This window comes from Trifolium pratense, linkage group LG7 (genome assembly GCF_020283565.1).
Source record: "Trifolium pratense cultivar HEN17-A07 linkage group LG7, ARS_RC_1.1, whole genome shotgun sequence".
Lineage (NCBI taxonomy): Eukaryota > Viridiplantae > Streptophyta > Magnoliopsida > Fabales > Fabaceae > Trifolium > Trifolium pratense.
Window position 1 is genome coordinate 5,612,110 of NC_060065.1, and position 140,259 is coordinate 5,752,368.

The window sequence follows — 140,259 nt, forward strand, 5'->3', positions numbered from 1 at the left end:
TAAAATAACATTTTAAGAATAACTATTCAAACCAAATTTTCATTTGAAACTTTTATAAAAAGTTTATTTATAAAATTTTTTTACACAAAATTATATTAGAATATATTTTATAAAAAGCTGAAACAAACAAAGTGATATTATTAGACCAAACAACTTTACCCGAATTTAAATACAGGTGTGTGAGTTTTTTTTAATGATAATTGTTAGAGAAAAAAAATCGTAAGTCATTTAAAATCTTTGTAGATGTGATGTTATTTTTATTTTAAAATATTGAAATTAAAACTTGTTGCTATGATGAATGATTTCTCATTTGCTGAATGTGTGTGACTTGGGTGATGGAGTTAACGATATTTAATGATCTGAGTTAAAATAATTGACTTATAGTTCAACTCATATCAACAAATCCAGTGACAAAATGACCTCATCAGAGAGAGCCACCACCAAAGTGTCCCTAGGCGCATCATGTCCTCCATTTAGAGCCACCAATATGACCAAACATTTTTTTTATAATAGATAATTAAAGTTGTACATTGACATGTGTATAGGTAAAAAGCGATGAAGTAGCCGCTTAAAAAATAATACTACTAAGTAATTAAAATGGTAACTTGGGTCGTGGACAAGTCAGGTACCTTGTGAAAACGGGCTTCTAGTCCATTTCAAATAAGCAACTTCTCCATGCAAGTCAAGAAGGTAATGGATTTTGGTTTTAGTCCTCTAAAGAGACTTCTCTTTCTTCAAACAAAATATTCCTTAGATTCTTTCTTCATGTCTCTTCCTTCACATATAAATATGTAAATAACAACTCAAATATAACTTTTTATTTCCATACATACATTTACTAGTTCCCAGATTTTTTCAGCCATTATTATTTCTTCACTAGCCTCCTAGATTTTGTAAAAAGAAATTGAATTTTAATTCATCATTTTAATTAATATCCTCTGTGGTTAGAATAGAAAGTGTGACACAAAATGCCTCAGCTGCTACATGGGACACTTAAGGTAACCATAAGTGAAGTTGATAGGTTGCAAACTGGATGTAATTTGGATTTCTGTCGAAAGGTATATTCATAGAAAATTTCTCTTGTTTTTTGATAATTAAAGAGAGAAAAAAGTTAGAGTTTAACTTTATAAAAGGCTCCTTCAAAAAAAAAAAAAAATTAGGAAAAGGCAAAACATATCACATGGTTCTTAAATTATAGTATAACCGTACAAGATTAGTCTTTTTTTTTTTTTTAGTTTCACACATATATGTTTATAAGTAGGGATAATGTTTATGTTATAAGCCGGTTTTTTTTCACATAGATGATATTACAGTGGGTTGGACCATCTACTATTTATATTCACGCACCAAGTCAATAGTGTTTGACGTGAAATGTTGTGTTAAGGGTCCTACATTGATGGAAGATGGTCTGAAGATATGTTTATAGATGAGGATAATCTCCGGCTTATCTCAATGTTACAAAACTGTCTTGCATAATTTCTCAATTGTACCGGATTTTATTATAATTTTTTTGAATCCGTACTTGAGACTTGAATTCTACCAGTTTGTCCCTAGAATCTATTTCCCCGTCTCATTTTGATGTATAGGAAACTCTTGGCTGAAAATAAGTTCTTCAAAATGATGCAGAGTTAGATAGTTTTTACTTTTTAAAGCATGACAGAATAAAATCCTCCATTCTTAGCAGCAATGTAAAAAAATAGTTGTTGAAACAAATAATCTTTGTCATGAAAGTTCAGTAGAAGAGAACTATTGGTTGTTCTAACATACCTGTCTTGTCTAAAAGCCACTTTTGCCATCCAATTCCAATGAGTCTGCACAATAGTAGTTTCTTGTTAGACATGATTATCACAACATCTAATACGTTTTCTATTGCATAACTTTCTTTTCAAGACAAATTAACATTCTTATTGAAGCTTATTTATTTCAATTTGTGTTACTATTTCATTTTCTTGTCAAATATTGTGGAACAAAGGGAACTACAAACAAGGGGAAGAGATTTCTAGCCCAAGTCAAAGGTTGTCTGTTGTGCAGGCCTGAGGTACATATCTTAACCATATTTTTAAGCAACATGATTCTTCATTTTAATGTAATAATCTTCATTATCTTAACATGCAAACCACTTGTTTTGAAGATTGTTGGGACAAGACTCTATGCAACAGTTGATTTAGATAAAGCAAGAGTTGGACGAACCAGAATGATAGGGAACCAACCCTCAAACCCGAAATGGAATGAGACCTTTGAAATCTATTGTGCTCATTACATATCACACATTGTATTCACTGTCAAAGATGATAATCCAATTGGAGCAACTCTAATTGGAAGAGCTTATATCCCTGCCGAGAAAGTTCTCAAGGGACCTATAATTAACAGATGGGTTGAGATATTAGACGAAGAAGATCATCGTCCTGTACCAGGTGGTTCTAAAATTCGTGTTAGCATGCAATTCTCTAGTGTCCTCGAGGACAGAAAATGTTTATGGTCTCAGGGAATACATATGCCATATTTAGGAGTTTCGCGTACATTTTTTGACCAGAGACAAGGTTGTAGTGTTACTTTTTACCAAGATGCTCATGTCCCTGATAGTGTTCATCCGTGGATTCCGATATCTGGAACAAAATATTATGTTCCTGGAAGATGTTGGGAAGATATTTACAATGCAATTATGGATGCTAAACTCTTTATTTACATAACTGGTTGGTCTGTTCATACTGAAATAACCTTGATTAGGGATTCAAACAAGCCAACAGAAACTAGCACCACCCTTGGAGAAATGCTCAAGAGAAAAGCCAATGAAGGTGTTAAAGTTCTTATGCTTGTTTGGGATGACAGAACTTCTGTTCCGGCTTTTAAGAAAGACGGTTTGATGGGAACACATGATCAAGAAACTGCTGAGTATTTTAAAAACACAAAAGTACATTGCGTTTTATGTCCGCGTAACCCTGATGGCGGAAAAAGCATAGTTCAAGGTTTTGAAATTTCAACTATGTTCACTCATCACCAAAAGACTATAGTTGTTGATGGCCATCATGTTGAAGGATCACAGAAGCGAACCGTTATCAGTTTCATAGGTGGTATTGATCTGTGTGATGGGAGATATGATACCATGGAACACCCTTTGTTTTCAACATTGAATACAATCCATCATGATGATTTTCATCAACCAAATTTCCCAGGTGCTTCTATTAAGAAAGGCGGTCCTAGAGAACCGTGGCATGATATTCACTGCAAGCTAGAAGGACCTATTGCATGGGATGTGTTGTACAATTTTGAGCAAAGGTGGGAAAAGCAAGTTGGGAAGGAATTCTTATTCCCAATTGAATTTCTTGACAGAATTCTAATCCACCCTTCTGATGCAATGATATCAGAAGAAGATGGAGATACTTGGAGTGTTCAGTTGTTTAGGTCGATTGATGGTGGCGCTGTTTCAAACTTCCCTCAAGCACCGGATGAAGTTATTGAATTAGGCCTTGTTAGTGGGAAAGATAACATCATTGATAGAAGTATTCAAGATGGTTATATAAATGCTATTCGACAAGCAAAAAACTTCATCTACATTGAAAATCAGTATTTCCTAGGGAGTTCATATGGTTGGCATGCAAGTGATATTAAAGTCGAGGACATTGGTGCTTTGCATCTCATACCAAAGGAGTTGTCATTGAAGATTGTTAGCAAAATTGAAGCTGGAGAAAGGTTTGTTGTGTATGTGGTGATTCCAATGTGGCCAGAAGGTATACCTGAAAGTGCCTCAGTTCAGTCAATATTAGATTGGCAAAGAAGGACCATGGAGATGATGTATTCCGACATTGCTGATGCCATAAAAAAGAAGAACATTGAAGCACACCCTCGCGATTATTTGACATTTTATTGCCTTGGCAAAAGGGAAAGTAAGAAAGATGGAGAGTATACTCCTCCAGAGGAACCGGCGCCTGACAGTGACTATCATAGAGCGCAAAAGTCTAGGAGGTTCATGATCTATGTTCATTCCAAGATGATGATAGGTAACTGATATGTTCATTCCCTATAAAAAAAAATATATGGCATAATTATTAATTAACATTTTCGAGCTGCTATAGTATAGTGTCAAATTGTGGATAAAGAGTAATACACTAATTAACATTTAACAATTAATTGTTTGTTGATTTAGTGGATGATGAATACATAATGATTGGTTCAGCAAACATAAACCAAAGATCAATGGATGGTGGAAGAGACACAGAGATTGCAATGGGTGCATTCCAACCTCATCATCTAACATCCACATCCACATCCAATATTGGCTCACAAAGACCACAAGGTCAGATTTATGGGTTCAGAAGAGCATTATGGTATGAACATATTGGAGATAACAGTGATGATTTCGACGAGCCTGAAAGTGTGGAATGTGTGAAACTTGTGAATCGTGTTGCCGAGAGGAATTGGAAATTATATTGTGATGATACATTGGATGAAAGTGTAAATACTCACCTTTTGAGGTATCCTGTTGAAGTTGGTGAAGATGGAAGTGTAACATCACTTCCTGGGATGAAATATTTTCCTGATACAATGGCTTTGATTCTTGGTTCAAAATCTGATTACCTTCCTCCCATACTTACCACCTAGCTAGCACAGTGAGTGCTTCACAGACAGAGTTATTATTATCATAAACATGTTATGCGCGCGCATATTCATTCATTCATCACATAACAAACATGAAAACCTTCCACTTTCATGATGTGGCACAGTGAATACAAGTTTGTACATTTTACCAAATGTAGGATGAAATATCCAAATTCTAATTATATTTCAAAGCATCTAATAATTGGGTTTTTTGCATTGTAAACTATATCAAAGTTCAAATTTCTTTAACTTGTACTTTTCCTTGACATTTAGCTTGCAGTCATCATTGACTGCTGGCTGCTGCAACACTACTGCCTTGTGCCTCCCACTCAACAACTGCATCCCTTTGGCCCATCAGAAACAGCTCATTCAGTTTTAGTGAATATATGAACCTGTACACTTTATTATCCAATTTAAGTGCACCAAACCAAACATCATCACCAGATAGTTTGTAAGTTGACCATAATTCAAGTCATTCTCACCATTTAGCTCATGATAAATGAAGTGTTCCACAATATCTTTATTCTTTTCGGCATTCCAATCGAGGGGAGATAGAGAACAGCCGTGCTCCATGTGCAGTAAGAAAATGAGCAGCCTCTTGTTTCATCCAACTGAGTTTAGGGAAGAGTAAAAACCAAGTATCATTGACCTTTCGAACACCCAAATAGTTCACCGCAAACTTTTTTTGAACAAGTCAAAATGAGATATCACCGCAAACTTTGATTATTTCTAAGCCTCCATTGTGCTGACTGACATCATTTAGAGAATTTTTTGTGAAAGTATCGTCGAAAAAGAATTATTGGAGTAAGTCCTAATCGCAAACCAAGATCTATTTATCAGAATTGTTTTGTTAAGAGGATTAAAATTTTGAAAAACCCTCTTAAAATTTCAACATTAATATGACTTGAAAAGAAGAAAAAATGTAATTAAAAAACAACATTGTATATACTGTATTTGATAACTAAAAATACAAATAGTGAATTAATCATCGATAATAGCGGTGAAAACTTCATACCTATATCATGATAATCCAATGTCAAAATAACATTTCTCAAAATAACATTTGTTTTATTTTAAATTATACAATAAATAATAAACTGTAAAGGTGGAGTTTAGATAAAACAATAAAGGTAAAAATAGAAGAAAAGACGATAAACTATAAATTATAAGCTCAAAAGCTAATTAAAATAGCATCTGAAATAAATTATAAGCTATTTTTAATTTATAACTATAAAACATAAACAATATAATTTTTTTTTTTTATCTTGCCAATAGGGTACACAGTTTTTGGCTAATACAGTGTACTTATCTATTTTGTCAACAATTGAGCCAACCCCATCGAAAAGAAAAACATAATTCAGTGCTATACCAATCTTACGTAGGCGTGGTTAACATTGCAACTTGGTTAGCAAGTACACAACTTTAAATCTGATTCGTCAAAATAATATATTAATAAATCAATGGCCACCTCAATCTTGGTCAAAGTTGGACCAATGTTTTTGCAGGTCCAAATTATACAGACCCTGTAGCTGAAATTAGAGAACCAAGGTATGTTTATGAAGAAGAAATAATTATGTTATGTAGTGTACTAGTTTGATGATTGTGCTGAAATTGCACTATATATAATAAAGAAGCACTTGTTTGGTTATAGGAATGACAATCGGTAGGGTATGGATAGAGTACTATAGTACTCATTCCCATACCCGCGGATTGAAAAAAATACCTGTACCCATCTCATAATCGTGTGGGTAACAACTTTTGTCTCCGTCCCCATATCCTATGGGTACCTAGGTACTCATACCCATATCCATATTTGTTACCCGCATTTTTACTAAAAATAAATCGATCAATTATAAAATATCATATAATTTTAATATAATTAAAAAAAATTATAAAAATTTTAATATTGACTAATGAAAATTATAAACAAAATTATTACTAACCTTATCTTAAAGTTCATATTTATGTTAAATATTTATATTATTTTTATATTATGTTATAAATAAACATTTTTATTAAAAATATGTAATAGTTTATAATATACTAATATAAATAAAATAAATAATTATATATTATGCGGGTATGGGGCGGGGTGGGTACTAAGGTACCCGTACCCGCACCCATACCCGTTCATTTTTGCGGGTAATTACTCATACCCGTGTTCGTACCCAAAATGCGGGTTTTTACCCTACCCTCTGGGTAATTTTTGCGGGTATCCTCTTAATATAACTTAAAGAAGATGCAAAATTTTAACTTCATCCGTCATCAAATCAGTAGAAAAACTTGTTATCTATAGTGTCTACCTAAATGTGTGGTGTGAATAGTATTATGTCTAAAAATACATTTATATTAAATTTAGTAAAACATTTTTTTCTTTTTGGTGAATAATTAAAAAAAAATTCAAACCTACGGTTTATGTCACATAATTTTGAAAATACCTACATCAAAAAATATATCTCTAAATTTTATTAAAAATAATAAAATTATTTTTCGTCAAAAAATAAATAAAATTATTTAAATATTAGTAATTTTTATTGTTGAATTTGAATTAGTTTTTGAATCTTAAGTTTATCTTATTCGCCCTCACTGATTTTTTTTTGGTACATTGCCTGACTGAATTTTAATTATAGAGAATTACTAATATAGATACAAAACCAAATAAATTCATCTTAGGTACACTCACAATAAAAAAATTAAAATAAAAGAATTAAAACAACGGTGTGAATATACATTTTTTAATCAAATGCATTTTCTTTCAATTTAAATATTTGGATTAGTGCAACAGTAAGTGTTATAGAATGAGTTTTTTTCTTAATCCAACAAAAAAAAAAGAATGGGCTTTTTTATGGTATTACGTAAACCACTAATTGAACTTTGTAGCATGAAAAAGTTAAGAATATTGGTTATGGAAATTTACAAGGTATTGATATAAAAAAAAAAAAAAGAAATTTACAAGGTATTATTTTGAGATTTTTTCTCTTTAGACCCTAACGTAGATTCTCTCAAGTGTGATTTATACTTGAGAGAATAAAGTGTAATCTAACACTATCTAAATTCATTTTATCTAAATTTTTATATGTTTCTCTCTCTCTTGATCAATGGTAATAAACCCCACTTTATTCTCTCAAGTATAAATTACACTTGAGAGAATCCATTCCCATCTTTTTCTCTCCTGGATTTTACTTTTTTATTTTTCAATAAAAATTTCGGTTCCTGTTAACCATATTTTTCCTGAATTTGAACTAGAAAAAATTTCAGTTTCTACGAACCGGAGTTTTTATCAAAGGCAAAATTGAACTTTTAGAGGTATAAAATATATGTTGGAGGCCTAAAGAGAAAACATCTTATTTTGATTCGTTTTTTAATATATACAGTAAAAAATATCCCAACGAAACAAAAAAAATTCATCGGTCCGTGCATCGCACGGTTAAAAACTAGTAAATTTAAAAGGTAATAAATTAACTATAATTAAATTCTCATAAAATAAAATAAAAATTTAAATCATCTGCATCTTCTGCAACAAAAGAAAAACATTATTTGGATTGAAAACATTCTTGATTGGAGTTGGAGCACAAGGTTGAGAGAACTAGTGCTGCCTCTTTTTCTCCACACCTTTAAATTGTGATTTTCCATCTTGTCTTACCATCAAGGATTTGCTTTGATTTCATCTTGACCGATTTAACAAGAAAGGAGAACTCATCTTTATCTTTGTTATCCTTATGCATCATGTTGCCATTGTCAGAATCTTCAAAAGACATTTTCATTTCTTTGGGAACTGAAAATTCCATTTGACTCTTCTTGTGCTTGTGTGCTAGCTGCTGCCTGGTATATGCAGCACTCCTGATAACATCCACAGTTAAAAGTGAGTTTTCTATATGAAATGAAATACTTCTTATACAAGCATCTTGAACTGCAGAAAATACATTGCATTTCAATGTCACCTTTTATGTTAAACAAAAGAATACTACCAGGACAACCGGTATTGAATGGATTTGAGTCCTCTAAAGTGAATATTAAACACACACGTGATTTTTTATACATGTTTGTGCATAAAAAAGATAAACCATCGATATTTGCATCAATGGTGAGTGAATAATAAGTGAGTTATTCTTTGCTTGCTTTGTCAACTACAACCATATCCATATGTTGGAGCTTATTATGATCTTTGTTATTTTTGCTACTTTGTTCCTTCTTCCTCTTCTTAACACAAGGTTCCACAATGAAGAACTCATCTGCTCCTTCAATTGCTTGTTGATCACTATCATCATCTGATGAACACTTCAATTTATTTTTGTTGGCCTTCTTTTTCTCACGCCTTTTCCTCAGAGATGCTTCCAAAACTGTTTCTGATATTTTATTCTTCTTTTCCATTAATTTTTTATTTAGACATTCCAATCCTGAATGGAAGGTCACCTCCATCTCTTGGCCAATGTCATGTTCAGAATCTTCATCTGAACCATTGCCTGAATAGACCAAACTACGATACATGTCTTGTTTTCTAGCTTTTTCATCAAGCTGATCATCAATCTCACTGTTATCATCACTATTCTAAGAAGTTGCACTAAGCAGCACTTTCCATAGTCCAACTTCCTATACATTCCACTATTCTATAGTGTGGAATATCCTAACTAACTGACATGCTGGCAATCAGCCCTCGCACTCTTCACTTTCTCTTTCGTCTTCTTATGTTCATACACCCTCCCCACTAAAATATCCTCCTCCGCCCCTTTTATCTCTTGGGCCCTATCCAGAATCCTATCAGTTAGTTGTAGCTAAATTAGGGAGTTAGTTAAATAAATAGATGAGGCATGTTGTCTATAAATAGAGATTAGTGACTAGACGGAAAGCTATTTTATCATTTGTATAGAGTATAGACTAGGGGCCTTTTTTGGTATTAGGAGAGTCCAAAGCCTCTCGAATACCCTGGGAATTTCCAATATAGTTGGGCCTTTCGGAAGAGACTATCAATCACTGCTACCTCTTCCTGATCCTATTCAACAACAACAACAACAATAATGAATTAATGATAAAATAAGGTTTAAAGATATGTCTTTGGTCCTGCAACTGCAAATATTCCACTATTTTAATTTTAGTCTTCCACTAATAGTAGTGACATAAGGACTAAAATCAAATATTGTACATAGGCTCTGTTTGGTAAAAAACAAATAGCGGATAGCTGATAAGCTAGCTTATATCGAATAGCTTATAAGGTAGCTTTTAGCTTATAGCGAATAAGCTAGCTGATTGAATTTGTAGAGTTTGATAAAATTAGCGGTTGAACTAGCTTATAAGTATGAAATGACGTAAAAAAAGATATGTTTAATTAATATTTAATTTTTTCAAGTAAGATGATAGAAGTAAAATTGAAAGAAAAAATAATAAGCTATAAGCTCATAAGCTAAATAAAATAGCATTTGAAAAAATAAATTATTTAAAAATAGGGCATTTATGTAGCTCATAAGCTACATAAATTTTTGGCACGATCCAGACCCGCACCACTTAATCCGCTTAAAAATAGGGCAATGGCTGGGTGGGTTTTGCCCGCAGACTTTTTATTTATTTATTTATTTTTACTTAAAATGAAAGGAAAAAACTTAGGTGCATTGAGTTTCGAGTGTCAAATCCACTATTTTTTTTTCTCTCTCTATTGCTAAAGAATTTATTACTTATGAACAGTGGCGATTTCACCACCAGGCATGCCAGGCACGTGCCTAGGCTGCCAATTTTTAATTTTTATAATAAAACAAAAGAAATAAATACTACAAAAAAAAACAAAAGAAATAAAAATCTCAGGTTGCATTTTATTAAAACAGAAGAAAGAAAAATCATTAGTGCACGTGAAAAGACATGTTTCATTTTCTATTTGTGAAGATGGTTCAAACTGATAAACATTTTGTATTTCCATTGGTCTACAGACTTATTGAGTTGGCTTTGATATTATCGGTGTCAGCATCCGTTGAAAGGCCTTTTTCCGCAATGAAGATTATTAAAACTAAATTGCGCAACAAGATCAACGATGAGTGGTTCAATGACTTGATGATATATTACACCGAGCGGGAGATATTCAAGTCACTTGATGATGTTGATATTATCAGAACCTTCACCGCAAAGAAGTCTCGGAAAGGAAATTTGCCTCCTAGTTTTATGTAGTACACTATTGGTATGTTATATTTCATCCCCTTATTTGACTTATATTTTATTGGTTTAAATATTACTGTATCCAGAAATTTGGTTGATAAAATTCCCTCTAAAATTTTGCCTAGGCTCTCTAACCTTCCTGGAATCGCCACTGCTTATGAATAACATAGCTTGAGAGAAAAACATTAAAAAGTTGAAACATGTAATTACATATTGAAAATTGAGTAAATAGATACCCACCCTCACTTTTACTCTCAACAGCCCACTCACAATTTCCCTCTCTTCCACTCACGCGAGAAGATCTGAAAAACTCAGAACTGAAACCAAAGAAAAAAATCTGGGAATTTGTTATACCTTCATATAAATATACTGATGATGATGTTGTTGTAATGAAGACGATGAAAAACAAAACAAATGAACAAATAATAGAGTAGCTTTTTGTTTTAAATTAGGCTATGTTTGGTAAAAATAAAAAGTCTGAAGCTCGTTACCAAACATTTCACATTTTTATCAAACAAACTTATAAACTAGTTTAATAAGCTATAAGCTAGCTTTTTGGACTTACCAAACAGTGTCTTAATTCTCATATTTTCACTATTTTGTATAATTGGTTCCATTATTTTAAAATTTGACAGTTTAATCCATCCCTCAAATATTTTGTTCAAAATTGATAATGTGATATGTTTTAAACGACGTGGTATATAATTTGATGATGAAAAAAATACTAACTAATAAAATTGTAAGAAAATTCATTTATAAAATTAATTTAAAACATGTGGTATCACTGTATTTTAAACAAAATATTTGATTGATCGACTAAAACTATCAAATTTTAAAATAGGGAAACCAATTCCTCAAAATAGTAAAAATATGGGACCAAAACTATGCTTAATAAAGTTTAATGGACATGTGACGCATTGTATAATGGTTTTACATAAACATTCAATAAAAATAAGTTATTCCTCCACATCACATCATTAAAGTGGGGGATACTCGGGTGATTTGACGGAATACATGATTGATATTGGATAACCGATAACATATAAAATTATTTTACGCTATCAATGAATGTCTCATTTTTTCTAAAGAATAATAATAATAATAATAATAATAATAATAATAATAATAAAATTATTTTATAAAACATAGCCAATATTTTAGTTATTTTTGTTTCTTTTTTATTATTAGGTATAAATCCTTGAAAAATGAAGAAAATAGTGGAATTGATGCAAATAATGGTGTCTTTAAGTCCAAGACTTAGATTATGATAGTGGAATGCTTCCCTTAATGATGAAATAGTGGAAATTAATGGAAATCAAGTTTGGGTGTTACAAAATTGTCAAGAAACCGTCGCAAAAAGCCAAAGCACATAAAAAAACATTCTCATTAATCATGGGCCTGCTATGGCTCGTAGCTGCCTACGGTCGTAGCAGGCATGTCAAAAACTAACTAGTTTGTGCCAAGAGCCTACTACGGCCCGTAGTGTTGTGTTACGGCTGTAGCAAGTCAGTAACCAGAATTTCGTCAGTTTTATACTTTAATGTACGTAATATGTAATAATGTCATCGTGACTACTAAAAGACACAAAATTAAAGGTCCTCTATACCGTAAATAGGACCTTATGCCAAAGGAAACATCATTAGGATGAATTTTTGTTTATAATGTGATTTTCCATAAAATTTAAAAAAATGGATTAAAGAATATATATTTTGTGATGAAATTTATGATTTTAGGATTTGTTTTATTTAATTTTTTTAAGCAAAAGGAGCAGATGAAACCATCTAACTATATTAGATAGATTAAAATAAAATAAAAAAGTTACAAAAGACACTATGGGGGACATATAGCCTGATCACCAGTAAAGTAAACCAAAATAAACGCAAAGTGTTTTACAATCCAACCCAAAAGGTATCAAAACAATAAGTGAACATTCACACATCACCAGATACAATTGGGCGGTCCCGTGCATGAACCTGAAACCAAATTGCAAAAAAATAGTGATGCGCGGACACACACAAGTAATAATTAGAGAGCCGAGTCCAAACGAACTCAAACAATTTAGAATGGCATTGAGGTCGACCGCCAACGTGATATAGAACCAAAAGTCAACAACTCGATGTGACAATCACAACATGCGAAAATACCATTTATGGCCCATCTAAGTCACTGTCGCAGTGGAGGCAACGACAACCACCACCCAAAAGCACACCAACGACAACCACGTACATATAGCATGAGCAACATTACTCTTATATAATCAACCATGTTTGACTTATTTAGCTTGAACTCGAAGAGGTTGGACCCTCTTTAAGGTTAATCCAAATTGTTCATCCATATTCATGTCTTTTGACATTAGCCCATCGGCCAGTGTCCATTCAAAATTGTGTAAAAGGGATGCCACAATTAAATGCACAACCCTATAAGCAAACGGCAATCCTGGACAAATTCTTTTGCCTGCCCCAAAGGGGATAAGCTCAAAATTTTTACCCATATAATTAATATCACACTCTAAAAATCTTTCTGGTATGAACATATTTGGATTTTTCCAAATGGTTGGATCTCTTCCCATGGCCCACACATTGACTAACACTTGGGCATTTTTTGGCACATAGAAGCCTAATATGTATACATTTTCATCACATTTGTGGGGTATCAATAATGGAGCTGGAGGGTGTAATCGAAATGTCTCCTTCACAATTGCTTGTAAGAAAGGTAAGTTGGTGTTGTGCACAAATAGTAACAGAAGGTAATAATAACAAAATTGCAAACAATAAGAACACAAGAAGTTTGATAACGGAGTTCCCCTTAGGTACGTCTCCGGCTGCAGAATTCGCTACAGCTCGTTTCTATTAGATGAAAGAATGAATTAGGGTTTCAGTGTTACAAGCGGTATATATAATAACAAGAGAATGTCGAAAATACCCTTGTACCATACCGCGGGGGGCTATCGCCCCCCGCACCCCCCTATCGCCCCCAAAACATCAGCTCCGGGCCGCCCCCAGCCTCTTCCTGATGCATATATGAACCATACTCAACAATCTCCACCTTGGTGAATATCAAACCCATATGAAGAACCTCTGTATGACATCCGCATCCTTAGCGCTAGGGGGGGTCGTTTCCTTCTTAACACTGAGAAACATGTAACAAGTCCAAGCAATGCTTGAACTTGTCACTGGTGACTGGCTTGGTCAACATGTCAGCTGCATTCTCTGAAGTATGAACCTTCTCAAGTAATATCTGTCCAGTTGTAAGTAGCTCTCTGATCTTGTGAAACCTCACATCAATATGCTTAGTTCTGGCATGATACACTTGATTCTTGGCCAAGTAAATGGCACTCTGACTATCACAATGCAGTTGAACTCCACCTTGCTCAACACCCAATTCCTTCACTAATCCTGTAAGCCATAAGGCCTCTTTGGCAGCTTCAGCTACTGCCATGTACTCTGCTTCAGTTGTTGACATAGCCACTATAGATTGAACTGACGATTTCCAACAAATAGGTCCTCCTGCAAGAGTAAACACATAACCTGTAGTAGACCTCCTGTCATCCATATCACTGGCGTAGTCTGAATCAACATATCCTACAACTGAAGGATTACCCTTTTCACTGCTAAACATGATACCATGACCTGTTGTACCTTTCAAGTACCTGAAAATCCATTTGACTGCTTCCCAATGATGCTTTCCTGGCTTAGACATAAACTTGCAAACTTGACTTACAGCTTGTGCCAAATCTGGCCTTGTACAGACCATAGCATACATTAAACAACCAACAGCACTGCCATAAGGAACCTTTGACATATACTCAATTTCTGAATCTGACTTCGGACACTGATCCAATGTAAGTTTAAAGTGATTCGCCAATGGAGTGCTCACAGCTTTCGAATTACTCATGTCAAACCTGTTTAGTACCTTTTCAACATAGCTTTTCTGAGAGAGCCACAATTTTCTAGCTCCCTTGTCCCTGTGAATTTCCATCCCAAGAATCCTCTTAGCAGCACCTAAGTCTTTCATGTCAAATTCTTTACCCAACAAAATTTTCAGTTCATTTACATCATGTAAATGGTTAGCAGCAATTAACATATCATCAACATAAAGTAACAGAAAAATAAAAGAGCCATCATCAAGGCTCCTGACATAGACACAACAGTCATACTCACACCGCTTGTAGCCAATCTGAAGCATGTAGGAATCAAACCGCTTGTACCACTGCCTGGGAGATTGCTTTAGACCATATAGAGACCTCTTCAATTTACAAACTAGTCGGCCTTTTCCAGTGTCACTGAAACCCTCTGGCTGCTCCATGTAAATTTGCTCATCTAGATTACCATGAAGGAATGCTGTCTTCACATCCATCTGTTCTAAATGCATGTCTCGGCTGGCTACCAAGGCTAACACTGCCCTGATAGAAGTATGTCTAACGACCGGAGAGAAAATCTCATCATAATCAATCCCTTTCTGCTGTGAGTACCCCTTTGCTACAAGACGAGCCTTGAACTTTTCCCCTTCTTTTTCTGTTACTGCTGGTTTTCTCTTGTACACCCACTTGCAACCGATAGCCCTCTTGCCCTTAGGAAGCTGAACAAGCTCCCATGTCTGATTTTTCTGTAACGACTCCATTTCTTCCATCATAGCACCCATCCACCTTTCTTTCTCCTGACTGGCCATAGCCTCTCGAAATGTGGAAGGATCTCCAGAACTAGTAAGAAGTGCATATGCTGCCAAGTCTTCGTACCCATATCTTTCTTGTGGCTTAACGGAGCGTCGTTCTCTATCACGGACAAGCTGATAATCATTTTCTCCAGCTAAATCTTCAGTTGCTCCACCTAAAACTTCAGTGTCATTATTAGTTGTTGTAGTTTCAGGTGGTTGTTGATGTACCTGTGATATGTTATTGGTTGGTGTCGGCTCAATTTCTACCTGAATGGCTTCTTTGTTAGGACTTCCTCCTGCTGATTCTGTCACTTCGGGTTGTTTCAACATAAATTGCTCATCAAAAACAACATCTCGACTCAGAACCATCTTCTTTGAAACCGGATCCCATAACTTAAACCCCTTCACACCTTTAGAGTAACCGACGAAGACACACTTCTTCGACTTTGGATCAAGTTTGGATCGATCTTCACTGGATATATGCACAAAAGCTGGACACCCAAAAATCCTTAAATTGTTAAGATCAATGGGTTTACCTGTCCATACCTCCTCTGCGACTTTCCCCTCCAAAGAAGCCCGTGGTGACCTGTTAATAAGATAGCACGCCATGTTAATTGCCTCTGCCCAGAAACCTTTTGAGAGTCCTGCATTCAACCGTAGACATCTTGCCCTTTCAGTTAAAGACCTGTTCATCCTTTCTGCAACACCATTCTGTTGCGGTGTCTTGCGAATTGAAAAATGCCTCTGAATACCATGTTGCTCACAAAATTTCTAAAACTGTGAATCGGTGTACTCTGTCCCATTATCTGACCGTAGATACTTGATTTTTCTGCCTGTCTGATTCTCTACCTCTGCCTTCCACAATTTGAACTTTGAAAAGACTTCAGATTTGTGCTTCATGAAATAAACCCAAAGCTTGCGAGAAAAATCATCAGTAAAAGTGACAAAGTACCTTGACCCTCCCATGGATGCTTCTCTAGTTGGTCCCCACACGTCAGAATGTACATAATCAAGAATCCCTTCTGTTTTGTGTTTCCCAGGTTTGAACCGAACACGACACTGTTTCCCAAGAACACAATATTTGCATAAATCCATTTTGCAGCTACGAACACCCTTCAACAGACTCCTCTTATGAAGTTCTATCATCCCACGTTCACTGAGATGACCCAAACGCAGATGCCAGAGTTTTGTTGCATCATTATTAGACTCAACCGACGCAACATCACCTACAACAGTATGCCCCAACAGCTTGTAGATGTTACCTGCAGTCCTCTTTGCTCTCATCACTGTCAATGCACCCTTGCTAACCTTCAAGATATCCCTATCTCCATCAGACCTGTATGAGTAACCATGTGCCTGTAGAGTACCTAAGGAGATCAAGTTCTTTCTCAATTCTGGAATATATCGAACATCATTCAGTGTCCGCACACCACCATCATCCATAGCAATTTTAATCTGCCCTATTCCAGTGATAGCACAAGCTTTATCATCACCCAAATAAACAAAACCAAAACTGCCTGACCTGAATGTAGTGAACCACTCCCGATTCGGCGTCATATGATAGGAGCAACCAGAATCAAGAATCCACGCATCTGTGCACTTGCTAGATGAAACACAAAGTAAGTCTCCCTCACTGCCAGAGTCATCAGTTTGAACTATATTGGCTGAAGTTGATGCCCCTTGCTTTCTGTTTGGACAATCCCTCTTCCAATGGCCAATCTGTTTGCAACCGTAGCACTCTGCTGTTTTCCTGTTCTTAGATTTATTCCTCTTCTTTGCAGGACCTGTGTTACCCTTGTTCCGTCCACGATCTGAACCGCCCTTCACATACAAACCGTCGCCTTGACTACCGCCCTCTGTGTTATGCCTCCTTTGATTATGAGACAACAGTGCAGAACTAATCGAAGCGAGAGTAATAGACTCTTTACCGTAAGTAAGGGTAGTCACCAAGTGGTCGTATGACTCTGGTAACGAGCACAACAGTATGATTGCCTTGTCTTCATCGTCCATCTGAACCCCAAGCCTCGTCAGATCGGTGAGAATGTTTTGGAAGACGTTGACGTGTTGTTGCAAATTTGATCCTTCCTCCATCTTGAGACTGTACAACCGTTTTTTCGCGTACAACTTGTTCATAAGCGATTTCTCCATGTACTGACTCTCCAATTTATCCCAAACTTCCTTCGGAGTTGTTAGATCAAGGATATGATGCATGACCTCGTCTGAAACGCACAAGCGTATCAAACCCGCAGCCTTCTCCTTCATCTCTGTCCAGTCGGTGTCGTCCATGTCTGCCAGCTTCGTCTCGCGCAACGCCTTCTGTAGACTCTGTTGCGCCAACAGATCCTTAACCCTTCTCTGCCATAATCCGAAATTGCCCGTCCCGTCGAACCTTGCCACTTCGAATTTCGCAGGATTAAGCGTCATCACTGATACCAATTGTTGTGCACAAATAGTAACAGAAGGTAATAATAACGAAATTGCAAACAATAAGAACACAAGAAGTTTGATAACGGAGTTCCCCTTAGGTACGTCTCCGGCTGCAGAATTCGCTACAGCTCGTTTCTATTAGATGAAAGAATGAATTAGGGTTTCAGTGTTACAAGCGGTATATATAATAACAAGAGAATGTCGAAAATACCCTGATGCATATATGAACCATACTCAACAGTTGGAAATATGTGATTCTTCAATTGTTTCATCTTTGCCAATTGCTTCACATAATTCTTTTTTTGCTTTTGTTAATTTTTCGGGGTGATGTAATAACTCAGCCATAATCCATTCAATTGTATTTGAAGATGTGTCAATCCCACCAACAAATAAATCCTATTATATAGAACATCAAATATTTAACACATTATATTAGCGAAACCATGCAATGAAGTAAAATACTAAAAATTATTCATAGAAACAAAATTTCTCAATTTTACAACTAAGTTGCCTTTTTTCTAGGGTACACTTAAAATAATTATGAGTAATTTATCCAACAACCAATAACAATTAGCCCCGTAAATAAATTTGTAACTAGAGTAAAAGTTAGTTTGAAGATATCACTTATGGATTTGTTTTGTGGTTAATTCTCGTTGATTGTTGATTGTTTTCTTTTATAGTTTGAAGAAAATTTGTAACAATTAGAATTGATTTTGTTTTCTTAACTTAAAAACCTATAAACAAACTCTTAAGTTGCATTCATTTGTTTATTTTAATTTTTAAATTGAACCTTAAACAAACCTTTTACTCTATTTTTAGATTATGATTTATAAAAATTTAATTATCGAAAAAATAATACTAACCATTAACAAATGCACCATTTCATTGCGGCTCAATTCAGAATTAGTGTCTCCAATATTGTTTAGAAGTGAATCTAACACATCATTGCAAACCTCATAATCAACTTTGGAAGCTCTTGAACAAATTCTATCTTCAATAATTCCATCAAAAATCTCGCACAACTTTTTCATATGATTGGTCATCCTTCCATACAAACCTTGTGGATCTAATGGACGAAGAATTGGAAAGAAATCTGAAATATTAGGCCTACCAACTTCTTCCATGATACCCCAAACAATATTTTTAAACTCTTGAGACTTTTCATCATGTGTGATATGAGACAAATCCTTAGAGAACAAAGTGTTTGAAATTGAATTAAGCATAGTTATAAAAACAGCTTTACCAATGTCAAAAACCTCACCTTTGTTGCATTTTCCATTCACATAATCCAATAATTCTTTCAACTTTTGTTGTCTAATGACTTTTGTGGAATCAAGATGTTTTGGAGAGAATACTTTTGTAGCACAAACTCTCCTAAGTTTCTTCCATGATGTTGTTAGGGGGTGTAGCCATGACATTGAGAATTTGTTATGTTCAGTTGCATAGACAGCGTGAGGGATTGTCCTATTAGAAAATATTTGGGAATTTTCATGTAAGACTTGTTTGGCTAGTTGTGGTGATGAGATTACTATGGTTGTTATGGTTCCTAGTTTTAGTGTCATGATTGGTCCATAAATTTGAGAGAGTTTTGTGTGGGTTTTTGCCAAGTTCTAAGATGTTTCCTAGAATGGGAAGTGGGTGTGGCCCTGGTGGAAGTTTTGTAGAATTATTTTGGGTTTGGTATAACTTTCTAAAAATGAAGATGAGAATGGTTGCACTTACAAAGATAGTTCCTAGTACAAGTGTTTGGTACTCCATGGCTCACTGATTTGCCTTTCCTTTTTTGTGATATACTACATATTTATAAGAGAAGAAAATAACCTATATTGTTTGGTAAGCATGTGGTGGTTACTGGTTAGGTAATCATTCATATGATATTTTTTTGTTCACCAAACTTTCTCATATATAAACCAATTCATACTTTCATTAGACAAAGTCTTAGTTGTAACCATGAATTGAATCACATGAGACCTTATAAAAAAAATGAGATTGCAATGATAAAGTTGGGGAGGGGAGCCATATCATATGATGATGACAATGAATGTTGAATTGTCCCCCCTCAATCTCATTTAATGCATTGCACAAATGAGTTTTGCCTTCTTTCTCGTTTTTCATTGTGATAGAAAATCTCATTTACGGTTTGGTTTAGATCAGTTTTGAAGATAAAAAATATCTGATCTAAAAATAAACTAGTTCTATTAAGAGAGGGAAAATGAAAGTATTTGAACTGAAATGAAAATAAACGTGAACACCAATCAAAAATATAACTAACCATTTCCCATTTCCGTTGCAGCTATTTTTTCATTTGAGGCTTTTCTTATCAACATTTTTAGGGATAAATATATTTTTAGTGTCAACAAAATTTTTCTTCAAGAAATTTAAGTCTCTACTAAAACCAAATTAGTTATACTTCGGCCTCGTTTGAATTAGCTTATTTTTGAGCTTATGCAAACAAATTATGTAATTTTTATGTATTATTATAAGTTTGTTAAAGTAATTTATGATAAAATAACTTATAAAAATATATTTTTCACTAGTGTGAACTTATAAAATAACATAAAACATAATTTATATTACATAACATGTTTGCGTAAGCTAAAAAATAAGCTAATCCAAACGAGCCCTTATTGGTCATACATTAGCGGCCAAAATTTGAATTATCAAGGTCACATTTTTTCTGAGAATCAGAGGATTAATACTAAAAACAAATTAGTTTAATTAATCTTGAACTTTTAAATTTTTGAATAATTTTTTTAGACATATTTAAAATATTATAAAAAGTTCATTTACTAAAATTTAGATTTTTTTAATGTGAGATAATTAAGGAAAACAAGACATTGAAATAAAATTTTGAACTCATTTGTGGATGATCATTTTATAATTTTCTAAATATGCATGCAAAAAATACATTCAAAAATACATAATGACTTAATAACATATATAGACTAAAATTGAGTCCATAAAAATATTGTAAGACAAAAAAATAAATAAAAATAAAATAAGAACTAAACTTGAAGTTTACTAGGTTAGAGACAAAAAATATATATATCCCACTAATATTATTTAAATTAACATTTCTTTATTCAAAAAGTAAAAAATTGATTTAATACATGTTGGATGAATATTATTCAAAATTATCTACTTCTTGAAGAACTTTAGTGTGAACTAATTCGACTAGTTAGATAGATAAGGAGGGATCCGTTCACTCCAGGAGTAAGTCTTCATTACCCCGCTAAATAACTCGATATCAACATTATATTTCTTCAATCCAACCGTTGAATTCAAAGACCTTATTGAGTAAATCAACGCCACAAATTTTTATAAAAATTCAAAACCGTTTGATACTTTTTCTGATAACTTCAATTGAACGTACGTCAAACTTAAAAAAAAACCGTTGAATTTCAATAGTCTGAATACATAACTACATTTTTTGAATTTTTAAAATGAAAACCAATTTATTTTGCATAGACTAAAAAACAAAAGAACAAAACTAAAAAACAAAAGAACAAAACAAAGGGTCATACTAAAGTGTCTGTATCTTCTTCTTCTTCATCCGTAGTAGTAGAATTTGATTCATTAGTCTCTTTTTCTTCTTCTTCTTCTGATTCTGAGTATGTTCCTTTATCATTCTCCTCTTCATCATCTTCTACTACGTAGTAACGGCGAAGAAAATCAGATTTGTTGTTGTTTTGCACGGGCCTGCCTCTCTTGTCGATTGGTGCAGAGTAATTGAAAAAAGTAATGCGATTGAAGGCCCGATAAATAAATTTTTATTTTTATTTTTTGTTTTCACCTTTGGTATATGGCCGATTGGATCGCCTAATCTAGTTCGGGAGTCAGTTCCACATCAAGTAGTTTCACCCTCATTTCGATTGCAGTTGCTGGAGATCGAACTGTCCCGATAAATAGGGATGGCAACGGGCGCTACTTATTTTTTTACTTCGCTACTTCTTTTAAGGAGAAGTGGAGTCAAACATAATTTCGATAAAGTTCTTAAAATAAAAAGCATTTTTTTTGTAATAAAGGAAACACAATATAAGTAACTTAAAATAAATTTATGATATTAATTTAAAAGTGATAATTAAGTTGAAAAAAAATAATAAATACCAAATAACTTTAACTTTAAATTTTTTTATTTTTAACTTTATTCTTAAAGCAGCTTTTAAGTCTTAAAAAAGTAGGGTCAAATACAACCTAATTACTCTTTGTGGGTTAGTTACTTGAATTTAGATTTTCACTCGTTACAATAAATGTCCGTTGATTTGCAAAAATAAGCATGGATAAAATAAAACAGAATAAATTTTTGTTTTCATAAGGCTCGATGGACCATATTATTTTTATATTTTAGACAATTGTTGTTGAACTTTCACACACGCAACACAGTTCACGCAGTAATGAATCTCAATTTCAACTGGACGCAATTACGAAGGAAAATCCAATTCCTTATTATAATGGTGATTTTGGTGCTTGAAAATTGATGGGGGACCCGGCAAAAAAATGTACAGATAATTGAATAATGTTGGCCTTAGCATGGCCCTTAGAACTTAGGTGAATACATATATCTTTCTTGAAACTCAAGTTGAGAACTAATTCCAATATGCTTGAGAAAGTATGAATTAAAGGAATCTCCCTTTCAACTTATAAATCTTATGTAAACATCTCTTGCTTGAATTAAGAGTTTAAGACAATACATGGATCAGATTCTCCCCTCTCCTTGTCCATCTTCATTCTCCAAAGGCCTATAAATGTACCAATGCAATTCAAACCAATGCCTTCATCATAAGGACAACATCACCATCACCATCACCATCATCATCAACATTTTCTCTCCTCAACCTCCATTCCCATGTAAGCTACATCTACATAAAAATTTCACTTTTGCTTTAACTGTCATGTCATTTTATATTCTAGTCATTCCATAAAATATGCTACATAGTACATACATAACACATTGCATATCTATGACACTTATTTTTATTGCGCGCAGCAAGAACATAAGCGAACGTGATGGTGCAGTTGCTACACGGGAGGCTCGATGTGACTATATATGAGGTTGATACGCTACAAACTCAAACTCTTCCCGGATGCAATTTCAATCTCTGCAACAAGGTGCCCTTAATCACAACACTGTCTCTATGCTAATTTTTTCCAATTTCATATTAAGTAGATTGATTAAAGCTTCTCAATTTCAAAGTGTTCCTATATTTTGTACATGTGAAATCTAAAATTGCATTATAGTATAGTCTAATCTCTAGAGAAAGAGAAAAATAAAATCTTATTCTATATATGTTCAAATTTTGTAAACAAGGGAACATGTACAAGTACGGGGAAGAAAATTCTGTCACAACTCAAGAATTGTTTTATGTGTCAATGCCAGCCGGCCGAGGTATCTTATATTTTCACATACTATTTTATTTCCTTATTTACTATTTACTATATAATATGTAATGTAATTTTAGGTAAGAAACATACTTCATTATTTTTCTAAGCCAATAATAAAATGTAAAAACGTTTCGCAGATTATTGGGATGGGTCTGTATGCAACAGTTGATTTAGACAAGGCGCGAGTTGGAAGAACTAGAATGATAGATAACCCGAAATGGAATGAAAACTTTCACATTTATTCTGCTCATTCAATCTCCAATATCATATTCACGGTTAAACAAGATAACCCCATTGGAGCAACACTAATTGGTAGAGCTTATGTTCCAGTTGAACAAGTCATAAAGGGCAACATAGTAAACACATGGATTCAAATATTGGATGTGGAACATCGTCCAATACAAGGTGGTTCCAAAATCCATGTTCAAATTCAATTCTCACATGTTAAAAATGATCCAAACTGGTCACAAGGACTAAAGAGTCCACAATTTCAAGGAGTTCCTCACACTTTCTTTAAACAAAATAATGGTTGCCAAATCACTCTTTACCAAGATGCACATGTTATAGATGGTTCTATTCCGCATATTCCATTGGACGGAGTAGAAAGTTACGTGCCAGGAAAATGTTGGGAAGATATTTACAGTGCAATTAATGATGCTAAGCATTTTATTTGCATAACTGGTTGGTCTGTTTACACTGAAATAACCTTGATTAGGGACTTAAACAAGTCAACAAGAACAAGCATCACACTTGGAGAGCTTCTTAAGAAGAAAGCCAATGAAGGTGTTAATGTTCTTATGCTTGTTTGGGATGATAGGACTTCTGTTCCTGATTTTAAGAAAGATGGTTTGATGGAAACTCATGATCAAGAAACTGGACAATATTTTAGAAACACAAATGTTCATTGTGTTTTGTGTCCGCGTAATCCTGGTCATGGAAGAAGTATAGTTCAAGGTTTTGAAATTTCAACCATGTTCACTCATCATCAAAAGACTATAATTGTTGACAGTAGAATTGTTGGTTCTGGACAACGGAATAAGAGAACAATCACAAGTTTTGTTGGTGGGATTGATTTGTGTGATGGAAGATATGATACTATGGAACATCCTTTGTTTTCAACTTTGAATACAGTCCATCATGATGATTTTCATCAACCAAACTTCCCAGGTTTGAATTAATTTTATAATTTATAACATAAATTGCAAGACATGCTAGATACATAGGTTGATTAGTTGATATATTATAATCATATGTTAGTGCGTAAGCCAAATAAATATATGAGCATGCATACAGATAACTTCAGGATTTACGTAAGTTGGTTAGTCGAAGATAATCGAAAAACATGAATCATTTGCCAATAGTCTTTCGGCGTTAATCCTGAAACACAAAGAGAGATGCGGTGATGAACAATCATTGGCCTGTGGTTCTTTCTGAACCGAAATTACTTATGTCTTAGAAGTTCTTTAGATTGAAAGAAGATGCAATGTGTGTTATGTCTGATCATAGTCTAGATTTAGTGTGATGGCGAATTAGAGTTTTCATTATTCCATATCAATTAATTATCGAATTAAAAAATTAAAGCTCCTAATTGATGAAGATACATGTCCACATAATTGAATAAAAAATTAAAGCTACTAATTGAAAAAGGTCTATGTCCAACAGGTGCTTCTATTAAGAAAGGTGGTCCTAGAGAGCCATGGCATGACATTCATTGTAAGCTAGAAGGACCTGTTGCATGGGATGTGTTATGCAATTTTGAGCAAAGGTGGGAAAAGCAAGTTGGGAATAAGAATGTCCCAGTCCCTTCAAGCATGCTTAGTGAATATGGTATTGCTCGTGTACCGAATGTTGCAACGACCAATGAAAACAACAAATGGAATGTTCAGTTGTTTAGATCGATCGATGGTGGTGCTGCTTCAGGCTTCCCTCAAGATCCAAGAGAAGCTTGTGAAAAAGGTCTTGTTAGTGGAAAAGATAACATCATTGATAGAAGCATTCAAGATGCCTACATAAACGCCATTCGACGAGCGAAAAACTTCATCTACATAGAAAATCAGTATTTTCTCGGGAGTTCATATAGTTGGAAATCATCTGATATTAAAGTTGAGGATATTGGTGCTTTGCATCTTATACCAAAGGAACTTTCATTGAAGATTGTTAGCAAGATTGAAGCTGGAGAGAGATTTTCTGTGTACATTGTCATTCCAATGTGGCCAGAAGGTATACCTGAAAGTGCTTCAGTTCAGGCTATATTAGATTGGCAGAGAAGGACTATGGAAATGATGTATTCTGATATTGCGGAAGCTCTTCAAAGAAAAGGAATCAGAGGCAACAACCTAAGAGAGTACTTGACATTCTTTTGCCTTGGAAACAGAGAAAGTAAGAAAAATAATGAATATACTCCTACAGAAAAACCTGAACCTGACAGTGATTATAGTAGAGCACAAAATTCTAGAAGATTCATGATATATGTTCATGCCAAAATGATGATAGGTAAGGGATCGAACATACTATACATCACTTGGTTTAACATTTATTATCATTAACTGAATTGACACTAATAGTCATTTTACAACCTCGAGGAGATTTGAACTATGCCTCTTGAGGTTACAAGCCAAGTCTTTACCACTGAACCGACAACTCAGGACAACGTTGTTTTTTGTGTGTCAACGTGCGTAGAGGACAAAACTCACACACACTAAGTGGCGAGAATAGGGTATTGCGGGTTTGATCCCGCACCCCAACATATCAAATGTCCTCACAGTCTAACATCTGTGTTGCACTTACGGGACCAGTACGACTGTTTTTAGGTTACCTTGTGCAACAAGTTTCTGTCTTTACGTTTGATTATGCTGCTTCATTATTTCCTACCCTATTTGGTCAAGAATTAACAAACTCTTGTGACTTTTCTTTGCTGCTTGATTCAGTTGATGATGAATACATAATCATTGGTTCTGCAAACATAAACCAAAGATCAATGGATGGAGCTAGAGACAGTGAGATTGCAATAGGTGCATTCCAACCAAACCATATAGCATCCAATAATAGGCCACCAAAAGGACAAATATATGCATTCAGAAGATCACTATGGTATGAGCACCTTGGAGATATTGGTGATACAAGCCACTTTGATAATCCAGAAAGTTTGAACTGCATCAATCTTGTGAATCGTTTTGCTGGGACCAATTGGGACATATACTCAAAGGATACATTTGAGGAATACAAGTATTCATTTCATCACCTCATGAGATATCCAATAGAAGTAACTAATAATGGAGCCATAACAACTCTTCCAGGATTTGAATGTTTTCCTGATACTAAGGCTAGGATTTTGGGTTCAAAATCTGATTACCTTCCTCCAATTCTCACCACCTAAACAGGAACTTATATGTGTAACATAGCTTGAGATAAAACATTGAAAAGTTGAAACATGTAATTACATATTGAAAATTGAGTGTGCATTCACATAAATAATTACCATTTAATTTATTACTATTTAATATTTAAGTAACACATAACACATTGTCTTTAAGTAATGTTTGATGTATTTATCACATGGAGGTTCAATATTTTCCTAAAGCTATATATCACAAACCCCTAGTACGATAAAAGCTGAATATAAAATCAGAGTTAGAAAATATTAAGTGACAGTTTAATGTTTAAAAGTTAAAACTAGTTTTTCTTTAGAGAAACGCAATTACCTTAAAAAAACTAAAGTAACTCCTATTTATTTATTTTTTGAAACAGAAATCACTCCTAATTTAAACTAAAATTGTGAAAATATACTGCATCACGTTCCTAGCAGTTCTCTTATTTTTCCAATTTTTTTTAGAAATCATGTTATTGGGCTCTTGTAGGTCAAAAATTAGTGAATAGCTCTATAAATTTATAGCAAATAACTTATATGTAAAAAAACCTTATAGCATATGACTTTATAACGATAATTGATAAGTTAAATGGTTGAATTTGTACTGCTTAATAAAATTAGTAGTTGAATTAATTTATAAATATTGGGAAAAAAATATACATTATAAGCTACTTGAAGTCAAATACAAGTCATTAGGTTTGATTTAGTAGTAAGAAGTTTGGGTAGTGTGCATGAAGTGATGAGTTCGATTCTTAACTCATTGTAAACAAGAAAAAAAGTCAAATGCATACATGCAGTGGCAGAGCCAAAAAATTTATAAAGCCCGAGTAAAATCTCAATTTTTGCATTGAAAAATCTCAGTTTTGAAAAAAAAATCAATTTTACCCTAAACTAACCTCTAAAAATCTCAATTTTACCGGGCTGGCTGAGCTGTAGATCCGCCCATGCATACATGTCCTATATATAAAAAAAGTTTAATTTTAAAATTCATCATAGAATTAATGGATCTAAACTATAATTTAGTCTAAATACATCCATTGAATCTAGATTATATTGGTCCAAATGATAAAAATCTTAATCCTTTTAAGCATGTGGTCAGATATTCGATTTCTCATGCGTATAGAAAAAACTCAATTTGAAATGAAAACATTCTTAGGTGCCCCATAGGTTCCATATAAAAATTAGTCATAGGAGGTGAAAACTTGGTAAAAAGAAACTCCAAATATCCTAATGATTTTTTAATTTTTATACTGTAGTACTTTTTTTTGTAAGGAATATTAGGAAGAGTTGTCATACGTTGATTGGATATGAAATAAATAATGTTATAATCCTATGGGCCAATTGAGGAGCCAAGAGGAAAGAGTGCGGTGTCTCTCTCTCTCTGGAATGAATGAATGATGAATGTGACAAGGAACTGAAACAAACGCAATTGCTTTGGCCACCAATCTCATCTCTGAAGGAAAACACAAAAGTCCATCCATCTTATCCAATCCAATTATCAATCAATCACAAGATATTTATACTTTTCAACATTTCGCCCCAACCACACTGCAACCATGTCATCTTCCAGGTTTCATTTTTTTTTTTTTTTTACTCATTCAATTCTTTATAGTACTACTACTACTAATTATTCTCTTTATTAGTACTAAATTCTTGTATATAATTATGTTGTTCTTTGATATAATAATTTCAGGTGACAACAGATCTGGGTGGTGGTGGTGGTGGTTCTGTAATCATAAATATGTTCCTTCCACCTTGGCTCTATCAGATTCTCGCCTGCATGGGGTCAGTCACTCACTTCTCTACTATTTCCTTCCTTGCTTTGCTTGCTAAAATCATACTAGTAATCACAAAAAAGATTCTTTTTTTTCTTTTATATCAAGATTACCCAATTTTTCATAATTACCCTAGAAATTGGGTTTATGCAAGCAAGATCAAAGGAACATATAGAACTGGTTACTTTGTTTTAGGTGATTTTGTACTTTTGGAAATTTTAGGAAATTATCAATTTCATATCTTTATAATATTTGCATTCAAGTGACCTAATTGGGTCAAATTTATTTGCAATCCCACTCTCAAATTTAGTGAATCTCTCTCACAATTTCACTCAACAAAGAGTGAGTAAGAGACTGTCTTGGTGGCATTATATGATACACAGAATTGTGCTGCCCCTATAAGACTTCATAAGAGCAAATACAGATTTTATGTTTCTATGTGAAAATATCATGAATTTAATGCAGATAGGTGTTATTTCTTTATCATATTTGGGAACTTCAAGTTTTTGTAATCAATGTCATATTTTAGTTTAACCCACTTGAGTTGGTCGGGTGATATTAGCTTGGGATCTGGGAGCGTGCTCCTCCTTAAGGTCTCAGGTTCGATTCTCTCTGGTGCCAATTTGGGGGGCTAATTTAGCTTCTTCAAAAAATGTCATATTTTAGTTCAAGTTAGTGGATTAATGATAGTTAATAACTGTGTTAATCATGTTTGTGGTTAAACCTACTTTGTAACAGAGCAGAGGTTGTCTTGGATGTTTCTCAAAACCTCTAGTAATTATTTCAATGGGTGAAGCCGATGCATCTAAGGGACAAAAAACTCAAGCACAAACAATGAACACAGACAACAGATCAGAAGATTTTTGGAGCAGCAGTGCTATTGAATTGGATCACGGGGCACCTCAGTCCCAGAGAAGTATCTCGTCGATTGCCGTGTCAAACCATCCTTCTGATCCTCAAAGTAGTGATGGCATTCAGACTGATCCTCCAGAATTTGTCAATCATGGCAAGTTTGCTGTTATATTCTAATTTATCTATTATTACCCTTCTTTTTAAATTTTGTTTCTTTTATCTTGATGGAATCACTTTAAATATATGTGATTGCTGTGTATGAAACTTAAAGTTAAAACTAGTTACTAGGATACTCTGTGATCTTTGTATTTTCTTCTTTCAATTTTATAGGATGTATTCCTTGTTGTAATTTTTACATTTTCGTGAATCTTTATCAACTGCTTGTAATAACAACACAAAAGTTTGATGTATGCAGGTCTTCTTCTTTGGAACCAAATGAGGCAACATTGGGTTGGAAATAAAAGGTCCGAGCGTCAGACACAAGTTGGAGAACCCAAAATAAGGTAAATAAAATATAAATATAAGCTTTCTGCATGAAGCATCAAGTATTGAATTCTAAAATGAACATATTACTAAGGAAAGTATATAGTATTGCATATGTTTCCATTTGATCATTTCTGTCTTTGCCTGTAAGTGTAATTTTTTTTTTTTTGCTTGCTGCCTGTGCTTGTTCACTTTCGATGGGTTTCTACAATTTTTCTTTTTTTTTTGCTTGCTGCCTGTGCTTGTTCACTTTCGATGGGTTTCTACAATCTACATTGTACAAGTATCAAACAAAACTTCCCTCTATTTTTCCATTGGTTTTTGATTAAAAGGTGCGTATTTCATTGTTTAGACCATAGAAAACTTCTGCTGCAAGTAAAAAAATGAACATGTGATCTGGTGCAACAGCATTCTTAAAACAAGTAGGGAAATTGATCAAGAAGTGGTGGGAATTAAACTAGGTTTCTAGCTTAGCAATAGCATTTGATTCGAAGTTACTCCCTCCGGTCCTAACTAATGTCTAGCAATTTCCCTTGAGCTTATTTTTGGAAAATCATTCAAAAAGTTACAGTAATAAATAAGTTCGTTGGTTTTAATGTTTTTTTTTTGTGTCTTATGATTGGGACCAAATCGAATACTTTTTAAGATGTTTATCAAGTTCTAATTTTAAAATTTATGTTCCTCAGTTGGAACGCCACCTATGAGACTCTACTTGGGACCAACAAGCCTTTCCCTCGGCGCATTCCTCTTGGAGTAAGTTCTTTCATTCTAACTTGTTTGTCTATATACTCATATTCTGATACACATGCTCCCTAACTGTAACTGATGGTAATATTGTTCTTGACAGGAAATGGTTGAGTTTCTTGTTGATATATGGGAACTAGAGGGCATGTATGATTGAGGAGGCTAAACAGGTTTTTATTCCCCTTTAGATTTTGAAGGGAAGGTGTGGTATTCATCCTCCTAATGTTTACTGGATAATTGTAAATGGGGTAACTGTGGTAGTTTTTTTTTCTTCTTTTTCTTTCTGGGGTGTTCTACATGTAGTAGTAAGATTACATTAGTTGTCTGATGCTTTCTGATTTTCTATTAAGTTGGTTTATGGACAAATCATCCACACTGCACCAAAGGGAATACAAAGTTAATTTCATGTTTCAGCTGATGCAAGCTTCACTCCCAAGTGCTGCTATTTAAAAAATGATGTTATCAATAACTGACCTAAGAGATGTTATGTTATCACTAGAAGGAAACATTTTTTTTCTTCTTTTTTACCATCACTCAAATGACACTGTGGACCAGTATTTGTTGCTTCCAAGATTAACATGTGATTTATTATCCTGTGCTGCTGTAAGAATACTCTAAAGATTAACAAAGTTATGTTTTCAGATGCTAATTTTATGTGACCATATTTGTTCTTCACATTTGACGCAGTTGCAGATCGTAGGTCGTCCAATCAAAATTGAACGACTCACATTTTAACCCTGGTTTGAGTCTAAATATCCTATTGAAATTAGGCATTTGATTTGCGACCGAAGGGATCACAATCCTCCTAGTGATCAAACTCTTCATGATTTGCGACCGGAGGGATCACAATCCTCCTTTTTCTGGTTTAAGGATGGTGGCAATATAGTTTAATAAGGCACCCTACGGAAGAGGTGCAAAGAATTTCTAAACGTAGGATGATTGTTCTAAAAAAGTAAGGGCATATAATATGAAACCATTTTTATTGAAAAATGCTAACATATATAATTAGAGGATTGTTTAAAGAATTAAAATATATGACTGTGTAGAAAATGATGTTTTATTTGACTGTGTAGAAAAACATGTAACCGATAGTATTTGATTTGTATTTTCAAGATAAAATTTTATTTAAATAATTTTGGGACAATTGTTGGTAAGATGATTTTTTAGTGAGACCTCCTATATCTCTTCATAATTTAGAATATTTACCTATTAACTAATTATTTTTTGAAGGAACCTATTAACTTATTATATCTCTTCATAATTTAGAATATTTATCTATTAACTAATGAGAACAAATTACATAAGTATATTTGCATGTAAAACTTACAACTAACTTGTAATCAACTTTTATTTCACATGCATGTGACTTGTAATACCCCGAATTATAAAGGTAGTTTAAAAATAAATAAAAAAAAAACTATTTTATTTATTTATTTTTCATAGACGGTAGTTTGAGATAAGTTCCAGCTCCTTTGGACATTACCTAATAATCATTTCTTCTCTTTTCAAAATAATCAAAAGCAGGATAAATGTAGATGTGTGCCATAATTCAGATCATTTTATCAAATTAACATTGATCGTGTCACCTTTTTAATCATGTGAATCAAAGGTTTGTTTGATCTGCACTAAATGAATGGTGATGGATCTTGGACACAAAGAAACTTACACATGAGGAAGATGTTGAGATCTATCAAGTGCAGATTAAGTTTCATATTGATTGGAAAAGTTGAAGTTGACCGTTTATTCCAATGCGACATATTAATGATCATGCAGGTGCGCTGTTATGCAGCAAACTGAGATAGCAGAGGCCAATTATAGCAATTATGCAGTCGACAGAGCTGGAAGGCGAGAACAGCAGCGCGACCCTGCTGGTGCAGTTGTTATAAGAGATGGACGACATCAAATTGGAATGAATAATCCTATTTGGACAACTCCGGAGCAAGGAACATTTAAGTGCAATGTTGACACTGCTATTGTCAAAGGATAGAAATTGTTATGGAGCAGGTATGTGCATTCGAGACGATCATGGAAATTTCATTAGAGCACAAACCATGTGGAGGAAAGGTAGCTCTCCACCTCATGAAGCCGAAGGTTGAAGCTTGAAGGAAGCACTACATTGGATTAAGAATTTGGGTTATACTAACGTATCATTAGAACTAAATTGTAAACTAGTTGTAGATGGTGTCGCCGGTAAAATCCCAATTCTAAAACTGAATTTGGTGCTATTTTATTTGTTTGTAAGGCTATATATGAAATTGTTATTACAAAACTTGAAGATAAATTTTATTAGGAGACAAGCCAACAGTGTTGCTCATTTGTTAGCTAGAACATCATTGTTATTTGCTAGTCACCAAGAGTTTATGAGTTTTTATTAACGGTTATGAGTTTTTATTAAATATCATTAATTTTGATAGGTCTCAATAACATATCAAATGATGTTTAAAAATTTTCAAAATTTTTATGAATGATCTATATGATATAAACTTTCAATCCAACGATGAATTTTGTAAAATTCGTATTCATTATAATATAAATGGCCACTTGTCCACCATGCACAACATAAGAAACTTGTGCATGTTAAACAAAGCTTTGATTACGTACCATCTTGTATTATGAATGTTTTGTTGAATGAAATTCCCCTCTCCGCTGACCAACATCCAAGTCTAGTTTTCCTCAAACTAAGTCAATATTGTAACTTGCCATAGTTTTGGTATGCATTCTTGTAGCACAAATATTTTTAACTAAAAGTGGAATTGTCAATAGCCAGGTGTGAACGAAGAATTTGTGCTGAAGTGGTGATAGTGACTTAATGTTTCATGACGTTGCATGAGAGAATGTGTGTATGTGTCAAATTAAGGATGCTTAATTTGGTGATGATGTTGGTTAAGAGGCAGGCAACAAGGGGAGAAGCACCTTGGATGAGTCAAACAGATAACATAACAACAGGTGTGAAAGTGAGGACTGAAGAATAATTTTAAGCCTGTAGCCTCCAAATTGGACCAAAACGCTTATTAACCGACTCATTATTATTCATAACATAAATATAGATTAGTTAATCGTTGTTTGTATTTTTCTTGTGTAAAAGAAGACAAAGATAATCTGTACCTCGATTTACACGGGTCCTGTAAGGATATAATAAGGTTGTTAAGAGGACAATATAACTCATTATCGTACTATTTATGTCCAGCTACTTTGTTCTACGATTACATCATTAGTCTCTAAACTATCTTTACAATTTAATCCTCAAATTATACTCTTCTAGTCTTAATTTATAAAATAAAAATAAAAAAGTTTCACACTTGTTAAAAAAATCAAAACATATTCACGCGAGTATAACTTGATAGGGATATTACATTTAATATGTAGGGATCGAAGTTCGAATCCTAATACTCTCATACTCTCATCGGCTGAATTAATTATTCAACAAACAAAAAGAATAGATAAATGTCAATAAGTTACAGCTCAATTGATAAAAAATGCTGAAATTATTAAGCTAGATGTAACGACTAAAGTTCGAATTCTAACTCTCTCAATTGTGTGTGTGGGTTTATGATAACTTTGTCATTTTATCTAAGTAAAATTGAAAGAAAAAAAAAAGTTTGGATGGATAAGATATGGCGGGTATTCTTTGAGACTAGTCTATGGTCCTCGTTAATCTATTTATCTAATATTCTTCAATCCATGGATGTGGCATTGTGAATTTTTCTATGAATAAAGAAGAAAGGTCAATTTTTTTTTTTTTTTTATAAAAGCTAATATATATTGATAAAGAGAAAAGTTAGATATAAAAGAGGAGATCTAGCCAAACCTTCGAAATAAACTAGCAAAATCTATAATTAGATAGATCAAGTCTATTTCTAGTGAGCTTCTCTCTAATACCAATAGGAGGTGAAGTCCACCAAGTATATTCATTTACAGACAAACCTAAAAAATTAAGCTTATCTGCACAGTGATTATTTATTTTTTTTAACCATGAAAATGGGCAGCAAAAGACTAACACCTCAAAATTCATATATTAGTAGGAAAAGAGGACATACAAAACTAAGGAGGGCGACTAGGCCAAGACCTCCTTAAACATTAGTACACCTAAAGCTAGGTCTACCTAATCTATTAAAATTAAAAGTTTCTCTAATGACTATACCAAATAGTCAATCTATCTATAGTGAGACCGAGATTTGCAAACCCATCAGCAAAATTCCCCTCTCTATAAAAATGATACAACATAATTCATATTTATAATAAGCCTAGAGTAATTGAACCACTTGTTAATTAATGATCAAGGCACCAAGTCGGAAGATTTAAAAAGCAAGTAATACTAAAACCGAATCTAATTCCAACTATAAATTATGCCAGTTATGATTTGAAGCAATTTCAATTGCCTCATTGTTTCACATAACTCTACAACAAAAGCTGAATCTTTGTACTAGTGTTTTCTGACTAACTGAGCTCTACCAACAATGGAGAGAAGAGAGGCGAGTTTTGCCTTAAATTTATCAGCAATGGCATAAGAATATCTAAATATCTAACTTTTGGTCTTCCTTTGAATATCGAAACTCCTAGGTAAACGAAAGGTAAAGTACCAACAATTATCATATCTAGTAAAAAGATTTTTTAAAGCATTAATATCAGACATCTTGCCTCTACAAAAGACTATTATATCATCCGCATATTGATTACATTCCCTATAGATATGAGATATAAAAAAATTCATCTGACATTAGCTAAACAGTTCTACCATCTATTTTTTAACTGTCAAGACGCAACACTATATGACTTAAGAGCCAAAAAAACTAACATAGAATCACTCTGAATCCATAATTGATTCCACTGCTTATCAAATACACATTCAATAGCAAGAATGACTCTTATTAGCTCAACATGAAGAGCATTTTTAATGCCTAAATTCAAAGCAAAGCAGGCAACAGATTCTCCTCTAGAGTTTCTAAAAGAAGAAAGGTCAATTGACATAAACAAAATTGCTTATTTGAAAAAAAAATATTAATATTAAATTTTAAAAATTAAATAATACTAGTATCTAATAAAATATCATCCATTCATTCTACTAACAAAAAAAAAATTCATTCATTCAACTAACATAGTACAACACAAATTGTAGATTTGGTCTTGGGTTCGATCACCGACCGGTTTGCGTATGAAAAAATATTTGTTGGGAGAGATCAACCCCTTAAATGGATCTCAGTTATCTCGAGAAAATTAGTCTACGCAATTGCGCACAAATACCTTTGATTTTAAAAAAAATCAGCCATTCATGCATCTTATTAATATTGATTAACTTTTATAATTATTGTTACTATTTATTTTCAAATAATTTTTTAGAATATTTTCCACATTCATAGTTTCTTTAAAATAATATTGCCTAATTTTTCTATTCTTGACTAGCCACTCTTTACTACTTACTCACCGTATTCCATCGGTTGCAAAAATAAAAACCCATCGATTTTCATCATGCATGTTACATAGTTTTTTTTTTACTGTTAATGCATTAAAAATTCAGATTGCAAAAATTTCCATCGAATTCACTTCATGCATGTTGCATAGTTTAATACATTAAAAATCCATTGTATTTTAGTGTGCTATAAAAATCCATTGTATTTTATTTAAATTGATCGATTTTATTTTTAAATTATTTCTATTCCTATGCACTGTCTATATAAAAAGTATCGATTCATCATTTTTTGGATGAAATATTGTGATTTTAGCAGGGTGGTATATTATCAGTTTTAGTTTTGGTGTGGCAAAATCAATTACATTTTTATTTGATTGTTATGCCGTTGATTTTTTTTCATATAAAAAATTATACGTTCACTGTTACTTTGTTATGGATGAACTCATTCAGAAATATTCTTTAACATTCTATCTTCGTTTTCATTTCGTGACATTTAAAATCTCCAACCTAACTTTCTTACTGCAAAAGTGGAATTGTGATTTTCACAATTTTTCACAAAACTTCAAGCTCCACAAATCCATTCCTCGAGACACTTACAGAGGTAAGTATATACTTTATCAATTATAGATATATTTACTTTACCTTTTCATTATTATAATAAACATTTTTAGTTTTCTCAGGGTCATTCACGAATCAAAATGATATTTGAAAGTACCTTTTTTCTTTTTTCATATTCCTTAATTATGTTTGGTCTAATGATTAGAGATTTAGATAGTATGTCATAAGTTCTGGGTTCGATTCTCAGCTTATTATAAATAAAATAAAATAAAAATTCACCCTTAAATGGATAAGTGGAGTGTCCAGGATTCAAACTTCAACCCTTGAATATATAATGTGATGTTCTAACCAATTGAGCTAAGCACGTAGGGATATCAAATACATATTTTATTAAGTGATATTTGGTTTTTTAAATTTATGTAGATTTGCTAAAGATGTGCTAATGATCGAGGTTCGAACTCCTACTTTTTGACTTATATGTGTGAGTTTATAATGATCTTTGTCATTTTTTTTTTTTCTACCAAAAGAAAAAGTGCTAAATATTTATGGCATATTTTTATAAGGCAAATGGAGAAAGCTTAGGGGAAAAAGTAGACATTTTAACTAGAGCTGTCAAAATGGGCGAGCCCGAATGGGCCGGCCCGCCAAGCCCGATTTTTTCCCGGGCTCGGCCTTTGAAAATTCTAGCCCGAATTATTTCCGGGCTTTTTAGCCCGGCCCGACAAAGCCCGATTAAAATATGGGCTAGCCCGAATGGGCCGTGGGCGGCCCGCAAGCCCGAAAAAATTAAAATTAAAAAAATAAAATATAAATATAAATAGTTTGTTTTGGATGATTTGAAATTAGTTTGTAATATAAATTATAAAACACCGTCCGCTACTTAAGTAGCAGATGAGTAAAAATTGGGCACCCAAAAAACTCGTAGGTAGCAAATGAGTAAAAATAGGACGCGCGAGAAACTCATACGTAGTGGATGAATAAAAATAGGGCGCGCGAGAAACTCGTACGTAACGGATGAGTAAAAATAGGGCGTGCGAGAAAGTTGTAGGTAGCGGAGGAGTAAAAATATGACGCACGAGAAAATCGTAAGTAGCGGATGCGTAAAAATAGGGCGCGAGAAACTCGAAGGTAGTGGATGAGTAAAAATAGGGCGCGCGAGAAACTCGTACGTAGTGGATGAATAAAAATAGGGCGCGCGAGAAACTCGTACGTAGCGGATGAGTAAAAATAGGGCGTGCGAGAAACTCGTAGGTAGCGGATGTGTAAAAATATGACGCGCGAAAAACTCGTAGGTAGTGGATGAGTAAAAGTAGGGCGCGCGAGAAACTCGTAGATATGGGATGAGTAAAAATACGGCGCGCGAGAATTATAATATATATATATAGCGGATGAGTAAAAAATAGGACGCGCGAGAATTATTAATGATATTTACTTGGTTGAGTTTGAGCACTAGAAGTAAAAAAAATAAATAAATAAATAAAACCGGGCCGGCCCGAAAGCCCGACTACCCGTACTGGGCCGGGCTCGGGCACTAATTTTGATAGCTCGTTTTTCATCTGGGCTTTTTAGCCCGGCCCGACGAAGCCCGAAGCCCGACCGGGCCGGCCCGAAATTGTCCGGGCCGCCCGTTTTGACAGCTCTAATTTTAACGGCGCCCCTTTTCTCATCCCATAAACAAGCTAACTCTCAAATAAATTTAAAAGAGAAAATATTTTAGATTAGATGAATTTTTTTAATATATATACTTTTACTATTATAATTTTTTGACGTTATATTATAATACAACACCATAAAACTCGTGCATTACACGGATAAACGTCTAGTTAATACGTCAATTAACATAGACGCAAGATGTCATTTCTGTCCTTAGGAAAATATTTTGCAGGCAAAATTCATCAAAATAAGAATTCCAACTTATCCATCCCAATGATCAAACATGCAATCATTTTTTTATAATTCATCCGCGTTAATTTTAAAAGAATGAAAATTCATTTTAATCCCTTAAAAAAATTGACGGGTCAATTTAGTTCATAATAAAATTTAAAATAATTCTCAACATTTTCATTTTGCGGATAAAATAGTCCCCGTTTTTTATAACAGAGACTAATTCATTTCTTGTATGAAAATGTCGGGGATTAATTTAGATTTTATTTGTGTTAGGAACTGAACTGTTCCGTTCTAAATTTATGAAGGACCAAAGTGGGTCTTCACTAATCTTAAAACTTATCCTATTTTTGCTCTATTTTTTTTTCTTAAAGATGAACCGAGTTAGAAATCGGCGGAATATGATAAGAAATAAATTACCGATTACTCCCATAAAATCTAATTTAAAATAAAAAATTAAAATATAATAAAATATAGATATAAATAAAAATTGAATTTGATATTAAATTAAAAATATAAAAAATAATTCAACATATAAAAAATTGACTCAGCTATGCTTAATATTAAAAAAATAATTTTTTTTTTGGTCAAGTAAAAAATTTAATATTATTCCTGAAGGAAAAAATATTAAAAGTACCGCATTTTATTAAATTTGACATGTTATTTAAATATATTTTGACCCTAATTAATACTCCCTCCGTCTCAAATCTTTAGTCTTTTACCATTTTAGTTTTGTCCCAAAACTTTAGTCTTTTTAAGAAACCAGTGCACATTTAGTGATACTTTACCATTTGTACTCTTAATAAAGTTAAAACATTAATTAAATATATTTTCTCTTTCTTAATAAAGTAAGGGTAAAAATGACTTTACTTATCATTTGTTAATCTCCGTGCAAAACTTCAAAATAATTCAAGTTTTGGGACGGGGGAGTAATACCTTTGCCAAGGTTTTTTTATTTTTTTACTCACCCTTACCACCAAGTTGTTCTCAAATGTTGAAAATGGTTTTCAAATAATCCACTATTTTTTAATTTTAGGCTTAAATATGTAAAAGGTCCCTGCACTTACGTGTCATTTGAGTTTTAGTCCCTGCATTTTAAAATCTTTTCATTTTGTCACTACACTTTCATTTTACTTTAAAAATAGTCCCTGAACCCATTTTTTGTTGAAGTGGCACATTTTTTTATGATGTGTCAATTTTATTTTACTTTTAAAAAATTACTTATTTAAGGATATTTTGATCGATTCACTGCAAAAATAAATTAGTCATCAACTCTAAAGTCCAGTCAACAGTGACAGATCAACAAAAATGTGTCATTTAAACAACAACAAAAAAAGTCTGGGGACCATTTTTAAAGTAAAATGAAAGTACAGTGGCAAAATGAAATGTTTTTAAAATGCAGGGACTAAAACTCAAATGACTCGTAAATGCAGGGACCTTATGCATATTTAACCCTTAATTTTATTATCAATGATTAATGATAATAATATTATATTTTTGATTCGTTATAAAAAAATATTCAAAAAATATAATATTAAATTTTAAAAATTCAAATTAAATTAAATAATACCTAATAAACTATCACCCATTCATGCATCTTACTAATATTTTTTATTCATGCATCTTACTAATATTTTTTATAATTAAACCCACTTGGGGTTGGTCGAGTGGTGTTGGCTTGAGCCCTTGGAGTATGCTCCTCTCAAGGTCTTAGGTTCGATTCCCACTGGTGCCAATTTCGGTGGGCTAAGTTCATACAGAGCAAAAATACTCTGGCTTTAAATGGGGCCCTCGCAAGTGGACGGTGGGATTGGTCCCCTTGAATTAGTCGGTCCTAAGGCCGGATACCAAGTTTTCAAAAAAAATAAATATTTTTTATAATTATTATTACTGTTTATTTTCAAATTTATCTTTTTTTGAATATTGTCCACATTCATAGTTTCTTTAAAAAAATATTTTTCTTCAAAATCACGGTCCATGTACGGTTTTTTAATGTGATATTTCCAAATACAAAAATAATTTATTTTATAAAAAACTAAAATAAACTATTACTAGTTTTTTTCTTTTGACTAAAATAAAATATTATACTACTTTTACATATTTAATGCATTAATTTTATTTTTTTATTTTAATATTATAAATCATAACCCAGATCCGGTAAAAGTACAAATTAGTACTAATATTTCCTCAAAATTTCTGATAAGATTCATGCATCTATAAAAAAACCCTGATTGACCAAGTTGTCAAAAAAACAATAAAATGAAGTAAGAAAAAAAAAGGAAAAATGTTACAAAAAGTAGAAATGTTACCAAAAATAATTTAAAAAAAGAAAACCAGGGTCTGGTTTCTGGTATTGGTTTGTTGGAAGAATAACACAAATACATTGCATTTGAACCAATTCATCGTACTGTCACAGTCATGTACCCAATTCTCTTCTTTTTTTCACTCCCAATATAAACCACACCTTTGACAATCTCAAATCCTTCATTTTTTGTTTCTCTCTCTCTCACTCTCTTTTTTTGCCCTATGCAATAGGGTTCTTCTTCTTCTCATACTTTTTTTGCTCCTAAGAGTTCTTATTCTTCTTTTTCCTTCTATCTTGAGGGTTCTTTTCTGGTGAAAACTTCAGATTTTACCTTCTGTTGTTCTTGGAGCTTTACCCATGTCTAAAGTTTTCAGCTTTACTGGTAAGCTTTTCATCTGATTCATGGGATTTTGCTGTTTTGTGTCTTTGATTATGTTTGATGCTTGATGGTTGATTTTTTGTTATCATAGATATGAATTTGATGTCTTGATATTAGTTTCATTTGTTCTATATTGGTTTTGTTAGGATTTTTATTTTGCTTTTGAAAATTAAATTTTTGTTCTTGGTGGATCTCTTGAACCATATGAATAGATTCAGGGTCTAATTATTATTATTTCTTTTCATGCATGAGATAGTGATATATAGTTTAGCATGGAATTGTTTAAAGAATTTGTTTGTAGTGCTAAAAGATAATTTTGTTGGTAGTAGTTATTGGTCTTTTGTGGGAAATGGATCATGTTTACATATAAGATAGATAATTTTTGTATACATATGAGATCAGTAATTTTGGTAAACGGAAGGTGTCATCTGCGTAACTGCGGAGACTAATCCCCTCGAGGTATATGAGATCCATTTAAGGGGGTTGACCTCTCCTAACAAATCAGTAATTTTGTTCAACGTTGATTTGTTGTGTTTAGAGTATGAGTTGGATTTCATTAATATATGACATATCAGTAATTGTTGTTGTGTTCAAATCTTTTACTCATAGAATATATGTATGGTATTCATGTGGTTTACTGGTGGAATTTTTATGTTTTTGTAATTTTTTTTGTACGTGTGATTTTAGATCTTGACCTTGTGTGTGTTTGGTTTTTCAGGAAGTGATGATTTTTTTACTGGGAGGTCATTATACCCTAATCCGAAGGAGGCGGGTCTCTTCTTGTCTCTTGGCCGTCAAGAGTATGGTTACAAACCTCTTCCGAAGAGATCTCGTGTTAGCGTTCCATTTGATTTCAGTGGAGAAAAATGGTTTGATCAGAAGCCAGAGACAACTATCGAAACATTGCCCGATGAATGTCTCTTCGAGATCCTTAGAAGGTTGCCTGAAGGACAGGACAGGAGTTTATGCGCTTCTGTATCAAAACGCTGGCTTATGCTTCTGAGCAGTATTTGCAAGAATGAAATCTGCAGCAATGCAAGTACCAAAAATGGAAACGAGGATAGTGATGAAGGGTATCTTTCTCGAAGCTTGGACGGAAAGAAAGCAACAGATGTTAGACTAGCTGCCATTGCTGTTGGCACAGCATCTCGTGGAGGACTAGGGAAGCTTTCGATTCATAGATCCAATTCAGATCGTCCATTGACTGATGTAGGTCTCAAGGCAGTTGCTCATGGCTGCCCGTCTCTAAAGTTTCTCAATCTTTGGGATGTTGCTACCATTACTGACGAAGGCCTCGTTGAGATTGCTAATGGTTGTCACCAGTTAGAGAAGCTCGACCTTTGCAAGTTGCCCACAATTTCTGACAAGGCTTTAATTGCAGTTGCAAAGAACTGCCCGAAGCTGAACGAGTTATCGATAGAGTCATGTCCTAATATCGGTAATGAAGGTCTTAAAGCTATTGGGAAGTTGTGTCCCAATCTAAGGTCTGTATCAATTAAAAACTGTCCTGGAGTTGGTGATCAGGGAATTGCTGGCATGGTATCTGCAGCATCCTTTGTTCTAACAAATGTGACACTTGAATCGCTTGCTGTTTCTGATTACTCACTAGCAGTTATTGGACAATATGGATTTGTGGTTACCGATCTTGTCCTAAATTCCCTTGCAAATGTCACCGAGAAGGGATTCTGGGTGATGGGTAATGGCCGTGCACTGCAGAAACTGACGTCGCTCACAATTGGGTCGTGCCCAGGAGTAACAGATGTTGGGCTTGAAGCTATCGGAAAGGGTTGTCCAAATGTGAAAAACTTTGAGCTTCATAGGTGTGCATTTCTGTCGGATAATGGATTGCTATCATTCACCAAGGTAGCTCCATCAATTAAGAGCCTACAATTGGAAGAGTGCCACAGGATTACCCAACTAGGACTTGTCGGTGTCCTTTTTTATTGCAGTGCAAAATTGAAGGCTCTTACTCTGGTACGCTGCTATGGGATCAAAGATATGAATCTTGTATTGCCAGCAGTATCTCCTTGTGAATCAGTTTCATCCTTATCAATCCTTAACTGCCCTGGAGTTGGTAATTCTACTCTTGCTGTCATTGGGAAGCTTTGTCCTTTGCTTCATAAACTTGAATTGGTTGGACTTGAGGGAGTAACAGACACAGGGTTTATTTCTCTGCTTGAGAGTTCTAAGGCCAGTTTGTTTAATGTTAATCTAAGTGGTTGCATTAATCTGACAGATGCAGGAGTTTTGTGCATGGTCAAGTTGCATTGTTTGACTCTTGATGTGCTAAACCTCAGCTGTTGTAAAAAAGTCGGCGATGCTAGCTTGACAGCAATTGCAAGAGAGTGCCCATTGCTGAGTGATCTTGATGTTTCCAGTTGCGCAATCACTGATGCAGGGATTAGGGCCATTGCTCATGGAGACCAGGTGGATCTGGAGGTGCTTTGTTTGGCAGGTTGCAATTCCGTTACAAACAAGAGCCTGCAAGCTTTGAAAAAAATGGATTCTCTCCAGGGATTAAATATAAAAAATTGCAAGTCACTCAGCAGCCGCACAGTTGACAAGCTTATTGATCATCTTTGGATGTGTGACATCCTCTTCTGAGCAGGTAGCCTTGATATCTATACCACAAATCTGGGTAGCAAGAGCTCCAGATTTTTTAATCATTGTTGGTGCGGTAGTGTTTTTGGGTCCACTAATTATCGGTGGGTCTTGGTCATTGCAGTACTCGGTTCTCTTTTTCCGGAGCATACAGTTGTTCAATCTTTATTTTTGCAGGTTTCCTTTTAATCGGAACCTGTTGAAAGTTTTTTGGCATCCTATCGATAGGATGCCGTTTTTAGAATGACTGTTTATCTCTGAGAACATAGTTACTGAGTTCTGGATTTAGGTTTCTTTCTTTCTGGTGTTGGCACCTGATGCTTTTAGCTCCGCTTTGTATTGGTTTTGCCACCATGTTTCGTTGTTCTTGTTTCTTCGCAGCAGTCTGTACCAAAGTTTGTCCAGAGTGATGTTTATTACCCTCTTTTCGCGTATTTGGACCATGTTCTATACATGATGTTTGGGATCACAGTTTTAGTCAAGGGGCATGTTGAAGTTGCAGCTTATGTGATGTTATTTTGGTTACTAAGTACAGTTCAAAGTTATATGAATGCACTGTCTACTCTAGGGTTTTGGCCATGGCAGCAAGTTATACCTGTCTGTCTTAACAATCTTTTTCTTTTGGAAAGGATTGTTGTTTTACCAATCCCTGGTTTTTTAGGCTTCATTTTTTCTGAACTAGTCTTTGTAACTTCTATATTATATATATTATGTAACAATAATACTGATATTTGCCCATTGTACTGAATGGTTGTTATTGTATTATGAAAATTAATGAATAATGTTTTGTACTTCTGTTGTCTCATTCACAAAATTATTTCCCAAATTAGCTGCTTAATTCTATATTTTTGCAAAAAACATGGCCACGTTGAGCTACCTTGGTTTTGCGAAAGCAAAACTCAGTAGTTTTTGCAAAATCACAATGGTTCATTGCAGAGAGAGCGTAACTTTTGAAAAATCATGGCGATCCACTGCCATACAGAATACCGAACATATTATAAGGTAACTTGAGATGTACATTTTATTAGCTATATTATGAAGAAAGTTAGCTAAAATGGTTAGGTTAAATCGCAGAATATGATGGTACATGTACTTGACATCATGTGCATTCTCTTGTGATAAAGTAAAGCAATTATTGATGCATTATTTTTGAAGTCTCTACGCATCTTTTTCCTCCTTTTAGAGTGAAATATTGGCCTTGTCTGTCGGCCAAGTTTCCACATGAATATAGGTGCTATGACTTTATTTTATCATCTCACTCTTGTTTGTTTGTTACATTATTAATACCAAGTTTCCTTTTATATTGGTATACTCTTATACTTGTTGTAATATAATGAATTATACATCTAGTATATATAATACTATATAATAGTAAATGATAAAGCTTTTCAACTGTTAATTTTTACATTTCCACATACTAGATAACTTAAAAGTTACTACAAGATATTTGGTGGTTATGTATGCTACAAGTTACTTAGAACTAATTCATGACCTTATTTTAGCTATAATTATTTTTTGTTAAAATGTGAAGGTGTTTAATTATAGAAGCATGTACTTTTTTATTGTTCAACAAGTTGAATGATGAGGTTTTTTAGTGGAAAATCTGTAGTGGTTGAGAAGGATATCCAAATCCAATGAATCAAAAGGTTCTTTTTCTGTAAATGCTTATTTGCTGTTTGTTCTCTTATGATCATAGCTTTTTAACTCACAGCTCCAAATCAAGAAATTTATTATGCATCATAAAGATATTCTTTTCAAATCTTCTTTTTCAGAATGAATATCGCCAAAATTAGTCCTTTCTGACCTCTGATATGTTGTTGGAGAAAAGAATATAGTTTTTTCTTCTCTTTTTTTTTTTCAATTTTATTTTCCATATGGGGTTGTAAACATGTAATAGTTCAAATTGTGTAGCATGGTCTATGTTCATGTTCTGGCCAGACCCCACATTTCTTTAAATAAATAAATAAGACCATTTTGAAAACCATGTTTAACTAAATAACCTAATATACCTACCCGAAATTTTAATATGAATCATTTTTACGTGATCTATCGTAAATCAGTACTTAAAAAATATTTAAAATTTTAACGACGATATACATTATTGTTTGAAAATATAGGTTAATGGTTACATGTTTTTTTTTTAAGTCAAAAACAAAAAAGAAATATGTAACTCATAATTTTTTACTTTTAAAGAGTATTATTAATATTCGATAGAATTTATAATGATATTAAACACTAATCTACGACAGGCAACTGTAACACTCACCTTCTAATGTTTTTTTTTTTGAAGAAGCTAAACTAGTTCATCCAAATTAATACAAGAGAGAATCGAACCTAAGACCTTAAGGAGGAGCACACTCCCAGGTCCCAAGCCAAATACCACCAGATCAATCCAAGTGGATTCCGCCTTCTAATGTTATTATAATACACCTAACATGAAAAGAAAAAACCCCTCATAATATGAAATTTTCAAGATTTTACATGTCCGCTACTTAAGTAAGTAACGAAAGGGTAAAATAAGAAACTAGAAGGACGCACGAGAAGGTGATAGGGTGGTAAAAAAATTCTCCTCTTTTATTATTACTCAATCTGTATATTTACCTAGAGAAAGATTAAGATAACATTGCAAAAAAGATTATGCTACTATTTAGAGACAAATAAATATTCCCATTAATGAATCTTCTTATAACAAGGGACAAATAAGGTTATTTAGATTAGGCACAAACTTGTGAACCTAATCTAGCTTCACTCTCACTCCCCTTAGTGGAACCTTCAAATGAATGGATGTGTAATGGATTCAATACCACACTGCCACCAACTTCAAATCAATCAAATAAACAGGAAGGGTACATGAATTAGATTTCCGACATAGAATTTGATTTTTTAAACACTCAACAGTCATCCAGGCCCACAGGCACCCCCAAAGGTTTATTAAAAATACAATAAATAAAATTGACCAATTTCATAGTACCACTTTTTCAATGTGATGAGTTAAGTTAAGTAAAGTGCACGAGAGTGAGACCCTCAATTTTGTGGAATCAGATTGAGGGAGGGCTCGATGCATGCAACCTACTTCTTTTCCCAAGTAGCTAAAATAAAATTGAGTATAGTACTCTCCTTCACAAGAGTATTAATATTATTATTTATTTTTGAATAAATATTAATATCATTATTAGTTTGACTCAACTCAAAAGAATTTTATTTAAACTTCAATAAGATAGAAAATGTTAATTACTAAAATAAGGTGGCTGCTATGGTGGAACACTACTATAAGTGGTCACAATGAATATATTATTTCTTTAAGTCATTGGATTGAATAATGTACTAAAAAATTGCTAGTAATATTCAATTTTTGTGACTATCATTAAATAATGGTGGTCTCAGTTTAAGCTTGAAGATTTTGAGTTGCCCTCATTTCTTATTTGACAAAGTAAAAAAAAAAAAGAGAATGCTTGATGGAAGAATTACCTCAACTTAAAACCCAAATGGTGGAGAAACAAATTAAATTAAGCTTGATGTTTATACCTATACACCACTCTTTTGTCAGGATTTGAAAAGACCGGCAAAAATGAGTTTGTAGTTAAATTTTATAAAGAAATGAAAGTGGTAGGATGAAAATGATGATATAGTTTATGGAAATTATGAAAGTTTATTTTAGGAAGATGAAAGCTCTTGCAGAAAAGATATCTCTTAAAAAACATGATCTATTAATGGAAGCAAGACACTTTTTTATTCAATACTCTGTTATTTGCACATTGAAGAAATGGTGGATTATAGAGGCACAAAGGATATCATCAGAAATGAAATATTCTACACTTGTTCCAAATATTGTAACTTAAAATATTTTTTGCTGTACAGTAAAAGCTTATTCAGACAAATTTTAAAATCAACCAACACATTTGTTATAAAACTACTACTAAATAAAACCACAAAACAATCTCCTCATAAAAATACAGATAAAAGTTCAAACCCTTAAAAAAAAATTAACATAATCACTAAAGTAATGATATTTGTCTATCCAAAAACAAATAAAATAATGAAGGAAAAAACCTGTATAAAAATGAGAGGGAAAGAAAATCTACTATTCACTTTGCCTTCGCTGGACAAGTGCATGTGCATTTGGCAAGTAGGAGTTGAAAATCAATTGAGACAGTGACTACAAAATCTGTTGCATAACAAAGCATAGCTGTAATATGACTAATCAGAGTGGTGTTCACAGCACAAACAGCTAATTTCATGTGACAATGCCAACTGTTTAACAGAGCAAGGCCTAAACAAAATGTAATGGAACCACTGATGGCAAACATTCTCAAAATTTTCGCTGACATGTCAACCAAACAGACACAAGTGTTAGAAGCCAAATTAACATCAACTAGAACAACTTGACAAATGGTTACATTATTACATACAATGCTGCAAGGAGGAGACAGAATCATAAGGACAAAACCAGCAAGCTTTTGGAGTAAACACAAAAGAAACAATGGCGCTTGGACAAAATGACATCACAAACCATATAATGCAAATATGCAAGCCTTCATTGTCAAATAATCTCAATCATATGATTCTATAATATTTCACGTGATGAATCAATAATTCTGATAGTAACACCTGGGCTGGCTATATTCCTGCTGCTGCTGCTGCTGCTTGTTTAATACTCTGCTGCTATAGGTTCTTGTACCAAGGTGCGCCGTGGTTTGTCTTCAATGACTATATCACCATTCACATGGGATTCTACTTCACCTGAATCTATGTTCAGAGACGGAGTTTCACTTGTCTCATCAGACAAGGCATTGTTCTCCTCAATAGCTTCAGCTTTCTCTTCCCTTGTTGCAATAGACAAGGTGGTAACTTCAGTTGTTACACTAGATACGGAGGTTTTCTCATTATTCACCGCCTTAGACGAAGTCCGTGCAGTTGCTGAATTGGACGAACTGATCTTTTCAGGAGTCAGTCGAGGAGGGAGAGATCTTCGTTGCGGCTTCTTTGAATGAACAGGACTAATTCCTTTAATGGTGTTATTCTGAGACACTTTCTCATCCAGACTTAAACGACATTGTAGAACACTGCTGTCGCTGCGTCCTTCTGGCTCTGAAGATGTTGAACTCTTCTTACGACCAAGCTTGGGAGATTTTGCTCTTGTCGTTGGTATCTAAATCCGCAAGTGCAAAGGCTCAAGAATTTCAATTTCTAAATCATAGACCAAACTTGCTAACTAAAAAAGTTCATGTAGAATATCAACAGTTTCAGAGCGGAAAATGGCCAAAACTACATGCCCAATTACAAGTTTAAATAGCATAGCAAAAAAATACTTTTCCATAAGAAAACTGGGTTTTAGCATCACATTATAGTTAGATTCAGAGGGCCAATAAAGGGTCCCACAAAAATATCTACTGATGTAAGTATTAGGTTTCAAATTTGTTCAGGCCCACGTTCTGAAGCAACTTCAATTTGTGCAAAAAAAAAGCATTTCGATTAGATCAGCATAAGATTGCTATACAAATACAATAGAGGCAAGCCTTCTTGTCAGTTCTGCTAAATTATCTAACACTGATAATTGAGTTTAGCCAACTAGATAACTTTAAATATCTCTAACTGGAGCTAAGCTTTGCTCTTCTTAAGTTGACATTGCATTTGTATGACGAGATGACAAATCATCTTATAAACTAAAGTTAAAAGTTTAAATGCACTTTACACACCTATGCATAGATAAAGCCATCTAGAATAACAAATTAAGAACTATTCATTTTTTGAATCAGATAGAATATCAAAATCAATTTGGACTTTGGAAATACCAAAACTACCTAAATTTCAAAACCCACAAAATATGTACAAGGCACCAAAGCACAAACCAAATCTACAGGTTCCAGATGAAGATCAATGAAAGCAGGTAACTGAAAAGAAGATTCAACATTCTAATTGAAAGTTCATAATCTTATAAAATAAACCATCAGATTCATAGATTGAAAATTGAATTCATAATTAACAAGTATGCAATATATTTTGTAGTACTTTGAACTTATGGATAAGGATAATATAACAGGCATTTTTTAAATTTATTTTAACTCCCTAATAATGTTGGTCCAACGACCCCAGAATAATGTTAATAAAAACACTCAATCTCCACAATAAACAGTCCAATTCATTTTTAAATCCAACAGACATTTTGGTAGCATAACAACGCAATTTATGCATTAACTAGAAAGACAGCATCAAAGAGATTTTATATAATGAGTAGAGAGCAATCATTCTTAACAATGGAATATTTCAGAACAAGCAAGACATTTAATTAGACAGACACTAATTGATAGAGTGAAGTGGGAACAGGGAGAAGAAAGCTTCAATCAGTAGATATTGCTCTTTTCAAATAAATTCAGAAGATTGGCCAAGTCAAGTATGTGGGTGCGTGCAAATTTGTGCACTTAAACATTGACATGCCAAAAGAAACTACATTTCCTATGGCCCAAAAAATCTGAATAATTAGGCAGATTACATGCAGCGGGCTGCGAGATTGTATGTAATCAGGCAGACAGGCATCCATGTATGTATGCACATAAAAAGAAACTAACCTTCTTCAACTCCACCCTAGAAGGAGGAGGCTCCTGGTAGAAGCTTGGCATTGGAGTTGCTTTAAATGCTAGTTTTTTCCTAAGCCTCTTAATCTCAGCTTCTTGGCTCTCCTATAAAAAAGAAACCAAAGGTTGATTTGGTTAAAAGGCATTAGCTGCAAGTTTTCAGCCTAGCTATAAAATATTATCATCACCTTGGTTTTTGCTTGCAGGTTGCTCTCCTCAACTTCCTTTGCATGAATCCTTTCTTCGAGCTTAGAGTAAAACTGGCATCCAAAATATGAACATTTTTTAAAACTACAGGTTTATACAAAGGAAACCCTCATGGTAACCCAAGGGAGAAGCAAGTAATAATTATTTACCTCTTTTCTTCTCTCAGCTCGCTCATTACATTTGAAACTGAATCCATAAGTTGGCATTGTCCCCACTCTACGAGGTTTGGCATCTTCTGATGTAGGACTTATAAGTGGATAAAGGATAAAGCATTAAACCATAAACTACATCATTCTCAATAATAAATTTACAATAAGTTACACTCTCCTCCCGTAAGATATGCTTAAATCACACTACCCTTCCCTCTAATTTTAAAAATTACACCCCCTCTCTTGAGAGATGAATATGTGCTACACTTTAGTCTATTTTAATTTAAACAAACATTTTAGGGGTGTTGTTTTCTCCCTTGTCATTTTCCAGATGTCATACAATTACTATTTAGGTATAAAGAAATCTCCCTTTGCTCCCTATTTCCACTTAACAAGAAAGAAAAATAAAAACTTGAGCAAAAAAAAAGGATACGAAGATGATTCAGCTTTTCCTGGAATATTATCAAGGGGTTCTTTCTTTACTAATCGCGGTCTAGTCTTCTCCCTGCATCCAATAAATTGCAATGCAAACGTCAAATAATTAAAATGATGGAATCTTCATATCATATTCTTTCTTCAGTGAACATATTATGAATTATTCAGAATAAATACAAAACATTTCGTACGTTGGTGCTTCAGAAGATGCTGCATCAGACTTTCCAGGATGCTGAGAGAAAGTGTAAAAAATATCAGGGAATGCCAAAACTAACATTTTTTTTATTACACAACCAAAAAGATGAAATAAAAATACTGAGAAAGCACAATCATCTCAATGTTTGACTACGTGCGAAACATTCGGTAAGCAATCAATGGTTAAAATATAAGAGACAGTAACAACAAAGTATACCTTGGACAACCGAGTCTGCTTGTCATTAACTGCTTTGTTCTTAATCGGCTGTCTAAGATGAGAGTCTAAAGTGGAAGTACCATTTGAAACAGATGCTGCTGCTGCTGCTGCTGCTGCTGTCGCCTCTTTATCTTTCCCGTCTTTGTTATTTCTTACCGAACTTGTATGAACACCTTTAGGACTTGGCAGTTTCACATTCTTATTCTTAACAACACCCTTTCGTGTTCTAGATTTATCCGTTTCAACTACAATTCCCACTTCCTCTTCCTATAATTTACAAAAAAATACACGAAACATTCAAAATAAGTAACTAAAATAAATCAACGAACAAATTCAGAGCAAGTGGAAAATTCGTCTCACCTTAGAAACATTAACATTGTTTCCCTCTATTTTAGCGTTGGATCCTTCTTTAATTTCTTCCATAGACAAACTATCATCAAAATTTCCATTGGACACTAAAGAATGAACAGCATCCTTTTCAGAATCAAATAGTGGTTGTTGTTGTTGATGTACACCATTTTGGTTTACTACTTGAAATCCATCTTGAAGTGAAAAATCAGTCGGATCCATGGTTCAAACCAAGTTACTACAAGTTACATAGATAGATAGAAGAACCAATGAAGTTCAACTTAGGGTATGAAATGAAATCAAGCAACACGTAAACAGTAGCATTAGCATGTTCAGATTTATAAATATAAAACATGTATTATTATCTAACTGTAACAACAAAATTATCATATATATTACTACAATGTTACTACTAAAATGGAGGATGAGTGAATAGTGGTTACTAACCTGAAGTATCAAAAGAAGAAAAGCATAGTTTGATGATTGAGATCTGAGAAAGTGAGGATCGAAGCAACAAGATCCGAAAGAAAGATTCAGAGTGTTGTAGATGATGATTTTTTATTTTAAAATTGATTTTATAAAAATGAGAGAGAGAGAGAGAGAGAGAGAGAGAGAGAGAGAGAGAAGGGGGGTTGAAATTGAATTGAATTGAAATTATAATATCCAGGTCAGATCATGTCGCTTTCCTGTGCTCGACTTCTTTCTAGTCACACAAAAGTCATACTCACTCTGCGGTTATCTACTACACGCCCTTCACGCTTAGTTTAAGTCTAAATGCAAAAAAAATTGATATATTTGGTTCAAAATTTGGATGAAATATATTTATTTTTGCCGATTAATTTTTACTTATATTGAGATGAAGAGAGTAGTTCCAACCAATGTTTTAAAAATCGGACCGGATGTCGAACTGTTGTGGCCTCCGGTTCATGGTTCAATCGGTTCAATCGGTTCGACTGTTTTAGAACCGTTTGAACCGGATAATAAATAAATAAATATATAATAAAATATAAAATATATATTTCAACATCAAACTCAAATTTCAATGGTAAAAAAAAATAAAAATACAAATGTCTATTTCACTAACCCACATTTCAAGAAGACATGGCTCAAGCTCATTACACTAACCCTAGATATAAAAGAAAGTTGCAAACTCACATGCATATGCAAAAAGAATGAAAACACAGTGAAAACCACCACTATCTATCTCTTCTCAAATTCATCTCTTCTTCTTCCTCTCCCTCTTCTCTCTCTAACCATTACCATGAATTAAAAAACAACAACACAAATAAATAGTTTCTTCATCTTCACTTCTATCAAAAACTTCTTTCAATTTCATTCAAAAATATCTTCCCAATTTCATTTCTTCTTTCACTTCCATCAAATACTTTTGGGATTCTTGGATCTTATGAGAGAGTGAAAAGGGAATTAAAGATTTCAAATCAATAAATCTGAAAAAAGAAAAAAACAATAAAGATTGGAATTTTAGTGGAAAATAGAAAATGAAACAAAGAAAGGTCTTTCTTTGAAAGGACAAAGATGATGTTTCAGTGTTTTCATGCGTGTCAGTTTCAGCAAAAAGAAAAAGAAAAATGAATTTTTTTAAAAAAAAAAAATCATTTTTTTAACGGAGTTAAAAACCGGCCGGTTTTGCCGGTTCTTGCCGGTTAATACCAGTTTTTTACCGGTTCCACTGACTAGCGGTTTTGGCTAGTCATCCGGACCGCTGAGGTGCCCGGTTCACGGGCGAACCGGTCGGACCAGCCGGTCCGGTTTTAAAAACATTGGTTCCAACAGTAGAATCTAAACACTTTCAACTTACGTAAATATTGATTTCTCAAAAGCTTAAAGATAAGTCAATTCAAATTAATGTTAAGTCAATTTCTTAAATGAATCTCAGTTATCTTCGTGTGATTAGTCTCTGTAGTTGTGCAGAGAATACATTTAATTTACAAAAAAAAAAAATTCTTAAGTCTATTTTTAGTTTCGCGTTCAAATTATTTATTGTGTTTCAATGGGATTGAAATTCACTATTGTAGGTTTTTCTCATAATTTAGTGTCCGTTTGGTTCTATGGAGAGAAAGTGAGAGGAAAAAAAATTACGCAAACCAATGAATGAATTTGGACTATTTTACAATTCAAATTTATTCATCGATTTTCGTAATTTTATTTCCTTCCACTTTCTTTTCATCCTACCAAACGAACCCTTAATGTTATAACATTCATTGGTATACAGTTCGAATTTTAATTCAGTTTTACAAAGTGACACAGTATGGCAGAGATAGAATTTGTGTGTGGGAGTAACTTGGTACATGTACATTACCATTAGTTTTACAATGTTTTTTATTTATAATAAAATAATTCTTTTTGAAACAATATATAATAAACTAATGTATAATATAATGAAACATATGCAATAACAAATATTGATTAAAAAAATATAAAATATAAAATCAAGATACATTATTAAATTATTTTCAATTTTGAATTTTTTTTTTGTTAGGTAGTTACAATATTAAATTATTTTTAATCTCAAGAAAGTTTGATTCATTTTCTTCTCCGAGGCAATTTAAGATGTTGTTCCTTTCCCAAAATAAATTTTATGTCCATAATACAAAATTGTTTGACAGACGGAAACAAAGAGCTAAAGATACCAACGAAGGGATAAATAAAGGCTGCAATGTGGAAAGGGTATTGAAAAAAAATTAAGGACCGCTGAAAAAGGAGTTTCTATAGATTTTAAGCAATTACTCAGGGAGGTGGTGGTTGATTATGAGAATTGTGTTAAGTATGATAGGCAACAAAAGAAATGCTGAAGAAAATTTATCGGAGTATTTGAGTTAGTCAAAAACAATGACGGACCAGAGGAGTTGAGATCCTCTCAATTTTCTATTGTTTCCATTTCTTCCATTATCAAAGTTTTAAATGTTTTTGGGTGTATAAATGATATTTGGACCCACTTAATGTCACACTTTTACATTTATATTCCCAAAACTATATAATAATTGAGGAAATGGAAATAATTGGAAATGGAGAGGATCCTAACTCGGTCCAGAGAATGTTTAAGATGTGCGATCACAAGTTATACAATTAACTTCAAACCTAAATCAACCCTAATGAATAATTGAGAAAATATACATCAACTAAGTTTGGTCTAGTGATTAGGGGTTTGAGTAGTAGGCTATAGGTCCTGGGTTCGATTTTCAGGATAATATAAAAAAAAAAAAAAAAAGTTATTTATCTAACAATTAATAAAAATAAGCCATATATTTATGTTATTTATTTTTATTAATCGTTAAATAAATACTTGAAAATTATCAACGAATAATGTAAATCTCGTTAGTAAATCCAGCTATTAAATGATTATAAAAATATTTCATGTGTTAAATATACCGTAATAGATTTTAATACTAGATGGTTATACATTTTTTATTTTTTTTTATAAAGATGATTATAAATTTTTGGTTGGATACTTTTTATATAAATATATCTTCTTTTCCTATTTATTTCAACAACTTCATCTATTTTTTAGATAATTTGTTGCGGATAACTTGATCCAATTTTAACTATATATACAGAGTATAGTAGCAACATATATCTTTTGTAAGTGCAGAGAAATTTGGAGATAGCTAGAGAATTAATCATGGATCAATATTCGTGGAAACAACGTGTCAATGAAAACACAAATAACGATGGCCAATTAAAAGGGTGGACATGGGATGAAGATAAAGGATTTGAGGAGAATTTATTAGAATATTTAGACAAGATGATACTCGAGGGCCAATTGAACAAACTCGTTGCTCTTGTTCCGGAACGAACAACGGTCGAAGTTAAAGAGCATAATCAGATGATTGAGGAAAGTTATTTCGAGGTGCCAACATACTTAGATGATTGTGTTTCAAAAGGCAATGCTTCGATGGATGAAAACAAAGTTCTTCCTCTCAAGAATAATACCAAGTGATTTGAATTTTTTTTCCTTCATATATATATATATATATATATATATATATATATATATATTTGTGTGTGTGTGTGTGTGAGACTGAATTTCTATACATGATGAGAATTATATTTTCTAAAAAGAGGGATCAATAAATATTTTATATGAAAGACATTAACTATTTTTTTGAAAGGGACATCATATTTATTTTCTCAATCTTTTCTTCCTCTTTTTGTTTTTACTCATAGAATTTACAAATATAGAAAGAATTTTGATGTGATTAAATAATTATCGGTTTGATGATTTGATAGATTTATAATTATCGGTTTTTAATTGTTTAAACTGTGCAATGTAATTTGATGGTGTTTAATTGTTGTATGAAATCTTTCCTATCAAAATCGATGGTGCCTATCAATTATTGCACATGATTTTAATTACAATTGATATACTTGCCATAGTGGTTGAAAATTTAGCCTTTAATAAAAATTGCAAGATTAAAATGAAGGGAAAACAAATTAGATTTAGGATTTGATTGTGTATATAAACTTATAATATAAGAGATATGCAGAGTTCTCTCTTGATGACTTGATATTAGACGTACATTTATAATCATTTAACATAATCTGTCTAATCAGTTGATGTCTGTTCTGGCACCTTAGACACATGTATTATGTATACCACTCTGCAAAGATAAATTTTGTGATTGTGCTACACTAGTTTTTGCCTTCTACCATCCGATCAAAACACTACTTCTAATCACCAATCATGGATTGATAATTTTTTGCAGTTTTTCCAAATACTTTTAATACAAAGAAAGCGCAGTTACACACTAAAAGAGTTTATGATTATATTCAAACCAAACCTAGTCTAAAGATTGGGGTGTACTTATAAGTTGTAACTTTTTCTTGTTCTTCTGTATGCTGGTTTTGAACCAGAGTATTATAAGATCCAAGGATGTCCACCAAACCAATAAATTTAAACACTTTGGTACACAAATTTAATGACTCTGCATGTAAACACTTTGGTTGATTTTTCTGGGGTAGTACATCTTGATGATCAAAATTTTAATGCAGCTGCCAAAATAAAAAAAATAAAAAGTTGTGCCTTGAGTGTTAAGTTGGAACTTTCAACTCTTGTTTATAAGCTATTCCACCTCACACCAGAATTCACCAGCTTGACATACGCATTTTTGAAATCTTCAAAGAACACACTCTCATTGTCTGCGTATTTTTTAATCCATCTGTTCAATAAATATAGTTCTCATAAGTAATGAACATTGAGGTAATAAAAAGAAATATGCTGAAACATACACATGCCACGCACTGGGACATTCAATGTCACATGCAAGTGGATTTTTAGTCATTTACTAAATAGAAAAAAGGTTCTTTTTCAGCACCTCGTTTTCGTCTAGACGTACACTTTCAGACAAAATATGTCATCTGGAAGTACACTTCCAAAACCATGTATTTTTTTTAGAAATACCAGGGGCAGAGAAAGTTGCTCCCTTTAACCGGGGCATGTGTTTCCAACTCTATAATTTTCCTTGAATACTAGTATATATTTTTAGTTAACAATTCTAATTTTCATTCAATAATTTTTCCCCATATTGTATATTTGACACAAGTTTCTGGCTCCATCACCGCATTTGGTTCAGGATCACAGGGTAGTAAACTGATACTCCAGAGACTAATCTAAATATTATTTAAAGGCTTCGCCACTTTTTTTAATACTCGCATGCTCACATCATATAAATGCAATGGGGACAGTTTTATAGTAAGGGAGACATAAATGCTTGTTAAACGATAAAGAACCTTAAGCATTCATCATCCTCAACAAGTGCGTGATCTGAAGGAAGACCAATCATAGTCGACATACCACCTATATAAAAGAGAACCAGCAGATGAGAACAAAAATATTCTTGGTTATAAAAACTGACAAGAACGGTCTAATAAATAAATATAAATATGTTAGAGAAATCAAAATTTTAAATGAGATAAGTTGTTACTTTACCGGAAGGTGTCCGCGGCTCCTCCAAAAGAACCTTATAATATGAATTGTCAAAAGTAGTAGGGCTTCCAAAACCTTTACTTCCAAGAGTGTGAGCTCCAGACAAAGCTACTAGTTCTTGTGTTCTGTGAGAGAAAAGTTCCTAATGGATAACAATGCATGAGCATAACTAAATCTGGCGCAATATGCTGAAGATATTTTCCCAATGACAAATATTAGCATATCTTCAATAATGTTGTTCAGTGTGTCTCTATAACATTGTGATTCTGTGGTTAAGTTATGGACAATCCGCAACTGGACAGCTTTAAGAGAATGAAAAGTTGCAAAAAAATTGAAGTATCAAATAAATAATAATTTTGTCCGATGAATGGAAATTTAGGCAAAGCATCATCCATGCATTATGCATCACACAAATGCAAAATAAATTGGATTTTTTCTCATACTCACGAAAAACCTTTTTTCTGGAAGTTTCTCTTCAAACCAGAAGCATCAAGAGATTCCTCGGGAAGTTTCCCTTCAGGATCAGGTCCCCTACCATTAAAATGAATGAAAATGTCATAAGCAGAAAACAGAAACAGGTTTTTGTTATGTAACAACCAATGAGTTAATCTACACAAAGCTATTTCTTTCTACTTCTTAAGTAAAATGGTTGCTCGTTCTTTAAACAACAGCATGGACAAAACTCAAAAATAGGTTAAATGATATCTTCAGAGAAACTAACTCGTCTAACTAACATATAACTTTTTTTTGTCAACCTTAGGAGAAAAGACCAGTTGCTTGATATATCATATCTACCGACTAAGTGACTAGAGCATTAGACAAACATAATCTTACAGCGAATCTTGTCTGCCGAGCAAAACTTGGATGGTAGGACCTCCACATAATTCAACTGCTTCAGCTCCAGCCACAGAAATAAGATCCGCCCAGGATACTAATAAAGGTAAACCGAAAATTGTTGGTCTAGACTAAATCAACATTTTCTATTAGCAGCAATTATCAGAGAAAACAAGGACCTGGACGGATAGCATCTATCTGAGTTTTTGCTTTCTGCAGAACCTAAACAACATGTGATAAGTCCACTGAGACGTTAGCTGGGCCTGGCAGTTAAAATATAAGATGTCTAACTTGATCAAGAAATTAAAAGAGACTGGCGCGTGCAATCATGTAGAATTATGCAAGTGATAAAAGAAAGGAGGAGAGGAAGAAGGGATCTGAGAAAATAGTGAGACAGACCTTTACTGATTTTTCCAGACCAGTATTTTCAGGTCTTTCAAGTTCATAGACTATAGAACCATTCATGCCACCTGCAACAACATGAACAAACCACATTTTTTAAAAAAATTGAGAAAAATATGAAAACAATATCCGTCAATCAAATTTCTGAAAATAATTATGGAAATACACTTGTTACTGGTGATGAAACTATTAACAAGAAAGCATAACAAAAGACCACATGTTTCCAATTTAATTTCTTTGCTCAGACATTGTACAAACGCAATTGCCGGGCAAAGCCTTGAATGAATGAATTACATATCATACGGACTTAATTTTTCCGCAAAGATAATACATTTTACTTAGGACAATTCATTCATTCAGTACACAAATTTCACTTTCTGGTGTCTTTAATTCTACTTGTTTACTAACTGCTAGGTTTCTTGAGAAGAAACACACGCAAAAAGGGAATTCTTGGTACATGTATTTTATTGAATCACAGAAGAGAATGATACACAAGAGAGACTCTACTCTCTGCACACTGGTAATCTAGTCAAATAAACAAAATAAATGCCTTATGCATGTCAATAAGCATGTATCAATCTCATGATATGTATTGGTGGTTACTTTGTCTGTATGTATGTATCTGCAGTTCCCTCCTTCGTCATGGATGATGCTTACAAGGGCTATGGATATACTCTTTGTGATTATCGTTGTGAATGTGATGATAGCCGTGATGATGATTATTATTCACCTATTCCGGGTATGGCTCTACCTCCCTTTCTGTTGGATTTTGCCAAGGAGATGATTGCTAACTCCCTTTCTATTGATTATGTGAGCAGTGCCAAGCTTGCTATTGATCATGAAACTGGCCTTGGTGGGGGATTTGGCTTTGTTACCTTTGTCACCAAGGAAGATGCTCAGAAGGCTATTGAAGAATGCAATGGGTATGTGTATGGCTGGGACAAATGCACAATGAAAGTTGATCGGGCCACCCCTATTCCGGGTATGGTTGTACCTCCCTTTCTGTTGGATTTTGCCAAGGAGATGATTGCTAAGTCTGATGATAAAACCGTTCTGGCAACCCACCTCTCGCGTCAAACAAAGGAGGACGCTCATTTGCTTGAGCTTTTCAAGCCTATTGGTGATGTGAGCAGTGCCAAGCTTGCTGCTATTGATCATGAAACTGGCCTTGGTGGGGGATTTGGCTTTGTTACCTTTTTCACCAAGGAAGATGCTCAGAAGGCTATTGAAGAACGCAATGGGTATGTGTATGGCTGGGACAAATGCACCATGAAAGTTGATTGGGTCACCCGAAGAACAGCCATGTCACCAAGGAAGATGCTCAGAAGGCTATTGAAGAACGCTTTGCAATTATTTAAGGGGTCATGCTAACATGTGCCCTTAGGGCACCTGTTAAGGATACTTTAAATAGTATTTATGTCTTGAACAAATCAATTGTTGACTTCTAAAGATATGAAATGCACAACTTTTAATGCAAATTTACTATCTATAGTATACTAACAAGTACCTTAAGGGCACATGTTAGCTTTTCCCTTATTTAAATCCAAATATAGTAGAATTATTTAAATCCAAAACTATTGTAGATTATCATGATTTTGCCCCAAGTGGCATTTTGGGCCATACAACATGTTAACTTAAAACTAAGGGATAGATTTAAATCTAACATAATTTTAACAAACTCAGTCCAATTGATAATAGATTAATCTAAGTAATTTCATCATTAGCCATTATTTGCTCCGTTTTCACTCGTTTTTTGCTTTTGAAGAGTTGATCTCATAGTCTTCGGATGACAATATTGTTTGAAAGGAACCATCCACGAGGCTTGCTAATCACTAATACTATATATCTAAAAAGCCATTACTGTAACCAAAAATAAAATAAAAAATCCATTACTACTTTACTAGCATGGCTTTGTAGGGATTATAAGGATCTTTTTACAAGACTTAAAAAGCTGTTAAGATAGAAAACTTGCAACTTAGCAGTTAGCAATATAAAATCAGATTCGGCGTGGAGTTTTACATAGTTATGAGCCATGCCATGTGCTTAATGCTAAATTAGGTGATCAAGAAATTAAGTGGACTAGACCGTGTAAACTTAACTATGTAAGTAAAAAAAAAAAATCAAAACAATGGTACCGGCACCAGAAATGTGAAGAATCTACAAATTTAATTGGTGCCTAAAACTGAAAATAATCTTTAACCGTGAAAATATCAGTCCTTTCCACAGAAGCATTTTACATCCATTATACTGTGTGAAAATTAACATGTTTTTTAGAGATTAATCACCAGAGCTAAGATGTATTACCTGTATCGTCATCAATTTCAAAAGTTCCAGCATCATGGAAAACCAAACGAAGCACACCCGCGGCCTTTCTCTTTGACAATACCTTCCTCAATTCTTCTTTAATTAGAAGATATTCTTTTGTATCTTGTCTTCATGACGGGTAAAAGTAAAGCAGAAGAACACAAACAATACATCAAACAAGCACGGTAACTATAGCAACATTGAAAATTCAAAAATAACATAATGGCCAAATAAAAGAAATTAAAAAGAGAACTTTAGAAAATTATTTGTTAAGGTGTCATATTTAATTGGAGGGATATAAATCATTATTAACGAGTCCAAATATGATGAAAATGAATCTATTTAATCAATCAGCTTAACTAAGCGCTTATCATATAAGCGTACGAGTATTTATCTAGTAAAAGATAAAATAAAGTTAAATTGTTTTGATGTAAGCTATATCTGTAAGTTATCTTGAAGAGCTTATGGAAATAAGGTGAAAATAGCGCCACAAGTGTTTATGTTAGAGAAAGAGTGTTTACTGCGTGGCGTTGGCTGGGAGAGAAGCAAAGATGTGAGTGAGTGGAAGAAGACATGGCAACGTGGCTATGCTGAACATTAACCCTCTCCTACTGCTACTTGAAACCTCTGCATCATAATCATAATCATTAGTGTAAATAATAATCACATCACAATAACAATTCCAACGGATTTGGAGCTACAAAGTTGCCTCACTCACCTGAAGAAGCATGGTCGTTGGGCCTGTCGGAGCGAAACTTAACGGTTGAGAAAGATGACGGGTGTAATTTGGCGGGATAATTGGTTTCACCACCTGATGCGATTGAGCACTGCACAATACGGTGAGTCACACATGAACACATTATCTCTAATCTGTTTTTTTTTAAGGATAGTATCTAACTGTTAAGGGACACCATACACACCTTTTCTAACTCTACTTGCCACTAAATACACAATTTTTATTTATTTATTTACAATAATTGCATTTAACTCCTTTTTTAAAAAATAAAATAAAAATGAGAAGTTAGGGTTGACTTAAATCTTGAGGCTTATCGGGAGGGGCTGAAAGCAGTTGATGTCAGAACTGACCCATGAATCAGATTAAACTGGTGGTGAAAGCAAAAAAAAATCGTGAGGCTTGTTAGTTGTTGGATGAATATTGCCTATCGTCCAACTTTAACCACGTAGTAATAAATCTTAATTATTGACTTAAGATTGGACAGTTTAGATTATACAGATCATCGACTTAATTCACATAGTAAAATGATCTCAACCGTCAATCTAAATCGGATAGCTGAGAGTTGTAACTATGTGACGCAATAACGGTAGAAAATCATATTCCATTACTTGAGGTCACGTTTAAAAGTTAAGAGAATATTGACAATGAGATAAATTAATTAACGCTCATGTGATGCATGAGTGGACCCTTTATCAATGGACCGATCTATGTACTTTTTTTGGGGGAGTTATGTAAAATGAGAAATCCATTGTTGACTCTAAAATACTATAGGCTAATACTAGGATACAAAGATTTCAGGAACTTACAAAACAAAATTTACAACATACAAATGTATAAAATAAAATCCCTATACAGGAGTAACCAAGCCAGAAAATAGCACATGATTAATTACATATTAATTTCCTCAATATTACTAAATCAAAACACCAAAAAAGAAAAAAGAAAAATACATAGATCTATTGTTGCTGTTATCTTGGGCCAGAAAGACGAACTGCCGATAGATAAGCATCACTATTACTATTACCGTCTGATGGAGCAGAAGAGTTACCACCTTCACTAGATGATTTGAACGCGGTAGCATAAAGCCGAGAACCCAAATATGAACTAGTTGGTGGTATAGGAACAGCACAAAGACCTTCCAACATTTGAACAACTTTAGTCATTGAAGGTCTCATAGACATGTCTTCTTGTATGCACCACAATGCTACCCTTATAGCACATTGAGCCCTATCATCATGCTCATCAATTTTCAGCTCAGAATCAAGTATATCTCTCATTTTCCCTTCTTCCATCATCTTAAAAGCAAAACTAGGAAAATAGCTTTTCTCTGAACTCTCATTAGTGTCATAATTCTTCCTTCCTCCGATAATCTCTAGCAACACCATTCCATAGCTGTATACATCACTTTTCTCTGATATAGCGTAGTTTGTTATCCATTCAGGTGCAAGGTAGCCGCGTGTTCCTCTCATTGTTGTAAAAACATGACTTTGTTCTCTATTCATGAGCTTGGCTAAACCAAAATCTGAAACTTTAGCCGTGAAATGATCATCAAGGAGTACATTTTCAGGCTTGATGTCACAATGAACAATCTTTGAGTCACAATCTTCGTGTAAATACGCTAGCCCTTTTGCTGTTCCTACTGCTATGTTAAACCTCGTATCCCAATCCAAAAGAAATTCGCCTTTTTTCTTCTTGAATATCCATTTATCCAATGAGTTATTAGCCATAAACTCATAAACTAGAAGCCTGTGTGTTCCATCAGCACAAAAACCTTTAAGCCTTACCAAATTAAGGTGATGAATGCTTCCAATGATGCTAACTTCAGCTCTGAACTCTTTCTTCCCTTGACCAATACCTTCTAGCTGCTTCACAGCTAATTGAGTTCCATCAGGTAGAACTCCTTTGTAGACTGAACCAAAACCTCCTGAGCCAAGCTTCTCTGAGAAGTTATTAGTTGCAACTTCGAGATCTTTGTATCGGTAACGGATCGGCATACCGGTTAAATTCTCCAAGAAATTGTCCTCTTCTGATTCTCTAGGAGACTCCGGTAACCTTTTCTTTTTCCTGTAGTATCTAACCCCAACAAAGAGCAGAAGAGAAATTACAAACAAAGTTAATATGACAATTACAACAACAACAATGATGTGTTTATTGCTACTTCCACTTCCTTTTGTGTTTCCATTGCTTGAGACCTTAATGTAAGAAACATAAGCAGAATCTCCGTCATTAGATTTCTGAAAACTTCCTACCCTTTCCAACAGGAAACAGTTTCCTGAACTTTTATGAAAAAACATTGCCAGACAAGAGCAATTTCCACGGCAAGACGTTTGACAACCTACCAAATTGGTTTTCGAAAAAGGCTGAAGAAAATCAAGTGCAAAGTAATCAAGCCCATCATCACCTTTCAGAAATTCGATAGACTTTTCTGATTTTTCATCACAAGCAGAAACAAAACCAGGTTTACAACTAGGAACAACAGAAGGACAACTACACGCACGGTTGCCTGTGCATATATTGTAAGGATCACAAGGCTCCGGTGTAGCACAAGGATCTTGCGGTATCCTTGTCGATGACTCACTGTTGGATCCACCGCTGTTAAGACTAGAGAAAGTAATAACACCATCCTTTCCCAAAACAGCAACCCAAGTTGCATTTTTCACACCTGCAATATCAGAGAAAATGAATTGCCACAACAAAGACTTTTTGTCATCATAAAATCTCCAAGAATTATCACTTATATTTGCCGAAACCACAACATCACCAACCTTATCAACGATTTTACGGTTATCATTCTCCATAGACCAATAAACCTGAGGAATTTTGAAACCAGCTGAAAGAACAACATTACCAGATTTAATCTCAAGAACATAGGTCAAATTATTCAAACTAGGTTCACTAGTAAGTTTCATTCCCTCTTTGAAAACCTGTTCAGGCAACAAAGTATCAGTAGGAAAATCAAAACTTTGCCAAATTACCGTACTGTTATCACTCCCAAGCAAAACCAAATTTCCATTATCCTGCAACATCATTGAAGAAACCCCTTTGTTAATTGTGTTTGTAGACCAGATCAAAATTCGATCTTTTTGTAAAAAAGCATTACCCTTTTTATCAAAGACAAAATCATCAGAATTAGAAACAGGTTTTGCTCTATTAGCAGTCCAAATCACTTTGGAGCTTGGTACATGGACGATTACTAATAGAAACTTGGTTGTGTCATTGGCGGTGGTGGTAAAACCAAAAACAAAATTTTGGTTTTTTGAGATGAGGAATTTTCCTTCTTTGTCAACCCAATCCATTTCTGAACCTTGAGTACCAGGTAAGATTTGGCCTGTATATTGAATACCACAGAAACATGGTTTTGACATGAGGAAGATTGAAATGAAAAGAACAAGAACAAAAACATGGGATGGTGAAAACCAATGTTTTGTTACTACTACTACTACCATGATGATGTTTGTTTGTTTGGTCGGTGGTTTCTTTCAGAAAATTATGGAAGTTTGTAAGAGTAGAAGAGTGATGGTGGTGCTAGCTGGCAAAGTGTAAAGGGATGAGTATGGTAATGAATGAAAGAAGTGGTACGGTAGATGAGAATTTGAATTGGATATGATATGTATGTCATAAAACATGTAGATCTGACTTTGACTTTGGTTGATTCAGCATCAGCATCAGCACCGTCTTGTTTAAAAGGTTGTTTGTTGTGTCATGTGTGAGGCCGTGAAGCACATTAATGCAGTGGAGGTGATTGATTTTCACTTCTTCCTTGTTGTTGGTATTGTTTGTTCTAGTACATTTTTTATTTACAAGTTGTGTGTGCGCGTTGATGAATTGACGGATCCATGAAACAACTGCTCTTTCTATGTTATGTGTGAAAAACTGGTATGGTGGGCTGTTGCCTGCATATTTTAATGCCAAATGCTGACTAATGCATTGCATAGTTAAGAGTACAAATTTAGGAAAAAAATAATCTTTGAAAGTTGTATTGTACGGTGAAACATTTTAAAAGTCTAAATTTTAGTTTTCTAATGTATATATTTTTCTTTTGTTTCTCTTTTTAGTTCATTAATCAATTAGTGCATTAGGTACATTAGACCATCTCCAATGGTAGTACTTATATTTTTAAGTATTAGTACCTAATAGGTACTCCCATCGGAGCAAAAATAAAATTGCACCTAATAGGTACTAGTTCTACAATAAGACATAGTACCTAAAAAAATTTGTGGGACCCATTTAAAATGATGTTGAGTTATTGGATAGATGTGCTACTAGTGAGACTAATTTAGAACTTTTGAAGAGGTTTTGGGTTGGAGGAATTTAGTACTTATTATGTACTATTATTAAAAAAATTATAAATGAGTGATGTGTATATGTGGGGCCCACTTAAGTACTCAAAAATGAGTAGCTCCATTGTGAATGCTCTTAGATCATCTCTAATAGTAGTATCTATTAGGTTATGTTTGGATTGGTTGTAAAGGATGAAATGGAATGAAGTGGTAACTAACTAAGTTCCATTGTTTGTATTTGCAAAAAATGAATGGAGTGGAATGGAACACAATGAAACTCATTCCATCCCATACCATCCAATCTTCTAATTTTCTTTCCCCTCCAAATTGGGGTGTATGCAGTGGAATGAATATTTATAAAATATATCCAAACAATGGAATGATATCTTTACTCCATTCCGCTCCGTTCCACTTCATTCCATTATGTTCCATTTCGCTCCATTCAATTTTGTACCACCAATCCAAACATAGCCTTAGGTACTTATTAGGTACTACCATTGAAGCAATACTCATTAAGTACCTAATAGGTATTGCTTCTCAAATAGGTATCATCTCTCTCCTCATTATAATATTTTTTATGGGACCTACTTATAAAGATGTAGAATTATTGATGGGATATAGAGTTATTAGTGGGACCAATTTAGAACTTTTTAAGAGGTGATGGGTTGGAGAGATTGTGTAATTGTTAGATACTATTATTAAAAAAATAATAAATGAGTGATATGTACACGTGGGACCCAGTTAAGTACTCAAATTTGGAGAGCTCCATTGTGGATGCTCTTAGTTACCAAGAACTTATCTTAATTAATAACTTTTGAGGAAACGGTTTGTACCGGTAATTTGGTGCTGCTGTAATTAATTATAGTCGCTCGATCGTGAATCAATGATATAGATTACGTGATAGTTATTAATATTGTACAATTGATAAATATAGTACTTCATTCTGTCCTTAATATAACAAAAAAATCATTTTTTAGAAACATTGAAAAATTGATGTATCTATACCATATTATAGACTAGATACATTCATCTTTCAATGTATCTAAAAAATAAACTGTTTTTTATATTGAAATTCAGGCAGGCTAGTGACAAATGTTGAGTCTGAGGATCCAACATCGTACCAACATAGAACACAATAGACAACTTAAAATAAAATAGCAGATGTTCTACACGATTCTCCAACACCTGTCAGGAGCGATAGTATACTGATGTTGAGACAGATGTTAAAACATCTCGTACCAGTACAGACAAGATAATAATAAAGTGCAGAACGTAAATAACACATATGAGTTGTTAACCTAGTTCGGTGCAACGTCACCTAATCTGGGGGATACCAATCCGGGAAGGAAATCCACTATAATAGTTTCAGTTCAAAGCCCTCAATAAACGCCCAGTTTATGACTTATCACCTAGACACTGCATGTGCTAATTTCTACCTAGGAACTCCTAGATATGAGAATCTCTGCTCACATCCCCTCAATCAACATAACCTGTGTTTACAATTGATAGCAATCTGCAAGGAGTCACACTTCCATAAAACTAATACTTAACCAACATCCTTGACTAAGTTCACAATTTGGAGTTACTTACAAGCTTCCTCCAAGTACAATACTCAACTCATTACCTAAAGGTTTCTGAGTGAGACATAGTGATCGACCATCTCACAACCCGAGTGGTTCACTTACACCAACTCTCCTAGAGAGTGGCTGCAAGACACGAAACCCTAAAGACTACATCTTTGATGTTTAGTTTTGATTCTTGTTTCGGTGGTTGGCACAAGGTTTCGCTCCACCTTTAAATAGCCTGAGCTAGCACGGGCTAGGTCTTGAATTGGGCTTCAAAAACGCAGCAGGTCCGAAAGAACCATCAAGGAATATTCTTGAATCAAACATTTTGTTTCCTAAAATAGTTGATGCATTCTGAAACAAAACTAGGTCATGGCCGCCTTCTAGAACATCAGGAAAGGCGCTACTTGGCGCACAAGTAAAAAGGCGTGGATTAATTAATCAAATCTTTCAGAGATCTCACACGAAAATATACCTTTCAAGAAACGTGAAAACATAGCACATTGGATATCGTACTCGATGGTGAAGCATTCGGTCCAACATCTTGCTTGAACATTATTTTAACAAAATGAAGGCAACATATAAAAACCCCAACATATATTAAGAACCGGATGGAGTATAAGATAATTATATATAAATGAAAAGCAAACGGGTAACAAGCTTTGTCATTAACAATTTTTGAATGATAATACTAATTCTCTTAAATATAACATTCATAGTTCTAGGGGACACAACATTGTTATTCATAAAATTTTGAACTATTTACAGAAGACTCACAACCTCCAGTATTAAAAGATCAAAAGTGTCAAATACAAATGGTATGAACTCTTTTGACATAGATTGTTTCGTACTAATTTTATAAAAGTGTAATATCAATCGATCAATCTTAAATCAATGACTACTGCGTGAAATTGTGGCATATATTTAAAGTAGGGTTGGTCTTGTAACCGGTGCTTCTAACCGATCACTCCTGTAGTTAAGAAGAAAAAAAATATTTTTTACTTTTAAAATGTTGATTATACAAATTTTATATTTTTTTTATATTTGATTTTTTTAACGGTTGTTTTAGTGCCACTTGTCAGTATTTTCTTTTTAATTATATTTTTTCTATTATTGAATTGTCTTTTCTCTAAGGTAACCATTGCATTTCAATTCTTTTTCTGACTAAGAAGTAAAAAAAAAAAAAAAAAATTCATTTCATGACGGATTGAGATTATCTCATCTCTGGTGACATTTTCCGTAAGATTGAAAACTCTACAAAAAGTGTACCGTATATTTTTTTTTGTAGTATAAAATACTTCAACAATACAAAAGTACTAGGATTAACGATAAATGTAGCCACTTTAGAGAAATCAATGGCTACTACATTAACTTGTTTGCTTTTGAGCAACATTAACTTGTTTTCTAAAGAGTTCAATCAATGAGTTTAGGCAAAAAATATTATAAAAAAATTAAATAAAAATGCAATACAATCTTTTAAAATAGAACCAAAATTGGATATATTTTGGATTTGTTAAAACTACCGACAATAAATTAGTCTAAATGGTAAGGATATTGGTCCCCTTTAAGTATGTGGTCAAGAGTTTCATTCATGGATCATGCGTATAGAGAAAATTTAGTTGGGAGGGGAGAACCCTACCTTGTATGCCCCACAAGTTTCTCGACGGAAATTAATAATAGCTAACGGCGATGAAAATTTCGTATAAATATCATGATAAAAAGAAGAAAAAAAAACTATCTACCACAACTTTCAAATAAAGCTCAAATATAACGTTGTCAATTCTGATCTCTTTAATCCATAAAATAGCTTACAATAATTCATACTCTTATAAACCGTCATTGCATCCTCAAATACATATTACGACTTCTCTAATTAGTGGGAGTTGAGTCCAAGAAAATATATTAAATATGACAAAATAAGATTAATGAATTGAAGTGTTTTCAAAATAAGATATTTCGACATTGAAAAGTGTTGAGAATAATATGCCTAAATATCTTCTGAAGATCTTAGATTTAAATATTATTTAGATTTATATTTAAAATATGATAATATTAGGTTTTATGATTTATATTTCTATTTAGAATATTTAAGATTTGTTTAGAATTTATTATAGGATTAGTTTTGTTTTAAAAATATATGATTTGTTTTTATGTAGCTCTATATATATAGAGCCATAAGCATAATGAATAAAACAAGAACTTTAGTATTCTTCATATAACCTATATTTGAGGAGAGTTTTCTGCCTAAAAGTATATCTCACCAAATTCCGCAATATCAAAAACACAGAAAACCATAACAAAAAGTAGTATACACATTATGTTTCTTACAAGACTCAAAATACGATGGTGGGACTATGAATGAAGGAAAAACAAAGATTAATGAAAGAGTTGGTGATCACTAGAATTCAATGGAGAGTTGGACGAACATGAGAAAAGCGTCAACCAACTCAAGTTGCATGGCTGTGTGGGTCCATTTTATGACTTTAACCTTTTTTGACATTTTCTGCTGTTGATGAGGATCACATTCAAGACAACGCCTATATATATATATATATATATATATATATATATATATATATATATATATATATATATATATATATATATATATATGGGGGCTGCTAACTTAGACCCAACTTAGACCCAGTTGGGTCTAAGTTAGCAAGGTGCACCTTTTGAGTTGGACAAAAATACTCATTTTTTTAATTTTTGAAAGAATAGAGCAACAGGGGCATTTCTGTAATTTTACCCAACAATACACGCGCCCCCACTTCTTTTTCCCCCCAGGACACGTGGCAGCGTGTTATTGGACACAATCAGCGTGCGTGCATCACACGCGCCGACAGGCGCGCGTTTGGTGGAAGGATGACGCGGAGAGAGAAAGTTTTTGAAAAGGCAGGCCACGTGTCAGCATATGATTGGCTACGTTAATTTTTTTCCATTTAATACTTTAAACTCGATTATTTCGTCGTAAATTAATTTTTTATTTTTTATTTTTTATACCAAAATTCATAATTTTTTTTTCTCTACAAATAGAGACTTGGTTCGTTTGATTTGGACACAGAAAAAAAAACCCAATTTTTCACTACCTTAATCTCATTTTTCACTACTTAAATCAACTCACTGAAACCATTCTACCAGGAAAATGGTTTCAGAGTGCAAATCTCCGAAACCATTCTACAAGCTAAATGGTTTCAGAAGCAAATAACTAATAATCAACTTAATGAAACCATTCTACCAGCAAAATGGTTTCAGATTACAACTCTCTGAAACCATTGTACCAGATAAATGGTTTCAGAAGCAAACACAATTAATAAATTACTCACTGAAACCATTCTACCAGTAAAATGGTTTCAGAATGCAACTATGTGCAACCATTCTACAAGCTAAATGGTTTCAGAAGCAAATAACTAATAATCAACTTACTGAAACCATTCTACCAGCAAAATGGTTTCAGATTACAACTCTCTGAAACCATTGTACCAGATAAATGGTTTCAGAAGCAAACACAATTAATAAATTACTCATTGAAACCATTCTACCAGTAAAATGGTTTCAGAATACAACTATGTGCAACCATTCTACTAGTAAAATGGTTTCAGAAGCAAACATTAGTTTTTTATTACCGTTTTATCTCATTTAATTAACTAAAAATAGTTTCAGGTCTCCAAAAATTTCATAAAATATACCAAAAGTTCCAGAATATTATCTACTATTTTCCTGGTATAATGGTTTCAGTGAGTTGGTTGAGTGGTGCGTGTTAAATTACAACACACAAGTAACATATTTAGTAAACAATAAATGAGATTAAGGTAGTGAAAAATTGCGTTTTTTTTTCGGTGTCCAAATCAAACGAACCAAGTCTCTATTTGTAGAAAAAAAAAATTATGAATTTTGGTATAAAAATAAAAAAATAAAAAATTAATTTACAACGAAATAGTTGAGTTCAAAGTAAAAAATGAACAAAAATCACGCCCAGCCAACCATTGTGTGACACGTGTCCTACTTTTAAAAAGCAAATTTTTCTCTCTCCAGGTTGTAATCCAGTGTGACGCAGGCGCTTGAATCTGATGGATCAGGATGATCTGGGCTGTCTGATTGATCAGACAGTCTTGATGAGATCAGATCTTGGCTGTCTGATGGAAATCAACGGTCTGTAACCATGGTCCTTCGGTACGCGCGCGACACTGGATCCGCGTCTATTAATGGTTTAAGAAGGTCGGGCGCGTGTATATGGTTGGCAAAATTGCAGAAAATTACAGAAATGCCCCTGTTGCTCTATTCTTTCAAAAATTAAAAGAATCGGTATTTTGGTCCAATTGAAAAGGTGCACCTTGCTAACTTAGACCTAACTAGGGTCTAAGTTAGAAAACCCCTATATATATAGGGGTTTTCTAACTTAGACCCTAGTTAGGTCTAAGTTAGCAAGGTGCACCTTTTCAATTGGACCAAAATACCCATTCTTTTAATTTTTGAAAGAATAGAGCAACAGGGGCATTTCTGTAATTTTACATAAAAAAAAAACATAACAACACGCGCCCCACCTTCTTAAACAATTAATAGACGTGGATCCAGTGTCGCGCGCGTACGGAAGGACCATGGTTACAGACCGTTGATTTCCATCAGACAGCCAAGATGTGATCTCATTAAGACTGTCTGATCAATCAGACAGCCCAGATCATCCTGATCTATCAGATCATCCTGTCTGCGCCACACTAGATTATAAGCTGGAGAGAGAAAATTTTGCTTTTGAAAAAGGCAGCCACGTGTCAGCATATGAATGGGTCTGCGTGATTTTTTTCATTTTATACTTTAAACTCGATTATTTCGTCGTAAATTAATTTTTTATTTTTTATTTTTTATACCAAAATTCATAATTTTTTTTTCTCTACAAATAGAGACTTGGTTCGTTTGATTTGGACACCGAAAAAAAAACGCAATTTTTCACTACTTTAAACTCGATTATTTCGTCGTAAATTAATTTTTTATTTTTTATTTTTTATACCAAAATTCATAATTTTTTTTTCCTACAAATAGAGACTTGGTTCGTTTGATTTGGACACCGAAATCCTTCTGAAACCATTTATATGGTAGAATGGTTTCAGAGAGTTGTAATCTGAAACCATTTTGCTGGTAGAATGGTTTCAGTAAGTTGATTATTAGTTATTTGCTTCTGAAACCATTTAGCTTGTAGAATGGTTGCACATAGTTGTATTCTGAAACCATTTTACTGGTAGAATGGTTTCAGTGAGTAATTTATTAATTGTGTTTGCTTCTGAAACCATTTATCTGGTAGAATGGTTTCAGAGAGTTGTAATCTGAAACCATTTTGCTGGTAGAATGGTTTCAGTAAGTTGATTATTAGTTATTTGCTTCTGAAACCATTTAGCTTGTAGAATGATTGCACATAGTTGTATTCTGAAACCATTTATCTGGTACAATGGTTTCAGAGAGTTGTAATCTGAAACCATTTTGCTGGTAGAATGGTTTCAGTAAGTTGATTATTAGTTATTTGCTTCTGAAACCATTTAGCTTGTAGAATGGTTGCACATAGTTGTATTCTGAAACCATTTTACTGGTAGAATGGTTTCAGTGAGTAATTTATTAATTGTGTTTGCTTCTGAAACCATTTATCTGGTAGAATGGTTTCAGAGAGTTGTAATCTGAAACCATTTTGCTGGTAAAATGGTTTCAGTAAGTTGATTATTAGTTATTTGCTTCTGAAACCATTTAGCTTGTAGAATGGTTTCAGAGATTTGTACTCCGAAACCATTTTTCTGGTAGAATGGTTTTAGTGAGTTGATGTAAGGTAGTGAAAAATGAGATTAAGGTAGTGAAAAATTGGGTTTTTTTTTCTGTGTCCAAATCAAACGAACCAAGTCTCTATTTGTAGAGAAAAAAAAATTATGAATTTTGGTATAAAAAATAAAAAATAAAAAATTAATTTACGACGAAATAATCGAGTTTAAAGTAGTGAAAAATTGCATTTTTTTTTCGGTGTCCAAATCAAACGAACCAAGTCTCTATTTGTAGAGAAAAAAAAATTATGAATTTTGGTATAAAAAATAAAAAATAAAAAATTAATTTACGACGAAATAATCGAGTTTAAAGTATAAAATGGAAAAAAATCACGCAGACCCATTCATATGCTGACACGTGGCTGCCTTTTTCAAAAGGCTTTCTCTCTCCTCCCATCCTTCACACCACGCGCTCTTGTCGGCGCGTGTGATGCACGCGCGCTGATTTTGTCCACTAATAGCGTGACACGTGTCCTGGGGGGGGAAAAAGAAGTGGGAGGCGCGTGTAAAATTGCAGAAAATTACAGAAATGCCCCTGTTGCTCTATTCTTTCAAAAATTAAAAAAATAAGTATTTTTGTCCAACTCAAAAGGTGCACCTTGCTAACTTAGACCCAACTGGGTCTAAGTTAGCAGCCCCCTATATATATATATGGGGGCTGCTAATTTAGACCCAGTTGGGTCTAAATTAGCAAGGTGCACCTTTTGAGTTGGACAAAAATACCCTTTCTTTTTTAAAAAAAAAACATATTGGCGCTGATCCAGTGTCGCGCGCCTACCGCAGGACCACCGTTACAGACCGTTGGGTCTAAATTAGCAAGGTGCACCTTTTGAGTTGGACAAAAATACCCTTTCTTTTTTTTTCATTTAATACTTTAAACTCAATTATTTCGTTGTAAATTATTTTTTTATTTTTATACCAAAATTCATAATTTTTTTTTGTCTACAAATAGAGACTTGGTTCGTTTGATTTGGACACAAAAAAAAAAACTCAATTTTTCACTACCTTTAATTATCTTTATATAATACTGTGAAACCATTTAGCTGGTAGAATGGTTTCACAGTATAACTCTCTGAAACCATTTTACTGGTAGAATGGTTTCAGTGAGTAATTTCTTAATTGTTTGCTTCTGAAACCATTCTGAAACCATTTAGCTGGTACAATGGTTTCAGAGCGTTATACTTTGAAACCATTTCACTGATAGAATGGTTTCAGGGGAGTTGATTTTTAATTGTTTGCTTCTGAAACCATTTTACTGCTAGAATGGTTTCACAGTATAACTCTCTGAAACCATTCTTCCAGCTAAATGGTTTCAGAAGCAAACAATAGTTTTTAATTACCGTTTTATCTCATTTAATTAACGAAAAATAGTTTCAGGTCTCAAAAAATTTCATAAAATATACCAAAAGTTCCAGAATATTATCTAATATTTTATTAGAAACAAATAAAAAAACAATTGGTTTCAGAGTACAAATCTATGAAATTATTATTATTATTTGTTAAATGGTTTTAAATAATCAGCGGAATTTGTGAAAATAATTTCATGACTTGAACTAGGGAGAGTGAGGTACACAAGAGGGTTCTAAATAATTCATAGTACTTTACATAAAATTTTGGAAATTTTTTATGGAATTATAATATTTTTAATTACCTTTTTACTCATTTAATTAACTAAAAATAGTTTCGGGTCTCCAAAAATTTCATACAATATACCAAAATTTCCAGAATATTATCTACTATTTTATTATGAAAAAATAAAAAAAAATAGAGCCTCCCTGAGGCCGCACGCGCCCCCACGCGCCGCCGGTGAGAGTGGGCGTGGGCGACGCGCACTGTTCATCGTCCCTCCCACCCGTTTTATGCAGAAACGGGTCGTGCGACCCGGTTTTTGACCCGGTTCGATCTCCCTCAATACTCAACGAAACTCGACGTTCCTTATATGGATTTTGATCGTTTTTCAATTTTACAAAGGTTTCCGGTATTAGTTTTTGAAATCGGCGTTCGATTCGCACGTAAAATGAGGTCGAAATTTGGAAGAAATTTAAAAAATGTAATAGTTGTTCTATTGTTTCAAAAAAAAAAAAGGGTATTTTTATGATGCAAATTACATACATGCCCCAGTTGCTCTGTTGTTTAAAAAAAAAAAAAATGGGTATTTTTGTCCAACTCAAAAGGTGCACCTTGCTAACTTAGACCTAACTAGGGTCTAAGTTAGAAAACCCCTATATATATATATATACAAGCTCATTAGAACATTCTTAAACATATTTTTAAAATTACAAAATTTTAACTTTTTGAATAATAAAACAACTAAAAGCATGTCTCTGCGTCCGGTAAGAGTAGGTCGATTAGTAGCTACTAGGACATTATTGGATAGACTGAGTTTAAATTTTAGATTCTCTACTTTATCACATCACATTTATAAGTATACGTATGGATCTAGCTAAAAAAAAAATGTTCTGCAAAGGTGTTGACTGTAATCCTAATCCAAATAAATTAATTGGTTATAGGTAATGGAGTGAGATATTAGATATAGATGGTTATGTATATGCCCCACTATATAGGACAAAGTTTTTTTCACTTTACACCATTTCTCTATTAATCTAATCCATTTGGGATGGAAAACACCCAACACCATGTGTAATTGTCAATTGCAAACCGGGGAAGGTAACCTTATAATAGGTTCACCATGATTCAAAGTTCAAAACCATCTAAAAAATTCACGATATTGGATTATTAACATTAATGTTTTTATTTTATTTTTATAATTGATAGAATATAATGGAATGTAGTTCTATTATTTGGATTTTTAAAAAACAAGTAGAATGGAATAGTATATGATAGGATCTATTCTATTTCATGATCTTCCTTCACTTTTTCTACTCTATCTTAAAATATCCAAACAATAGTATGAAAATTATATTTCATTGATTTGATCCCCTCCATACCATTCAACTCCATTATATTTTGTTTCACTCCACTCTATTCATTTTAAAATACTCAAATTAATAGAGCGTAAGGTATTGCTAACAAGTGTTCTGATGTGTGCGCTTGATTCGTAAAACTGCAAGGATTGTACAGAACAGTACATGATTGAATAAAATAATATATGACATGACAAAACTGTACCGAAGAGATATATGGCGGTAATAGTTTTATATTAAAAAATAAAATGAGTATTTTCGTGTTTTTTATAGTTATACGGTGGACAAAAAAGTTGTATTATGGTTCAGTGAGGGACAAAAATTCTTGTTTTTGTCCTGTCCCTTGCAACCTAATTTGTTCAGTCTCATAAACAGTTTCAAATCAATCATGGATACAACAAAAGTTGTTCAGTCCCTTGTTTTTTAGCAGATCATAATAACAAATCTATATATAAAAATCATAGATAGTTGTCCAATTGCCTATCTAAACCTTAATCCACAAACAAATAAAAATCTTTCATTTGGACACATCATCCGCTTACATCCATTTAATGTGTGGTACTAACTGTAATTATTATTATTATTATTATTATTATCATTATTGTTTTGGGTTATTAATCATTTTAATTTTTTTTTTTGTTCATTTTATTATTTTGTGTATTTTATTTTTTTTCTTTCAAAATAGTTAATGCTAGATAGTTAATGTGATTTATAATATAAAAAAACTTATGTTTCAACATCAATTATTTTTCATGGTCAATTATATGTTGTCATTTCCAAAGTTATTTTAAAGAATGAGTTAAAGATATTGCTAGCCAATATTAACGAAGAAGCTATAAATAAGTTTTTTAAATTTATAAACACACATTTAACATTTATATCATATTTAGATAATTTCTATTGTTACTATTATTTTGATAATACATATTGTTTCAATTTTAAATTTACTAATTATACAAATAATTTTTTAACGTTATACTATAAAATAGCGCATAAAACCCGTGCATCGCACGTGTAAGCGTTTAGTGTTAAATAATTAAACAAAGATAAATGTATTGAAAAGAATAAATTTTTAATGAATTCTAAGATAATATTTCTATTATATTGATTTCTTAACGTATGTCCGTACTCTTTATACACATTTGTCACAAAGTTTATAGAAATTTTCTTCCGTGTTTGGTAGAATTATATTATGGACATATAACTACCATGGCATTACGAATATTTTATCAAAAACACTACCATGGCATTACAAATATAATTTTGTTTTTAATCGGTACCATATTGTACGATTAAAAGTGGTTTGAAAAGTTGAACCAAAAAAAAGTAGGAGTGGAACTTATCATTGGGATTGGGAACTTATTGCTTATATTGATTGATATCATCAACCTTAATTATATCAAAAGTTTTCACATGAAGGAATCCTAGTACCAATATTCGTACAGCTGACAATAGAAGATGAAGGTGCGATGCGACAAAAAAAAAAGGTGTTTTATAGTGCATTGATAATTGAGCGAACTTGGCTCAGGTATTCATTTAAACTTCGTTTGGATCACAAAAGAAAGTGAAAGAAAAAAAAGTAAGAAGAATGATAGTTAGAGGAAAGAAAGTAAGAAGAAAGTGAATGGAAAGTGAGATGATATTTTGGCCGTTTGATAGAGTGAAAGTTAAATGAAAGAAAGATGTATTTTTTCTTAGACATTAATACCGCTATCTATAAAGTAGAATACAATTGAATTAAAAAAATATATTTTTATTACGCAACTACATATCACAAAATAAGTTATATTATTTTAATGAAAAAAATAAAACTATACTCCCTTCGCACTTTCATCAATATCTCGTGAGGAAAAAAAAACGAAAAATTGTTACATGCTTTTCAATTTGTAAATTATAGTAACTAGCGGGCCAGGCAACGCGCTTGCCTGTGTCTGACTTATGTCCAAAAAAAAATGATAGTCAGTTTGTCAATAAAAGGTTTTTACTGCTAAAAAAAATACATGTCTTATGTTAAGGTGAATTTGTTGATAAAAGATTTTTGTTGTTACTAAAAAAACTCAAGGGTATTGTTGGTATTTTGAAAAGTCTACACCAAAAACAATGTATCCTCTTTATATTATGTATAGATATATTGTGGCATTTTGGTCTTTTTGCCCAAAAGTATACTCCTACCTAGGCATGACAATAAAACTCATATCCGCGGGTACCCGCCCAAACCATACCCGCTTTGACGGGAAAAACTCGAGTTGACTGGGTTTAATTTGGGTTCGGGTTTGAGTTTTTCCCGATTTCAAAAGATGAGTTTGGGGCGGGTAATGGGTACATTGATACCCACCCCGCCCCCGAACCCGCCCCACTTATACTAAAAATTAGATTTCATCTCTTTTAAATTAGAAACGTTTAAACAATCTCTTAAATTACATTCATATATTTAATTTTTATTTTTAATTTGAGTATTAAACAAACCATTTTCTCTTTTTTTTTCTTTATTTAAAAAAAATATTGTTGAGAGAAAATAATTTTGGACATTTAACTTTTTTTTAATAAAAAAATATTAAAATACAATCTAAATTCATGTGGAAAGAGGCGTAATGGGGATACCCGAAACCCGATGGGGATACCCGATCCCCGTTGGGTATGGGTTTGGGGTTATCATTTTTATCCCCGCTAGAATTTAGGATGAGTTTGGGGAAACCCGAACTTTATGGGTTTGGGTTTGGGGAGGGCAAAACTCGTCCCCGCCCCATTATCATGCCTACTCCTACCACCTTTCCGTCCCTATTTGGGTGGAAAGTTTTTTTGCGTGGGGCCCAGCAAAATTTTCTTTCCTTTCCCTTTTGGTTGTTGTTCCAAACAATGGAAAGATTGGTTTTCCACCCACTTTCCCTCCCTCCACTATCTTTCCTTCCAATTTCTCTTGAACCAAAAATAGTGTTAGTCTATCAACAAAGGCAAAATATATTCATAAATCATAATAGAGATACTCCCTCCGGACACAAATATAAGAAGAAAAAAAACACTTCAAATTTTGGACACAAATATATGCAAAAGTCAACTACTTTTAAACTAATTAATACTACTATTCATAATATATCTTTATTTAATCATTTCACTTTTTATTGGATTTCCAAGGCATAAATCACTTTTCAAAGGGTAATATAGTAAACTTAACTCATGTTTTGCATTAAATCAAGAAAATTAACTACACTTAACTAAATTTCTTAAACACCACGTAAACGATTTTTTATTTTTTATATTTGTGTCCAGAGGGAGTATTCTCATGTGGTCATGTAACTAAAGTATAAGTGGTGGTGGTAAAATAAATATCATGAAGGATTTGTGATCGTATTGATGAATGTTGGTTTCCTTCTTGCTATCGGACAATTATAAAGCATAGGATATTGCTAAGGTTCAGACTATATTTTGGGTCCGATGAGAAACTTAATTATTAAAACACCTTTAATTGCTTTAGTTCATGAAAATAAACTCGTATGAGTTGAAGAAATAAATGGTTGTTATTCTATTAAATTTGGGTACAAGTTAGCTATGCGACATATTTTTCATAGAATCATAGTCATAAATTCCATGTGGCGGGATTACATTTTAACACATTGGTTGGGTAAAATGTAATGTTAATGCTGCATTTTTTGTTGAAGTCGAGGTAACAACGACGGGTGCCTATTTTCGAGATCATATGTTGGAAATTTTATGGCTGGTTTCACACAGAGACAACAAGCTACCATGTCAACGGTGGAAGACGAAGCATGAGCTCTCTTGCATGCCATGAAGAAAGTCAATCGTAGAGGTCCGATAGAGTTCAGTTTGAAAGCAATTCACATAATGTGTTGACCGAAGCTTTTCAAACCAGGCATAGTGGTGTCTTAGAGTTTAGTTTAATTGTTGTCGATATTACCCAAATTATGTTATCTTGTGTAAACTTTGTACTAAAGTTTGTTAAGAGACAATCAGATATGATTGCTTTGCTCATACTCTTGCTCGGACAGTCAATTATTAGGCTAGTCTTCATAGAATTGAGATAACGTTTACTAGTTAATGAAATCCATTGAAATTGTTTGATTAAAAAAAAATACTTATTTTGCTTTTTTGTGAGTGTGACCAAATATATATATTTTTCTTTTTTTATCAAGTAACCATTTAAAAAAATCTCATGAGAATATGAGATCAAACTTAAGAGTTTACACTTCATAGTTCTCAATCGGCCATTGAACAATGATATCAATTTTGTTAGAAGGGTAGATAATTAAACTAAAAGAGGCAAAATGTATTTCTAGTAAACCATTTCCGATATAGATTGAGATACTACTCCTCTGCTCCTTTTTATGAGGAACATTTTGTAAAAAAATTGGTCCTTTTTAAGAAACTTTGATCAATTTTCAAAAGTTTTAAATGTTTAATCTCACTTTTGCTCTTATTTATTATGAGAGAAAATTTAAAAATAAGTTAGTTGAATTAAGAATAATTAAATAATGGTTCAAAAAAATAATTAAATAAGGGTATATGTGGAATAAATTTAAATTTATATGAGTATTAAATAAAAATTACTATGTACAAGGTGCTTTCTTGATCTGTGTGATTTTTTCAAAATGTTCCTTATAAAAATGACCGGAGGGTGGGTGTATCTTACGATTTTTACATTTATTCATTAAAGTCAATCCAATATATGTTTAAAGATGTAAATCTAATTTTATGTAATGAAGTCGAGTATTTTTTATTTTTATGAAATAAAGTTAATGTGAGTTGAATTTTGGGAATTAGAGCTATGACATGTCTCATGATTCAAAAGAGAACATTTTCACTAAGATCATGTACAATGGTTATAAAACTTCAACACCACTTTTTCACTTCCCAACACTTTATATCATTTTCTCTTTCTTCAACCTAATCATTCAACACTCATTCAACTTTTATCCTCTCCAATGGTTTTTTCATTCAACACTCTACCCCACCACTTTCTCTAACCCCACCACTTTTCATTTCATATTCTTATTTAAATTTATATTTTTGTTTATAAGATTACATAAAATTACAATTATCGATTAAAATTAAATTAAAATAATAAACACTTAACAATTTATTTTTTAGTTTTTTTTAATAAAAACAAATTTATTTAAATAATTTATACGATACAAATCATTTTAACTTAATTTAAAATACAACACACAAGTAACGTAATTAGTACGATACAAATAATTTGAAATGCAATACAACACACAAGCAAGATAATTAGTACGATACAAATAATTTAAATTTGCGATACATTTTTGTTGGGATTTTGATAATTGTTGGGATGATTAGAAGAGTTTTGAGTGTTGTTGAAGTGATTATTGGGATCCATTTTACTAAAAAAAAGACTAATACTTCAATATTAACACTAATAGGAAGATAATAATAAGATTATTATAATGAAAAAATCCGTTTTTTTTCTTTGTCTAAATCAAATGAACCAAGTCTCTATTTATAGACAAAAAAAAAATCATGAATTTTGGTAAAAAAAATAAAAAAATATTTTGCGATGAAATAATTGAGTTCAAAGTATTCGCCCAGCCAATCAGATGTTCACACGTGTCCTTTGCGTCAGGTTCAACATGTGTTGAGTTTTCTCAACATCTCTCCCCTCCATGTCATTTTCAACACTTCATTAAACATATCATTGGGGATCCTTTTTATTTTAATTTACCATTGCACTTGGTCTAAGTAAGGTCTTCATGCCAACACATGAGTTCATGAACTTATGACCTTGTAAAATATGATCATCAATTCTTTATCAATTGAACCAATATTTATTGAGTGGCAGAACATACATTATTAATCAACTACTCCCTCTAGTCTCTTATATAAGAAAACTTTTGTTTTCTAGATACATGGAATGATTTATCTATCTAGTCCATTTTCTAGACCAAATACATCAATCATTTTATGAACCTAAAAAGTGAAAATTTTCTTATATTAAGGACCGGAGGGAGTACTACCAACATTTATATTAAAATGAATAAAAGATAAAAATAAGAATAAATTATACTTTTGATTACTTAAGTTAATTTCAGGTTTAAGTTTTGTTTTTTCTATTTCATTTTTACATTTAGTCCTTTAAGTATTTTTCATTTCATTGGAGTCCTTTAATTAAGTTTAGAATCTTGAACACTCTAATCCTCTAAGTTATAAATTTTAGACAATTTAATCCTCATATTAGAGACTAAAATATCTTAATATATATAATTTAAAAGATCAAAGTATTAAATATTCATAACTTAAGAGCTCAAAATGAAACTAAAAAAGCCTATATAATAATATTTTTAATTTAAAACATCAAAACGAACAAATAAAACGTAAAGAAACTAGAATGCAACCTAAAATAAATCTAAAGAAGTACTATAATCTTGCCTAAAATAAAAATGAAAATGGTAAATTAAATATAATATAATAACAACAACAAAGAATCGAGACATGGAGAGACTGTGTCTCTTGTTCTGCATAAAGGCCAGATGCATAACCTATATGTATAAAAAAAAAATGTACCAACTATATGTATAATTTTTAACAATATATTTATCCCATATTTTTGTCTAGTGAATAACTGGATGAAAATACGTCGTTAGCTCTTCGGGTTGCCAAATATCAAACCTATACTACCTCTACCTGTTCTAGATTTAGCCCAACATGTTGAATAGAATGTTGAGCTACTACTTTTTTATAGTTTAATGGTTAAAAATTCTACCATTTAGATAAATATGTGAGATATCCGAAATTCGAATCATGACTCTTATATATAAAATGTGATATCCCTTAGCAACTGAGTTGACCATACTTAATCACTGTTATTGCCGTCAACAATATGCCATTCATCAAGTGTGCAATAACAAATTGGTAGATATCTTGATTTTTATTGGCCATTAGTGTGACAAACTATATATAGCCCTCTTTTTTATTTTAATAATGTGATTATATATCTTAAGTTATTCATTGATGTTGGCATGATGTTGAACTCTCTATGAACTAATATCGTTCACTTATTACTCAACCATTTGGGTCCATTCATCTTTAGTTCACAGCCCAAACTAGATTCGACCCAAATATATCCGAAAGAGACGCACAATTTTTTCAAACAATTTACCAACCATGTGAATGTGGATATATAAAAGTTGTTGTTTGGAAGGATAAATTTAGTTTTACTATTAGAATAATGAATTAACTAAACTAACATCACAAACTCACAATTATGTTATTGCTTTAGCCGTAAAAATAAGAAAAATTATAATATTTTACTTTTAAAGAATATTATTTATGGTTGTCAAAATTTTAAAAAATTTAAATATTAATAGTCAGCTGTAACATTTTCCACTATAACAATTTTAAATTCACAATTTGTTGGTAAATTGTTTGAAAAAATTGTGCTACATTATGTCCACAAAGTTTTAATTGTTACAATTTACCAACAAATTGATAAATGTCCAAAATTAGTACAATGTTGAGAAGGTTATAATGTTTATACTTGTTTCTTTTTTGGCTTAACTATACATTTGGTCCCTTACGTTTATTTTATGTTTCAATTTGGTCTCTTACGTTTAAAAAGTATCAATTTGGTCCCTTACGTTTATTTTAGGTTTCAAGTTAGTCCTTTCCGTCAATTTTGTCACATGTGGCAGTCAATTTGCATATGTGGACTGACACGTGGCACCTGGACATGCTGACACATGTACTGTTCAAACGATGTTAGTGACAAAACTAACAGAAAGGACTAACTTGAAACCTAAAATAAACGTAAGGGACCAAATTGATACTTTTTAAACGTAAGGGACCAAATTGAAACCTAAAATAAACATAAGGGACCAAATGTGTAGTTAAGTCAAACCTTCTTTTTTCCTAACAACTGAAGTTAGAAACAACTTGATATCTGTTAACTTCTGTTTTGAGGCCGAATCCAGAGTAATTATAAGTTAGGTCGAAAACTTAAGCTCCTTAAAAATATTCAATGTGTGAATTTATAATGTCATTACTATTTCGTCTATCTAAAAAAAAATTCGCAATATCCTCTGTATTGACCACGTAACGTCTAATGCTTATTGTTAATATTGTTATAGATAGATGTGAATCTACTTTGGAAGTTATTGTCTGAATGCATGCACGCTAAATCATCTTCTAAATCATCTTCGTTTATGAACCATCTTTGAGTTGAACATTAAAATTTGTTGTTCAACTCACACTTTTACATAAATATATACTTGTTTCGATTTGCAACTATATTTTTGAGATATTGTTCGCTTCGAGTCTTGTGTGTAAGTCTCACAAATTTGTCCTTTAAAAAACGTCTAGATGAATAGGAAAATATGTATTATATATAAGTTGTCTTCTCATTGTAGTTGCGGAAGATCAAACTGTGGTTCTTCCTACCAAGTGATATTAAATTAAATTTAATTGATGATTATATATTTAATTAAAATAAAAAAATGAAAATGAAAACCCAATGTAAGCAAGCGTGTGCGTGTGTGATGGGTGCGGTCCTCTTACACGGAAATATGGAAAAACAAAAAAAAAAACTGTGACCGATTCTATTTGACTACACTTTTCTCATTACACAAATTAATCAAAATCATACACTAACCATTTACTTAAACTATTAATTATTACTTATTAAACGCTGTCGTTGAAGCCAATGGCCAAATTATGATTCATTGGAACACTAGTCTATTTCATCCTATACATAATTTTGTCCAATATATCAATATATTCACACACACTAATCAAATAGTATATTATTAATCCTTCCATCACTTCTTCATCTAATCAAACATTTATAATTAATTACGCTAGCTTAATTGTGCTTGCAACAAGCATAAGAAGAAGGAGCTAGCTAGCTATGACAATGATGATGATGAAGAAGTGGTGGTTGGGTTCAAAGCATAGCAACAAACAAGCACTGAAATTCAATCAATTGAAGCTTGAATTTGGTCTTTTTGGAGCTAACGTTGCCACTGCAAAAGACAAATTAGCCATTGAGATAATTGAGATTAAGAAATGTAATGAAAATGAAAAAATTTCTTCTTCTTGTTCAATGGTTCCTTTTCATCGTACCATAAAACAACCTTGTACTCACACCACTCCCTGCCGTAGATTTGTCACCGCTGTTAAAGATCCTTCTCTTGTTTGGGACAATTGTGACCTTTGTGTCTTCGACCTCGTACTCAAAGATTCCTGCCACGTGGCATTTCATGTTTTATATGTAAGAAGAAGATATAGTAACATCTTGTTATTTTTTGTTGATCAACAAATTAATCTTGTTCTGTTTTTAACTTCATTTATCATTAATATTTTGTTTACTTAGTTAATTTGTGATGATGTGGGAATAGGGACATGGTGATGTGGAAGAATCAAAAGCTAAAATGAAGGTGGTCGGAAAAGTTTCTATGATCCTTGGGATGGAAGAGATGAAGGCTGAATCCAATATTCAAAGGAAGCTTCCAATACGCTTGAAGGTCAATGGTCTAATCATCGAAGCTACTCTTTCGGTATGCTCCATTTTCCTTTGTTTTATTTATTTTAGGTTTTTATTTAAGGAAAATGTCAAACACTTGTTAAACATATTAAGACATAATTTTTATACCTTGAAAGTGTAAAAAGTTAGAGGTATTTTACTAATATTAATTTTTTTTTTGTATGTGCATCGAACACTGTTTAACATGACCATTTGTTTAATTATTAACTTTTATTCCAATCAAAAAAAATTATTAACTTTTTAGTTTTAACAACTCGTCCACTAGTCATAGTCTAGTTAGTATGAATATTACATATAATAATAGAACCGGTGTTTGAGTCTGATACTCTCATTTATTCACCTTAAAAATAAAATTTTAGTCATTAGTTTACTTCATGAAAACTTTTAACAACTTTTTATTCAATTGGTCAAACCAATTCACAAGCACAAGCATAAAAATAAAAAAAAAATGGTAGGCAATAAATCTATTACCCATTTGGTACGTATATACGGATAGTGGATACCGCTACAATACAGGCTCATAAAGACAAATTAGTCATGTCCTATATTGTTTGTTGTATGCAATATGAAAGACTTGATTAATTGACTAAGAACATTTCTCTGTCAATCAACTTCATTTTCCATATAGAAAGACCGGCTAATGCTACGGTGAATCACATTCACAGTGGTCCACCGTGGATAAGTGATTTACCGAATATGAATTTTACGAAATTCATTGTTTGATTGAAAGTTTATATCGTATAGATCATCCATAAATTTTTTATTTTTTTTTAGAATCATTTGATATGTTATTAAGACTCATCAAAATTTACGTTATTTAATAAACCGTTAATTTTGATGTGTCTCAATAACATATCAAATGATTTTCAATTTTTCTAAATTTTTCTATGGACGATCTATATGATATAAAATTTTAATCCAACAGTGGATTTTGTAAAATTCGTTTTCGTTATAATGTTATTCATAACTGGTTCACCATGGACTACTTGATGAAGTGGTCCAAATTAGAATTACCCTAGAAAGACTTGTCTTTTTTTTTATTATTATTTTATGAGAAGGTTGATAGATTTGGTGAATGTGTGAATTGATAATACTAAATACTAAAATTATTAATTTGTTTTTGTCAAAAATAAAATAAAATATTAATATTTTTTTTATGTAAATTCTAATCTAACTTCTTTCACATTTTCATTCTAAAACTAACAATATTAATATTAATCGTTTTTAAAAAACGAGTAATTGTAGCATATGCGCTATTAGTCTTAAAAAAACACATATGCGCTATTAAGTGAATCAATTTATTTGTAAGTACGAAGACATTTGTGAATTTAAAACTGCAATTTTTCAATTTTCAGCTTATAATGTGTGTGAGTTTTATGCCATTGGTTCTTTAGAAAAGAAAAAGTGAATCAATTCTTAACAATGCTAATAGGATTGCTGTGAAAAATTTGGCTAGTAAAGACTAAAAACTCTATTGCTTAATTGTGCACAAAAAATCAATTCTTAGCTAATGGTTAATACTTTTTAACAGGTTTCTCTAAGGTTAATGAAGCATAGAAATTCTGATGATGATGAGCCAACAATAACCTTTGAAAACACGGTGAAGTCAGATAAGAAAGACGGGATTATAGGAAAAGCGAAGTATTTGACATGTTTAACGAAGAAAGACAATGGAAAATTTGATGAAGGTGATGAAAATCCTTATGAGTCAGATGGATCCCCTGTGTTTGATTCCGATGATTCATCGAACGAGTCCACAACAACAAGAAGCAATGGCAGTTCAAGTAGCAATAGCCCCACAGAGCCAAGAGTTACATTTCTAAGCTCAGACATAAAGACAAGTTTGGACACATTACATAGGAATAGAAGTTTCAAGGGGTGGAACTTTAAGACAAGCACCACCAAACAACAACCTTTTACAACCTCTCAAACTCCTTTCACGGTATGTATATTCTAATCTAATTTCCGAGTTTTGATTCCCGATGAGAACTTTTTTTTTTAATTTCACCACCAGTATCCGGCCCACTGGACCGCTTGATCTGGTTCGGAGGTCAATTTTGACATAGAACAATTCTTTTTGTTTGCAACAAATTGCATGACTAACAAATGGTTCTATAACAACATTTTGCAGAAATCAGACGAACTTTCACCACGATCAAACCTTCAAGGCAATGCAAGCAAATGGGAAACCAAATATATTTTAAGCAGAGATGGCAAAGCAAAGCTCAAAACCAATGTGTTTTATGCTTCCTTTGATCAAAGAAGTGAAAAGGCATCAGGTGAGAGTGCATGCACAGTGTTAGTTGCATTAATAGCTCATTGGCTCCATTCAAATCAAGGTATACCAACAAGACCACAATTTGACAATCTCATCACACAAGGTTCATCTGAATGGAGAAAGTTATGCAAAAACGATTACTACTCGAAACTCTTTCCGGATAAACATTTTGATTTAGAGACAGTCATAGATGCTAGTTTGAGACCTCTAATTGTTCTGCCTCAAAAATCATACACAGGTTTTTTCTCTCCTGAAAAGTTTCATTGCTTAGAAGGAGTTATGTCTTTTGATGAGATATGGAATGAGATAAACAATAACAATGTGGATGATTTTGAGCCAAGAATTTACATAGTTAGTTGGAATGATCATTTCTTTATTTTGAAGGTAGAGAATGATGCTTACTATATTATTGATTCATTGGGTGAGAGACTTTTTGAAGGGTGTCAAAGAGCATTTGTGTTGAAATTTGATGATTCATGTGTGATGTATGGGAAAAAGGACCTAGTTGAAGAAGTTAATTCAACTTTAAAGGAAAATGGGGGTGTGAAGAGTAATTTAAAAGGCGACGAAAGTTTTGAGATAGTTTGTCGTGGAAAAGAGTGTTGTAAAGAGTTTATCAAACGATTTCTTGCTGCAATATCAGTTAGAGAACTTGAGAAAGAGGAGAAGAATTGGTGTGTTTCAAATCCTTATCTTCATCGGCAGTTACAGATTGATTTTCATTTTAGCACTCCATTGTCGTCTTCTACATCTTCTATGTTGTATTTCTTGACAAATGAACATCTAAAAGCCTAACAAATTAAATGGACCTACTTGCGGTTAGGAAAATTACGGTAAGAAATTTAAGGAATTTTGACCGTTGGATGGAGATTGAATAATTTGTATTATTGAGTTTGACTTTATCATATCGATCTCTTAACTACATTTTGGAATTTCTAATTGTACAATCGTCGTCGACAATACATAACCACAACTGTGTAACCGTGGAAAATTAGAATCCTCAACTATGTTTCCCAATATTTAGCATTTTTTACTCGTTTAGACTAGGAAGGCATCTCTCGGTTTTGATTGGCTATTTGCGAAAGTTTTTTGAGTTAAAAATTAAAATGTTTACATTTTTTGGCTTATATAACGGTCCTTTTGTAAATTTATAAACGCCTATAGAAATTTATGCAAAGCGTCACGTGATCATAACTCGGTTGGTAAAGATACTTTTATATGCTATATTCTTGCTTTTCTCAACCAAAAAATGCTAGCTAATTGGTCTTATAAGAAACTAACTTCTCATCTTTCCTTAACAAATTAGTCACCAATATGAAAATATAAGTGATTAATCTATTTTTTTACATGTCCCATGAATTTTGCTCAGTTGGTAGGGACATCGCGTTATATAAGTAGGAGTCGGGGTTTGAACTCCGGACACTCCACTTATTTGCCTTTAAGGTTGAATTTTTTTTTATTCGCCTTTAAGGTGAAATTTCTTGCCACTAGACTACTTGACCAAAAAAAATTGTACATAGACGAAATAAAAAAGTATCATATACTCACACACACACAAGTAAGAGAGTCAAAGTTCGAACTCAGATCATGGATGGTGTCAGACCTAACAATTTCGGCATTTTTTTGTCAGTTAAACTAGAACTTGTGAACAAATTTATTTTTATAATAATTGGATATACTCCATCACATCCTTTTTATAAGAAACAACACATTTTTTACGTTCATTATATATTTAATATATTTAGTGTATATTATAGACCATATAAATATATTAGTTATTTAATGAACCTAAAGGTCAAACCATATAAAAATGGCCCAATTAGTCATAATAGATTAAAATGAATCCTCCTCTTTTACTCCCTTTGGTATTTTTATAAAAACTATCAGATTTATATTATTATAGACTAAATATGAAAAAAAAAAAAATTTGACAAACCAAATATGAACCTTAAAAAATCTTCTAGTTAAGGATTTAATTGATATGTACCGATAGTGTAAAATAATTTTACAGTGTCAACTAATACCAACTATATTTTCCGCCACATTACCTCACTCCACCCCACTTTCTTGATATGACATAGCAAAATAATGATTGTTTATTAAACGATTGTGCAAAACTATTTTACACCGTCGGTGCATATCAATTAAACTCTTTTGTTAAAAAATGACCGTAGAGTATTTTCTAAGCATTAAAAAAGAAACCGCCCCATCTTGGGTTCCGAGTTAGTCAGGTATGACCGGTTTAGGCGGTTTTGCTGGTTAGAACCGGTTTGCCCGTTTCTTAAAACCTGTTTTCTTTCCATTAGACAAACTTGGTTTGAAGCTGAAAATGGTAAAAGACCCGTTTATGTCTGAAGAATAGTGATTGTGCCTCCAACTCAATAGAAAGAATGGGGTTAGCAATAGTAATAGTACTGTATCCTTAATTAACCTAGTAAGTGTTTAATTTGTTCTTAATCATTCTTCAATCCTTCATATCATAATTTGCCATTTTTTATTGGAGAATGTTAACTTGTGCCCTTAAGGGCACATGTTAAGAAGACAAATGTGGAAAAAATTTATTGAACTTGTGGTGTATTCAATTCTCTAAACATTAAATGTTTTCTATCATTAAATGCTTTATTTCTATTTTTAGGTAGCTTAACATGTGCCCTTAGGGCACAAGTTAACATAACCCTTTTTTATTTCATTAAATCGATCATGTATTATTTTATCAGGATGTTTGGTCAATAGTACCATTATCAGGATGCGTGGTCGTTAGTTACCATGTCAGGGGATTCATTTCAGAATCCGAGGAATTTAATAATAGTTGTACATTTAACATGTAGATGAGCTTGAGTTCGAATTTTCTCTTACGAGTAAAGGTTTGATCTTTTTAGATTTTAACCGATAGGCTAGTGTGATGGAGATTTCACTTAACAGTCGGGTTCTAATGTGGCTAGCTGAACACTTAAGGTTTGTACTTCTATTGTTGAGACTAAAATTGAGGAGTCCCAGTGTCGGACAAGCATCGGTGTCACCAACACTTATGATTACATTAAATTATATAATTTTTTCAAATTATTATTATTATCGGTGTCAACATGTATGTGTCTGTGTCGTATCTGGTGTTCGTGGTGTCTGTGTATGTGTATGTGTCTGTGTCGTATATGGTGTCCGTGCATGTGTCCGTGCTTCGTAGGTATCTTTGGACGAAGTTTTTTTATTTTATTTAAGGAAATATACATTCATGTGTAATCTTCATTTAGTTGTGGTGTTTATAAATCAATTTGCAGCACAAATTTGGTATATTAGTTTTATTTCTTATGCTGGAACTTGGCATTTTGGTTGCTTTATGTTATGCAGGAAATTCAAGTTTTATCACTCCACAAATGTCTTCAATTGCGAATGATCATGATGTGATCAATAGTTTACCCGACACTGTCCTCTGTCATATTCTCTCTTTTATTCCAACAACAGAGGCCGTTGCTACTAGTGTCCTTTCAAAGAGGTGGACTCATCTATGGCGGTCAGTTCCCAGTCTCAACATCTGTGACGTGAATTTGGATGACCTAGAAGACTATTGTCGTTTTAATGATTTTGTGTACTCTGTGTTGCTCGCACGTAATAATACTTCCATCAAGAGTTCCATTTTCAACATTTGGTATGATGATCCTCATCTTGGACGTCTTGGCTTTCCAAATGTCATCAAATGGATCAATTCTATAGTACAACGCGGACTTGAGCGCCTCGAAATGTGCGTAGGCATGGTTGAAGATAATCTCCAATTGCCTATTAGCATTCTTAGTTGCAGGACCCTTGTTGTTCTCGATGTTTCTGGGTTTACTGTGAAGGGTTTTTCTTCTGTTAGACTCCCCTCCCTCAAAATCCTTCGTGTCCAAGATTCTATATTTCTAAATGCTCGAGATTTACTTTTGCTTCTGACCGGATGTCCAATTCTTGAGGATTTATATGCATGTAATTTACAATCCCAGTCAGAGGACTCTCTATCCTATCAAGAGTGTGAAAGCTTAAGCTTAAGCAAGTTGATCAAAGCACAAATGCCTCACACTTTTTGTCATTTTCCGTTGAAAGCACTGCGTAATGTGAATGAACTTTGCATAGAAATAAATAAGGTTTGAAATTTATTATTGCTATAGGAATACATTGTACCAGAAGAATACAATTGATTTGTATTTTTGTGTTCGCTTTGTTCTTTTTCTTGTCTTTTTGAGAATTTTGACCTTATTTATGACCGTATATCTTTCAATGTTTTCTTGTTTAGGTGTATAGAAGTTTTGATGAGATTCCTACCTTTCATAATTTGACAAAGTCGAAACTTCACTCTATCAACTATAATTGGAATTTGTTGGTACAAGTGCTCAATCATTGCCCCAACCTTCAACACATCGAGCTTAGTCAGGTTTGTTAAGTTTAGGGATCATGTCTGATTTATTATTTCTTAACATGCCTTTTTTATTTGTTTAATCTTTATTAATAGGGCACCGACTATGGTGGTGGGAAAAGAGACAATGACCAAGAAAATTGGGTGGATCCAATATCTGTTCCGCAGTGCATTTCATTACACCTTAAAACTTGCACACTTTGGTATTTCAGAGGCCAACAAGGTGAGCTTCAGTTAGCAAAGTATATTCTTAATCATGCAAGAGTTTTGCAAACTATGAAAATCTGTTGCCGTGATAGCCTAAAAAAAGAAAGAGAATTATCCTTATGCTCAAAGGTCTCTCCGACATGTGAACTTATTTTTCACGTGTTCAGGTTCCACAAGGAGGAGTCCCTCTCTGATTAACTTCTACAATTTAATATCTAGGTTTTTTGGCTTGAATATGAACCTTAATGATCATGAACTTTTATCTCGCTGCATAGGTTATAAGGAAAAGTTGTACCTAAATTTGTAGACCTGTTTTTTCAAATTGTTAATGACTTCAATTAAATCCTTGTTTTTAGTGTTTGTCGATTTTCCAGTAGTTGTATGCTAAATTCATTTTCTATGCATGACCAATGCAGAAGAGTGAATGTTGTACATTAGTGTTTCTCATGTGCTAATTTATGATTGATGCATGACCTCTTTGACACAAGCATGGATAAAGATTAAACCAGTAGCTGACGTCTAAAAGGAATAGGTGTAAATTAGTTGGAGTTATATTTTACAGACTACTAAACATGAACTAAGGGAACTAAGGGAATCATCATTAATAGGCCTAACTTAAAGTTGAAAGCAAAATACATAGTCAAAGCCTATTCTGTTATTTAACAGAAAGTCAGAAACAAAGGAAATGACCGTGTATGGCCTAAGCGTCATGCATGATAATGTGCAAATAAAAAATAATAATTAGTAGAGAGGACAATAATGGCAAGCATAAAAGTGAATCCGTCCAGCTTGGATGGCGCTTTTGGAGACTTCTGTTCCATGGTGGTTTCATGTACAAAATGATTATCCAGATTACCTGTGAGAACTGAGAAACCACTTCTACTGAGTTAAAAAGAACATTGAATTGAGAATGAGAAGGAAGCTTTTGAACTGTCTTAATGGGCATTTGGGAAGTCTGTTTAGGGTTTCAATTCAATTGTTCAACTGCCAATTTATACTAACTGTAGAAGATAGCTGATAGACTCAACTTTCAAGACATTAAGTATAACATTTCTTATGCTCTTACTTAAGTTTCTGGCATTGCACATTAGCAATGTCATGTTACAACTTCATACACTCGAGCAAACAACTTTGAAAAATAGAAGCCACAAACACCATGTCTCAATTAAAGCATGGACAAAAATTAAACGAGTAGTTGATCTCAAAAGAATTTTCATCAATTGAATTTTTGTTCTTTAAATGTAAGTAGTAGTTCCTCTATCCTGTTGTTTCATTAACTTCTACCACGCAACTGCTGGGTTTGGTGGATTGAACTGTGCAAATGTTAAGAAAAGGTTATCCTTAAAACTTGTCAACCACCTCTTTTTGCTTAATTTAATGTTCGTAGCAATCCTCTGTTTTGATATCTCAACTTTTATATACTGGTTAACCTTTGTAGTACTGATAAAATTTGGACTTGCATTTCTTTGTTGCTGCTATTTTTAAAGATCCTGTATTTTTCTACTTTGATTTCATCCTTATATAATACTGAATTTGTTACAGATTTGGCATAAAAAAATTTCAATGTAACCAAAAACATGGTCACATGTTATTTTTTATTAACTACCGTAGTAAACTATTTGGAGTTTTGGACCTATATTCTGCATAGTTTTTTTTTTGCCTTATACTATGGCATACTTCAGATAATCAACTATTACATTAGATGATGCATTTTTTTTTTGTCGAGTAGTTTAATGACTAAAAATTCACCTCAAAGGTGAATTAGTGGAGAGTCCTGGTATAAATTTCGGTCCCTACAGATAAAATACAATATTTTACCAGGTGAGGATAGAGCTATGCTCATGTGGCTGAGATGGCATTTTAGGTTGCAAAAATTGCTTGCTTGGAAGCTGTTTCTGTTTGTGACCGGCACTTTGTTGCATCCGCGCAGCGGAAGATCCTGAATTTGAGACTTTATACACCAAAAATATTCTCTTAAACAAAGGTATTCGTGCGATCTGTGTATAGATCATAAGGTTCATAGACACAATAAGTCAGAGTCTCTTCCATGTAAACTTATTTAACAAAAAAAAAGACATTTCATAATGTGGGTATTTTTACATTAATGCGAACATAAACTTATCATTATGGATAAAAAACAAAATAATTTTTTTTGGAAGGACAAAAATATTCCTTTTTGTATTTTTAGGACCTAAAATCAAAATTGCTATATTTTTGCAGAGCAAAAAGTTATTTAACCCTTTTAATTTAATATTATATTTCAACACAAGGAGGTTCCAGCTATGCAAGAAAGACCAAATTTCTGAACATAGAGATTCAAATCGTGACAAATCTCGTAATTATAGATTAAAACTAATAATTATCTAGGTTTTAATATGATATAGATAGATATAGATATAGATATAAATTGAGTAAAAAAATTAATATTAACACAACTGGGATAATTTTTATTTTCTTTTGTTTGCTGATGATAAAGCTTAGGCGAGTTTTGTAAAGAAAAAATAAAAAAGGGAAATGCTAGTTGTAGCGAAAACTTCCTTCACGAAAGCCTACCGAATGACCTGTCATTCACACAGCTCACCACACTTGCATTATTTTATTTTATTTAATTCAACAATTTATTCAGTTCCGTTTTCTCGCTCACCTTCATCATCTTCCAGACTTCCACCGTCCCAACAACAACAACTATGCCTCTTCTGCAATTGGATTTTGTTATTTTCCAAAATCAAATCTTACACTGTTGTTTCTCTCATCTTCATTGTGTGTCTGAATATCTGATATCACATCATCGCTGGCCTTTTTCATTACCGTCTTCGTTGCTTTACCGTTGTTCGGCGTTGCTGGATCGATTTTCTGTGTAAATTGGATAACTTTCCATTGTGAATTGAATCAATTGATTTTCAGTTGGCCACTAACAAAAACCTCCATACAGACAATGATGGAATTATGTTTGCTTTGCAGAAGCTTCCATTGGATTGGATACTGTTAAGCTCTCAAAAGGTCACAGTTTTGCTTTGAATGTTTACCAATAGCTCTCAAAAGATTTTTCTGCTGAACTTTTATTTTAGATTTTGATATGGTGGCTCACTTACCATTTGTGAGCAAAACAGAGTACATGGATGCCAAGGCTTTGGGGACTTGTCGAGATTGATTTTATATTTATTTAATTTATTAAGAAGGAAACAAAAATAGAATAACAATGATTTTCATAGTGGTAATTGTCTGCTTCCGTGAATTCCGCTAAAATCTTAATTTCATTGGCAATTGACAATGACGTGTGCTGTTCGTGAGAGATTCGGGAGAAAATGTGTCGTGATAAATAGCAATGCTCAATAAAAAAATTTAAGTAAGTTACATTTTAAGTTCTGAGTTCATTTAGGATTAAGATAAGTTTGAAGGCTAAAAAAATTTACAAAGTATTTACGAATCATCCATAATGAGACCTTCATGCGGACTACTATGTATCATTTTTTATATATATAAAAAAATTAGGGCGACGGATGGTGCCCCAGTCCAAGGTAGTGAAAACTTTAGGGCTCAAATAGCGCTTACAAAGGTAATTACATTTACCTCCCTCCAAAGACACTAGCAGGACTCGAATACTATGTATCATTTTAATTATAATTATAATTAGGTTTATATTAGGTTTACATGAAACAATTTAATTTAATTTTGAATTATTAATGATTACTATTACTATTTAGTATTTACTACATGATTTTGATTAGTTACTTTTTGAGTTATTTTCTATTATGTGTTGTGGGAAAATATTCTTTTGGGCTAAGCCCAAGTGAGGAGCCTAACTCATCTTTTGTTTTTGATCACAACCTACATATAAATACGACCCCCTGACCTTGCTTCGTTCGATTATTTATTTTTCCATCCTTCCCTCGCTATTTGTTAGTAAAATCTAAACCCTCTTTTTTCTACGATTCAATTCAAGGTATGTCTCCGTTTTCCATCTCTTCATTGAATATGCCTAGGATTCTACTCTATTAATACATTACATAACATGTGGGTCGTATATTCGAATTGGATTGGTGTATTTTGCTACAACTACAACTATAATAATATGAAGGGTCAGGATCATACTAAACAGTGCTCCGGGGCACTTGTTAATCATACCTAAAAAGGAAATAAAAAATAAAATTTATATTGAAAAGAAAATTTTTTGTACTTTTTTTAGGCGTATTTCGAGATAGAATTTCTATTTTAACATGTTTAACCAGTGTCCGGGGGCACTGTTTAGCATTTTCCTAATATGAATATGCATGCTTAATCATGTACTTGTCTATTTAACCGGAATTATCTTTCCTACGATAATCAGTTTCCTTTGTAAAATTAAATGTATTTCTTATGTTGGAATGTTAAATATGCTTGGATCTCAACCCCAAAAGCTAGCTCAAAGGGTGAGGTTGTCCTCACATATTTATACACTTAACCGCCCGAGAACCTAAGCAATGTGAGACTTCAAACAAACTCCAACATCACAACTAACACATTCAATAGGAACATCACGGCATTTTTTTTTTTGGAACATCATGGCGTTTTCGTTGTTATATGTTATGCAGAAAATTAAGTTCTCTTATGTTAGACATGTTATCAACTGGGCATGATGATGTGATCAGCAGTTTACCGGACGCAGTCCTATGTCATATTCTCTCTTTTCTCGAAACCAAAGAGGTTGTTGCCACTAGCGTCCTTTCAAAGAGATGGACGCGTCTTTGGGACTCGGTTCCACTTCTCAACTTCTTTGCAGAGTTGAGTGACAGAGAAGCCTATTTTCGCTTTAATGAGTTCGTCTACTCTGTTTTGCTTGCACATAAAACTTCAATAAAGAGATGTACCTTCGATATTTTGTATGACAATTATCATCTTGCTCATCTTGGCTTTCCTAACGTCATCAAATGGATCAATGCTGTGGTACAGTGCGGAGTTGAGAGGCTTTATATTTACATTGAATCATATGATAATATTTTCAAACTCCCGATTAGCATTCTCAGTTGCAAGACACTTGTTGTTCTCGATATCTCTACTTTAACTGCGAAGGGTTTCTCTTCCGTTAGACTCCCCTCCCTCAAAATACTTCGTCTCAACGAAACTAACTTTTTAAATGTTCAAGATTTAGTATTGCTTCTGGCTGGATGCCCGATTCTTGAGGAATTACTCGCACTTCATCTAGAGTTTGACTCTGATGACTCTCTTACCTACCAAGAGCTTGAAAGCTTAAGCTTAAACAAGTTGAGGATAGCAAATTTGGCTGGCACTATTTGTCACTTTCCATTGAAAGCACTTCATAATGTGGAGCTTTTGGACATAGAAATAAACAAGGTTTGAAATTTATTATTAACATTATGCTACTTGATTTGCATTTTTGTTTCAGGAAATTTTGACCTTATTTGTTTATAGGTGTATCGAAGTTTTGATGACATTTCTACCTTTCATAATTTGACAAACTTGAGACTTTACTCTAACAATTGTAATATGAATTTGTTAGTAAAAGTGCTCAAGCACTGCCCTAATCTTCAAAATGTTGAGCTCAAACAGGTTTGTTAAGTTTTGGATCATATCTGATTGATTTATTATTTCCTAGAATGCTTTTGTGATTTGTTTTATTTTTCTAATATTAATAGGGCAGTGCCATTGGGATGGTAGAAGATGTTATGGAAAATTGGGTGGATCCAACATTTGTTCCGCAGTGTCTTTCATTACAACTTAAAACTTGCATAATGCGACACTTCTTAGGTCAAGAAAGTGAGATTCAATTCACAAGATATATTTTGAAGAATGCAAGAGTTTTGCAAACCATGAAAATCCATTGTGGTGAAGACCTCGAAATAGAAAAAGAATTATCCTTATGCCCAAGGGCCTCTTCTACATGTGAACTTATTATTATTCAATGACTATGTAAGTAGTAATTCTTCTATTAACTTAACTAACTGCCATGACTCAATCAAAGCATGGACAAAGATTAACTAAGTAGTTGATTTCAAAATAATTTTCATCTATTGATTTTTTGTTCTTTAATGATGCCCTCATAATTTCTTGTGTGTGTGGTATACAATTTTTGTTATTATATGAGAAGTAAGCTGCCAACTAATGTTGTGAAAGTATCTATGCATAAGGAAGGGAGGAAGTAGAATTTAAAGACTCCATAATATGCTTTATGTCTCATAATATTATTAATATATGATCCAGCAAAAACAAAAATAAGAACAATCTATTGCCTATTTGATGAAGACATGAAGTTAAAGACTTAAAGTGATGCTGGTGATTATTATGAAGTTACTGGTATATAAAAGTGATATACTTCCACATATTAAACAAAATCTCCAAGTTACTTCTACATTTTTTTTCTATCCTGCCTAAAAAATCATTTTTCATTATTATTTTAATTAAAATGATTATTAATTTTTGACAATAAAATAATTATGAGATTTTCTATTTGAACATCGCATCCCGGAGCAAAAAATTAACATCTCCCTCTCTCCACTCGCGAGCACGGAACCCAAAGCGTGTAAATAATATTTAAATAATCAAAAAATGTATATTTGTTAGACAATTGCGTTTGAATATTATTAGTGAATAATTATTATTTAAAATCATGATTCATCAAGTGTATAAGGAATTTGGATTAAGCTATATTATTATTTCTATTCTTTTTCTAATCTTTGAGCTACAAAGAAAAAGGAAGGGAGAAAAAGTGTTAAATGAATTGTCAAAATTATGACAGAATGCAAAATGTAAGAGAAAGTGTTGGAGAAAATCCAAATTCGTGTATAAGTGTCTCCTCAAAAATAAAAAGGGTACAAGGATATATTTTTTTAAGGTTATGTAGAAATGTATTAGATTCAAATGTTCCAAGTTCTAACTTTAAATTAGAATTAATTCTAAAAGTAAAATCAAATAGGAATTGCCTTTTTTTTTCTTTGTCTAATAAGGATTTATTTATTTTGGAGCTTATGCAAAGTAAATAAAGTTTTATGTTAATTAATATTAGTTTTTACTAACAAAATTGTATTTTTTTTAATTTATTTTTTTCGTAAACTACGTTACAAAACTTATAATAATACATTAAAAACTATTGAAAAATTCTCTTTAGCACCTCAATATACTCTAAGGCTCTCAAATCTAGAAAAACATGTTAAATGACCTAAATCAATTTTGAGAGCTCTTTTAGCATCCTATCTACTTCTCGCATCCTTCTCATTTTTATTTTTACTTTTATGCTACTTTAAGTAGCGTATGTTATAAACAACACACCTTATAAAAATTAGAAATTTGAGGAAGAAAAAAATAACCTTATATGAAATTAGGCGACGTCGTTTTACACTGAATCTATCTATCTATCTAGGTCTGAAAGAACAGTGCTCGTGCCCCAAATCAACAGAAGATGAATGGTGATCTTGTAAGAGTAAGAAGAGACTAGAAATTGGAGCTCGAAGAGACTCAATAAAAACTGTGAGTAGCATCTTTAATTAATTTATTGAATATATAAATTACTTGTTCTTAATTACTACATTTTGTTGCATGATGTGCATTTTCCATATGTTGTATAGTATACTGTGCAATTTTCATATATAAATTATTTGTTCTTAATTCTGCAGCAGTTATGGTGTTTATGTAGAAAATTTTGCAACACAAATTTTTGGTGAATTAGTTGTTCTTAGTATTTTGTACTGAATGAAACTTAGCATTTTAGTTGCTTTGCATTTTACAGAAAATCAAACTAGAAATGTCATCAATTGGTGATGACATTGATATTATCAGCACTTTACCAGACGCTGTCATATGTCATATTCTCTCTTTTCTCCAAACCAAACAGTCTGTTGCCACCAGCGTTCTTTCAAAGAGGTGGTTCGATCTCTGGCGTTCAGTTCCAGTTCTCAAATTCAAGTATGTGGAGTTATTTGACCGAGAAACCTATTTTCTTTTTAATGAATTTGTGTACTCAGTTTTGCTCTCGCGTAATTCCATCAAGAGTTGTTTCCTCGACATTTGGTATGATGATCCCGATCTTGCCCGTCAAGGTATTCCCAATGTCATCAAATGGATCAATTATGTGGTACAACATGGAGTTGAGCTCCTACAAATCTACATAGGCGCTGTAAATTTCATTCCCAAATTCCCCATTGGCATTCTCAGTTGTAGGACCCTTGTTGTTCTCCAGTTTGAGGAGTTGGTTGTCAAGGGTTTTTCTTCCATTACACTCCCTTCTCTCAAAAGCCTTCGTTTTAACGATATTAAGTTCACAAATGTTCAAGATTTACTATTGCTTTTGGCTGGATGTCCGATTCTTGAGGATTTGCGAGCAAGTTATTTACTGTTCGACTCTGAAGACACTCTTACCTATCAAGAGCGTGAAAGCTTAAGCTTAAACAAGTTGACCAAAGCAAATTTGGGTTACACTTTTTGTCACTTTCCCTTGAAAGCACTTCAAACTGTGGAGCATTTGTTCATAGAAATAAATAAGGTTTGGAATTTATTATTTTTGGTGTTAACTCTCTGGTTCCCACTTCCCAGGGAAAGGAGACCATAAATTTATTGTGAACATGATGCTACCTGATTTGTATTTCTGTTTTTGGGAATTTTGACTTTATGTTTGACAGTTTTTATGTTATTTATTTGTTCAGGTGTATCGCGGTTGTGACGAAATTCCTACCTTTCATAATTTGACCAACTTGGGTCTTTACTCTATCAACTATAATTGGCATTTGTTAGTAAATGTGCTCAAGCACTGTCCTAACCTTCAAATTGTTGTGCTTAGTCAGGTTTGTTAGTTAAGTTTAGGGATCATATCTGATTTATTACTTCCTAACATGCCTTTGCAATTTATTTTATTTTATCTATATTAATAGGGCACCGCCAATGGGGGAATACAAGATGTCGTGGAAAATAATTGGGTGGACCCAATATTTGTTCCGCAATGCCTTTCATTACAGCTTAGAACTTGCAAACTTCTGAACTTCTTAGGCCAAGAAGGCGAGCTTCTATTTGCAAAATATATTTTGAAGAATGCAAGAGTTTTGCAAACCATGAAAATCCATTGCAGCGAAGACCTCAAAATAGAAAGAGAGTTATTCTCATGCCCAAGGGCCTCTACTATATGTGATGTTATTATTAAATCTGTATGTAAGTAGTACTTCTATTAACTTGTACCATGCAATTGCTAGGTTTCATGCTTTTATTTGTAGAGCTGATTTTAACATGTTCATGACTTCAACTAAATCTATGTTGTCCATTTTTTGGTTAGTTGTACGTTAACTTATGATTCCAATGCATGGCGATATGGTTGGAGAGTGAAATTTGTACGTTAGTGTTTCTCGTGCTAAATTCTGATGAGATGCTTGACCTCTTTGACATAAAAGCATGGATACATAGATTGAAATAGTAGTTGATTTCTCAAAGAAATTGGTGTAAGTTAGTTGATACCTTTGTTCCATGGCGGTTTCATGAATGGATTGATTATCCAGATTACTAATGATATGTTAATTTGTATCAACTGTTACACTGATTGTAAGGAACCATTGAACTTAGGCATCAATTGCTCCTTCAATACTCAGTATATCTGTGAGAAATCAATTCTAATTAGTTAAAAAGAATATTGAATTGAGAATGAGAAGGAAGCTTTTGAACTATCTTGATGAGTCATTAGGTGAAGCCTGTTAACGGTTTCAATTCAATTATTCAACCGCCAATTTAAACTAAATGTAGGAGATGGTTGATAGATAGATTCAACTTTAAAGACATAGGGATAACATTTCTTATGCTCTTGCTAACTATTTTGCCATTGCACATTTACAATGTCATGTTACAACTTCATACACTTGAGCAAACAACTTCAAAAAATAGATGCCACAAACACCAAGCTTAAGAAACTTAACTAACTGCCATGACTCAATTAATGCACGGACAAAGATTAAACGAGTAGTTGATCTCAAAAGAGTTTTCATCAATTGGTTTTTTGTTCTTTGAATGTAAGTAGTAGTTCCTCCATGTTCTTTGTCAACCATCTCTTCTTGCTTATTAATGACTTGAATAAGCTAGATCCATGTTTATCCTTGTTTTTGGTAAAATTTGCAAATGTTTCTCATCTTTATCTTTGTCATGTTTTATCTTTTCTCCTTGACACAGAAGCTGCATGGATAAAGATTAAACAAATAGTTGATTTCTCAAAGGAATCCATATTTACCTTTCTTTTGATTGTATTAATGTTTTCGTTTATTAAACATAGATAGATGGAATCTGTCACGAATATCGAGGCCTAACTCATCCTTACAAAACCGGCTTGTAAGGTGAGGATTGCCTCCGCTTTATAAACTCTTCTCAAGAGTCCTATCTATCCGATGTGGGACTAAATCCCACCGAGTGTTGGCTGCTAACACCCTCCCTCACGCTTCAGCCCAGCGGAATGGGCCTGAAGCGTGGACGACGGAGGAAGGCGGAAGCCCAACGATAGACCCGATAGGCTCTGATACCATGTCACGAATATCGAGGCCTAACTCATCCTTACAAAACGTTAGCAGCCAACACTCGGTGGGATTTAGTCCCACATCGGATAGATAGGACTCTTGAGAAGAGTTTATAAAGCGGAGACAATCCTCACCTTACAAGCCGGTTTTGTAAGGATGAGTTAGGCCTCGATATTCGTGACATGGTATCAGAGCCTATCGGGTCTATCGTTGGGCTTCCGCCTTCCTCCGTCGTCCACGCTTCAGGCCCATTCCGCTGGGCTGAAGCGTGAGGGAGGGTGTTAGCAGCTAACACTCGGTGGGATTTAGTCCCACATCGGATAGATAGGACTCTTGAGAAGAGTTTATAAAGCGGAGGCAATCCTCACCTTACAAGCCGGTTTTGTAAGGATGAGTTAGGCCTCGATATTCGTGACATGGTATCAGAGCCTATCGGGTCTATCGTTGGGCTTCCGCCTTCCTCCGTCGTCCACGCTTCAGGCCCATTCCGCTGGGCTGAAGCGTGAGGGAGGGTGTTAGCAGCTAACACTCGGTGGGATTTAGTCCCACATCGGATAGATAGGACTCTTGAGAAGAGTTTATAAAGCGGAGGCAATCCTCACCTTACAAGCCGGTTTTGTAAGGATGAGTTAGGCCTCGATATTCGTGACAGAATCCATCTCTTTGAAATATTTGGTTTATTAAACATGGATGGATCACTTGACAATTAAATTATAATCTAAGGAATTAGTAATTATAAGGTGTACTCCATCTGTCCCAAATTATAAGGGGAAATAAAAAAATCACACTTATTAAGAAAAAGTAAAACATGAGAATTTGAAATATGTTTTTGTGGGTTTTCCTTGGAATAAGTTGCATAGGAAGATGTAAAAACAATTTTTATTGGTCGTTGTTTATTGAGAAAATGAGAGAGAGAAGAAATTAAATGCAATTTGCATTTAATTTTATGAAAGTAAGGAAAAAAACATTTTTGAAAATAATTTTTTCTCTTATAATTTGGGACAAAAAAATGAGCTTTTTTCCCTTATAATTTGGGACGGAGGAAGTAGTTCACTAGGCGGATAAGCTGTCAAAATTCTACTGCTCCACAAAGTGCAGAGTTGCATGACTTGGGACTGGGTAGAAGGTCATGATTAAAATACTATGCAAAGGTATGTAAGAACCACTGAGATAAGGAATGATTAAGTAATGCTTGGAAAAAGGTTCTTCAAGAGGGTAAAGGGTAGGAAGTTCTCCCACATGATGACACTATTTAAGGCCATGGTATTAAATCTTCCAACCTTGATAAACAGGAAGACCATGGTGATTTTCATGAGTTTCCATGGCTGCAGTTATTATGGTTCTAGATATCAAAAATAAAAACTATGGATACTTGGATTTTATTGGCTTCTATTTCTTTTTCTTAAGATTGCAGAAAACATAGAGAAAATTGAGGATACAGGAAATTTCACAATGGAAGTTGATTTCATTTGGGATTATATGTATATTTGGATTGATTTATTTGAGCTTATTTATTGCCATAACTTTGTAAAATTGTTTGCGATAACTTATGAAAATAATTTATGACAATTTTCATAAGTTTGTTTCAACTTATATGAACAACTTATTTGAACGGTATCAATTGTTTTGGTTTGACTCACTTATGAGAACAGCTTATTTGAACTTATTTAGCAAGTATATATAAATTGTTGTTTTGGTTTGACTCTTCAAGTGACGTGTTTTCCTGTCAGAAGCATGCAGAGTGATCGAGAGTACATGAGTGCCACGTGTCCAAATAGTTGAATTTGCAAAACAAAGGGTAAACGTGCCTTAAAACTTAAGCTCCAGCTTGTTTCATTTGATGAAACAGGTTTTGCTAAGTCAATCGAATAGGCTGTGTAGAGTGTAGATAAGTACACACTCTACCTCTTAACTTTGAGAAAAGGGAAACAAAAATCAAGCATGGAAACCTTACAATTAAAAGTTTCAATTAATCACAACAGCCTATAAATATTATCAATCTATAACCATTCTGTATTTTTTCATCTTCAAAATATCTCATCTCCACAATGCTATCACCAAAGCCACTTTCTCTTTTGTGTGCACTACTTCTAAGTTTACCTCTAGTAATTTTATTCACCACAACAACTACAATCACAATCACAACGATAACAACCACTTTTTACTCCACCATACACACCCCTAAAAAATCAAACCCAAACCAAACAACCACTTACTTAAGTACAACAAAAGATGAAGATGAAGATGAAACATTGTTCATTGTAGCTAACCAAACAAAACAAAAACCAACATGGCCAAGAAAATTAGCTTTCATGTTCTTAACAACCACTCCTCTATCATTTGCTTCATTATGGGAATCATACTTCAACCAAATACCAAAAAATTTATTCAACATTTACATTCATGCAGACCCCACTTTCTCTTATGACCCACCTTTTTCTGGTATTTTTTCTAACCGTCTCATTCCTTCAAAACCAACAGCTAGATTCTCCCCCACTCTGACCGCCGCGGCACGTCGATTACTTGCACGCGCTCTCATTGACGACAGTTCAAATTACATTTTTATCCTTCTATCTTCCTCTTGCATTCCTCTTCACTCCTTCAATTTTACTTACCAAACTCTCATTAACTCAAACAAGAGCTTCATCGAAATTCTTAACAATGAAACAGGATCCCACGACCGCTGGGCGGCACGTGGACCTCACACAATGCTCCCCACGGTAAAGTTTGAGGACTTTCGTGTTGGATCACAGTTTTGGGCATTGACACGTAAGCATGCGAGATTAGTTGTCAGTGATGGACAAATTTGGCCTAAATTCTACATTCCGTGCGTGCGTTATGATATGTGTTATCCGGAGGAGAATTACTTTCCTACCCTTATTAATATGTGGGACCCGGAGGGGAGCGTGAATGCCACGCTCACACATGTGGATTGGAAAGGGAGACACGATGGACATCCTAGAACCTACGTGGCATCTGAGATATGTCCTGAACTTATTTGGGCTTTACGAAGAGATAGGCCTAGATATGGTAACGAAAATGGTAGGAGTAATGTGTCTATCCCATCGCAAAGCCCAAATATAGTACATGGAGATAGTGTTGGCGGTATATTGAGACGGCGTGACCTATTTTTATTCGCGAGGAAATTTTCCCCTGATTGTCTACAACCATTGATGGAGATGGCTGACAGCGTGATCTTTCATGATTAAAGTCATTAATTGCTGTAAAATTTGTCATGTTGATGGGTAAAATGGTGGTATTGCCGTAGCGTAACGGGGAAGTAATTGGATGACTCTATAGAGTAATCCATTTCTTGAAAATTAGGTAATTGGACCCCTATGTTGATGAATCTCATTCTATTAAGAGTGGCAGCTCATCTTGTAAGGTATATTGAGATATCATAATGGTCATTCCATCGAAGAATTTTATGGCAAAATCAACTCGAGTAATGCTATATTTACTAAGATGAGGGATCTTTTTTTCGTAAACAAAATCTTCTACAAAGTTAATTCTCTAGTTATTGTCAATATGGTCAAAAAAGATCATACATCTTATCCTAGAGAAATACTTCTCTAGGCACAAGTATAAATATATAGTGTTAGGCACACTCACATAAAGAAGCAAAAAATTTAAAGAGAAATAGTTAAAATGATATTGATTGATGTGACTTAATTATTTTTCTTTTATTTTTTTAGATTTATGTATGTGTGCCTAAATAAAATTAATTTGGGCTTGTGCCCATAGAAAAATACCTCATTATCCTACGCTCCGAATTCTCTTCGAATAAACTATCATCTTTTGCGCCACCCAAACTGGTATATATGTCATGCTCCTAAACAAGTGTACCCATTTTCTAACTCAACTTTGACCCACTATCCCATATTTTTACAATTTGTTGATAGTGTTTGTCCTGATCTTTGGTTTTTACTTGTGTCTAATATTGGATACATTTGCATCCAAACTTTGCATGCTTAATAAATTTCTACGAAGATAAACCAAGAATGTGATTTGTTTTTTTCTTGAATAAAATGACAATAATCAATATTAAACCCAATTTTATACACAACTACAGATAATAACTACTCCATGTGTTGCCAGATCATCCTTTGTACAATTTTTCACCAAACATATCGGAAACAATAGTTTCAATATTCAATCCGAATAGGTGCGAACGATAGGCACTGAAAGAGTATGGTCCAACCATTTGGTAATGCTGAAAATATTAATACCAGGAGTGATGTTACTTACATCTAATTAGGATCCAACTCCAAGGAAAAGATTAATGATAATATAGTTAAAATTTTGATAACCAAAGGTAAGAAGGAAATGCAAAATTACAAAATTGAAAACTCACTCCTTCAAGTCAGAGCCATACATAACTCACTTTAATATGAGGGCTAGGAATACAAGTTTTTATTTTTTATTTTGGATCAAATAGCACATTAAAGGTGGATAAATGAAGTGTTTGGGATTCAGACATCAGCTTTTGCACATATAATGCAATATCATTACCAACCGAGTTAAGGTCAAAAGGACAGAATAGTAATTTAACCATTCAAAAATCATTCAATAAAAGCTTTTTGATATAAAAATCATTCAATAAAAGCTTTTTGATATGCATGGTTATCAAATCCAGAAACAAATTACTCCCTCCGTCCCAAATTATAAGGAAAAAAAGCCCATATTTTTTGTCCCAAATTATAAGAGAAAAATAATTTTCAAGAATGTTTTTTCCTTATTTTCATAAAATTAATTGCATTTAATTTCTTCTCTCTCTCATTTTCTCAATAAACAACGACCAATAAAAATTGTTTTTACATTTTCTTATGCAACTTATTCCAAGGAAAACCCACAAAAACATACTTCAAATTTTCATGTTTTATTTTTTCTTAATAAGTGTGATTTTTTATTTTCCCTTATAATTTGGGACGGAGGGAGTATTTCATAAAATAAAATAAGGGAAATGTTAGATCTCGTTCTGCCAATGACTGCATCTTAATTGGAAATATTCATTTACTGGATCAAATAAATGCCCCGTTACTATACATAATTCCATAATCCAACAACCCACCGTCATTCCCACGCCTCCCCTTTGCGGATCTTCCTTCCATCCACTTGAAAACCCATCAAGCTGGCGGTTCTTTATGGCATCAGCCTCGTCATCAAGGCATGTGTCTCACCGTGATGAACTTCACAGTCGATTCCCGCATGCTCTGAATACACTTGAGCATCAGCTAACACAACAACAATAACATTAACATAACATCACCTCATCAAATTGTTCTACTAGTTTTCTTTTGCTCATAGTAGTATCATTTCCACAGATATCCTATTGTGAATGACTAATAATTATACACAACTTGAAGAAAACTTGATAATTTTTTCTATTGAATCTCTGTTCCTGTTAGAGCTTCACACATGAAAAAACAGGACACAATGAGTTCAATATTTTTTAGTATTCTCTCCGTCTCATTTTATAAAATATCACATTTGACTAAATACACTATTCATATGTCTTGTTTTGATCATATTTTTTTACAAATATATAAATGTAAATATTATCATATAAGATCTTGTTTATTTGTTTCGTCGAATATTTTCAAAATATCAAATTTCTATTTTTTACTAATGCACAATTAAAGATATTCGAAATCAAAGTTATGAATTGGTGGACATGCAGTGGTCAAATAATTCTTATATTTTGGAACGGAGGGAGTAATTTTTTGAGATGATAAAAAAGAGGTTCACACCTGTCAAAGAAATAAGAGGCCCACATTTTCAAACAAAAGAAGCATGTTCACGCTCCAATAAAAGAGAGATGGCCACGCGCTCGTGAAAAATTCGTGATAAAATTGTCGCTGTAAATACGCGCATAAAATAAATCAAGAAGTCGAAAGAACTATTTTTTGAATCGTAAGTGAAATCTTAATAATAAATCATAAGAAATATATATTATCAACAAATTATGACATTTTAAAGTAAAAATAAATGCTAAAATTATAAACTGAAATACCATATAATAAACTTCAAAATTCATGTCATAAATCAAATAAAAAACAAACGTAAGGTCTTTACGAAGTTGAATGAATTGAGATTCATTATACTAATCAAGATTCATCATAATAATAAATTGGTGGTTCAAATGAAATTCAAGTCCAAAATAGCTTAAATCACTTTGTAGTTTGTATAATAAGATACTAATAATCATCGTCCCCCCTATTTTACTAATTTACTACCCGAAAAACACACCACCTAAAACGATTAAACGACCCACAAGTATTTCTTACACGAGCACTTTTGTAAACAACCAAAATAACAGCAAAAATGAAATTATAATTAAACCCATTTTGAATTATTTGAATACTAGATTAAACTTTTGATTATCATTCATCCCAACAGTCTCATGCAAGAACTAGCCTCGGAACCACTACACCAGTATTGTAGTATTGTATTCTAGACTTCTAGTGAGTAAACTTTTACGAATAAGCAGCAGCAAAGACTGTTACCATAATTTGGTGAAACAAAAACACAAACAAGACTGTTACCATAACAGAAATATGCATAACCAATCAATATCGTCAGCACCCGCATTTTATAAAATTTACAGTAGTTAAACGATTGTTTTTTAAGGAGCAAGAATCACTTGAAGTACAAAATCGAGAAGAAAATGTTACTATTACAAAATACACAGAGACATCACAATTGAGTTACACATCTCCCAGCATCAAAACCCAACAAGAAATTGTTTCCTCCAATTGTCTCTCCTTTGCATCCCATCATACTAAATGCAGATCTCAAGAATAAGATGACACCATTTAAAACAAATGAAAACACTATGTCATAGTAAAAAATAAACGAAACAACCTATAGATATGTGGCAAAAAAATAAAGTGTTTTATCAGAGAGGAGTATGGTAATACCCGTTTGGAGGTCCCATTCCATGAACTGGGGGCATTCCATAAGGCATGGGACCTCCAGCATAGTATCCAGTACCATTATTCAATTTGGTCAAGCTAGACTGGCCTTGCATACCATCCCTTGCATACTGATGCCACAGCTGCTGCTCATGCACAAGCAATTGCTGCTTCTTCTCCATTTCAGCCATTTGCACATAGGAAGGTGGTGGAATGTTCAATGATGCAGCGAATGGGTCCTGATTAACTGCCTGCACAGATCCATCTGGGGCTGGGAGAGCTAAAACAGGTGTTGTGGTCTTTCCCGGTCCTGGCAATGCCACACTGCTTGCACTCCCTCCACTAAGTTGGGAGGTGCTAGCATGCTGCCTTACCATTCCTTGATCGTACATACCATTCAACAATAGGGGATCAAGCCCACCACCTAAATCATTCTTCTGCCTTGATAAATTGCTGGCTGTCTCAACTAACGCCAATTCCCAATCAGCTTTCCCAGGTTCTGCGGCAGGGGTTTGCCAAGCTGAAGTTACTTCTGGCTGTCCATTTGATGGAAAGGCTTCCCACGATCCATTTCCATTATTAGCCGGTGCACCAGCAAAGAGTGCCAAAGCAAATCTATTACCCTGGTCGTCTGCAGTGACTGAATCCTCCCTAAGATTCACCAAGTCTTCCGTAAACTGTGGCTTTGGTGTAGGCTCCGGCTCCGGAGGAGGAGGCGGGGTATAGTTCTCAGGTGGAGGCAGTGCCTTGATTTCGTTCATATCCTGTACTGGTTCCTCCTCTTGTACTTCCGGCTTTGGAGCTTCCACTTTCCTCTCTGGACTCTTTGGCTTCTTGGCCCTATCCCTCACAAACTCCTCCAGCGTCTCCAACAACTTACTAGTAATTCTCTGAACTTCTGGGTACTCAGAGGATCTCCCCAAGCCACTATCTTTACACCAATTGTAGAAGGCAAGCAGTTCATCAATCTGTTTGGCAGCACTTGCATAAGCATCAAACGCCTTCACACAATCAGGATACTCCATATCAAAGAATTTATCAAGCAACACAGCCAAAACCTCACATATATCAGCATACAACTGAAAGCTCTCCTTAACCAAGGGATACAGGGCAATCAAAACCATCCTGCTGTTCTTGGCCAAGCCAGTTGGCCTACAAGCCAAGAAACGATCCAAGAGCCTCTGCAAATGAGTCATCTTACCGAAAATCCTCTCTGGCTTCATATCCCTCAAAGGGGTAACAGTAACAATCCTTCTATCATCATTCCCCGACACTTCATTCACATCACCATACGACCTTGTCTTCCTCATCCCACCTTCCCCTCTATATTGTCCACCTCCTCCATACTCATATTCATTTGGTGGCGACCTGTAATTTTCTCTTCCACCAAACCTCTCATCTCCACCGCCACCGCCACCAATGCCAGCACCACCAACACTACCAGCCTTTCTATCAAACAACATCAACTCAAGTCGCTGATCAAGATACATCGCATAAGTCCTAACAAAAGCAGAGTGATCCCAAGAACTAGAATGAGCCTCATCCCTAAAATCAGACATATTCAAAAGCCTTGTTCCCCTACGGGTAGCATACATGATCTCTTCCTGGAAGATCGGTGTTCCATCATTCATCAAACGATGAACAAGTATAAGAGCCTTCAACGCCACAATCCAATCGCGCGTCTTCCCCAAACGCTTCGAAACAGCCGAAACACACGCGTGAACATAACCACGCGAATAAGACATCAAGTTCAAGATCTCCCTTATATGCTTCTCACTCGCCGGATCTTCATCGTGTCCCGTCGCTTTCACAATCGCAACCTCCAACTCCGGCGCCATGTTGCTCGCCACCTTCGCAATTCCAATACTCGTCTGATCCTTCACCGCACCAATCGCTTTCCGGATCGTGCTCGAAGTCATCTTGAATCTACCTCTTCCGATCCAATCACAATCTGTTCAGTTAGTTAATTAGTTACAAACTCAGTTTGAGCTAATTGATGATTATGATTATGAACGAAACGGTTATAACAGAATTGAAAGAGGTTTGAATTAACTGATTTTGTGAAAGTAGAAAACTAAAACTAAAACCTAATAAACGTTGAATTGAAATTGAATTGAAGTATGCAAGAGTCAATACATAGATAGATAGATCGTTGAAGCTTACCTCTCTAGCTAGATCCGCGCAGAGAAGCGACAAAAACGGGTATGGAGCTCCGATTAGGATGGTCCGGATCTAGTGGAAGAAGGACCAATGGAGAGAAAGAAGAGAGAGATAGAGAGAGAGTTGAAAGGTCAAAGGCGCGAACAGTGTAAACAGTGATTCAGATCTGTGGGAATTGAGAATGGAGAGAGAAATGAAAAAGCTGAAACTAAAAAAAGATGTTGAATTGTACTATTGCTATTTGGTAGCAACCGGAGAGAGAGAGAGAGAGAGAGAGAGAGAGAGAGAGAGAGAGAGAGAGAGAGAGATGTCTGAAGAAAAGAATAGAGGGTGGGTTGGGTTTGTATGTTTTGAGGTAATTTTTAATTATCATACGACGCGTACGGTATACGGTGATTTGGACTCGTTTTCTGATTTATTTATGCTGATTATCATTTCTTTCCGGAAGTTTTCCCTTCCAGTTTTGATGCGGACACGGGAACCGGATGTTCCGGTTGTTAGGTGGGTCCAGGTTGTGATTTACGGCGTCGGTGGTGGGATGGTAGTAATATGCAATGTTCGGTATTTACGGTAAACAACCAATTTGGGGATTTTAATTAATTAAGTCATTAATTGTCAAAAAATTAGAAAACCAATGTGATGATTTTGTTCGATACTCTTTGCCTTTTCTGGCTTTTTAGTCATTTAGTTGGTACTTTTCTTCCTTATTTATTCTACTTTTTATGGCACTCGTTATTGGACTCTCAAGTCTCAAAACTTTCCTTAATGAGTCAAAATAGAAAACACTAAACTCAAATTTCTATTTTAGTCTAGTAATACCCGATTATTAATCATCTAATTCCTCTAAACACTATATAAGCAAAAAAAAAAAAAAAATTTAGGTACATTACATAATTAATGTATTTGGTCTATATAGATCAAATATATTAATTATGCAATGAACCTAAAAAAATAATTTTTGCTTATATAATATTATGAAGGGAGTATTGTATTAGGAAATTTCTATTTTAATGCTTGTATCAACAAAATAAATTATAAATGGTTTTTGACTATTTTATAGTATTATGGATTAAATAATGTGTCAATTCTTCTACTTAAATTATAAATTGTGTTTATACCAAAAAAAAATTATAAATTGTTTAAAATTTATGAGTTGAGTGATTTTATAAAAAAAATTATTTGTTAATTACATAAGAAATTAAAACAACTTGAAAAAGGTGGAGTAATAAATAGTAGTAAAAGATATGATAGATATTTTTTTAAATATTTCATTAGCGAATATATTTTTTTGTCAAGTAACGTAGTGGGTAGAAATTCAACATTTAAAATGAATAAATGAGATAACCGAAGTTCTAACCCTAACTCCCTATATATATTTAATGTACTGTCACTACTGCCAGCTGAGCTAAGCTTACGGGACAGCAACGATTTTGTTTAAAGTGTCTTGGGATAAATAGAATGCTATTGTTTTTTAGCATGTTATGGACTTATACTCCATGAAGTAGTTTTTATCGATTTTAGAAAAAATAATAAGTTATCCCCGTAAGCTTAACTCAATTGGTAGGGACATCGCACTATATGTGCAAGAGTCCGGATTCGAACCCGAGACACTCAACTTATTCATCTTTAAAGGTGTATTTTCTAGTCAATATGCTACTTAACAAAAAAAAAATAATAATAATAATCTTATCCAAAAGTAAGATGATGTGTTCAATTTGGTTTGTATGATTATTTAAAGGCTAAATTGCACTTTTTGTTCGATAATTTTAAAGAACTTGCAATTTTAGATCTTTAAGTTTATTAATAGTAGTTTTGCCCCCATAATTTTAGCTCATTTTACAAAATTTTGGTCTCCGTTAATATTGACAAAGTCGATGATGCACATGTGACCAGTGTGTCACGGGAGCATGTCATGTGACTTACTGTCCACGTGTCGCTGACAATTGATTTGTTGACTTGACATGTGATATTTCCTTTAAAGGTATGTCGCGGCAACATGTCATGTGATCTATAAATATAACTTGAAACAAATATACAACATTTTATTAAAATATTTTTAATTTGTCAAAAATAATGTAAATATGCAAACCGTAATTTTAAGATCTTTCAAATTCTAAAGTGTGCATACATTGTGAGAAACCAACATTGTTTACTTGGCATTGCCAGCTCTAAACAGGGAGAACAAAACTTAATTTGCTGTAAACATCTAATTTAGAAGAGAAAAGGTGCATCTAGAGAATAATTGACTCCCAAATAGGAACGTTAATTAGCTGTTAAATCATTGATCCAACGCATGCAATTTGGATTGGAATGCTTCAATTTGGATTGGAATGCTTCAATTTGGATTGGAATGCTTCATTGACCGGCTGCAACCCATTTCTTTGGTTGTTTGACTTAACAAAGAAAATTCAACGAGATTAAACGCAGGCTTTAACGAATTATATGAAATTGTTTGGTCGTCTAACTTGAAAAGAAAAATCAGCGAACACTGAAAGTTTCGGCGAAAATTGAAAGTTTTTTTGTCCTAAACCTATTCACTCGCTTTTAAATTACTTCATCCACTTCTACTTTGAAAAGGATGTTTTATTTTTCAGAAGGAAAAAAATGTCATCTCATAATTCCGTCCTTTTTATAAAAGTTGATATATTAATCTTCATGGATAAAATATATTAAGTTTTTTTTTTTACTAAAAAAAATGACTTTTATATTTCTTAAAAAAAATACCAAATGAGTATTATGCATATATATGTATGTCAAGAGCTCAAAGTAGAAAACACTACGATTTGTCCCGTGAGTTTAGTTCAGTTGACAGAACATTGCATTATATATGCTGGGGAATGGAGTTCGAACCCCCGATTATCTCATTTATCAACCTTAAGGATGAAATTTCTAGCCACTAAATTACTTGACAAAAAAAATCACTTCACCTTTTTTTGTTGCATGAAATAAGGTAAGAATAAGAGTTAATTGAAAATTTGGTCTATTTATTTTAGGAGAAAACTTATATACAATTCTTTATGTGTTGTTCAAATTGTTCTCCAATAAAGTTATTACAAGTGGATTATTTAATCTAGGTCAAACCCATGTCAAACTTTTTCCCGGTAACTCTCTTCTCCGTTTTGTTTTTTTTTTAACGAAACTCTCTTCTCCGTTAATCTCACACTCTCACCCAATTTCATCTTTTTCCAATTTTAATTCTACCCATCGAGTCACCGTCACCGCTTAGTATCTCAAAGTTGCAATTAAATTTTGGAGAATGTTAACATGTGCACCAAATGCACATGTTATTTGGCGCACATGTTAAGAAGATGAATATGATAAACATTAAATGTTAAGTTTGTAAATTCAACTCTTCAAACATTAAATATTTTGTATCATTAAATTTTATATTTCTACTTTTAGGTAGCTTAACATGTGTCTTGATGCACATGTTAACATAAACGTAAGATAGAGCTCCAAAATATAGAAATAAATATTTAGATGAAGATACTTAAGACTCTTAAATTAGTTATCCATTATTTAAGAGAGAAATGTTTAGTTGGATAGTATTATGGAAGCCATCAACATTCAATTTATAGATGTGTTCGTAGAAGAATACCAAAGAATATGTAACCCATTTAAGAAATAAGTAGAGTAGTGATAAATAGTTCAAAAAGTGTCATGAGCGAGAGATAAGTCAAAAAATATATGCATATCATATCAAACATTTTTAATGGCAATGCGATATTAACTTAGTTTATGCTCCAAAACTAACAGAATTGGTCGCGTGGCCTAATGGATAAGGCGCTCGCCTCCGGAGCGGGAGATTGTGGGTTCGAGTCCCACCGTGATCGTTTTCCTGCATTTTACTATTTTTGACACACCTTTTTATTTGGGTACAATTTCTTTTTGTTTTTGATAAATATTTGGGTACAATTTCTTTCACTCTACTCGACACAAGATTACTTCCAATAAATCGATTAAAATATAAAAGAGATTTCTAAGAAAACTAGTAATAGATTCGTGCTATACCCGTAACGTTACGACAATATTTTTAGCAGTTATACTTTGCTAATTAAAATTGAAAAAAATTATTTAATCAGTATTATAAGTTAGTAGTATAATTTGTCCCATGTATGATAGCTATTTTGGATACAAAAAATGTTGAATTTTTTAATAGCAAGAATTTGTTTCATACATGATTATTATTTTGAAATTTTTATCAGTGATAGTTTATCACGTATATGATCGTTAAAATTTTTGTCAATTATAACTTATCTAGTATGAAATAGTTTTTTTTGAAAATTTCATTAGTTTAAACTTATCTCACATATGGTAATTCTTTAGCTATTTTTATCAGTGATAATTTGTCCCGTATATGATGGTTATTTGGAAATTTTGTCAGTTATAACTTATCCAGGTATAGATTTAGGTATAAATTTTGATATTTAAAGTAGCATGTTAAATAAATTATTTTTTTTTGTACAAAAGAGGGACAAAGTCCCAAAGAAATAAAGAAGTTTTCAATAAATTAAAAAATAATAATATGTTTAAATATGTAAAAACAAAATAATAAATTGTGTTAACTAAAAAAAAGTTAAAAAAATAATAGAAGCTTATTCCATATAAGATAGTTGTTTTTCTTTAAAAAAAATAATAAATAAATTATATCGGTTAGAACTTATCCCGTATACGATAGTTTTTTTAAAAAATTGTTATTAGTCAGAACTTGCCTCACATTTGATAATTATTTTGAAATTTTCATCAGTTAGAAATTGCCTCGTATATATATGATAGTTAATTTGAAATTTATATAAGGCCGAACTTATCTCGTATAAGATAGTTTTTTTAAAAAAAAACAAATTGTAATTGGTTAGAACTTTCTCACATTAGATAATTATTTTAAAAATTTGGGTTAAATATGTTTTTGGTCCCTATAGTTTTCCAGAATTTTTGTTTTAGTCCATGAAATTTGTTTTTCACACTTTTTAGTCCCTGAAATTTCACCAATCAATGTTTTTAGTCCCTACTTTTCATTCAACTCGTGTGTACCATTTGAAAATTTTAGTCCCTAAATTTTTTATTAATTAATTAAATATTTAGATGAAGTTACCTTAAGAATCTTAAATTAGTTATCCATTAATTAAGAGAGAAATGTTTAGTTGGATAGTATTATGGAAGCCATCAACATTCAATTTATAGATGTGTTCGTAGAAGAATACCAAAGAATATGTAACCCATTTAAGAAATAAGTAGAGTAGTGATAAATACTTCAAAAAGTGTCATGAGCAAGAGATAAGTCAAAAAATATATGCATATCATATCAAACATTTTTATTTGGAATGTGGTATTAAATTAGTTTATGCTCCGAGACTAACAGGATTGGTCGCGTGGCCTAATGGATAAGGCGCTCGCCTCCGGAGCGGGAGATTGTGGGTTCGAGTCCCACCGTGATCGTTATTTTGGTAATTAATTATCATTTTCCTGCATTTTCCTATTTTTGTCACACCTTATTATTTGGGCACAATTTCTTTCACTCTACTCAACACAAGATTACTTCCAATAAGTCGATTAAACTGAATTAAACATTTCAACACTTTTTAAAATGTTGAGACTGAAATAAGGAATAATCAGTCAAGTTTTAACATAAAATATAAAAGAGATTTCTAAGACAATAAATTGCTCTCTAAAAATTTATACAGTCTAATACAAAACAACTTTTCACTATTTAAATTTATTGAATGATTGTAATTTTACATTTTTATCTATTACTCATGCTTTGCTTTTGCTCTCTCGACATATTCAAGCATACAATACTTTACTCAATTAAGCACAAACAACATTAAAGCAACTCGTAAAAAGAAAACAAAAACAACATTGAAGCACAAATTGCTAATATTTGTCAAATATTTTCATTTTTTCATTCCCCAATATAGCCAAACGCCGCACCGTGCCAATAAAGGATCTGCAAAAACAAAAATCACATGTTCAATCTTTAGAGTTTAGACACTACTTTACCTTTATTTTATATATATAATATAATATATGATGATGTTATGGTTAAGAAGTCTCACATTAATTGCGAGATAACTTGAATATGAGTTTATAAGTGAGGACAATTTTCACCCTACAAACTAGTTTTGTAGGGTCGAGTAACTTGAGTTGGACTCAAGTCTCAATTCTAAGAGTTATTCATATGGCCAATTTTGTGATTTTTTTTTTGTAAAAATAAAAATAGTTTTTTTTTTAGTCAAGAATTAGTTTTTATTATTGGATGAATCAACTTTACTATGAAATTAAGTGAGTTTTTTTTTTGAAGGATATGAAATTAAGTGAGTTGTGATGAAAGTATGTAATGTAACAATATCTATATAAAAAAGGCACATACTGCCATGGTATGTGTTCGGTAAGCAACCAATCCCCTTGTTTATTCTGAAATATGAGTGTGTAGTTTACTCCATCTTCTTCAAAATTTTGGTCTGCAAAAAATAAAAATCAAATCGAATCCAAAAATATGTTTTATAAGTTAGATAACAAAACCATAAGAAAACAAAAAAAATAAAATTGATAGTGATATTATATGAATCATTGATACTTACATTTAACAAACATGTTAATCAATGAGTCTTTGAGAGTATGATAAGAGTTGTAAAGCCTTAAATTGACTTGTCTACCTATGGCAACCCCTTCCATGTTAACCTTAACATATAAAGGTCTTAATCGTCTATCTTGATTTTCATTACCTTGCATCCTATGATCAATCCTTATATGGCCATGATGCTGCTGATCATGAAGCTCTTTCTTCCTCCACGATTTAATCGGTGGCCACCCCACCAAATGATTTTCTCCTTCACTATTCATGCACGTACATCAAAAAATTCAATCGAATTATCACATTGATTCTGTCAAGCTCATCTCTAATCCAGACATGCATTTCAAAATGGATAGGTAAACATGGAAAACATAAAAGTAAAGAATCAACTTACTTATTTGATGTGTGAATATTTGTGTTCATCTTTTTATTGCGATCATCTTCTTCATTTGGCTGTCCACTCCATACTAATAATGGCAAAGGTTTCAAAAAATGTCCAAAAGACTCTTCATAGCTACGCTTGTTTTTGACATACTTTTTGTTTTCAGAACAGCCACTCCCACTATGATTAAATCCATCAATGGAACTATGAATTGGTAGAGCTAGGCCTAACTGAAGTTCCATGAAGCATAAAAAGCTAGCTAAGTATAGGCTATAGTTCACTAAGAACACATATATTGGAAAATTTTAAAGCTAGAGAGATATATTACTACTATTGCTAGCTAGTTTTCTAAGTAATTGAGATTACTTGACTTTTGGGGCTTGTGAGTATATATATGTGTTTGTGTGTGAGTGAAGGAGGGGAATGAAAATGACCATTGTCTTGTTGAACAAGGATTGTTAGAGACAACATGGAAGTTGGGTCGGCAAAAAGAGTAGCAGCATTATAAGGTAGTTGAGAAATGAGAGCACCAATATGTTACGGCCACTTTACTCACTTTCTTTTATTGGTCTAATGGTCTCAATTGTCCAACCAATGTGTCCCCACATATACATATTCTCTTCCGAGATCGAATTCGATTTTATAAGACCGAGTTAAAATTAATACGATATGAGAGTCTATCCAATCCACTCATCAATTCATTAAGCAAAGCAAATTATTCAACATCAAGTTCAACGATGCAAAAGACTAAAAAAATGACATCCTCATTTTATTGTACGGTTTTGTATAGATGAGTTAAGTTGAATTGATCATGAAACTCTTATCTATAGGTTCTTTGTTTTTTTTTTTAATTTCCATTAATTATCATACTTAATAAGGAAGTGTCATATTCATAATCTCTAAAGAGACATTTGAGATTGGGTTCATTAAGAGTAGGAAGAATCTGATCTTTAAAACAATATGTTGATTTATTAAAAGATAAACAAGATACAGATAAGCATATAAACAAATATTGTTATTATTTATCAAAAGGGAACAACTTGCATTTGTATATGGCACGATTGAACATCTATGTTTTTTTTAATGGGAATCCGTTTTTTTAAGCCAAACATTAGTGTGTCAAAATTGTGCGTAGCAAACATACTGCTGCTTTTGGTTTTTATTTTTTATTGCAAAGACCTAACTTCCAAAGAAAATTGAGATTTGATGTGTAAAAGAAAATGAAAGAAATCAGTAGCTCATGAACATGTTGATATTTGTTTGCTAATATATGTTCAAACAATGCTCGTCAAACATGTCATGATTTTAGAACTCACAAAATTGCACGTTTCCACTTACTAGTATGCACTATAGATTTTTTCTTTCTTCAAGATCTTTAATGATATATTTGTTCATAATGACTTATTCCGTGATTTTGTTAGAATTACAGTAAGTTAGGTATTACGGTGAGTTTGTCTCTGTTGTGATTTGTCAAAAGCTAAGTTCTGTAACTTCAGCAAAATCACGATGGATCACCGTGATTCTGACATACTCACCGTAATACCAAATATAGACTATTTAGTCCTCTTTCCTTCAGTTGACTCTACACAATGTATGAAAAAAAATTAAGAACTTGCAACTTGGAATATATCGTATATTATTTAGTATGTGGTCCAGAATACAAGTGTAGGGTTACAAATACAGCACAATGTAGTGCTTGGCAAACTGTATACATTGTGAAGGCCACGTGATGGTGCTATGTAAATGGCAAATTATGCTATCTTCCTATTCACTACCCCGCACGAACAATGGATTGGATTTCTAGTTCCCGTGCGGTGAGGGGTACAAACTCAATTAGTAGGGTCCTAGAAGTATGATGAGTCTAATTCATTGCTCCCCTTTTACCTAGCACCCATTACTTCACCCACACTCTACAACTCACTTGGTTAAGTAGTATCTATGTTTGATTGATCAAGCAAGTAATAAAAAAAAACATATAGATGATTTTTGTTTTAATAAATTTTTTAGATTGAATTGAAATGTAAAGTGATAAGATACGATGTCACTCTCAAATCTCAATGACATCAAGAAATCAAAGCAAAGCATGGCAATGTTTTGTTCCCTGTTGTTCTCTCACCCACATTAGGGATCCTCAAATTGAATTCAAGCTGGCCTATGTCATTCCAAACTGAATAATTTGGCCGGGAAATCTTCACAAAGCATAGTGGACCTAAACTCAGTTACCACTTCGCAATATCTAAGGATCAAATTGTCCATTTTTATCTATTGTCGGTGACTGAAAATGGATCAAATTGTGCATTTTTATCTTGCTTTTTTTTTTCTTCTCTAAGACCTATAATTATTTTTAGGTTTCATTGTATTTTTTACCCCAAATTTATAGTCGTACAATTTTGGCGTCTTAAACTTAAAATGAGTGATTTTAACCCTTCATATTTACCCTTCTTTGTACTTGCTAGCTCCATGCACATTTGGACCAATTTTTATCCAAAAATAATGACATACCTAATTTTAATAACGTGGGGTCTCCATCATCTCTACGGCGTGAAAATGAATCAAATCCTCTTTCATCTTCTTCCCAACTTTACATGAAGACGTAACATCATTAAAATTAGCCACGTCACAATTTTGGGATCAAAATGTGCATGAGGGACTAACAAGTACAAAAATGGATAAATTTAAGGGTTTAAAACCATTCATTTTAAATTTAGAGGTCAAAATTGCACAATGTAAAATTTAGACTACTTCTTCCGTCCCAAAATATAAACAAAAGTGAGTCAAACAAACTTGATGTATTTGGTTCAAAATTTCGACCAAATACACTCACTTTTATTGACTCACTTTTGCTTATATTTTGGGACGAAAAGAGTATCTCTAATGATGAATACCTATTTTTTAAATATTGATACCTAATACTACCTCATTGGAGCAAACTCTCCTATGATTCTAAGTAGTAAATTTTAAATAATAATTTTTTACATCAAAAATCAAAATCATGTTATTCATTTTATTTTAGGAATAGTTAATTTGAGTTAATTCCTTGGACTATTCTAATATTTTTGTTTTTTATAAAAGATCCATTCTAATATTTTTGTAATGAAAACTAAGTTTCATCAACGTAGTTTAATTAATAGGACATTGCATTATATATGCAGTGATCGAGTTTGAATTTCAGCTATCTCATTTATTCATCTTAATGATGAAATTTTTAGCCACTAAACTGTAAAAATGACCAATCTTATAGTAGTAAAAAAAAAAGAACAATAAAATAAAATAATAATCTTTTTTTTTTTTGACAATAACAAAATGATATTCATTCAAATTGATAGATTACATCAAATACAACCACATAATCAACATCGCTAAAAACGTAAAGGATAAATCTGCGAACAAAACTCACAGCATCCGAGTTAATAGCATACAACGACAAAATGCCTACAACAAATAATATGATAAAGTTAAAGTCACCGAAGTATTCATGCCTCCGGATCTGCAGCGTTGAAGCCCAAATTATTGGTTGAATCTGTAATTGACTGAAGTCGATATTTTCAATAGAAATCAAATGAACACCTCACAATACGGGACAACAAAAACGTCGCACAAGACGACGAACAACACAGCGCTGCACTCAGACGGCGAAATCACAGAAAAGAAAACACAAAAGAAAAACTTGATCAACGTGAAGATCACTTATTTAAATAAAGAAGAAAAAGAAAAACAATTATGAAGGGTGATTTTGGGTCAAAAATTGACCTTAAAACCACCCCTCCTTGATAGATCAAGAAGAAAAAAAAAAACTAGGTTAAAGTGGGGACGGCGGGAAAAAAAGGAGAAGAAAAAAATAATAATAATCTTTTAAGAAGTAAAAAACTGTAATCTCTATGCCACCGTTGCCTGTTGAAGAGGTGCGGGAAGTGAGTGAACTTCCGAGTTGGGATTTCCGAGTGACGAGACTCAGTCATTGTGATTTGAAAATCGTAAATGTCTCATCAATCATCTTATTCATCGGAGAATCTGATGCTTCCAGTATCAGATCCTCCTTACGACGAAGATCGAGAGAGGCTTTTGAAGAGCGATGATAAGATCCTCACAGGTTCTTCCATCACTAAACATGGAGCATTCGCTGCTTTCTCTTACATGTCTTGCGCTGGTTCGCTTCACTATACTCTTATTCAATTTTATTTTCTATTACCAATCTTATAAATTAGAATAGAAATCTTCGGTTTATTCTATTCTATCATCAAATTTTCAGCATTCTCTATTTTTGTTTTGTAGTGCTTTTGGTGATGTTCAATAAAGCGGCTCTTTCATCTTATAACTTTCCATCTGCAAATTTCATTGCACTTCTTCAGGTTGGTTTTTATAAGGCTTTTTCTTTCTTTTTTCTACCCACATTTCATTGTACTGTCTTATTAAGCTATGTGTCTTGAGATGAAGTGATAACAATTAGAAAGGGATATGCACAAACTTGTGTAAACTAGTTTTACACTAAAGCCCTATAAAAATTTAGTGTTTTGCATTTATTTTAAATAAAAAGGTATTTAGAAAGTGGAGCTTATATGACAATATAATGAGTTTTTAGCTAGACAAATCTCCTCATACGTTCCTCATAACTCAGCAGTAATCACATTACAATAGTGAGACCATTAGAGAAACCAGCACACCAAATACTATTAGTGTCCCTAATTACACCGCCAAACGACATCTACAACTTGCGTCATCCGTATTAAATTTTACCCACCCTGTTGGGGGAGGAAGCCAATGAAACAAAACTCGAGATTTTGGAACCAAATGCATTTTACCAATTTCTTTGTTCGAATTAGCATAATCTTTAGTAATTCTAAGAACCTGTAACCACAAAGCAGGACTGCAGGAGGGCGCGAAACATTTTCACTTTGATCCTCTCTTTGTTTCTCCAGTTCCAAAGGTAGTGACACGACATATCCCAATAAGCATTCCTATTGAAATCAAATTCCCAATCAGCTCCAAAGTCAATATTTATACCGATCCACGGCATCAAATTTGCCAATAATGCAAAATTTAAATTTCCTACATTTTCAACCACACTTTCTATTGCTGCAGATGGTATGTTCGTGTTGTTTTCTCTATGTATTGAGGTGCTGGAGGATAATTTCTTTCACAACCGTTGAAACATTAATTATAGCAGATAACTCCAAAATATTTGTGTCGTTGAAGACTTTGAGGCACACTTTTCCTATTGCAGGAACATATTTACTTTATATGGTATGTTCTTCCTTCCTTTTTTAAGGACAGTCTTAATTTTGATTCCTTCTATTATTTCACTTACTCCTGGATTTCCCCTTGAAAGCTAGTCACCATGGAGTCTGTTCGTGGAGTAAATGTGCCAATGTATACCACCCTTAGGAGAACCACGGTAGTATTTACAATGTTTATGGAGTATATGCTGGTGGGGCAATGGTATACACCTTCTATAATTTTCAGGTAAATTACTTTCTTTCCGCTGTATGATGTGACACACAAATCCATATCATGTTCGAATAACTCATTCATTCTGTACATCTTTAGTTTCTCTTCTATTCATTTTCACTTTGCTCTCTCAATGAGCATCTCCCTGATTCCTTCATTTAACTGAAATTTGTAAGGTTGTTATCAGTGTTGGCTTGATTGTCTTTGGTGCATTTATCGCTGGAGTGCGGGACTTATCTTTCGATGCCTACGGTTATGCCATTGTTTTCCTGTCAAACATCACAACAGCTGTATATCTTGCAACGATAGCTCGCGTTGGTTGTATCATAACCTCTCTCTCTCTCTCTCTCTCTCTCTCTCTCTCTCTCTCTCTCTCTCACACACACACACACACACACACACACACATACACAAAAACACTACTAAAAATTTAAAATCATTTCCCCGTATAGTTGGCCTGCTGTTTCTCAATCCTAAATATGTCTTTTTCTCAGGAAAAACTAGTGGCCTTAATAGCTTTGGTCTTATGTGGTGCAATGGTAAGCCGGCAGATTGTGTTAACAGGGCCGAGTAAAGTTTCATAAAAAAATTTTGGATGAAAGAATGTATGTGCATCTTTTTAACTATTTCTGATGTGAAACAATTTATCTGTTTTATCATAGGTATCATATGCGGGCCAGTCTTGTTTATTTGGACATTGGTTCGGGGTGACTTGACGATGACTATTAATTTTCCTCATCTTCTTTCACTTGGTTTTATTGTATGTTCTGCTTGAGCTTTCCTCCTTTTACTTAGTAGTAGCAAATATTCTTAGTTTTTTGAAGAAAGATTTTTGTTTTGTCCTTGGGCAGTAAACTAGTAGTCTAGGAGTCTATCTGGTGTAAGTCAGATAAGGGTAAACAATTAGATATCCCTCCCCCCTTTTGCACTTTGCTAGGCCGGACTATTTTCTGCCACATTTTGATGGGTAGAGGGTTATGTGCTTACATAATAAATTATAAAAGATTGATCACATGTGGGAAAAGGCAAACATGCCAAGCCTGATGGCGCTATCATATCATCAACATGTCTATTCTGTTGAAATTTCAGTCGAAATTTGTAGATGTGATTATGTTCTGAGGAAGTTTAGCACACTTAAAGCTTCATGACCACAGTATAAATTGGCAAAATTAAACTTGATATTTAATAGCCAGATATACTATAAATATTTTCTCCAGACTTGGTTTATCAATAAGCATTTGTAGTAATCCAGTTTCTTGTCATGATTCTATTTTAGAAAAAACACAAATTCAGTTCATAGTGTGTGTGTGTGTGTGTGTGTATTAATCTCAGTCACAGGGTCTGTCCCATTTCAAACTAGTTCAAAAAATACCAGTTTTCTATCATGGAGAGTCGTATACATATTTGCAATGGTTCAAGTCTTCGTTTTGGGGAAAAACTACCTTCTTCCTATATCATTCTGCATAAAAAGTTTAACTCAGTTACCTAATTTTGATATTTTGACAAGTTTGCAATTTTTGTGGAGACAGGTTGTTTTGCTTTTGTCCTGCATCCTTGCTTTCTTCTTGAATTACAGTATCTTCCTGAACACAACTTTGAATTCAGCTTTGACACAGACAATTTGTGGTAATCTGAAGGTATGTTCACTACTAGCAAGTTGTTTTTCCTTAAATCCATGATGCAACTACTATTCCAGGTTAGCATAGATGATGTTTCTTCTCTTTCAGGGTGTTATCATGGTATTTAACTGCTGTGCAGGCTTTTCTCTGCATATACTGATTGGTGGGTTGTAGTTTTTAAAATTTTACTGGTATTGAGGAAGAGTGCATTAGTACACTTCTAGGCTATTAAAACCTTTTTTTTTTCCTCGATTGAAATGAGGTACATTACCTAACTGATCAGACATGGAAGATGGGCCAGTGGCATTTAAACTACTTACTGAGTATTTAGAGAGTACTTAAATAGAGCAACGGTATCACTGTAAACATTTTTGGGAGTGAAAAAAAATGTAGAACTTGGTAGTTATATGTAGTGTCGAAGAGTTGTTTTTGATTGATGAGACTTATTACGAGATTTTCACATTGGAAAACTTCAACAACTATTAACTAGGACCCAGTGCTAAGACTTATCATCCTATGTTGGTTTTAATTTGATGAATAGTGTCTTTCCATATGATGCCATGGATATGGAGCCCAATGTGCACCTATTATGTCTATAGGAGTACTTTTTATTTTTCCGTCGTTTCAGATGCTTTAGAAATGTATCCTTTTTATGTGATACATCGATGGTTGTATGAAGTTTTTATGTGTGGACTCTAAATGCGCTGAATTGATATCTAGGATCTATTTACTATTGGCTTTGGCTGGATAATTTTTGGTGGGCTACCATTTGATTATGTAAGTGCTCTTGTCTCCCTACTGTCATTGACTTAACACTTGAGTGTATTGAATGAATGTATGGTCTTTTGGATGCAGTGGAATGTAATTGGACAATCTCTCGGTTTTGCGGGTTCTGGTTTATATGCCTACTATAAGCTAATTGGCAAATAACTTGCCAAGTTCTTCAGTTGGTGTTGTTCAAATAAAAGTTCTTCAGTTGGTGTCTTTGTGAATTTAGGAACACAGCTTGCTCTGGTAATCTGATCTTACTAAATCCATCTAAAAGCAGAAGAATCTGAATCGACCTTAGATCTATCAAACTTGTGATTGAGCTAATCTAACTTGTTAGATTTTACCGAGTGAGAAATGGACATAACCTAAAATTTCCAGGGATTGGGACAATCTATGCTGTGTTGGCTTCGGTGTGTTCAAACTATTATTGACCAATCATGAGTTCACCCAGTGCTTTAGGTGAATCAGTTGCACCCCCCCCCCCCCCCCCCCCCCCCCATTTCTTTGTAGAGAAATCTATGAAAGTTCCATGTATCTATTCATTGTTTTCTGTGAGATTCAATTTTAGGATCAAACATTACTTAAGATATTTTATGCTACTTGAGGTAATGATCTCGACTCGATTTGATGCCTCGTATATCTCAATTTATTAACGTAATAGCTTGAATTTGAAAACCATGTTTTCTTTTGGCATTATACACAGTTTCAGCTATTAACTTTTTGCATTATTACAAATGAAATCTGTTGTAGTAGTTCAGTTCATGAGGTCCACCATTAGCCTTGAACTATATTAGAGTTCTCCAAAAGATAGTCACTTGTATAGTGCAAAAGAAGAGCACAAGTTAAACACACTTTTTTATGGAAAAAATAAATAAAAATAGCTCAGGCCTCAGGCTCAGAATACTCGTAAAAGTTTTTACATTTATCTCCCCTAAGGTACATAAGACCCTATGTCTTAGAATATTTATAAAATCATTTACGTTTACCTCCTCCAAAGAGATTAATTTTTGTTTTGAAACAGCTGGTGTTAGTACGTTAATTTTTAATTTGTTATCACTCTACTTGTTAACTTTTCCACTTCAGTCACCAAATTACCCTTATAACTCCTACCTTCTCCAAAGATATTAGAAAAGTTTGAAATTAGAATTTAGAACCTTCAAATCAAAGATATCTCTTGAACTATCCAGAGTGTTAAAACACTTTTTAGAAGAAGAAAAAAATTGTCAAAAAATTTATGTTTTACCAAAAAAATTTTTGGTAAAATTGCATTTGTCGTTATTTTAAGTTATGTGCATTTTATCATATATATTTTTAAGTTTTTTCAAGTGAACTTTTAATTTTTCATAGATTTCTTTGATTGAATGCAAACTTATTGGGGACTTTTTTTTTAACAAAAACTTGATATCTGACCCTAGAACCGACTAATTCAAGGGGACCAATATCACCGCTCATTTGTGGGGACCCATTTAAAGCCATATTTTTTTTTACTCCGTATGAACTTAATCCACCGAAATTGGCACAAAGGGAAATTGAATCTGGGACCTTGAGAAGAACATACTCCAAGAATTCAAGCCAACACCACTAAATCAACTCCAAGTAGGTTCAAACTTATTTGGGACTATGTCAAATACTAAATGTAAGGACCTCTCTCATTATCGGCCGTTTGAATCTAGTTTGCTACCTATTTTTTGTAGCCTAGTCGTTTCCACATGGATCCAATCCCATTTGTTTTTTTTCAACCAAACTTGATTTGTATTCCTCTGGTCTTATTAAGAAGCAATTTATTTTTTAAAACCATTAATTAAATTGATGTATTTGGTCTAATATAGATTAGATGATCAAATACATCAACTCAATGACCTTAAAAATGAATTGTTTCTTAAAGTAAAGTAAGGACCAAATATTCATTTATTTATTTTTTTTAATTTGAAAAATAGAATATGACTGTCTAAAATAATTTTACCATATAAATTAACTGTGTGTTTTGTCAAAAAAAATTGATTCCTATAGAGTTGAAGTTCTCTCCATTTTTTATTAAAAAATTAAGCGAATCAAACTCATTTCTATAATCATATTAAACAGTTAGGATCTCTCCTTTTTTATTATTTTGCTTCCATTATTAATTTTCTTTTAAATATTTTTAGAAAAATATTTAAAAAATTAAACTCTCCCATTTCCATTTCTAGAAAAAACAGAGGGAAGGAAAGTGAATGTGGCGGGTGACCGGTGAAAACCGTTATAAAAATTTGAGCCGTTCGCGTAACCGCCATCAACGTCTACTCAACAAACCATATACACCTCTTTCAGAATCTCGAGAATTCAGATCGAAGTTCCATTTTCAGAATGAGTTTCTTTTTCTTCTTCTTCTTCTTCACTTGACTCAAAATCGAGAACGCTACAGTGAAATCATGAGTGAGATGATTGTATCTAAAGAAAGTCCTCGGCGATCGCTGAGCATTCAACTTTCTTCATTGATGATCGTCGATGCCGGATTATCATCCTACGATAAACTTCCTTCGCAAACTCTCACACTCTCCATCCTCAAATTGGATTCATCTTCCTTCCGTAATCGCTTCTTTTCCGTTCACTCTAGTTCAAATTCACACTCTACTGTTACTACATTACTTCGATCTTGAATTTATATGCAAGCATTTTATTGTTTCAGAGGTTGAAGTTGCAAAAACAGCAACTGTTGCAGTGCTTAAGAAAGCGGTGGAAGCGGCTTTTAGTCACGTACCGCTGGACGGACCGGAGAAAATATCATGGTGCGTTTATTAATTTCGCCGATTTTGATTTTAGAAAGTTAATTTGGTTGTTAAGTTTTGTAATTGGATTTGATTCAGTTCAGATTCATATTATGATTTTGGACTAGGATTTGAATCAATTCCGATTCAGATTATGATTTTGGACTAGGATTTGATTAAATTCAGATTCACATTATGATTTTGGATTAGGATTTGATTCATTCCGATCCACATTGTGGTTGTTAAATTTCAGTGGAGAATATTAGAGTATCTTGCTATAGATGTTTCGATTTTCAGTTCAGTTCAGATTCACATTATGATTTTGTTTAATCTCATGGAACGATTTATATAATATTTTCTTAATTGTTACTGTTTGCAGTTACTAAATTAGCATAATCTGTTAATTAATTGCTCGAGCTTTCGTTTTTCCTTGGTTTGATTGAGTAGGCCACTTGTTTGGGGTCAATTTTGTTTATGCTATGGAGAACAAAAGTTAGTTACAGAAACGGATTATCTTAGAGATTATGGTATCAAGGATGGTGATCAGGTACGTCATTAACATAATTTAAAATGAATCTGATATGTTCGATACCAAGGATAGTTCAAGACTAGTTTAATTCTTATAGTGTGTTGTAGTTAATAAATCCACTGGTGGCTATTGATAATTATATATTTTTGTGGTTAATTTTTTAACTAGAGGTTTTCCTCTTGACATTAGAATTTTTTATTGAGAGATCATAAACGCAATTAGTCCCGCCTAAGTCATGCATACACCTTGTAGAAAACAGTGCTTAAGCAGGAATAGGATTGGGTTACATTTTAAGCTCACGGCTAAGATATAGTTTGATTGTCATCATCATAATGCGTTTTACGAATTTGAACTCCATTCCAATATTCCATTTAGTCGTGACCTGTGTTGATGATTCTTTTGTTTTGATTTGTGGCTGTGGTGCAGCTTCGTTTCGTTCACCATGTCTCTAACATCTATAATTTTCAAAGAAAACCATCGAAGAAAAGGATTGTCAATTCGAAACATGGGAGGTACGAAGTTTTCAATTACTATGCAGACTATGCATTGCTGTCAAACAGCTGTTATTGTAGAGCTATAGCATAAAGATATTTGAACAAATTTAGTATTAAGTGTTGTTAAATAGTGGCTATTGTGGCGCAGTAGCATTGCAGCATGGAGGAATTTGGTTTTGAATTTTATGACACGTTATGATTTTTATCCCGTTTTAATTATACTGAATGAATGGTTTCTTTGTTGGGTAATGTCTTGAAATCATTGGAAATAAGATAAGATACCACAGCGTAGCAGTATAAATATTCAAATAAGTGAGCAGGTCTGTCCACAGAATGGTGGAATTGTTGATTGTTAATTTAATATGGGAATGTCCATCAGTTGGATTTCTTGTATGTTGCTATAATATCGCAGCAATCAAGCGCTTACACTAGCTGGATGGAAGGTGCAGGTCATCGTCACAAGTGAATAATAGGTGTCAACAGAAAGAATTTAGTGATGAAGACAACATTGATTTAGAGAATATAGTCATAGAGAATGGGAAGGTCCAGAATTGCAGTGCAGAAGAAAATCGCCTTGGAGTAAGCAGCAGGTTAACTGGATATTTGGGAGGGATGTTCTCAGAGGCCCGGATGGCAGTTGTGAGAAGAGCTAGAATGGAAGGCGGAATTTCCAGAGGTATAGCGAGCAGTTTAAAGAAGGTTAAAGGGATTGTAGGAAATTGCAGAAAGCCGCATCAAAGACACGCATGGAAAGAAGAGTTTTCATCGTGATGATTTTATTCTCTTGTCAATGCAGCACTGTTAAAGGATTTTATTCTGCCACAAATAATGTGGCTCATCGTCATTGTGATATTACGGTACAGTTTATTCTTTTTCATGTACAGATAAGAATAAGCATTGATTTTGTCTTCTGCAAACATTGGTTGGTTTGCTTAAAAACGATTATACAACCTTTTTATAATTTTAAGTTTTAGAACAAAAGAAAAATGTAATTCATAATGAACATATCCAATTAGAGCAAGATTTCATAAATCAAACTTCAATAATGTCTACACCCAAGGATTGATTAAGACGGGTTAGTTCTCCATTGAGATGAGAGAATCATGTATATCATGATTACAAAAGAAAGAAAAATAGAAAAAGTTAAAGATGAAGCAAGTGAATAGAGAAAGCTCTCCAATTCTTACATTCTTTTACCCTTCAAAGTTGGCAAAGTTTATTCATTCTGGTTTTTGTTTGAGCACTTGTGTAAACTACTAGACTAAAAAATATCACTACTAAAATTACTAGACTCAAGTTTCAAGGAAGCTTTGGAATTGAGGTAATTGCTCTTCTCTCATGAATTGATCATAAACCTCTCATCGATCGGAAAACATCTTCCGGTTGCACAAATTTTATCGGAAGGTATCCTAAAAGATATCTCCCTGTAGTGTATTTTCTCTGTCACGGGAGAAAAAAAAATCAATCTTTTGGAATTGAACCGAGGAAAGTCATTGAAGGTTTAAAATATTTGGGCCTAGGAGCAATGGGAGACATCTAATTAAACAAAGGCCCAACCCAATGTGAATATTGTTTGTCAGCATCCAACTCCAAACACCAACCATTATCACACAATCTCATGAAATCGTGTGGCAAAGAATTCAGATAGAACTTCATTTCCAAATCCTCCTTTTCTCTCTACTCCAATCACCACACTCACCACTGAACCAAAACACACACAAAGAGAGAGGGAGAGATCCTCAAAATCCTCCAAAAAAAACCAACCTTCACAATGGCCACAATGATCATGGCTTCTTCAAAACCCATAATTCGAGTCACCACAAATTCCCTTCCTTCTACCCCAAAACTTCCCCAACTCCAAATTTCACTCCCAACCATTACCCCCAAACTCAAACTCCAACTCTCAAAACTCAAATCCCTAACCCTAGCAACAACTTCACTCTCCTTAGCATTCGCACCACCTTCCTTCGCATTCGAAAAAGCAGCACTCTTCGATTTCAATCTCACTCTCCCAATCATAGTCGTCGAGTTTCTTTTCCTCATGGTCGCTCTTGACAAACTTTACTTCACACCTCTCGGAAATTTCATGGATGAAAGGGACGCTAACATCAGAGGAAAATTGAACAGCGTGAAGGATACGTCGGAGGAGGTGAAGCAGTTGGAGGAACAAGCAAATGCTGTTTTAAGAGCGGCGCGTGCGGAAATAGCGGTGGCTTTGAATCAGATGAAGAAGGAAACTCAAGCTGAAGTTGAAGCGAAGATTGCTGAAGGTAGGAAGAAAGTGGATGCTGAATTGCAAGAAGCTCTTGCCAATTTGGAAAAGCAAAAGGAAGAAACTGTTAAGGCTCTTGATTCTCAGATTACTGCTCTTAGCCAGGATATTGTTGATAAGGTTCTTCCTACTGCTTAATTGATAATCACTTTTAGTTCTGTTTCTGTAATCTATATGATATATATATTTTTGTTATAAATTTCAATCCACCAAGAACAATGGATCCATTGTAATTTTATTACAGTGCCTTTTTCCTCTGTTTTTCTTTGATATTTCAAATGTTGTATCAAGTAACAATTTTATATTCTATATATGTATAATCTCCTCCAATTAACGTATGGATTATTTGAATAAATTGAAACGATGTTATTAATATTATCTTAAACAATACTAACATAAGTTAGTGTCATAACATTTTTATCAGATGAAATAAGCAATAGGAGTACTTATTTTCTTACTACTACTAGTAAATCCACACGAACGGTAAATGATAGTAAATATTGATATGACTACACTGATGATAATCTGAAAAAAATAACATAAATCAACTCAATCACATGTGTTGGTGTTGGAGGCTGTCCGAAACTGTTTGACACCGAGACACTTTAATTCTAGGAGTGTTCGTGTTTCATAGTTTATTTGTTCATTTGTTTGTATAGGGAAGTAAAGTTTGGATGTTCATGTTTGATCAACCCATAGGTCATTTGTAAAATTTGCTATATATGAAATAGTAGTTCCAAACTAAAAAGGATATGAGGTAGGTCTAGTGGAAGTGGTTGGTGTGCAAGAGTGTTGTAAAGTTCAAATACTGAGTTCGAGTTCTTATATAAAAAAAATCTCAAAATAGAAATTGGCCACCCGGTTGGAGCTAGTACACATCCATAACATAATGGGTTTAGCCTTCCTAACCACTTCTTTTACAAAATGAAAAACTATAATCATGGCATCCTATATCACTCTGTAGGTTGAAATTTAACCTCCATTTTAAATGTTAACATATAGAGTGGATGACATGGAATGAACTAGGTGAGGACTTGACCATATGAGGAGAGCCTAATCCAAAAGTCTAGTCCATTAGGTGGGAGAGTCTTGTGGCTTAAGTACTGCATTAAGCATTTTGATATACTTGATGCGGGACTCCTAACATTGCCACGCCCTTTAAGCGCCGAAGTTCATAGCAACGCAACCCGTTCGCCCGTTCCATGGTTCAGCTCTCAATGAAAGCACCAATTGTTAGGACTCAAGCATATAAAGAGAACTCAACCCAAAAGACTAGTCCATTAAGTGGGAGAACCTCATGACTTAAGTACCACATTGAATATTTTGATATACTCGATGTGAGACTCCTAACAAACTACTGATTTCGAAAACAAATAAAATTGCATTTGGAAGAAAAAGCCCCTTGGGGATTTTGGAAGAGAAAACAGTTAAACAAAATTGAACAATAACATCCGGCCGGACATGATAAATCTGGAAGTAAAACACTTTGGGGATTTTTTAGAATTGAGAGGTGTACAAAGTAGCTGCCATTTACCAGAATTTTAGGAGAAGAGACTCTAGTATATGTTGGACAAGATCAAGATTTTTTCCTACAGGTGGTTGAAAGCGACGAGTAGTACTTTAGCTTTGAACTGCCATAGTTGGTGGTCTAGTCCTATGCTTTGTCTGGGCCTTGTATAGTTTCTTTTGGTTATTGTATTTCTTTGACTCTAGTGTAACTTTATCTGGTCGTTCTTGGCACGTCTTGTGCTAAGAAGACTTTTTGTTTATATATATCTCATTTTGGCTTGTTCAAAAAAAAGTATTGTGGAGTTTAATTGCAAGATAAATAAAGTCATTTAGGGAGAGGTTATCAACCATTTCAAGCTCAATCACTTGATTCTTTTCGCACAATTTAATAATAGCTTAGATTAGATCCAATAAAAATATATTTAATCCACTTATCCATCCATTTTAATTCAATGATTGAGATTCATTCCTCTCATTCTCACATAAAAATAACACTTCATATGACTCATGGCTTTAAGCCGGAATAATTTACATCCTATCTCTCCAGTTATACCTCAACTTCTACAAATTATTTGAATTTGAAGTATCTAAGTTATGCATTACCCTAATAAATAAAAAATAACTTTGATCTTACCTGCTCAAAAAGTGGTGGTCAGCATTAAGCATGTCATGTCAAAGTGGACGTTGGAGTGTACCTACAAACATTTTGATATTTAAGTCAGTATGATGCGTATAGTGAGATGTAAGATAGGAGTCGTTCAAAGGAAGGAGTATTTATAGGCATGGCGTGGAACCTCAATCATTTATGACGAGGAGATGGTTATATCAATCAATGACTTGAGAGATTCAAGGTCATTAAAGCTTGTAATGTATGAACGGATGTTACAAATGAAGATGTTTCTGCCCGTTGGAATAAAAATGGTGAACTGAGCCCCCAAAGTGGGTTGGTTCGGTTCTTGTCCTTGAATATTGAGCCGAACATAGCAGCAAGCGTGGGCTGAGTCAAGATCAAACTTTATATAATTTGTTTTAGTTTGGCAAAATTGAAATGTACTCAAGCTAACTTAAACTTTGATGGAACACAAATGTGTTTGACAAACTATTAAGTTTGAATTTTTTTTAGAACATATTTGTGTTTTTGTCAACAAAAAAAAAAAGAACATATTTGTGTTTCAACAAAATCAAACTTTAAGTTTGTCCGAATAGAAATGTGTTTAAGCAAATTCAAATTTTGACTTTATTAGAATACATTTGTGCTTGGAATACTTATGAGTTATGACAAACTAGGCATTTAAATTTTCCAGAACATAGTGGAGGTGAGGGTGGGAGTTTTCTTCTAATAAAATGTTAGAAGAAAATTTGGATTTTATGGGATTTGTGAGGGTAGAGTAAAATTTGAAGGATGGGCAAAAAAATTCTTTAAAGACGTTATATATTTGGAGTTGGACCCGACAAACAAAATTATCATTGGGTCAGGTCTTTGGTCCATTAGATGCCTTCCATTTAATAAGTATCGATGTTTTCTCTCCACACCTCCCGTGAATCTTTTATACCCTCCAATATTCCAATTTTGCCCTTGCAGAAAAATTCGGTTCGCAGAAATCGAATTCTTACTAGTGCAAATTCAGAGTAAATTTCGGTTTTTAGAAACCAAAATTTGTTTTCAAGGCAAAAAAAAAGTTCGGTTTCTACGAACCGAAGTTTTTTCAAGGGCAAAATTGGAAATTCAGGGGGATAAAAGATTCACGGGAGGTGGGGAGAAAAAACATCATAAGTATTATCATTATTCATTAGATCAAAATGTAATGTGACATATTGATCTAATAGTGAAAATAATGCTATTGACTAAGTTATGGACCATGAAACATAGAATGCTTGAATACCTTTGTGATCTATAAAATCAAGCTTACTACTCAAGACACATTAACAATGCACGTGATTGAAAGGTCAAGTAGTTTAACTGATTTGAATCTACAATATATGAAAAGATGATACGTATGAAATCACCAATTTGCCCCTATTTCAATTTTTGACACATAATCATTTTTAAGGGTATTTTGTGTCTTTATTAAAAAAAGTTAGTATGAAAATGCTAAAAAATTTCTAACATGTCTCAACAAGATTCGAGCCCTTAACCTTTTAGTTACACTTCTTATTATATTTACCACTAAGCCATATGAATTAATTTGTTATATTTTTGGAATCTACAATATATGAAAAGATGATACGTATGAAATCACCAATTTGCCCCTATTTCAATTTTTGACACATAATCATTTTTAAGGGTATTTTGTGTCTTTATTAAAAAAAGTTAGTATGAAAATGCTAAAAAATTTCTAACATGTCTCAACAAGATTCGAGCCCTTAACCTTTTAGTTACACTTCTTATTATATTTACCACTCAGCCATATGAATTAATTTGTTATATTTTTGGAACTAATATGAGTTAAATGCCCAATTGTAACTACAAAACTCCACTTTATTTGTTACTTCTCCCACGATTTTTTTTCTTTTTATCTAAAAATCCAATTTTTTGTATGTAACCCAAATTCAAATTAAATTACCTCACTTTATATCTACAATATATGAAAAGATGATACGTATGAAATCACCAATTTGCCCCTATTTCAATTTTTGACACATAATCATTTTTAAGGGTATTTTGTGTCTTTATTAAAAAAAGTTAGTATGAAAATGCTAAAAAATTTCTAACATGTCTCAACAGGATTCGAGCCATTAACCTTTTAGTTACACTTCTTATTATATATACAACTAAGCCATATGAATTAATTTGTTATATTTTTTGAACTAATATAAGTTAAATGCCCAATTGTAACTACAAAACTCCACTTTATTTGTTACTTCTCCCACGATTTTTTTTCTTTTTATCTAAAAATCCAATTTTTTGTATGTAACCCAAATTCAAATTAAATTACCTCACTTTATATCTACAATATATGAAAAGAAGATACATGTGAAATCACCAATTTGCCCCTTTTTCATTTTTTGAGACATAATCATTTTCAAGGGTGATTTCATATGTATCTTCTTTTCATATAATGTAGATTTTTGGAACCCATATGAGTTAAATGTCCAATTGTAACCACAAAACTCCACTTTATTTGTTACTTCTCCCTCGATTTTTTTCTTTTTATCAAAACTCCAATTTTTTGTATGTAACCCAAATTCAAATTACCTCACTTTATACAAATTCAATTTTTTTATTAAACAAAAATCAATTAACGAGGCATCGATATATCCTATACAATCTACTATATAAGCGAATTAATATAGGCGGTATTAATTTTGTTTTAATTACTCAATTTAAAACGTATATTTACCTTACAAAAAAATAAAATAAATAACACATAGATATTCACATAAAATTAATAACTATGACCGACGAATGAACATATTACACATCTACAATATATGAAAAAAAGATACTTTTTTTTTAAGGAAAAAAGAAGATACATATGAAATCACCAATTTTCCCCTTTTTCATTTTTTGACACATAATCATTTTCAAGAGTATTTTGTGTCATATTTAAAAGTTAATAACTAATTTCAATATTTTAATATTTTTCTTTAGGTGGTTACTTTCATTTTAATATTTTGTGTCATCAATACATTGGTCAGATATTTTAATAACTAATTTCAATATTTTAATATTTTCTTGAGGTGGTTTCCTGATCTTTAATAATTTATGTAGGACCTAAATTTATACTAAAGATATTAATAGGAGAACCTATTATTTTTCTGATTTCTACGATATTTATATTTTTAATCATATATTAATAAAGTTGTTCATTCTTCATAATTTCTACAAGGCATATATTTATACTCATATATTAATACAATGATCTAATTTTTTGTGGGATTTCTGCGAGAACTGTGTTTTTACTCTTATTAATGAAGTTTTCAGTTATTTACTATTTTTTGTGAGACCTATATTTATACTCATATATTAATACGAAAATCTACTATTTTTTGTGATTCTAACTTGTGTTTTTACTAATATATTATGTTGTCTATTTTATTAAATAATTTTACGGACTATATTCATATTAATACGGGAACCTCTTTTTTTTGTTATATCTACGGGCCTTATATTTTTACTCCTATATTAATAAAGTTTTTTTTTATAATTTTACGAGTTATACTCATATATTTATACGGGGACATAATCTTTTGTGTGAATTATGTGGGACCTATATTTATCCTCTTATTAATAAGGTTTTCTGATCTTTAATAATTTATGTAGAACCTATATTTATACTCATATTTAATACGGTGACCTAATTATTTTGATGATTGTTGTGAGACCTATATTTTCACTAACATATTAATAAGATTGCATATTTTTTAATAATTTTTATGGGACTATATTCATACTCATACATATATTTATTACAAGGACCTAAGAAAATAAGATACATGTGAAAATCTCATGTTACCCCACTTAATAATTTGACACATCATCACTTTCATGGGTATTTTGTGTCATATTTGAAACTTAGTAAATAATTTCAATATTTTAATTTTTTTTAGGTGGTTAATTCCATTTTAATATTTTACTCCTTCCGTTTTTTTATAGGTGTTCAGTTAGAATGATAACACTAAATTAAGAAAGTGGATTTTTGCACACTCTCTTCCTATTATACCCTCTTTTTAATTCACCAATAAATTCCTATTTTATTGCACTTTTTCAAATAAATTTTAGTTTTCAATTTTTTACTATTTTGTTAGAGCTATATTTATAATCATATATTAATACGAGAACCTAATCTTTTGTGTGATTTCTGGGGACCTATGTGTTTATTTTTTTTGGGTACATGGGGACACATGTGTTTTACTCATATTAATAAACTTGCCCATCTTTTATAACATTTGGAGGACCTATATTTATACTCATATATTAATATGAAAACTTTTTTGTTTGTGTGGTTTCTACGGGAGGACTTATACTTTTAATTATATATTAATTAAGTTGTTTGTAACAAAAATAAAATAAAAATTAAGTTGTCTATTTTTTTTTACAATTTTACAGGTTATACTCATATTTAATACAGTGACCTAATTATTTTGATGATTGTTGTGGGACCTATATTTTCACATACGATTGCCTATTTTTTTAATAATTTTTACGTGACTATATTTATACTCATATATTAATACATTGACATAAGTTTTTTGGTCATTTTTACAAGACCTATGTTTTTACTAATATATTAATAAGGTAGCCTATTTTTTTCATAATTTTGACATTATCTATATTTATATTCCTATATTAATACGAGACCTAAGATTTTTTGGTGATGATTTTACCATTGTTCTTTTTCTATTTTTTTTACCAAATATTATATCCCTTCTATTTTTTTTTATATTTTAATCTACTTTCCAATGAATTTCATCTTACCAAATGAGGAGCGGCAACGCCGCGACTCCCGTGCGAACGCACGGGTGTCATGCTAGTTGAGAATTAAATAAATAGAGGATTAAGATTTCAACCCCAATAAAAAAAAGAATATTAATC

The 140,259-nt window shown here is 33.1% G+C and overlaps 18 protein-coding genes, 2 non-coding genes and 1 pseudogene across 26 annotated transcripts; 15 read left to right on the forward strand and 6 right to left on the reverse strand.

The window, feature by feature from the left end:
• The first annotated feature begins 811 nt into the window (after positions 1-811).
• On the forward strand, positions 812-4,845 carry LOC123899544 (phospholipase D alpha 1-like). Of its 2 annotated transcripts, XM_045950709.1 has the most exons (4): positions 812-1,058; positions 1,973-2,038; positions 2,132-3,998; positions 4,145-4,845. In XM_045950709.1, the coding sequence occupies exons 1-4, from the start codon at positions 969-971 to the stop codon at positions 4,597-4,599; spliced, it is 2,478 nt and encodes an 825-aa protein (XP_045806665.1). In that variant the 5' UTR covers positions 812-968; the 3' UTR covers positions 4,600-4,845. The 2 variants fall into 2 exon arrangements, with proteins under 2 accessions (XP_045806665.1, XP_045806664.1); XM_045950708.1 differs by having other exon boundaries at positions 835-1,058; positions 1,973-3,998; positions 4,145-4,817.
• A 7,664-nt stretch (positions 4,846-12,509) lies between these two features.
• Positions 12,510-19,826, reverse strand: LOC123899038 (annotated as a pseudogene).
• Positions 19,827-22,584: 2,758 nt separating this feature from the next.
• LOC123898721 (phospholipase D alpha 1-like) lies at positions 22,585-26,667 on the forward strand. The gene is made up of 6 exons (XM_045949735.1): positions 22,585-22,662; positions 22,802-22,923; positions 23,123-23,200; positions 23,334-24,363; positions 24,859-25,689; positions 26,124-26,667. The coding sequence occupies exons 2-6, from the start codon at positions 22,822-22,824 to the stop codon at positions 26,570-26,572; spliced, it is 2,490 nt and encodes an 829-aa protein (XP_045805691.1). The 5' UTR covers positions 22,585-22,662; positions 22,802-22,821; the 3' UTR covers positions 26,573-26,667.
• A 1,100-nt stretch (positions 26,668-27,767) lies between these two features.
• Positions 27,768-30,830, forward strand: LOC123898289. Its single transcript, XM_045949205.1, has 6 exons — positions 27,768-28,133; positions 28,257-28,348; positions 29,082-29,344; positions 29,606-29,693; positions 30,360-30,426; positions 30,521-30,830. Exons 1-6 carry the CDS (start codon positions 27,954-27,956, stop codon positions 30,572-30,574), a joined length of 744 nt encoding a protein of 247 aa, XP_045805161.1. The 5' UTR covers positions 27,768-27,953; the 3' UTR covers positions 30,575-30,830.
• Positions 30,831-40,474: 9,644 nt separating this feature from the next.
• Positions 40,475-44,342, forward strand: LOC123894748 (EIN3-binding F-box protein 1-like). The gene is made up of 2 exons (XM_045944812.1): positions 40,475-40,953; positions 41,669-44,342. Exons 1-2 carry the CDS (start codon positions 40,929-40,931, stop codon positions 43,552-43,554), a joined length of 1,911 nt encoding a protein of 636 aa, XP_045800768.1. The 5' UTR covers positions 40,475-40,928; the 3' UTR covers positions 43,555-44,342.
• Positions 44,343-47,665: 3,323 nt separating this feature from the next.
• LOC123897245 (protein WVD2-like 5) lies at positions 47,666-52,447 on the reverse strand. The gene is made up of 9 exons (XM_045947801.1): positions 52,122-52,447; positions 51,687-51,912; positions 51,327-51,593; positions 51,106-51,146; positions 50,913-50,984; positions 50,480-50,576; positions 50,312-50,383; positions 50,118-50,228; positions 47,666-48,700 (listed from the first exon to the last, which is right to left on the reverse strand). The coding sequence occupies exons 2-9, from the start codon at positions 51,894-51,896 to the stop codon at positions 48,200-48,202; spliced, it is 1,371 nt and encodes a 456-aa protein (XP_045803757.1). The 5' UTR covers positions 51,897-51,912; positions 52,122-52,447; the 3' UTR covers positions 47,666-48,199.
• Positions 52,448-55,314: 2,867 nt separating this feature from the next.
• Positions 55,315-55,632, forward strand: LOC123895732. Its single transcript, XM_045946224.1, has one exon. The coding sequence runs from the start codon at positions 55,315-55,317 to the stop codon at positions 55,630-55,632; it is 318 nt and encodes a 105-aa protein (XP_045802180.1).
• A 622-nt stretch (positions 55,633-56,254) lies between these two features.
• On the reverse strand, positions 56,255-62,101 carry LOC123894314 (putative L-ascorbate peroxidase 6). Of its 2 annotated transcripts, XM_045944276.1 has the most exons (10): positions 61,877-62,101; positions 61,680-61,785; positions 61,159-61,286; positions 58,852-58,922; positions 58,632-58,674; positions 58,453-58,549; positions 58,066-58,149; positions 57,622-57,743; positions 57,423-57,489; positions 56,255-56,851 (listed from the first exon to the last, which is right to left on the reverse strand). In XM_045944276.1, exons 1-10 carry the CDS (start codon positions 62,016-62,018, stop codon positions 56,749-56,751), a joined length of 963 nt encoding a protein of 320 aa, XP_045800232.1. In that variant the 5' UTR covers positions 62,019-62,101; the 3' UTR covers positions 56,255-56,748. The 2 variants fall into 2 exon arrangements, 1 of the variants encoding a protein (XP_045800232.1); XR_006803671.1 differs by lacking the exons at positions 56,255-56,851; positions 57,423-57,489; positions 57,622-57,743; positions 58,066-58,149; positions 58,453-58,549 and adding an exon at positions 59,458-60,143 and having other exon boundaries at positions 58,662-58,715.
• A 525-nt stretch (positions 62,102-62,626) lies between these two features.
• Positions 62,627-65,970, reverse strand: LOC123894315 (G-type lectin S-receptor-like serine/threonine-protein kinase SD2-5). 2 transcript variants are annotated; one of them, XM_045944278.1, is made up of 2 exons: positions 64,995-65,810; positions 62,627-64,911 (listed from the first exon to the last, which is right to left on the reverse strand). In XM_045944278.1, exons 1-2 carry the CDS (start codon positions 65,016-65,018, stop codon positions 62,863-62,865), a joined length of 2,073 nt encoding a protein of 690 aa, XP_045800234.1. In that variant the 5' UTR covers positions 65,019-65,810; the 3' UTR covers positions 62,627-62,862. The 2 variants fall into 2 exon arrangements, with proteins under 2 accessions (XP_045800234.1, XP_045800233.1); XM_045944277.1 differs by having other exon boundaries at positions 62,627-65,970.
• Positions 65,971-85,044: 19,074 nt separating this feature from the next.
• LOC123899050 lies at positions 85,045-89,174 on the forward strand. The gene is made up of 4 exons (XM_045950102.1): positions 85,045-85,699; positions 85,827-85,985; positions 87,504-87,914; positions 88,104-89,174. The coding sequence occupies exons 1-4, from the start codon at positions 85,337-85,339 to the stop codon at positions 89,043-89,045; spliced, it is 1,875 nt and encodes a 624-aa protein (XP_045806058.1). The 5' UTR covers positions 85,045-85,336; the 3' UTR covers positions 89,046-89,174.
• Positions 89,175-90,472: 1,298 nt separating this feature from the next.
• On the forward strand, positions 90,473-93,207 carry LOC123899703 (FBD-associated F-box protein At5g22730-like). 3 transcript variants are annotated; one of them, XM_045950917.1, is made up of 5 exons: positions 90,473-90,684; positions 91,596-92,365; positions 92,515-92,652; positions 92,731-92,857; positions 93,009-93,207. In XM_045950917.1, exons 2-5 carry the CDS (start codon positions 91,622-91,624, stop codon positions 93,146-93,148), a joined length of 1,149 nt encoding a protein of 382 aa, XP_045806873.1. In that variant the 5' UTR covers positions 90,473-90,684; positions 91,596-91,621; the 3' UTR covers positions 93,149-93,207. The 3 variants fall into 3 exon arrangements, with proteins under 3 accessions (XP_045806873.1, XP_045806870.1, XP_045806872.1); XM_045950914.1 differs by having other exon boundaries at positions 90,475-90,684; positions 92,731-93,207; XM_045950916.1 differs by lacking the exon at positions 90,473-90,684 and adding an exon at positions 90,974-91,205 and having other exon boundaries at positions 92,731-93,207.
• Positions 93,208-97,437: 4,230 nt separating this feature from the next.
• On the forward strand, positions 97,438-98,744 carry LOC123895733 (F-box/FBD/LRR-repeat protein At5g53840-like). The gene is made up of 3 exons (XM_045946225.1): positions 97,438-98,172; positions 98,251-98,388; positions 98,475-98,744. The coding sequence occupies exons 1-3, from the start codon at positions 97,438-97,440 to the stop codon at positions 98,742-98,744; spliced, it is 1,143 nt and encodes a 380-aa protein (XP_045802181.1).
• A 1,397-nt stretch (positions 98,745-100,141) lies between these two features.
• LOC123897775 (F-box/FBD/LRR-repeat protein At4g00160-like) lies at positions 100,142-102,146 on the forward strand. Its single transcript, XM_045948554.1, has 4 exons — positions 100,142-100,302; positions 100,562-101,314; positions 101,475-101,612; positions 101,700-102,146. Exons 2-4 carry the CDS (start codon positions 100,577-100,579, stop codon positions 101,979-101,981), a joined length of 1,158 nt encoding a protein of 385 aa, XP_045804510.1. The 5' UTR covers positions 100,142-100,302; positions 100,562-100,576; the 3' UTR covers positions 101,982-102,146.
• Positions 102,147-105,355: 3,209 nt separating this feature from the next.
• LOC123899535 (glycosyltransferase BC10) lies at positions 105,356-106,522 on the forward strand. The gene is made up of 2 exons (XM_045950697.1): positions 105,356-106,355; positions 106,398-106,522. The coding sequence occupies exons 1-2, from the start codon at positions 105,362-105,364 to the stop codon at positions 106,520-106,522; spliced, it is 1,119 nt and encodes a 372-aa protein (XP_045806653.1). The 5' UTR covers positions 105,356-105,361.
• Positions 106,523-109,852: 3,330 nt separating this feature from the next.
• Positions 109,853-112,659, reverse strand: LOC123899615 (putative clathrin assembly protein At2g25430). Its single transcript, XM_045950790.1, has 2 exons — positions 112,391-112,659; positions 109,853-112,178 (listed from the first exon to the last, which is right to left on the reverse strand). The coding sequence occupies exon 2, from the start codon at positions 112,144-112,146 to the stop codon at positions 110,212-110,214; it is 1,935 nt and encodes a 644-aa protein (XP_045806746.1). The 5' UTR covers positions 112,147-112,178; positions 112,391-112,659; the 3' UTR covers positions 109,853-110,211.
• Positions 112,660-116,147: 3,488 nt separating this feature from the next.
• Positions 116,148-116,220, forward strand: TRNAR-CCG. The gene has a single exon. It is a non-coding gene; the product is annotated as a tRNA-Arg (tRNA).
• A 1,530-nt stretch (positions 116,221-117,750) lies between these two features.
• Positions 117,751-117,823, forward strand: TRNAR-CCG. The gene has a single exon. It is a non-coding gene; the product is annotated as a tRNA-Arg (tRNA).
• A 247-nt stretch (positions 117,824-118,070) lies between these two features.
• On the reverse strand, positions 118,071-119,815 carry LOC123897771 (auxin-responsive protein IAA29). Its single transcript, XM_045948546.1, has 4 exons — positions 119,353-119,815; positions 118,966-119,219; positions 118,755-118,845; positions 118,071-118,331 (listed from the first exon to the last, which is right to left on the reverse strand). The coding sequence occupies exons 1-4, from the start codon at positions 119,580-119,582 to the stop codon at positions 118,259-118,261; spliced, it is 648 nt and encodes a 215-aa protein (XP_045804502.1). The 5' UTR covers positions 119,583-119,815; the 3' UTR covers positions 118,071-118,258.
• A 3,396-nt stretch (positions 119,816-123,211) lies between these two features.
• Positions 123,212-127,873, forward strand: LOC123898727 (UDP-N-acetylglucosamine transporter UGNT1-like). Of its 2 annotated transcripts, XM_045949742.1 has the most exons (10): positions 123,212-123,487; positions 123,613-123,689; positions 124,420-124,581; positions 124,667-124,800; positions 124,973-125,103; positions 125,280-125,324; positions 125,448-125,545; positions 126,315-126,422; positions 127,125-127,181; positions 127,260-127,873. In XM_045949742.1, the coding sequence occupies exons 1-10, from the start codon at positions 123,319-123,321 to the stop codon at positions 127,332-127,334; spliced, it is 1,056 nt and encodes a 351-aa protein (XP_045805698.1). In that variant the 5' UTR covers positions 123,212-123,318; the 3' UTR covers positions 127,335-127,873. The 2 variants fall into 2 exon arrangements, with proteins under 2 accessions (XP_045805698.1, XP_045805699.1); XM_045949743.1 differs by lacking the exons at positions 127,125-127,181; positions 127,260-127,873 and adding an exon at positions 126,513-127,115 and having other exon boundaries at positions 123,221-123,487.
• A 1,496-nt stretch (positions 127,874-129,369) lies between these two features.
• On the forward strand, positions 129,370-132,203 carry LOC123898522. The gene is made up of 5 exons (XM_045949505.1): positions 129,370-129,740; positions 129,841-129,940; positions 130,367-130,466; positions 130,875-130,960; positions 131,392-132,203. The coding sequence occupies exons 1-5, from the start codon at positions 129,386-129,388 to the stop codon at positions 131,711-131,713; spliced, it is 963 nt and encodes a 320-aa protein (XP_045805461.1). The 5' UTR covers positions 129,370-129,385; the 3' UTR covers positions 131,714-132,203.
• A 368-nt stretch (positions 132,204-132,571) lies between these two features.
• LOC123897953 (ATP synthase subunit b', chloroplastic) lies at positions 132,572-133,552 on the forward strand. Its single transcript, XM_045948788.1, has one exon. It carries the CDS (start codon positions 132,714-132,716, stop codon positions 133,350-133,352), a length of 639 nt encoding a protein of 212 aa, XP_045804744.1. The 5' UTR covers positions 132,572-132,713; the 3' UTR covers positions 133,353-133,552.
• The last annotated feature ends 6,707 nt before the right edge of the window (positions 133,553-140,259 follow it).

What these genes read in the sequence shown, in the direction of transcription:
- LOC123899544 (XM_045950708.1), top strand. Translation starts at nt 969, where the DNA reads ATGCCTCAGCTGCTACATGGGACACTTAAGGTAACCATAAGTGAAGTT. An exon ending in ATTTGGATTTCTGTCGAAAG is followed by an intron (nt 1,059 to 1,972) that starts GTATATTCATAG and finishes TGTGGAACAAAG; the next exon opens with GGAACTACAAACAAGGGGAA. An exon ending in TCATTCCAAGATGATGATAG is followed by an intron (nt 3,999 to 4,144) that starts GTAACTGATATG and finishes TTGTTGATTTAG; the next exon opens with TGGATGATGAATACATAATG.
- LOC123898721 (XM_045949735.1), top strand. Translation starts at nt 22,822, where the DNA reads ATGGTGCAGTTGCTACACGGGAGGCTCGATGTGACTATATATGAGGTT. An exon ending in ATTTCAATCTCTGCAACAAG is followed by an intron (nt 22,924 to 23,122) that starts GTGCCCTTAATC and finishes TTTGTAAACAAG; the next exon opens with GGAACATGTACAAGTACGGG. An exon ending in TCATGCCAAAATGATGATAG is followed by an intron (nt 25,690 to 26,123) that starts GTAAGGGATCGA and finishes TGCTTGATTCAG; the next exon opens with TTGATGATGAATACATAATC.
- LOC123898289 (XM_045949205.1), top strand. Translation starts at nt 27,954, where the DNA reads ATGAATGATGAATGTGACAAGGAACTGAAACAAACGCAATTGCTTTGG. An exon ending in CAGATTCTCGCCTGCATGGG is followed by an intron (nt 28,349 to 29,081) that starts GTCAGTCACTCA and finishes GTAACAGAGCAG; the next exon opens with AGGTTGTCTTGGATGTTTCT. An exon ending in GTTGGAGAACCCAAAATAAG is followed by an intron (nt 29,694 to 30,359) that starts GTAAATAAAATA and finishes TATGTTCCTCAG; the next exon opens with TTGGAACGCCACCTATGAGA.
- LOC123894748 (XM_045944812.1), top strand. Translation starts at nt 40,929, where the DNA reads ATGTCTAAAGTTTTCAGCTTTACTG. An exon ending in TAAAGTTTTCAGCTTTACTG is followed by an intron (nt 40,954 to 41,668) that starts GTAAGCTTTTCA and finishes TTGGTTTTTCAG; the next exon opens with GAAGTGATGATTTTTTTACT.
- LOC123897245 (XM_045947801.1), bottom strand. Translation starts at nt 51,896, where the DNA reads ATGGATCCGACTGATTTTTCACTTCAAGATGGATTTCAAGTAGTAAAC. An exon ending in ACCTGCAAGCAAAAACCAAG is followed by an intron (nt 50,229 to 50,311) that starts GTGATGATAATA and finishes TCTTTTTTATAG; the next exon opens with GAGAGCCAAGAAGCTGAGAT. An exon ending in CTAGGGTGGAGTTGAAGAAG is followed by an intron (nt 48,701 to 50,117) that starts GTTAGTTTCTTT and finishes TTGCGGATTTAG; the next exon opens with ATACCAACGACAAGAGCAAA.
- LOC123895732 (XM_045946224.1), top strand. Translation starts at nt 55,315, where the DNA reads ATGGATCAATATTCGTGGAAACAACGTGTCAATGAAAACACAAATAAC.
- LOC123894314 (XM_045944276.1), bottom strand. Translation starts at nt 62,018, where the DNA reads ATGTGTTCATGTGTGACTCACCGTATTGTGCAGTGCTCAATCGCATCA. An exon ending in TGAAATTGATGACGATACAG is followed by an intron (nt 58,923 to 61,158) that starts GTAATACATCTT and finishes ATGTTGTTGCAG; the next exon opens with GTGGCATGAATGGTTCTATA. An exon ending in CTCGGCAGACAAGATTCGCT is followed by an intron (nt 58,150 to 58,452) that starts GTAAGATTATGT and finishes TTTTAATGGTAG; the next exon opens with GGGACCTGATCCTGAAGGGA.
- LOC123894315 (XM_045944277.1), bottom strand. Translation starts at nt 65,340, where the DNA reads ATGGTAGTAGTAGTAGTAACAAAACATTGGTTTTCACCATCCCATGTT.
- LOC123899050 (XM_045950102.1), top strand. Translation starts at nt 85,337, where the DNA reads ATGACAATGATGATGATGAAGAAGTGGTGGTTGGGTTCAAAGCATAGC. An exon ending in TCATCGAAGCTACTCTTTCG is followed by an intron (nt 85,986 to 87,503) that starts GTATGCTCCATT and finishes ACTTTTTAACAG; the next exon opens with GTTTCTCTAAGGTTAATGAA. An exon ending in CCTCTCAAACTCCTTTCACG is followed by an intron (nt 87,915 to 88,103) that starts GTATGTATATTC and finishes AACATTTTGCAG; the next exon opens with AAATCAGACGAACTTTCACC.
- LOC123899703 (XM_045950914.1), top strand. Translation starts at nt 91,622, where the DNA reads ATGTCTTCAATTGCGAATGATCATGATGTGATCAATAGTTTACCCGAC. An exon ending in TTTGCATAGAAATAAATAAG is followed by an intron (nt 92,366 to 92,514) that starts GTTTGAAATTTA and finishes TTTCTTGTTTAG; the next exon opens with GTGTATAGAAGTTTTGATGA. An exon ending in AACACATCGAGCTTAGTCAG is followed by an intron (nt 92,653 to 92,730) that starts GTTTGTTAAGTT and finishes CTTTATTAATAG; the next exon opens with GGCACCGACTATGGTGGTGG.
- LOC123895733 (XM_045946225.1), top strand. Translation starts at nt 97,438, where the DNA reads ATGTTATCAACTGGGCATGATGATGTGATCAGCAGTTTACCGGACGCA. An exon ending in TGGACATAGAAATAAACAAG is followed by an intron (nt 98,173 to 98,250) that starts GTTTGAAATTTA and finishes ATTTGTTTATAG; the next exon opens with GTGTATCGAAGTTTTGATGA. An exon ending in AAAATGTTGAGCTCAAACAG is followed by an intron (nt 98,389 to 98,474) that starts GTTTGTTAAGTT and finishes TAATATTAATAG; the next exon opens with GGCAGTGCCATTGGGATGGT.
- LOC123897775 (XM_045948554.1), top strand. Translation starts at nt 100,577, where the DNA reads ATGTCATCAATTGGTGATGACATTGATATTATCAGCACTTTACCAGAC. An exon ending in TGTTCATAGAAATAAATAAG is followed by an intron (nt 101,315 to 101,474) that starts GTTTGGAATTTA and finishes TTATTTGTTCAG; the next exon opens with GTGTATCGCGGTTGTGACGA. An exon ending in AAATTGTTGTGCTTAGTCAG is followed by an intron (nt 101,613 to 101,699) that starts GTTTGTTAGTTA and finishes CTATATTAATAG; the next exon opens with GGCACCGCCAATGGGGGAAT.
- LOC123899535 (XM_045950697.1), top strand. Translation starts at nt 105,362, where the DNA reads ATGCTATCACCAAAGCCACTTTCTCTTTTGTGTGCACTACTTCTAAGT. An exon ending in TAGATATGGTAACGAAAATG is followed by an intron (nt 106,356 to 106,397) that starts GTAGGAGTAATG and finishes GCCCAAATATAG; the next exon opens with TACATGGAGATAGTGTTGGC.
- LOC123899615 (XM_045950790.1), bottom strand. Translation starts at nt 112,146, where the DNA reads ATGACTTCGAGCACGATCCGGAAAGCGATTGGTGCGGTGAAGGATCAG.
- LOC123897771 (XM_045948546.1), bottom strand. Translation starts at nt 119,582, where the DNA reads ATGGAACTTCAGTTAGGCCTAGCTCTACCAATTCATAGTTCCATTGAT. An exon ending in AATATTCACACATCAAATAA is followed by an intron (nt 119,220 to 119,352) that starts GTAAGTTGATTC and finishes GTGCATGAATAG; the next exon opens with TGAAGGAGAAAATCATTTGG. An exon ending in GATTAACATGTTTGTTAAAT is followed by an intron (nt 118,846 to 118,965) that starts GTAAGTATCAAT and finishes TATTTTTTGCAG; the next exon opens with ACCAAAATTTTGAAGAAGAT.
- LOC123898727 (XM_045949742.1), top strand. Translation starts at nt 123,319, where the DNA reads ATGTCTCATCAATCATCTTATTCATCGGAGAATCTGATGCTTCCAGTA. An exon ending in ATTTCATTGCACTTCTTCAG is followed by an intron (nt 123,690 to 124,419) that starts GTTGGTTTTTAT and finishes CTATTGCTGCAG; the next exon opens with ATGGTATGTTCGTGTTGTTT. An exon ending in TGGTCTTATGTGGTGCAATG is followed by an intron (nt 125,325 to 125,447) that starts GTAAGCCGGCAG and finishes GTTTTATCATAG; the next exon opens with GTATCATATGCGGGCCAGTC.
- LOC123898522 (XM_045949505.1), top strand. Translation starts at nt 129,386, where the DNA reads ATGTGGCGGGTGACCGGTGAAAACCGTTATAAAAATTTGAGCCGTTCG. An exon ending in ATTGGATTCATCTTCCTTCC is followed by an intron (nt 129,741 to 129,840) that starts GTAATCGCTTCT and finishes TTATTGTTTCAG; the next exon opens with AGGTTGAAGTTGCAAAAACA. An exon ending in GTATCAAGGATGGTGATCAG is followed by an intron (nt 130,467 to 130,874) that starts GTACGTCATTAA and finishes GCTGTGGTGCAG; the next exon opens with CTTCGTTTCGTTCACCATGT.
- LOC123897953 (XM_045948788.1), top strand. Translation starts at nt 132,714, where the DNA reads ATGGCCACAATGATCATGGCTTCTTCAAAACCCATAATTCGAGTCACC.